Raw genomic sequence first — 144,179 nt, 5'->3', positions numbered from 1 at the left:
CAAAAGCATCTCTCCCAATGCAAGATAAACAAATCTAGTTGGCCAAACCAAGTCGATAGAGTGGAGAGAGATACAAAGTTATACTAATCATGCATAAAAGAGTTCAGAGAAGCCTCAAATATTTCTCATGAATATAATATGATCATAAACTCATAATTCATCAGATCCCAACAAACACAATGTAAAATAAGACGACATAGGATAAAACTCCAAGAATAACGAGAAGAACATGGTATTGAAGATCAAAGTGAGACACGGAAAAGGACCGTCAAAAACACATCGCAGCTGGGATTCGATCTCGCGACATCGTGTTTCCACACAAAGACGCAAACCAATATGATAGCTCACTGCTAGTCAATATTATCAGCGCAAAATATTTGAAGAATCGAAACATAGACAAGCTATTTATTGCGCATTAAACAGTAGCATTTATATTTTCTAATTATTTGAAAACATGCTCACATATTACAGATGAACTCATAAAGTTCATGAGCATGCAAAAAAAGTTCGCATATTCAAAACAAAGTTCATCAAATCAAAGAAGTTCATATATTCAAAAAAAGTTCACCAATTCAAAAGTTGATTGATTTTCAAACAAAGTTCATCGAATTTCAAAAAAAGTTCATCGATTTAAAAAACACACCTGTAATTTCCCTTAGTGCAGATTTTGTTCGTTTTGAACACAAAATCTAAAATAAATTTTAAAAAAATTCATTAATTTTAAACACAAAATTTGAAAAAGATTATCAAATTTGAAAAATTCATCCGATTTGGAAAAAAAGTTACCGGATTTTAAAAAAGATCATCGGATTTGAAAAAAGTTTATCAAATTTGGGAAAAAAGTTCATGGATTTGAAAAAAGTTAATTGAATTTAAAAAAAGTTCACCGAATTTGAAAAAAGTGCACCGAATTTGGAAAAAGTTCACTGGGTTTGAAAAAAAGGTCATCCGGTTTGAAAAAAGTTCATCGATTTGCAGAAAAAAATCATGAATAAAGAAGTTTCTCGAAGTTGAAAAAGAAATAAAAAACGACAGAAATATATGTATATATAATAAACAGAATAAAGATCAAAAGAATAAAAACCTGTTCATAACAAAAGTCACGTAAGTAGTCCGGTTGTTGTCGCGTACTGTTTCAATTCCCTCGACGTGGGCTCGAAACCTGGCTCTTGCAACCTTTTTTTTCCTTTTAGAAACGGAGAAGGAGCAAAAATGTATCGTACGTGCCCAAGATAGAGACCCTCCTAAACGTGCGACAAATAGCAAAAAGAAAAAAGAAAAACGAACCAACTCGCAATGCGTTGTCTCGTATCCGGCTCGGTTTGGTTGAGGACGCATAGCTAGTGCTCGGTTTGGATGCGGCTATGAATCAACCAATTCCATATATACGTATGCTAAGTACTAGGACTTGCAGATTGCGCACGCACGGTCACGATTCGAGACGCATCCTTGTAAGCCTTGCGCGTAGCGATCTCTTGGCCTCACCCCGATTCCATGCCATATTCCATCTCCGGCATGACGCCGCAGTCCAGCGCGTGGGCCGACCTATTGCCCGACCTGCTCCTCGACATCTCTGGTCGCCTGCACGCTGTTACAGACTACGTTTGCTTTCATGCCGTATGCAAGCCATGGCGCGCAATCGCGGGGCGGCGCTCCCCTACGACGCGCCCCACGTTTCCACCATGGCTTCTCGGGTTGTGCAATGAAAACCACATCATCCACTGCCGTGCCAACTTTCCATGTGTCTCTGCTTTCAAAGCTTCGATAGACCGTGACTTCATCGTAGAGGAGCCGCGGGGCACTTCATCAGCCGGCGCTAAGGGCGCTAATTGGGTCGCTAGGGCGGACGGCATGGCTGCATCCGTCTTCGCCGCGAGTCCCGACCCAAGACTCATCAACCTTCTTACAGGAGCGGTCACTCCACTGCCTCGCTTCCCAGATGATGATGCTGAGATGAAGCGGTCAATGGAGAATGTCCATGGCGTCATCTACGACGATGGTACCATCTTTCTGTACAACCCTTTGTACACATGCACGCGCGTTTTCACGATAGCCGTTCTGCGTCCCGGGGATGCGACATGGACAGTCATGAAGACAAATCTGGAGGCCCCGAATCATCACTCCTTATGCGTGGCATATCACAACGGCAAGGTCTTGTGGCGCATCAGCATGCGCCCTTGGTTTCTACTAACACAGGATGGCATTGGTGGCTCCGTGAGGTGTGACCCGGTCGACAAAATAGGTTATATTCCCGTTGACAGCTACATATTGGAGTCACACGGCAAGCTACTATGTGCGACCATCCTTGTTCATGTTCATTGGTTTCATGATATCGCTAGCTCGATGCCAGAAATGTTAGTGATAGTGCAGACGTTGGAAGAAGAAGCTGGTGACGAGATGCGTTGGGTAACGGATGAGAGTCAGAGCTTTGATGACCGTGTCTTGTTCCTCGGATACCCTACCAGCTGTGCCATGGATGCCACCCAAATGGACATGCTTGGTGGGTGTGCCTACTTTGTTTTCCAACACAACTTATTGAGGTATAGCTTCGTCAATAATGAGATCAAGACTGTGGAGTACAATATTGTTAGACCGACCGACTACGGGGCACGTGTGTGGCTCCAACCCCAACCCCCCATTGCCCCAATCCATGATATTCAAGAGAGACTCTGGAGGCTCGGTCTAAATAAGGAGAAGTAAGAACATTAATTATGTTGGTCTCGCGATTTGCGTGTAGATTTTACAAAAAATTCAGTTGGATGCCGTTTTGTAGTGATATTATTTTGAAGAACTACATTTTTTCTTGTGACTCAAGGAAAATTTGATAAGCATAATATAGCATCTAACATCTTACGTTCTTTTTTGCACTAGTTTATATTTATCTATCACACAATAGCTTCTACTACCATGGTGCAGAAAAAGCTAGGTAACAATACACATACATATACTATAAAAAAATATACAAAAGAGAGAGAAATGCTAGTGGAAAAGTGGCAGCAGAGAGGGTATATAGTAGGAGCTAGGGTCCTACCGGGTCTTGGCCGGAGGTTGTACGGGAAGGAGGGAGGCAGGCGAGGGCACGAGCATGGCGGCCGGCGCGAGGGCGCCGTCACGCACGGAGAGGAGGCGGCGGCGATGAGAGGGATGCGGCTGAGGTTTAGGGTTCTGGCTCCTCGGGGAGCCGGGCAATAGAATATGTTTTATTGCTTAATTCCAAAAGGGTGTCTTACAATTGTTTATATAATCTCGATGCTAATAAAAATAAGATAACTTGGGCTAAGCCCCTAACTAAACGCGCCCATTGGGCCTCCTCCGGCTATAAGTTATGCCGGTCATAACATCTCTCCCCGCCTGCGCAAACAACTCGTCCTCGAGATGGAAGTATGGAAAGTGTTGGCGGAACTCGTCAAGCTGCTCCCAAGTAGCGTCCTTCTCCGGAAGGCCTAGCCACTGGATCAACAAGGGCCACACCTCGTGACGCTGCTGGACCTGCAACACCTTTGTCGGTCCTGGAAGAAGGCGTCCGTCGGAGGTCGGAGGAAGCACAGTTGTGGTCACTGACGGATCCCCGCGGAAGGGCTTTAGCAACCCCGCATGGAAGATATCATGGATGTGGGCACCGGCCGGAAGCTGAAGGCGGTAGGCCACATTTCCGATGCGGTCCAGCATGGAAAATGGCCCGACATAGCAAGGACCCAGCTTGTGTTTCGCGCGCGGGTCAAGGGACTGCATGGAGCGATGAAGGAGGTGTAGCCACACCCAGTCGCCCACCGCGAACTCCACCTCACGGTGGTGGGCGTCGTAGTAGTGCTTGGACAGTTGTTGGGCCTATAGAAGTCGCTGGCGCACCTCCACAAGCATCTCATCCTGGCTGCGAAGCAGGTCGCTAGCCGCCTCCGTCGTCGCTGTCTCGGGGTAAACCGGAAGGATGGGCGGGGGCTGGCGGCCATAGACCACCTCAAAGGGTGTGGCGCGCAGGGCGGAGTGGTATGAAGTGTGTTAGCAATACTCCGCCCATGGGAGCCACACCACCCAAGCTCGTGGACGATCACTTGTAAAACAACGCAAAATAGATGGCAATCACCTTGTTGACCACCTCAGATTGGACGTCCGTCTGAGGGTGGAAGAACGTACTCAGGCGAAGCTTCACGCCTGCCATCCGGAAGAGATCGCGCCATACATGCCCCGTGAACAACGGGTCCCGGTCGCTGACGATCGGCGAGGGAACCCCATGGAGATGGACGATGCCATCGAAGAAGGTACGAGCAATGGAGGCGGCCGTGTAGGGATGGCCGAGCGCGATGAAGTTAGCGTACTTGGAGAAGCAGTCGACCACCGTGAGGATGACGGACTTGCCGCCCACCTTGGAGAGGCCCTCGATGAAGTCCATGGAGATATCAGCCCAGACTTGAGAGGGCACCTCCAAGGGCTGTAGCAGCCCAGCCGGGCACAATGTCTCTGTCTTGTTACACTGGCTCATAACACAAGACCGCATCTTGTCCCGAACAAGGGCCCGATCGCCAGGGATGTAGAAATCATCGCGGAGACAGTGGAGGGTCTTCTGCAAATCCTTGTGGCCGGCCGAGTGTGCCAGCAGCAGAACCTGGTGACGGAGGTCGCCGTGATCCGGCACGAAGAGGTGGCGACCATGAAGGAGTAAGCCATCCAGCAAACAGCACGGCTCCTCTATGTCGCCGGCATCGAGGCGCTGCCAAAGGAGCTGAGCGTCCGGCGCTTCCGCGGTTTCCCTGTGGATGTCGTCAAGGAGGGCGAAGGATAGCCCCAAGTTGATGCAGAGAGCCGCCCCATCAGAGTCACCGGCGTCCGCATTGTGGTCGGCATCGCAGCAGGACAGGGCGTCGGCCACGGTGTTAAGGCGGCCCGGACGATACTCGACGGTGAAGTCGAATCAAAGAGCTTGCTGATCCACTGGTGCTGCGGCACGGTAGACAACCTCTGGTCCAATTAGAACTTGAGGCTGTAGTGATCTGTGCGAATAGAGAATGACCGCCCCCAAAGATATGGCCGCCAATGGCATACGACATGCACAAAGCCAATGAGCTCCTGCTCGTAGGCCGCGAGCTTATGACGGCGTGCGGCTAAAGGCGGCTGAAGAATGCAAGCGGCCCGTCGCCCTGATGAAGGACAACACCAAACCCCACACCGGAGGCGTCGCAGTCCACCATGAACGGCCGGTCGAAGTTGGGCATGTGGAGGACGGGACCCGTCGTGAGGGCCCGCTTGAGGGCCTCGAACGCCTGAGTGACATCCGCATCCTAGGCGAAAGCGTCACGGTGCAAAAGGTAAGAGAGCGGGGACGCGATGAGGCCGAACTCTTGGATAAATTTCCGGTAGTACCCCGCGAGGCCCAGGAAGCCGCGGAGAGCCCGCGGTAAGTACAGCGTCGGCCAGGACACAATTGCCGCCACCTTGTCGGCGTCCAGAGCAACACCCTCGGCCGAGATGACGTGGCCGAGGTAGGCGATGCAAGGCGTGCCGAACGAGCTCGAGCGCTTAAGATGAAGATGGTGCGCTCGAAGCTCGTTGAAGACTATGGCGACATGCTGAAGGTGCTTCGCTCACGAGGCGCTGTAGATAAGAATGTCATAAAAAACAAGCACAAACCAACGCAAGTAGGGGCGGAGGACGTCGTTCATCAAGGCCTGAAAGGTCGCCGGGGCGTTGGAGAGGCCAAAATGCATCACCAAGAACTCGAAGTGGTCGTGATTAGTCCGAAATGCCGTCTTCGCGACATCGTCCGGGGTGCATCCGAACCTGGTGGTAGCCCGAACGGAGGTCCTGCTTGGTGAAGAAGCGCGCCCCATGTAGCTCATCCAGGAGCTCGTCGGCGACCAGAATAGGAAATTTGTCCTTGAGCGTCTAGGCGTTAAGGGCACAGTGTTCGATGCAGAAGCGCCATGTACCGTCCGACTTGCGGACGAGGAGGAATGGCGCGAAAAACAGCGACGTGGAGATCCAGATGATTCCCAAGGCGAGTATGAGCACGCACTGCTGCTCCAGCTCGTCCTTCTGCAGCTGAGGGTAGCGGTAGGGACGCACTGCAGCTGGCGCCGTGCCCGGTAGGAGATGAATCCGGTGGTCGTACACCCGAGCTGGCGGAAGACCCTGAGGCTCGTCGAAGAGGTCGTGGTGCTGCTGTGAAAGATGATCCAACAAAGGGTGCTCGGGCCCTACAGCAGTCGCTGCCAGCTGTAGTTGCGCTGTCGCTAGTGAGGCTCCACCCACGCCCTCTCATGGCGTCGAAGTCCCAAAGAATGGGATCAAGGGTCCTCAAGAAGTCGACGCCGAGGATGAAGTCGAAGCAGCCCAAGTCGATGCCGGCTGATACGTCTCCAACGTATCTATAATTTTTTATTGTTCCATGCTGTTAAATTATCATTCTTGGATGTTTGACATACTGCCAAGTGCCAGTTCCTGTTTTATGCATTGTAAGTGCATCTTGTGCCACCCCTAGTTGGTTTTGGAGTATTTATGACAAAGTTGGTCGAGGGACTAATGTGTTTGTGAGAATTGCAGGATAACACAGGTAGTAGTCCCATATTGATTTGGTTTTTTACATCGCAGGAAATCAATATCAGACGGAGTTCAAATGCCATGCAACTTTACGATGATCTTTTATGGACCAAAAGGAAGAAGTTGGGCCCTGGTAGCACCTGGGGGAGTCCCGAGGAGGGGACAACCCACCAGGGCGCGCCCTGGTGGGTTGTGCCCACCTCGGGTGCCCCCGGACCGCCTCTTTGTTCTATAAATACCCCAATATTCCAGAAACCCTAGGGGAGGCGACGAAATATTCATCCAGCCGCCGCAGAGTCCAGAACCACCAGATCCAATCTAGACACCATCACGGAGGGGTTCACCACTTCCATTGGTGCCTCTCCTATAATGCGTGAGTAGTTCTTTGTAGACCTACAGGTCCATAGTTAGTAGCTAGATGGCTTCCTCTCTCTCTCTCTCTCTCTCTTGATTATCAATACAATGGTCTCTTGGAGATCCATATGATGTAAATCTTTTGGCGGTGTGTTTGTTGGGATCTGAGGAACTTTGAGTTTATGATCAGATCTATGTTTTTATCCATGGAAGTTATTTGAGTCTTCTTTGATCTCTTATATGCATGATTGCTTATAGCCTCGTATTTCTTCTTCGATATTTGAGTCAGCTTTGTAGTGGGTTCGATCTTACGGTGCTTGATCCCAATGACAGAAAGGGAACCGACACGTATGTATCATTGCTACTAAGGATAACACGATGAGATCTATATCCGCCGCAATATATAAACGAATCTCTTCTACTTTATGTCATCATTCTTATTGCTTTACTCTATTTTCTCATGAACTTAATACACTAGATGCGTGCTGGATAGCGGTCGATGTGTGCAGTAATAGTAGTAGATGCAGGCAGGAGTGGGTCTACTAATTTTGGACGTGATGCCTATATAATGATCATTGCCTAGATATCGTCATGATTATTTGAAGTTGTATCAATTGCCCAACAGTAATTTTTTTCCCACCAGTTGCTATTTTTCTCGAGAGAAGCCACTAGTGAAACCTACGGCCCCCGAGTCTCTTTTCATCATATTTGCCTTTGTGATCTATTTTCTCTTGCATTTATTTTCAGATCTATTAAACCAAAAATACAAAAATACGTTGCTGCAATTTATTTCTTCAGCGATCTATTTATCCTATCTACAAATTTACCCCACGTCCTTTGCCTATCTTGAGGCGCCGTACCCCGAAAGGGTTCGACAACCCCTTTAACACGTCGGGTTGCAAGGTGTTGTTCTTTGTGTGCAGGGGTTGTTTACGTTGTGTTGCTTAGTTCTCCTACTGGTTCGATAACCTTGGTTTTATATCTGAGGGAAATAACTACCGCCGATGTGCTGCATCATCCCTTCCTCTTTGGGGAAATACCGACGTAGCTTGAAGCGACATCACCGATGCACGTGATGGTGAAGTGCTGGTCGCCGATGGTGATGGGCACGTTCCGCGCAAGCCCGTGGCACCGGAGGCGGTCACCGTTAGCCACGGTCACCTGGAGTTGCTCCCCGCCCGTTGGCTGGAGTGCTAAGCGGTGCATGGTCGACTCAGGTAGGAAGTTACGCGTGGAGCTTGTATCTAGGAGGGCCACCAGGCACTCGCCATGGATCAGCACCGGCAAGAGCATAGTCCGCTCGTCGCGGATGCCCGTGAGCGCGTGCAGTGAGAGCACGAGAGCCGTCGCCGGAGCGGCCGTCAGTGCGACCTCCGCAGCAAGTGGTGTCAGCAGTGGTATCCTCCTTGATGTACTCGGCCACCTCCAATTAGAAGAGTCGCTGGAAGATATGGCCCGACATGTAGGGCTCGTCATAGTTATACTAGAGCCCCTGACGGCAGCGCTCGAGCTGCGCGGCTGTGGTGAGCCAGTGAAAGGGTCGTATGGCAGCCAGAGTGGTGGTCGCCGCAGCTGCCGAGGGCGGACGGACCGGCATAGGTGCTGTCGCGGGCGGCCTGGCTGGCTGGCAGGCGCCCCGAGATGGTGACGCCTGCTACAAGGCTTGCGCGCGATGCTCGAAGGCGCGGGCATAGTATATGGCCGTCTGGAGGTCCTGGGGTCCCCGAAGCTCCACATCCAGGCAGATATGACCCAACAGACCGCCGACGAAGAGCTCGGCCCGGTGGCGAGCCATCACGCCGGGCGCGTGGCACGCTAGGGCCTGGAAGCGGTCGGCAAAGTCCTGCACTATGGAGGTGAAGGGAAGGCGGCCTAGCTCTGCCAGCCGGCTCCCGCGTATCGGTGGCTCGAAGCGAAGGAGACAGAGCTCACGAAAACGCTCCCATGGGGGCATGCCGCCCTCGTCCTGCAAGAGGGCGTAGTACCACGTCTGTGCGGCTCCTCGGAGGTGATATGAGGTGAGCCAGTTGCGGTTAGACGCGAGGGTGAGATGCCCCCGAAAGAACTGCTCACATTGATTGAGCCAGTTGAGGGGGTTCTCGGTGTTGTCATAGGTGGCGAAGTCCAGCTTCGCGAAGCACGACGGCCTATGGGTATGGCCTCCGTGGTGGTATGGCTCGTCGGCGCGGAGCGGTGAAGGGGTCGGCGCCAGGTCGGTGAGCATGGGGGGGCCCCCGTGGAACGGCGGCCCGACAAGGCCAGCGTAGGGACGCGCGGAGCTGGAGGACCCGTCGTACTACAGGGTGGGCGCGGCTACGAGTGGACGTGCGGTGGTTCCGAGGCCATCATGCAGACCGGATGCGGCGAAGACCCGGCCAGCCTAGCTGGTAGTGATGACAGCGAGGGTGGGAACCGGACCTGGTGGATTGGGACTCCCGCCGGCGTGGTCTGAGGCGGCCCTAGCTGATCGGCGGTGGCACCGGCGGTTGCAGCGGGGCAACAGGTGCGGCGGCGGCCACCAGGGGCTGCAACAGCCACGGCAGACAGGGCGGGGTGGTGGTAGGTGGCTGCGGCAGCTACAGCTGCGACTGCAGCGGCCTGGCGTGCGTGGCAGATGCCACCGTGTGCGGCAGCTGTCACGGCACCAGCAGCGGCCCGGTGGCGACGGCTGGTGGCGAGGCTGGCGGCGGCCCGTAGGGGCCGACCAAGTAGAGGCGGATCCCTTGGACCATGGTGGCGAGATCGCGGAGTGTCCCGGTGACCTCCTCTAGGGTGAAGATGTTGGGAACCGGCGCGACGGAGGTGACTGGCACCGGCAGGGTAGGGGCGCCAGCCGTGGTGGTCATCGGGGCGGGGGGGGGGGGTGGCGGTCGACAGCGGAAGTGTTGCGGTGGGCGGCGGTGAAGACATGACCAGACCTATGCTACCTGATGCCAAGTTGGTAGGAGCTAGGGTCCTATCGGGTCTTGGCCGGAGATTATACGGGAAGGAGGGAGGCGGGCGAGGGCGCGAGTGCGGCGACCGGCGCGAGAGCGCCATCACGCACGGAGAGGAGGCAGTGGCGATGAGAGGGAGGCGGCTTTGGTTTAGGGTTCCGGCGCATCGGGGAGCCGAGCAATAGAATATGTCTTATTGCTTAATTCCAAAAGGGTGTCTTACAACTGTTTATATAATCTCGATGCTAATAAAAAGAAGATAACTTGGGCTAAGCCCCTAACTAAACGCGCTTATTAGGCTTCCTCCGGCTATAAGTTATGCCGGTCATAACAGCATCACATACATATATTGACATCTTGCCCCCATTAATTAGTAGTCCTTCCACTCATCGACTCATGGCCTACTCCACTTCATAGGAATTCCCTTCATCCTATTCATATTTCTCCTATGATTGATTCTACCAAACGAAACTGAATAGCAGGAAGAAATATAGAAGAGTGCATATTCAGTTTGAGAACCAGAAACCCAGCAGGCAGGCTGACTGGCTTGCTATTTTACAATAATAGTCTGAGAAATTAAGAGGAGCCACTGCTCTAGAGTTAAATGAACTGCCGCCGATTCAGCATGCTCTGCTCTAGATTATTGACTCTATTAAACCCTTTGGGTGTTGGTCAGATGACGATGTGAACTATTGGTGTTAATCACATATATATGTGAAAATTGGTGTTAAATCACATGATGATGTGAACTAGATTATTGACTCTAGTGCAAGTGGGAGACTGAAGGAAATATGCCCTAGAGGCAATAATAAAGTTATTATTTTATTTCCTTAGTTCATGATAAATGTTTATTATTCATGCTAGAATTTTATTAACCGGAAACATAATACATGTGTGAATACGTAGACAAACATAGTGTCACTAGTATGCCTCTACTTGACTAGCTCGTGAATCAAAGATGGTTAAGTTTCCTAGCCATAGACACGAGTTGTCATTTGATTAATGGGATCACATCATTAGGAGAATGATGTGATTGACTTGACCCATTCCATTAGCTTAGCACTTGATCATTTAGTATGTTGTTGTTGCTTTCTTCATGACTTATACATGTTCCTATGACTATGAGATTATGCAACTCCCGTTTACCGGAGGAACACTTTGTGTGCTACGAAATGTCACAACATAACTGGGTGATTATAAAGGTGTTCTACAGGTGTCTCTAAAGGTACTTGTTGAGTTGGCGTATTTCGAGATTAGGATTTGTCACTCCGATTGTCGGAGAGGTATCTCTGGGCCCTCTCGGTAATGCACATCACTATAAGCCTTGCATGCAATGTAGCTAAAGAGTTAGTTATGGGATGATGCATTACGTAATGAGTAAAGAGCCTTGCCAGTCACGAGATTGAACTAGGTATTGAGATACCGATGATCGAATCTCGGGCAAGTAACATACTGATGACAAAGGGAACAACGTATGTTGTTATGCGGTTTGACCGATAAAGATCTTCGTAGAATATGTGGGAGCCAATATGAGCATCCAGGTTCTGCTATTGGTTATTGCCCGGAGACGTGTCTCGGTCATGTCTACATAGTTCTCGAACCTGTACGGTCCGTGTCGGTGTCAAAACTGGCGGATCTCGGGTAGGGGGTCCCGAACTGTGCATCTAGGCGGATGGTAACAGGAGACAAAGGACACGATGTTTTACCCAGGTTCGGGCCCTCTTGATGGAGGTAAAACCCTACGTCCTGCTTGATTGATATTGATGATGTGGGTATTACAAGAGTAGATCTACCACGACATCAAGGAGGTTAAACCGTAGAAGCTAGCCTATGGTATGATTGTTGTTCGTCCTACGGAGTAAAGCCATCCGGTTTATATAGACACCGGAGAGGGCTAGGGTTACACAGAGTCGGTTACAATGGTAGGAGATCTACATATCCGTATCGCCAAGCTTGCCTTCCACGCCAAGGAAAGTCCCATCCGGACACGGGACGAAGTCTTCAATCTTGTATCTTCATAGTCTTGGAGTCCGGCCGATGATGATAGTTCGGCTATCCGGACACCCCCTAGTCCAGGACTCCCTTAGTAGCCCGTGAACCAGGCTTCAATGACGATGAGTCCGGCGCGCATGTTTTCTTTGGCATTGCAAGGCGGGTTCCTTCTCCGAATAATTTATAGAAGATTGTGAACACTAGGATAGTGTCCGGCTCTGCAAAATAAATTCCACATACTACCGTAGAGAGAATAGTATTTACACAAGTTCAATCTGCTGACGTATTTGGTGGCGTGACGTCACAGCACTACCAAGCCTTTACTCGAATCGTTTTTATTGTACCACCTCAGCGTGTTTAGCGAAGCGGTTTCCTTGGCACGTCTTGTCGAAGCAGAGATCGTGTTCCCCTTATTCCGGGATTCCCATCAATATGGACGTGGGTAACCCAACCGCGCCATTGATTGCGGCGCTTGGGAGATTAGCGAGTTTTATCAGGCCGGTGGGGACGCATGTTTCCGTCCGCCCATATAAGGGGATAAAGATCCAACCCTTTTACCTGCACCTTCTTCCTCCTTGGCTTATCCATCTTCGCGAACTCGAACTCCAGCGCCCAAGTCCGCACATCTCACCTCAACCTTATCCAACTATGTCCAGAGTGGGAGGCAAGTGGATGGCCTCCTCCATTACGGAGGGGCACATCCAGAAGCTGCGCAGCGTCGGATATCTGTCCAGCGACATCGTGCACCGGCTCCCCGACGAGGGAGAGCTCATCCACCCCCAGACCCCACGAGAGGGTAGTATTTCTTCCCCATTTCCTCCTCGGACTGGGCTTCCCACTCCATCCCTTTGTCCGGGGGCTCATGTTCTACTACGGCCTGGATTTCCATGATCTGGCCCCGAATTTTATCCTCAGTATCTCGGCGTTTATCGTCATGTGTGAGGCTTTCCTCTGCATCCAGCCCCACTTCGGCTTGTGGCTCAAGACCTTCAGTATCAAGACGAAGGTGGTAAAGGGAAGCCAAGTGGGGTGCGGAGGCGCCATGGTGGGCAAGATGCCCAACGTTACTTGGCTTGAGGGCACTTTCGTGGAAACCATTAAGGGGTGGCAATCGGGGTGGTTCTATATCACCGAGCCGCGTGACCCTGAATGGGTAGCGGCCCCCGAATTCAGATCTGGCATCCCCATACGGCTCACCTCCTGGAAAGAGAGCGGCCGGACATGGGGTGATTCGGAGGAGCTGACCGGCCTCCAAGCCTGCATCAAAAAGCTAGTGAACAAGAAGCTCAAGCTTGTCAACGTAGTCCAGGTCATGCTTATCCGCCGGATTCTCCCGTGCCAACGACGGGGCTTCAGTATGTGGGAGTTCGATTCGGCGCAACACCAGACTTTGAGCGGGCTCTTCGACACTACGTACGAAGATGTCTGGAGGGTGCTGTTTAAAGGTGCCAAGGCCCCCGCATCCGCTACCGAAGATCGCGGATTCAGCTCGCAGCGTCCGGCTAGCGAGGTAAGCGATTTTGCCCTTTATGGGACACTTGTTTTCCATAGTTTGACTTTATGCGGGATCTAAACTCCCTCTCCTTTGAAAGGACTGGCTGAAGAAGGCTGAACAGACTATCTGTCCGGCCCCATTGCCAGAGGACCCAGCGGACACCCGCTTAACGGGGCTGCTGGCTCCGGCACCCCACGTGGTGCCGGAGAAGAAGGCCAAGAAGAAGGCCACGGGCACTCGGAAGAGTTCCCGTTTTCAGGTGTCATCGGACGATGACTCCGAGGCAGACTCCTCCCACAAAGGCGAGGAGGAGAAGAAGAAGGCCTCTCCCCAGCGGGGGGAGGGAAGAAAAGGAAGGCTTCCCCAACGAGGGGGGCTGAAGGGTCCAAGAACGGAAAGACTCTTCCCCCGGACTGTTCCGCCAACGCCAGTGATGACGATGAGGATTGGCCTCCAAGGGCCAAGCCCCTGGCGAGATCGTAAGTATCCGGACTCCCGAATAACTTCATGGTTTTTCTTTTCGCCACATAGTGTCTTTCTAATGCCGCATACAACCCTGCAGTCCGCCCAAGGATGATTTTCTCGCTTCATCGAGCGGGTCCTTGGGTGCGTCGGATATGGATTCCCTTCCGACCGCCTCCACCCCCCGTGATGCGGATGATGCCGAGGTGGGATCCCAGGAAGGGACCTGCCAGGAGGGGAAGGCCCCGGAGGTGCCGCAGGGCAACCTCCCGGACTTTGCGCCGGACTCCGCACCGGAACCTGAAGTGGCTCCGGAGTCCGACGGGCGGCCCCTTTGTAAGAAGGGCAAGACCGCGACGCCAGCGGCCTCTGTCCAACCGGAGGCGCCGGATAGCTTGCCGGAGGCGCTCAACGGCGCCTCCATCGAAGAGGAACACCGCACCTTCATGAGTGCGGTGATTCAGAAGGTTCAGCTCGCCAAGAGCGGGCTGACCGAAGCCTGCAGCAGCCTTCTAACATGCTTTGAGGTAAGAATTTTGATATATGTAGAATAGTACCGCATAGACAGTAGCCCCTGATGCTCGGTTCGGTATTCGGAGAGAAAAGCCGGACTGAGGATCTAAAAAGATATACACAGGAGTTATGAAATATGTCAATATGGGGTTGCAGGCTGTGTTGCTGACCTCTACCGCACTGACTGCGGAGGTTAATACTTTGAAGCAAAGCCTCGAGCGGTCCGAGAACGAGCTCGGCCGTGCCAAGAAGCAGCTCGAGGACAAGGAAGGTGAATAACTCCGTATTTAAGATTGTACCTTACAGAAAAGGATTTGGTTGCAAGAAAATTGACAAGGATAACATGGGTATTGCAGGTGCCACGACCGAGGTGGCGACCCTGACGGAGGCGGTGTCCACGGCCGAACGTAATGCGGCCGCGGAGCGCACCGAGCGAGAGAAGCAGGAGGCGCGGGTGGCGGAGGTACAGCAAGAGCTCCAGGATCTCGTGGAAAAACATGAGAACCTGGAGCATGACTCGAAGACTTGAGAGTCTGAGCTTGCATCGGCTCTTGAGAGTGCCAAAGCCGCTAAGGCCGAAGCCTACAAGGCCCTCCAAGAAATCGAGGCGTTGAACAAAATAGCAGCGGGTAAGGCATTTTTCATGCAAAGTAAGCATGTGAGTGTGAATTACCTATCACTTACCCGAATTCGGAGCTCTCCAGGAGCGTTCGCAGATCTTCCTCGCAGCGTATCTGATGCTGCCGCTTTCTACCGGGCCAAGGAGGAGAGCTCGACGGAGAAGGTCTTTTGGTCTCAGTATGCTGAGGCCAGACATCTGGTGCCCCTTAGCGACCAGCTGAAGCAGCTGGTCGAGCTCCACAAGGTGGCCGAACAGGCCATGAGGGGCCTCATAGTTCGGCTGTGGCCTAAGGAGGCCGTGCCTGGGAGCTCATTCGGCCTGGTGCGGCAGCTGGTGGATGCGTGTCCATGAGTCATCAAGCACTCCGCCTGTATTGAAGGTGCCCGTCGGGCCCTTGCCCGCCCAAAGGTGCACTGGGGCGAGATGGATGCTAAGAAGCTTGTGACGGACGCGCCACCGCTGGGCAATGAGTATCGTACTCCCGGGATGTATTATAAGACTGTTCTGAAGGGTGCCCGCACTATTGCGGGTGAGTGCTCCAAAGATGTAATATTTAAGTAGACTTGCATTTTGTTATCCTGTGCGCTGAAAACTTTGTTCATATGCGCTAAGCAACACTTGTTAATTTAAAATATTACCTTCTGTGCGGCCGTTTATGAAATCTGAGAGATGGCAAGTCGTCGGCTTCGGCCCCCATGCCACGAGTGCTGGGGTGTTCGGGATAAATTTGAGCACTCTTGTTCCCATTTTTGGGTCCATCTAGGGAGGCACTCAACACAACGAACAAGGCAACCGGACTTATAATGCTTGAACACTCTCACTTAGCCATAGAATTCTATAATTTTAAATTTCGGCGAAGCCCCTAGTGTTCGGAAGGCCGAATTTGGGGCGCTATCCACGCCTGGGCCGGACAAAGCCAGTTCCTCGCTCTAAGCGGCATAAGTCTTTAGGGACTCGGAAAAAACCTCTCGAAGAGCGACCGGCTCTCGCCTCATCATAACGGTCAGTTTTAGCTTTCTCCACTGAAGCGCTCGCCCAGCTCAACTGGGGCGCAATCGCAGTGGTTCTCCTAGTGCTACCTTAGCCGATACAACGGAACATAAGGTACCAAAACATGGGAGCCGGGCAAAGCCAACTATTGACCCAAGACATGATTCGGAGCCGATGCATATAATGCTATAAGTTCGGGGTGCCGCACTTGTGAAAGTGTTCGGACTTATCGCACTATGATGCGGGAAACATAAGCCCCTGGTGTATTTAGCCGTACCAAAGTGTACGGATGCAACATGTCATAAATGAACATATGTATAAGAAAGGAATGCAATTGTAAGTAAAAAGGTGCATTGTTTATTCAAGAAATACTGCTGACGATACAAATGGTGCGATAAGCAAGGGATGGGACTATTAAACATGTCCCCCTCCAGGGGTAGGCTACGGAATGGTGTATAAAACAGATTTAATGCTCATGGCAGAGGCCTAGGTACGGGCGGTGTGGCCCCTGGCAGAGGCCATGAAGGCCAACTGCCTCGGGGGTGGCGCCTGGAGCGGAAGCGTTGGGCGGCCTCTCTCATGAATGTCAAACAAGGGATTTAACAAGATGGCGTCATTCTGGATGTGCAGACAAAAAATGGTCCCTATTTTTCCTAATCTCATCTACCCTTCTATATGTCACGTTGTCTAGTGTCAAAGGATTCAATACATTGACACAAGAGAACATGCACATATAGGGGCATTCTTAATGTTTTTTCTATAATAGGGATCAACTTAATTATGCACATCCATAATGGGGGCATTCTTGATAAATCTCGAGAGAGTTTGTCGGGTAGGGGCGGGAGGGGGTACGAGATGAACAATGTTTTTTCTATTGTTTGAGTGTCCTCAAGAGTGTCGAGCGAGAGGGGGTTGATCGACGTCCCCCTGTCGACCCCTCGGCGATCCTCGACCCTCGAACCCTTGATGACCCTCGACCCTCATCCCCTCGGAGACCCTTGACCACCTACCATAGCACAATTCTCAACCGCTCGGATTCACTTAACCTTTAAGGGATTTAACAAGATGGCGCCATTCTGGATGTGCAGAAAATGGTCCATATTTTTCCTGATCTCAATAAAACCATTGCTTCATCATTTGCCGAAAGTAACAGGCGCATAACGGTACTAAGCTCTCCAAAATTGTTTCGGAACGGAGTCCCGGATAGGATAATTCACTTTTTGGCACGAAGTTCAGCAAGAGCCTTCCGAATATCGCTATTTGGAAGGCCTTTGTTGAAATCCGTACCAAAAAGCAAATCATTCTATGAGGAACTTCGTTCCGAAACAACTTTGAAGAGCTTTGTAGCGTCATACGCATGTTACTTCCAGAAAATGATGTAGCCATGCATGAGATCAGAAAAAAAATTGATTAACTTGTGCACATCCATAATTGGGGTATTCTTGTTAAACGGAGACCATTGACCCTTGGCGATCCTCGATCTTTGACCCTCGACCCCTCGACGACCCTCAACCCTCGACCCTCGACCCCTCGACGACCCTCGACCTTCGACCCTCGACTCTCGACGACCCTCGACCCTCGAGGACCCTCGACTCCTCGATGACCCTCGACCCCTCGACGACCCTCGACAATCGACGACACTCGACCCTCGACGACCCCCGACACTCGACCCCTCGACGACCCTCCACCCCTCGGCGACCCTCGACCCTCTAGCCTAGTTTCCGACACCCTAGTTCCCGACACCCTCGTTCCCGAAAAAAGATAAGAAGAGTAAGAAGAAGAAAAAATACAGGAGAAGAAGAAGAAATAGAAGAAAAAAAGAAGAAAACAAGAGGAGAAAAAGAAGGAATAGAGGAGAAGACGAAAAAATAGAAAATCCTCGATTTCTTCTTCTTCTCCTCTTTTTTTCTTCTTCTTCCTCTTCTTATTTTTTTCTCCTCTTGTTCCACTCCTCTTCTTCCCTTCTTCTGCTCCTTCTGACTCTTCTTATTTTCCTTTTTCCTCTCCTTCCTTTTCTTCTTCTTCCTTCTTCCTTCTTCCACTACTAGGGAAAACCATAGTAGTAGCGCGGGCCTAATGCCCACTAGTAGCATGGGACACCGCGCTACTATTAAGGCGCTACAGCTATTATTTAGCAGTAGCGCGTGCGACACGCACTACTGCTAAGACATATAGTCGCAGTGTGTGTTCACTCACACGCTACTGCCAATCTAGCCAGTAGCAACATGTTTTCTATCCATCACTACTAGTATTCTTTTCTTCATTTTTAGTGTATTTATACGTCCTTATACAAATTTTGGTACAATACAAATTATGAGCTTTATATAATTATGTCCATAACAGTGTGTCAAATGAAGGTGGATTAGGTTCAAGTGGAGGCAACATGTGGTGCATGTCAAAAGTATACAACTAATCCGTACTTGATCTAGTTTGGACTAGTAGTACTTTCGATGTGACCACATGTTGCCTCCACTTGAATCTAATCCACCAGCAGAAGCTATTTAATCATCATCATAGTCAATACCACAGACAATAGCTACTTAATCATCATAGTCATAGTGTAGCACATCATCATCTCCAAACTCATTCTAGCTAGCTAATCATCACCAACACTAGCTGCGGTAGCTATGTAATCACCACCAACACTAGCTAATAATAATCATCATAGTCATTACCACCAACACTAGCTATTTAATCATCATAGTCATAGTGTAGCACATCATCATCTTCAAACTCGTTTCTAGCTAGCTAATCACTCCTGCTGCTCTCTCTCAGGTAAAATAGCATAAAACATGTATAGCACTCCTGCTTCATCATGTTGGAGCATGCAGATGAGCCTGTCTCTAATCATGGGCTGTGTTCTGATTGCTGCCCCCTAGTACTTCTATGCGATCATTCACAATTTTGCTCCAATCTTTCACTATTAAGCATTCCTCGCTATTAGAAATCCTGAATGCACTAAAGTGCATTGTAGGATGTCTTGGTCGTAAGCTAGCCATTCTAATGCGACCTTTAGTCTCGATCCAATGAGGCACAACATTCATCGGGAGTCCCTGTTGAAGAACATCATACAGTAACATACTTAGCAATGAAGTTTAGCTTAAAAAGTAATGTATGCAAAAGATGCACTGAGGACAAATAGTGAAAATCTTACCATCTTTCCTAAATAGATGTGACCGTAGTTCAGTACGAACACTATTGACCGCATGTTTTGAGTACTAAGATTTTTAAGTCCAGAAAAATAATTTGTCTTCACAGTATGAAGATCCTTAAGCCATGAAACATAATGACTTATCTCCTCGCAATTAAGTTCAGCCCCGGGACAATAGTAGGTCCTATCTACCAAGCGTTGGACATGTTTTCTTGAATGGAAATAAGCTGTCAATATAAATTAGTTGTTAACTATTTTTGAATAAACAATATCAAAGACATAAATACAGTTGAGAAACTCACATAATGGTATAAATGGAGGCGTCTGCACATCGACCCAGATGTCGACATTACCATCAATATCATCTTCCGGACGAATATCAAAGGTGATAACCATATCATTCTCAAATGCATAAGTCTTGCATAGTGCTTTCCAAGTTTTGCATTCAAAATAGGTGTAGGTGTCTGCGTTGTATAATTTTGCGTGGAAAGTATAACCATGCTCAGTCTTCAAGTAAACTCTCTTTACCTCCATAGTAGTTTTCATAGGACTGAAACCTATCTTATCCAAGACAAAACCGTTGCATGGCAGGGGATACGCTTGTAGAATAGTAAAAAAATTAAATTATAAGTTGAAGAAAATGAAGCAGATGTCATGCTTAATTACGAAAAAAGACTTGTCGATGTGACTTACTGTATCCACTTCGAAGTTCTCATCCAGTTTGATGTTGAAGCGCCTATCATCATCAAGGAAAATTCTGTCACAGAGGTCGCGCCCGTCTTTGCAGTATTTGCAAATACCGAAATCCTTTTTGTCGTCAGACATTTCCTAAGTTCATAGTTGAAACATTAATAGAAAATCGATCGAAGACAACTACCAGGATACTCAACACATAAAGCCGGGGCACTTGATATTTCCGAAATATTCTGGCACAAGTCATGCCAAAATTCACAGAAAAATCTGGCATGACCTTTGCTAAAATAGGACATATCGAGCGCCTGAAATTTGCCGGAATGGAATTGAATCAACACTCCGGCAAAACATAGGCCACTCGGAGGTGTAACCTGCAAACATGACCGGCCACTTGGGCAAGCACATATCCTATTTGAGCAACACAGGATATACATTTCAGAATATCTTATAGGACTCATATTGACATGAGCATTCAATAAGCAAAACCAAATCGTAAAATAAATAAGTATTCAATTAGCATGCATTCAATAAGCAAAAGTAAATTATCTCTTGCGTCCGTACATCGTCGAATATTATCACTAATACATCCCGAATAGTATCATACATATAACATTACTAATACAACTAAAACCCTAGCAAACGACGGGTATCGATGCGGGCGGTGGACACCCAAAGAGAAGGAACAATCACATGATCATAGCTCCAGGGAGATCCCTGGAGAACCTGCCAGGTATTGGAGAGCTTATGGTCCAGCGCAACCAAGTAGTGACGGACGTGTGCGTCCTCCTTACTGACACGGTGACGTACCACCTCCACAGGGTCCTCAAGCCTCTCGACCGTCACTGGGCCACGCGACCGCCACCAAAGGAGGTTCGGTTCAACGATGGGCTGACTCCTCACCAAGCTACGCCCCCCGGTAGGTAGCACCTCCCAGTACCAGCCCAACGGAGTCCAGTCCCGGACATGGCCCATCCGGTCAAGCAGGTGTCCTCCACCGAGTCGACGGTGAGGATGCGGGATAGGCATCATCGACGTCAATGCGGGAAAATTGCTTTAATTAAAAAATAATAACAAATGTGACATGTTCAACTAGTTCTATTAATTCAACTAGTTCTTACTAAAAATAAACTTACTATAAATAAAAATAAACTAGTACCTAATTAGCACCTAGTTCTTACTAACTAATTACCTAGGAACTAACTGCCTTAATTACCATCTAATTTGATGAACCTAGGGGTGGAAAGTGGTAGCGGATAATCCAAAATTTGATGCAATAGACGAACCCTAACTAATTTGATACAATTAAAATTTGAAGAACCCTAGGCAGAGGTAGGGGAGGGGAAGGATCAGGCGTGCTCACCTCGGGTGCCTGCGGCGAGGGTGGGGTAGGCGGCGTCGAGGTCGGGGTCAGGGCTCGGGCGCGTGGAGGAGGGCGGCGTCAAGGTCGGGGTCGGGGACGACATCGAGGTTGCGGGCGGAGTCGAGGTCGGGCTCGGGTGTAGCGTCGAATCCAAGGTCGGGGGCGGTGTCGAGGGTGTGCGGAGAGTGAGGGAGAGCGCGTGGTGGCCGACGGGCGATGGCGGCGGCGACAGCGGAGGAGTTGGGATTTGGGGGAAGTGGCCGTGGGGAAGAACGAACGTGCGGTTAAGTCAAAAGTAGCAGTAGCGCTTTCCGGGAAGTGCGCTACTGCTAAGTTAGCTATAGCGCATTCCTGGATACGTGCTACTGCTACTCCTTTCTCTTTTTTCCCCTTTTTATTTATTTTTCTTTACATTTTATTTTTTTCCTTTCTCCTTTTTTTATTTTTTTCATTTTCATTTACTTTTCTATTTGCTTTCCATTTAATTTTAATTCCTGTTTCAGTATCGCCTTTCTGCGTAAACGCGCTGCTACAATGCATGTAGCAGTAGCCCTGTTCGCCGTAGATCGCTACTACTATGTGTAGCCTATCGACTATGCAGTGGGAATTTTAGTAGTAGCGCATTTATCTACACGCGCGCTACTGCTACAATTGTATCTGTAGCGCGGTTTACGCCAACGCGTTACTGCTACTTAGTACTAGCGTGTTTTTTTGACACGCGCTATTGCTAAAGTTCTGTGTATAAGGTTTTTCCTAGTAGTGTTCCTCTTTTCTTCTTTTTCCTTATTTTTCATTTTTCTCTCCACTAACCTAAAATCTATACTAACCTAAAATGCACTAACAGTAGAACTAACCTAAAAAAAATTCTATGAACAAAAAAAACATCATCTATATATATTAAAAAAACGTACATCATATGAACAGAAAAAAAATCATACATCAATACATACAACAACAAAAGTCATAAAAAAAGGCCGGCGGCGCTCACAGCGAGTACGACGATGACGAGGTAGGGCGTCGGCGTTGGGCTAGGGGCGGCGCGGGGACAACAGCGGGGGCAGACGGCGGCGACGGCGGGTGCGGGGATGACGACGGTGAGGCAGGGCGACGACGTCAGGGCAGGGGCGTCGTGGGGACGGCGGCGACGGCGGGCGTGGGCGACGGCGATGGCGACGACAGGCGCGGGCTACAGCGAGGGCGAGGGCGACGGCGGGGGCGGCGCGCGATGGCAGGGCAGCCTGGCGGCGTCGTTGTCGTTCCGGCCGTCGGGGGAAATGCGATATGAAACTGAAATTTTTGATAAGTGTTTCTTATATACTCTAAGCATTGGTCCCGGTTCGTGCCACCAACCGAGACCAATGCCCCCCTTTAGTCCCGGTTGGTGCCACCAACCGGTACCAAAGGTCAATTTCCAACAGCCCAAAGGGCGGGAAGCAGGGACCTTTGGTCCCGGTTGGTGGCACCAACTGGTACTAAACGGGGACATTGGTTCCGGTTGGTGCCACGAACCGGTATTAATGCACCCTTTAGTCCCGGTTTGTGCCACCAACCAGGACCAAAGGCCTTGTGCTGCCCGGTGGCTAGTTGAGAGGGTCTCGGAGTGGTTTATAAGCGCGGCTGCGCTGATCACTTCGAGCTCCTCTCCACTGCAGGCTTACAGGCCTAATCTGTCACTGCTATGCATGTGGGCCTACTCGGCTTACTGCGGGCCTGAATCCGTCCCATGGTTGGGTTTCTAGTCGTATTCAGGGCGTGATGTCCCAGTAGGTGGCATTTTTTTATTCTTTTCCAGTTTTTTGTTTGGAGTTTTTCATTATTTATTTTCTTTTGTTTTTGGCTTTATTTTTTAAAATTCATTTTGCTTTTAGGTAATAAAAATTATTAACTTTCTGTTAGTGCCCTTTGTTTTCCAATTTGAATAGTTTAAATTTGAGTTTTTAAAATTTGCGTGAATAGTTTAAATTTTCATAGTTTACTATAAAGATAGATTTTTAAGTGACTCTTTTTCTGTTATTTAGTATTATTGTGTTTTATCATTATATTCAAAAACAGAGTTTGTTCTTTTAGTTTCTAACAAAAAATTCTTTATGAAAATTCTTTTTGCAATTAAAGTTTCTAACAAAAAAATTATTTATGAAAATTCATTTTGCTTTAATGTTTTGAATAGAAAATACGTTGATAATTTTGGTTGCATTAACGTTATATAATTTTAGTTTCAATAATAATAGAGGTTTATAAAAGTTTTTAGAGTTGATTCCTTTTGCTACTGGAGTTTTATAAAAGCTTTTTAGTTGATTTCTTTTGCTGTTGAAAGATATTATAGTATTGTTTTAGTTGATCATAATAGAATATTTAGTTGATTGTTTTACCTATTAGTTCATTCTTTTTGCTATTAGTTCATTCTTTCAGCTAAATGACCCTTAAATTGAAAAGCACTACAAATGAATTCTGAAAAGGTTAAAAGTTGGCATGGTATCATCATTTCACCCACATAGCATGTGCTAAAAAGTTGAGATGGTTACAACAAAAAATGGATGCATTTCATGTACAAAACAGACAATCTCTTTGGAAGTATCAGGTTTCGGACGAAAACTCATTTGTTACAAAGGGATTTCATCTGTTCAAATGTAACTGCAGTGATATTCTACATCAAAGGCATCATCATAATATTTGTTGATAGAAACTCTTCACGTTTTCTTCGCTTGTGTTCTTTGCTTATTGCGTCGTAACCATGGATAATCTTCATCGTTTAACAGGATGCTTGGGTCAGCCTTGACTTTGAAGGGAGAAATTTCATGGAACTTTTCATAATCTTCAGACACGTCTGTCTTGTCCTCCAATCCCACGATGTCTCTTTTTCCTGAAAGAACTAGGCGGCGTCTTGGCTCATCGTATGATGTATCCGCTTCCTTATCTTTTCTTTTTCTCGGTTTGGTAGACATGTCCTTCACATAGAAAACCTGCTCCACATCATTGGCTAGGACGAATCGTTCGTCTGTGTACCACAGATTATTCAAATCCACTGTTGTCATTCCGTACTCTGGGTCTACCTGTAGCCCGCCTCCTGACAGATTGACCCATTTGCACTTAAACAAAGGGACCTTAAAATCATGTCCATACTCAAGTTCCCATATGTCCACTATGTAACCATAATATGTGTCATTTCCCCTCTTGGTTGCTGCATCAAAGCGGACATCACTGTTTTGGTTGGTGCTCTTTTGATCTTGGGCGATCGTGTAAAATGTATTCCCATTTATCTCATACCCTTTGTAAGTCATTATAGTTGAAGATGGTTCCCTCGCCAACGGATACATGTCATCAGAAACAGTGTTGTCACCCCTGAGACGTGTTTGCAACTAACTGCCGAAACTCCTGATGTGTTCACATGTAATCCAATCGTCACACTGGTCCGGGTGTTTGGAGCACAGAATGTTCTTGTGTTCATCGACATATGGGGTCACCAAGGTAGAATTCTGTAGAACTGTGCAGTGTGCTCGAGACCAAGAATGCTCGTCCCTACATATTATTGAGTCCCCTCCTAGTGTGCCTTTTCCACCCAGTCTCCCCTCATACTGCGATTGAGGGAGACCTATCTTCTTAAGGTCAGGAATGAAGTCAACACAAAACCCCCTCTATTTGATAGCCCATGGTGATGCTTCCTTCTGGCCTAGTGCGGTTACGGACATATTTCTTTAGGACTCCCATGAACCTCTCAAAGGGGAACATATTGTGTAGAAATACAGGACCTGGAATAACAATCTCGTAGACTAGATGAACTAGGACGTGCGTCATGATATTGAAGAAGGATGGTGGGAACACCAGCTCGAAACTGACAAGACATTGCGCCACATCACTCCTTAACCTTGGTAGGACTTCTGGATTGATCACCTTCTGCGAGATTGCATTGAGGAATGAACATGGCTTCACAATGGATAATCGAACATTTTCCAATAGAAGCCCCCTCAATGCAACCGGAAGCAGTTGTGTCATAATCACATGGCAATCATGAGACTTTAGGTTCTGGAACTTTTTCTCTGCCATATTTATTAGTCCCTTTATATTTGACGAGTAGCCAGATGGGACCTTCATACTGAGAAGGCATTCAAAGAAGACTTCCTACTCTTCTTTGGTAAGAGCGTAGCTGGCAGGACCCTCATACAGGGCTCCAGTAATCAAGTCTATCTCAGGTGGCACCGTCCTTCAGGCTCCAATAATCAAGTGTGTCTGCTACATTTCCCAGACTCCAGAAGTTAGATTTTGAAGGAATGGAGGGATGGGAGGAGTGGGTTTGGGAGGCAGAAGTGAAAGCTATGCCCTTATTATAGGAACTTCGTATCACTTCTTGCAAACTAGGTCGTATGCCTCCCGGACTTATGTCCCATGCAATGGCATTGATGAAGCTAGATATATGGAACGTCCGAGGTCTCCACTCTAGAGAATTTTGCTTCCGTAGTTGACCTCGACCTGTTACTGAAGCTTAAAATCAGTTACTGCCCAGAGCTCAAGACACCTCAAGAGATGGCTACAGTACGGAGACTCGAGCTGAGCATTTTCAACAGCGAAAGTCAACTTCTGTTCTACATGCAGATTGTAAAGCCCGGTCATTTGCAGGGGGGCACCGGCAAAGGCAGGGGGTGGGGGCGCCGGTGGCTGCGAGGTGATGGCCGAGGCGGGGGGGTGTGGTGGGTGGGTGGGTGGGCCGCCGACAGGGTGTGGTGGGGGTGGGAAGAGAGAGAGATAGAAGTGAGAGAAGAAGAGACTACGAGGGAGGTTAAGTGTTCGTCGACCTTTAGCAGGCGTCCATCAGTACGGCTCTCAGAAATGGTACAAACCCTAGATCTAGGGTTTATACCTTTTCCGAGAATTACACTCGGTAAAGGATAATACCTTAGATCTAGGTTACCTTTTCCTAATAGTAGCTCTCACGAAAATAAGAAATACCAAGACCAGCACTCATAAATGACAGTCCTCCTTGTCTATGCAAGACCTAGGAATGCTACAACGACATCACAAAGGATTACGCATGCAGCTGACGGGCATGATTTCATGTGCCGCCTTGCTGATCTGCAATTTTCAATGATGAAACCCTAGCACAACAATAAATTTCTCGAATATTGCATGCATGCCCAAAAAATGCAGGGGCGTGGCACGTGTCATGCCGTTGCCTCTTTTTGGAGCACGAGAAATTTCGACGCCAACCAAGAAACAAGACCCCACGGCCTAAACAAACCAAACATGTTCCCTCTAGATACCCAGAGACTAGCTCTGAGACGGTGCAATTTACAAGCGGCCTCATGGCCAGGAGGCGTACTTGAAATGCGCCCAAGCTTTTTACCACACCCTGATAGGGCCGTGTCATGACACCGTGTTGTATCTCGAGGAATTTCGGCATTGTACGATTTTTCGAGGATTTTAACGGTTGCATCAGGCATGACACCGAGGTACTTTCAGTAACCCAGTGTTAGGGCATGTCCCTCCCTCGTCAACATGTGGCCTAGGCATGTCGCGAAGACATCATCAAGGATTTCCCATGCAGCTTCTAGGCATGCTTTCAAGTGTCGCCTTGCTGATCTGTAATTTTCGGCGATGGAACCCTAGCACAACAATAAATTTCTGGAATATTGCACGTGTGCCAGAAAAATGCAGGTGTGTGGCACGTGTCATGCAGTTGCCTCCATTTAGAGCACGAGAAGTGTCGAGGACAACGGAGCAACAAGACCGTCACTTCCTGCACAAACCAGACGCGTTCCCTATCGGTACCCAGAGATTAGCTTGGAGACGGTTCGGTTTACAAGGGCGTCAGGGGAGTCTTACTCGAAACGCGCCCAAACTTTTAGCACACCCTGATAGGGCCGTGTCATGACACCGTGCCAGATCCCGAGGAATTCAGACATCGTACGTTTTTCCGAGGATGTTAACGGTTACATCAAGAATAACACCGAGGTACTTTTGGTAACCTAGTGGAAGGACATGCCCCTTCCTCGTCTGTGCAAGGCCTAGGCATATTGCGAAGACACCACAAAGGATTTCACATGTAGAATTGGGCATGATTTCATGTGCCACATTGCCGATTTGCAATTTCCAGCGATGAAACCCTGGCACAGCAATAAATTTCTCAAATATTGTACGCGTGCCTGAAAAATGCGGGGGCGTGGCATGTGTCAATTCGGTTGCCTCCTTTTAGGGCAAGGGACGTTTCATGGCCAATGAAGCAACATGACCCGCACTTCCTACAAAAACCGAACACGTTCCCTCTTGGTACCAAGAGACTAGCTCCGAGACGATGTGATTTACAAGCGGCATGAAGGGCAGCTTACTCTAAACGCACCCAAACTTTTACCACACCCTGATAGGGCCGTGTCATGACACGGTGCCAAATACTGAGGAATTCTGGCATCGTACGATTTTCCGAGAATTTTAACGGTTGCATTAGGCATGACACCGAGGTACTTTTGGTAACCCTGTGGAAGGACCTGCCCGTCCCTCGTCTATGCAAGGCCTAGGCATGGTACACGGACATTACAAATAAAAAATGCCGGCACCGACCATTAAGAACATGGACGGTAACCCGGTGGAAGGACATGCCCCTCCCTCGTCAGTGCAAGGCCTAGGCATCGCACAAGAAGATTACAAATAAAAACACGCCAACATCGACCATTAAGAAGATGGCCTATCTCTTTGAATGTTCTCTGCTCGAAACGGGTGAACATTCAAAAGTGATAGTCTATCTCCTTAACAAGAGTGTAATGAATACCGAAAAATACTACATCTGGACTATCCCACTATTTAAACAGGTTATGTTGCTTGTCTCTACGCGAGGTGGGATTAAAGTTTGATGGTTGCCTTATCTTTACCGAGAGCTACTCTCAGCAACTATTGACTTACCTGGTTGCTCTCGGTACAGGTATGGTTGGATCATAAAATTAATACATATTCTTAATTGTGAACACCGAAGTTTAATTAAATTGTTGGACTATTGGACAATGGAGGTAGGCAAGGTGGAACCAAATAGACAACCGTTAATTTTCTGAGAGCTGCTTTCGGTAGAGAAGTCAAAATGTGGCTGTGCTGTTAACCATCGCCGGATGTGCCATGTGGCAGAATGTTGTCGTGTGGCACTGCTTGGCTCTCGGCAAATACTGCCTTTGCCGACTGTTGCCTTTTTGTCGAGCACCACTCTCGGCATTGACATGTGTTGGCCGAGATGCTTCTTTTTGACGAGAGTGACTCTCGACGTTTATTACTTTGCGGAGCACCCGTGTTTTGCCTCTCGGCGAAGACCCTAACACCCGGCGTATATGAAATTTCCAGTAGTGTGGATGGCCAGCCTCGGCATTGTAGATTATCAGCCGTGAGGCAACGTTGATACACTGCCAGCCACATAGACAACTTACAACGAGGAGGCGCCTTGGATTTCCAAATAGGTTTGTTACAGGCAAAACGGACGTTGGCCATGAAGAACATTTTGTACGCACTACTGACAGAGAATTGGTGGTCCTCAATAAGTTTCCACAGCAAGCGATCACTATTTTTAGGCGATAAATGTGTCTCCTACGCCATGTCCCAGACTTGCAAGTATTGCGCCATTAGCTGGACTGACATGCTTCGCCGGATATCTCTGATCCATCTATGAATATGCAGTGCCTCTCTGACCGACAGGCCTGATTCTTTGACATAGAAGAAGAGGGTGCCGGAGCAATGTTGGCGATCGAGTGACCATCCACTGGCCAGTTGTAAGTCAAGAATCATGAAGTTGCGCCGACCCCAAGAGCTACCACGCAAGCGTTGGAAAACATCAGTTCAACCACTTTCTCCAAGCTGTCTGGTAGTCCCCGCCATGGCCTCTCGTCTGCATCCCAGCTCATCCAGGGCCAACGACATGAAGTGAATTGAAGGGCCATAAGAACTGAGCTCGTAAACGTGAGGCGCCTATCCAGAACTAGCAATTTAATCTTCCACCCCTTCGTTTTGATTGTGTACTTGTCGGTACGAGGCAAAGTATCTTGTTTCCTAAGCCTGAAGATCGACAGATGGAGCCCGAAGTGTTTGAAAGGGAAATTCTGACGTTGGCATTAGAAGTGCTGAGCCACCTCGAAAGCTCACCTATTCACATCAAGTGCACGTGATGGTGCTCTTCTGAAAGTTTATGCGCAAGCCGGATGCCTCCCAGAAAGCTCCAAGATGGCAGAAATAACCTGCATATCCATAGTCTCTGGCCTAGTTTCAGTACAATGTAAACCCTATTCGCCCTAGGTTGCTAGCCATCAATCTACCTTTATAAAGGATTGGTATCCTTCGGAGATGGGGTCATGGTTAGTCCATTGATGATAATAATGGATTGTCTACCTTTATGTTTGCAACAGTGCCCATCTTTAGTTCAATAATTTGCTATTTTAAACTAAAGTAAATTTCATTTTTGTAACACATTACACATGCACTATTTCGATTTATGTAGGATGGTGGAACTTTGTTGTGCCCGCCGGCTAAAGTTTTGGTAGCTTCTCAATTAGGCCCACTCCTAATTCTTGATTTTGTATAACAGTTAAGCTTATCAACAAAAGTTAATTGGATCAACGGTTGGCAGGTCAACGGTTGGCCTGTCAACCATAGTCTAGTGAACAAAGGGGTAGTGCGAACGAGCGATCTCCTCGTTCCTTCAGACCTAAGGAGAGTGCGACCCGAATGCCTTTAGCAAACGAAGGGAGAGTGTTTGCTGGGCCAGGCCCAGGTGAGTCGCATATGAGCGGTAGGAAAGGTAAGTGGCACTAAAGGTGCTAGAGAGGAGCTCCCTATAGCTGAATTGTGATCAACCCCCTCAAAAAAAGCTAATCTGTGATCAACACATAAGATACTCGCCTTACAGCTATGCTCGGCTTACATGTTTACCATGAAAACCAACAAGACTATCGGCTTACTGTGTGGACACACGGCGCCCCTGTGTAACTCTTGGGCTCCGAGGAAAGCCGAGCCATGACACTCGGTTAGCACATCGTCATTAATATGGGCAGGCTGTCAGGTTCCTTTTTTGCCATGGGCTACTATTTTTAGCTCGGCATACCGTTTTCCGAGTCGATGATAAAAGACCCTCGGCTTATGTGCATACACCTATTCGATATACGGGAAGTGTGTAGTGTCGAGTATCACACTTGGCGAAGTCATTGCCGAGGTGAAATTAGCCTTCGTCGACTGTTTTGCATAATCGGCTTAGAAGCTTTTTTCCTTTAGTGTGCAGTGTAGACCCTTTCTATGACAGTTGATCTTTTTTCATGTTTGTATATATTCTTCCGGTCTGCTATTGTTGCATCAGATAGAAGCTCGTTGTAGCTGTTTAATCGTTGTTCATGTCTGCACCTTGCAAGTTGAGTGTATATTTTCTTTTGCCGTTTAATTTTTGTTCATGGTTTGGAGTGAATCTTCTATTAGGACCATGCATATGTTTTGTTACTCTAAATCTCAAAAGTCCGGAAAAGGTTATCAAACAAAAAATAATTCTATTGTTTAAATCTTTTATTAAGCGTATTATAGTTTTGTAAAGCATATCATATATTTTATTTACAACAGTTCTGAAAATATTTCTTTGGCCGTAGGCTTGGTTGACGCTAGCAAGCTGGGTACGGTCGTCCTGGAATGTTAACTCATTGAGGAAGGACAAGGGATGGTATGTACTTGTGTTCTGATTGATTGAACCGTGCTCTTCACTGTCATCGTCCAAGCAATGGGCAGATGAAAGCAAGCCGCTCATGGTCTGATTGATTGAACCTGTCTTACTATTCACCGTCATCGTCCAAGCAACTGGCAGATGAAAGCAAGCTGCTCATGCCATCTGATTGATTAAGTTGATCTACATTGATGCCAACCAGAAGCTAACTAACTATTCATCGTCATCGTCCAAATGGATTGGCAGATGAAAGCAAGCTGCCCATGGCGTCTCATTGGTTGAACCAAGTTGATGCCAATGGGAAACTCACTAACTATTCAACGTCATCGTCTAAAAAATTAGCAGATGAAAGCGAGTCGCTCTTGGCGTCTGATAGATTGAAGTTGAACCATGTTCATGCCAACCAGAACCTGACTAACTATTCATCTTCATTGTCCAAACCATTAACAAATGAAAGCAACCATGGTGGTTGCCTCATGTACAGTTAATGAATTTTGCGGCTTCCCTACAACCATGGTGATCTACTGGACGATGGCGGATGACTAGTATGCTCTTGATAATTTGCAGGTATAGCAGTACAAGATTTCGTGCAGTTTCTGTTATTGCAACTTGCAAATGTGCAAATTTTACCCCAAAATTTGAGTTCCAGTCATTGTCTTCTTTTGGAGAGAGGGGGCGGGGTGGGTGGCGTACAACCAAATAAATGTGAATTAATGGCAACGTCCAACTAGCCATGCTCGGAAAGATACACGACATGTACAAGGTTTAGTCTCATAAAGATTTATGCGACAGGGTTACTAAGATTCGCATGGTCCCTCTCGCGTCGCCACCCTCGAGGGCGACATGAGAGGTGACAACCCTAGGCACCAGCGCCCCGACGCTCTCCCTCCACCCCCTCCACCGGGGCCAGGGGTTGGCGCCAGAGTAAGCCCGTGCGTTGGCCGGCGGTGGCGGAGGGTCCTACCTCCTTCTCCCGGATCATACAGCGGTGAGGGCGCTGGAGTCATGAGCGTGCGGCCTCTTGCTCGATCCATGGCAGTGCGGCAGCTCCCGGTGGCGGTGCTTGGTGGCGTGGGTCGAGTTTGGCTGGGCATGGCATGGAGATCGGCTGGGTGTCGTCAGAGGATGGAGGTGGGGCTGGGCGTGGCCGGTGGAGGGTGGTGGCAGCGGTGTCAGGCCCAGAACCGGTCATGGAGGTGGCGACTGCGACATCGGGCCCGGGTCCGGCCATGGGGGTGACGGCATCCCCTTCGCTGGGGTTGAAGGGCCAGGTGGTGCATCCTTCGGCACCGGTGGCGACGGATCTTAGGATCTCTTTCTCGGGGATGTCACAAGATGTGTGTGGCGGCCAGACCTTCCTTCAGCATCGATGGCGCTTGATGCGGGATCACAACAGTTATTGCCATTCTATGGGCGATGACAGCGGCTGGCGCGACAGTGGGGGCTTCATGTAGTGCCTGGAATCGGGTCGGCGACCCCTCTTCAACAATGGCGGCGGACTCCAGGGTCGTGTGGGCGACCAAGAGTTTGGATCTCGAGGAGGTGACGACCTTTCTAAGGCTGGTGGCGGTATGGGACGTCCCCTCCAGTAACAGGTCGTGTTCGATGCGGCTCAGCAAGTGAAACATGTTCTTCTTTTGAAGTTATCGGGCAGTGCCTGTCATTGGCAGGTGAAGCCACCAGTGGATGCGCTACCGGCGGATGCTACACACGATGTCTTATGCGAAGATGTCTGGTTTCTATCGGCAGTTGATGTACGGTTCCTCTATTGGAGGTGTCATGTTTTGCCTAATGTTGTTAGATCAAAGGTGGTGCGAGAGTAACGGGAGGCAGGAGGTATGGGATGTCTTTGTCTTCCATTGTCTTCTCCAGATGTATTCAGCTATCAAGGCGTCGGTAGATGAATAAGGTTAGATGGTACAAGCTGTTTCAACAACGAGTTTATGCACTCCGATGAAAACACAAGATATCTAATCGGGCTATGTCGATGGGCGTCTACGTTGTGTCCTTACTGAAGGTGGTTGATTGAAGCTTTGCTTTGGGGATGAGGATCCGGGTTTCAACCTGGTGGTGGAGTCCCTATCATTGGCGCACATGTGGTAATTCCTATTTGAAGGTGTAGCCTGAGAGTTGTGCATTTTTCATTTTTGAAGTTTCTTGTAACATAGGGTTAGTGGCTATTTGGTAGAGTTACTATCGCGAGGTATGCAGTCCCAGGGTTTATTTGCTGGGCAAGATTGTCCGGCTGCTGGATTTTGCATTATTAATAATATATGGATGCATACATCATTCTGATGCAGAGGCCAGGGGTTATCCACCTTTTCCAAAGAAAATAAGGTTTAGCCTAACTTTCTTTGTCGCTTGCAATATGAGTTTTAGATATATGTCGGGCAAATCAATCACGACAAATAATGAAAACAAGCAGAAGACACGAGATTTAACATGGAAAACCCCTCCAACAGGAAGGGGAAAAAAAGCACAGGCGCCAACCAGCAAAATCTTCACTTTATCGAGGGAAGTTACAAAAGCCGGAGATTTATAACTGATCAATGTATCCCTTGCGGCTGCTTACAAGAGGTATATATAACACAGGTGACGTAGGTCAATACTGATCTGTATCGCTACGCTCCACTTTGGTCCTAGTCTACCGGCGACAAGCTCAACGCAGCTCTATTGCTTATATGCAACTTTTAGACCTCTGAACTTGCTTACCAAAGAAGAAACAATTCACGTTTAAAGGTTTTGGCCAAGGCAGCACCTCAGACGTGCCATCGAAGTTTAGATTTGACACTCCATTGGACGACGATGTCATAGAAGGAAACCATATCAGTCAGCTGCCAGCCATGAACCCAACACATGATCTGCCATCTTCTAATTGTCGCCGACGTAGACTATTATCTGCATCCACTCCTGCACTACCTCCCAAGATCCGCACCGACGCTGGAGCGAACAAAATCGCAATGGTGAAGTCGAAAGACATCAAGACACCATAGGGACGCAGCCAGCACCATACCATCCCCACTTCAACAAACTAGCAACCAGACCCATCACCCACATGAGAAGAACGCCATGTCGAGGAAGGCTCGGCGCCGCTGTCACCCTTCCCGGTGACATGACGTTGAACTGCCAAAAAAACTACTAAGGCCCTAAATACTATAGTTACACCATCACAGCCACACCCGTGGGCACCAAATCTTCACTCATATATGTACATTCGCTTGAGATGGCCACACATGTACACTGGAGTACGAGAGTAGCCAAGAGCACCTATAGCCGGGTGTCTCAAACAACCCTCAAATGTTCACGCCAACGCCCTGTTCATTGATGGGTCAAAAAAAGTGACTAGGGCAAGGTCTTCAAGTCGGCCTCAAATGCCCAGACTGACTGACACCCCTCATATCCAACCTAAATCTGGGCGGATATAAGGATGCCCGAGAATGACCGGGCGCATCCGCCACGTCAGACCAGACAGCCCGACCCCATCAGCAAACCTCCCTCCACCCGACCTACCAAATTTCACTTGCTCGTGTCCTCTCTTCTCCCACCTCCGCAACAACCTCCACTAGCTCCAACGTCACCCTTGCTTCGTCGCCGTTCTGAGCCGTCAACGCCGCCAGCACTTGCGCAACTGTCCCTCCATCCGTGGTCGCCTTCGCGGACATCGTCGCCGGCTCGTAACCCACCGCGATATGTCTGGCAACTCTCATGCTGCACCTCGCCATCTATGTGTTTGACACATTGTGGGGCCAAATTTTATGATTTATTCATAGGCAAAACGATGGATTCCGATGGTTCATCAGACAAGGATTATGGACGCACAAAGATTGATGGAATGATTCAAAGTTAGTTATTTGATTAGTCGGATTCAGACGAAGAAGTCGTTATGATCATGCTCATGAGCATCCATGAGGAAATTCACCAGAAGGCGGATCACATTCTCAACAGCAAGGGCTCGAGCAACGGGAGAAAAGTTATTAACAGTGTAAAACGGACGTGAATGGATTTGCATGAATATAAGGGTTTGGATTTGAGGTGTGTGGCTGCCGGACACGACTTGCGAGGGGAGATACACCAAATATTAATGTATGAGCTCATGCTAATTACAAAATTAATAACACTAAATATTAATGTATGTGCTCATGATGGCCGAGCTTGACAACCGCAACGCCCGAGTGTGTGTCCCCTCCCTGAAGGTGTTGTTTTGGCCCGGATCTGACTTCCTTCCTTCTGCTTGGGGGAAACCCTTGCTCCGGCATCCGGACCGGATGATGGCGGCATCATGGCGTCGTTCCATTCTTGAGGTGTCGTCTTGCTTGCTCGGGGAGTCTCGATGGTGCGGCTTGAGTACGTGTTGGCTACTACTCTGGTTGTTGGCATCTAGGGTGCAATGTACACCATCGTCGGCGCTCTCTCGACGACGCCTTCTCTAGGTCCTCCAAGGCCCTGCCATCTACTTGCCGACTTCCTCTTGGCATAATGGGTGGGGTACATTGGTCGGGGTTGTCCTCGATTCTTGATCATGTTGTGTAGGTCTCTGTCGTTGGTTGTGACGCGGCATGGTTGCTCTATTACTTGCCCCATTGCCATTGGCATGATTGGTCTAGCTGTTTTGTAGTGCTTGTGGTTGTTGTCCGTGGTGGGTGTGGCTGCTAATCATCATGATTAGCGTTGTAAAGGCCAAAGGGCGTGGTTCCAGCTTTTGTGCCGTTTCTTCTTAATACAATGATATGCATGCTTATGCGTATTATGGAAAAAACTGGTGTCCGCGCCAGTTCAATGCCGGCGACGCATTACTATATGGAACAGGACAAATATGTACCATCCCGTTCAATGCCCCGTCCGTCCTTATGCTGCCAAGCAGGCTCGTCAGCTAAGAAACCGACTTCTGCGCCGCACATTGACGCACCCGGACGCGTTGCCTCACCCGAATATGCTATTTAAAGGTGGCCACACCCTTATGCCTTGCCTCACCTGAATTTGATATTTCTAGGCGTCACTTCTGAGGAATTTGAACTTCGGTGTATTGTCTTGGTGGTGGTTCGTTCTACGGTTACTAAGAATTGATCACCACAACGGGATCTTTTGTTTTTTCTTCCTTTTCTTTTTGTTTATGGGTTGTGTGCATCGGTAATGTATTTAGGACATTTTGTTGTTGTAGAGGCTAGGTGTAGTTCCGTGATATTATATACTCCCTTTGTCGGAAAAATTCTATTAGAGAAAATATTCTCAGTTAAATAAGAGCACCTGATAAGTTGATCCCACCTTGCGGACTCCCACCTTTGCCTCCTCCCCAAGAAAATCATAGGGTTCCTTTGCCTACCGCCGCCGCCGCCGCCGATCCGCCTCATCTCAGGTGGCATTAGGTCCATGGAGGTGCGGTGGGTTCCAGCCCTTGCCGGTGGGAGGGCTCTATTTTTAGATGTTTTTAGTGTTTATGTCCTGCTCAGGAAGACGAGACGGCGGCGGCTACCTGAATATGGAATAAGGTCTTCCCCGCCTAGCCCCCGTTTCGGTGGTATGTCTAGCATAGTCCGTTGGCGCGTGGAGGTGTTTCTCCCGTGGATCTATCCTTTGTGGATTTTCTCGGATTTGGTCGTAGTTCGTCTACGTTTGTGTTTCTTCAGATTGGATCATTTCGATCTACCCCACTCTTCATCGGCGGCGGTTGTCATTCTGTTACGCTGGTACTATGGGGCCTTAACACGACGACTTCCCGACTGTCTACTACAATAAGTTTTGGTCAACTCCGGCGAGGGAGGGGCGATGACGGCGGCACGCCTTCGGCTTGCTTCAGTACTTGTAGTCGACGCAATTTCTATTATTTCTGGTGTCCGTTGTATTGCCATGATTGAAGATGATAGATTGAAAGTTTTCTCGCAAAACCATAAAAAATAAAAGAGCCCCTGACTGAACCACATAATGGACGCTGTTTATAATAGCGTTCATCCGTGGAGGACATCATTTGTAATGGCGTTCAGAATGGACGCCGCTGTCCATAGCGTCCTTCCTATTTATAAAATTTCGGCCTATCTATTATCAGTTCTGGAATTGCTGCATTACTAGTTACTACTAACAAAAAACCCGGCAAAACCATGGCCCAAAAACAACAAAGGAAGGTGTGTTTTTAGACAAGTATCTCCCTTCTTTCTGTACATCACGTAGTAAAAAATATATTTCAAAATTCATACACATACTACACATTTATATGTGTACGTACACTTTTTCTAGAAATTTTTGAAGGTGTATAAAATCAAGTTTCTGATTAAGAAAATAAAGGGCTCCAAAGGAGATCTGGACATCAAACTCATTGTAGAATAGTGCCCATTAATGCCCCCGTACAATGTGGAAACCTGTGCACACCGCTGCTAGTATATAAATAGGGCAGTGCCATGCCTATTGCAGCATACATCTAAGTAGTTGCATATCTCACACTACTGATAACAATGTCGATTTCGTTCTCGCAAGAGCTGCTCATCCCCACCGTACTCGTGCTTCTTGTTTCCCTGTGCTTGTACTTCAGGTCTAGTAGTAGATCAAAGAATCCATCGGTGCTCCCGATCGACTGGCCAATAGTGCACATGTTGCCAGCATTCATTGCCAACCTCCATAACATGTATGACTATTGTGCTGCGTGCCTCGCCGAATCAGGCCACAACTTCAGGATACATCTTCCCCAAGGTCACATGTTCCTCACTTGCGACCCTGTGAACATCCGACACATCTTCACGACGAACCAGACAAACTTCCCAAAGGGTGTAGAGTTCGCGGCCATCTTCGACATCATGGCTGGAAGCTTCTTCACCATCGACGGTGAGCCGTATCATCGGCAGCGCGTGAAATTTCATAGCGTGCTCGGCAACCCACGGTTAGTTGCCAGTATGGTAGCTTGCTGCCGCGACAAGATGCAGAATGGCCTCCTCCCATTGTTCACGCACATGGCGAGCACCGGCACTCCATTCAACATGCAAGAAGTGGTTTCAAGGTTTATGTTTGACCTGGCTGCCACACCACTCTTTGGTGTGGACACTAGCCTCCTATCCTTGGACATGCCTCCCATGGATGCTGCGATTGCCATGGACACGGTAATGGAGGTAGCCCTTTTCCGGCACGTCCTGCCGGCCTCTTGCTGGAAGGCTATGAGGTGGCTAAACATCGGCCCAGAGAGAAAGCTCGATGCGGCGCACACGGTGCTACGAGGGTTCATCACAGATATGGTCAACAAGAGGATTAACAGAGGCTGTATTGGTAACGAAGAGGAGCAAGAGAGTGCAGATATTCTATCTTCCTACATCAACGATCCAGACTATGCCGATGTTGAATTGCTCCATGCGATGCTCGTCACCTTTATGCTCGCTGGGAAGGATACAATTAGCGTGACCTTGTTATGGACCTTCTACCAGGTCGCCCAGGATCCCAAGATTGTGTCAATCATTCGCAGTGAACTCTCACCCATTGCATTGCACAAAATAGACACAGGTACGGGCGCCATGGTAATCTTTGACCCAGAGGAGACAAAATCCATGGTCTATCTGAGAGCTGTCTTGTACGAGACTCTCAGGTTGTACCCACCGGCCCCTTTCGAGCGCAAGACAATGGCTGCCGATAATATCATGCCCAGTGGTCATGAGGTGCACGCCGGCGAAACCATTCTTATTTCTCTCCACTCCATGGGGAGGATGGAGGACATATGGGGCAAGGACTGTCGCGACTACAACCCGCATAGGTGGCTCTTGGAGGGTAGCAACAAGCTGAGGTATGAACCATCTCACAAGTTCTTGTCCTTCAACTCGGGTCCGAGGATTTGCCCCGGGAAGGAAATTGCTGTTATCCAAATGAGAACCATCGTTGCCACGGTGGTATGGAACTTTGACCTGGAGGTGGTGAAAGGACAGAGTATCGAGCCGAAGTTGTCTTGTACACTACAGATGAAAAATGGGCTCATAGTGAAGCTGAAGAAGCGTGAAATATAACACAAGACTCTCTTTATCTGTAAACGCATTGATTTTATACTCCAAAATATGTGTGTGTGTGTGTGTGTGTGTGTGTGTGTGTGTGTGTGTGTGTGTGTGTGTGTGTGTATGTGTGTGTGTGTGTGTGTGTGACAGAAAAAAAGAGAGTAATTCTATACTCCACGATTTATGAACTATTCAGCTCCCGCTCATATATATACAGATGAATATATTGTACCTCGTTATCAATTTTAATATACCTCATTATTAGTTACAAGATAACCCAAAGTGTGTTATGTCAAAAAATTCATTTGGGTCCATTTATATCTACGATAGCGCTTCTGATCTATCTGAGAGAACATACTTATTTATATTACTGCTCAGATGTGAAGTGCAATATGGAAGGCTGAATTTTTGGGTAGGCATGTTCGGTCGGTTCTTTTGGTCATCAGAAATACCGTGCTGGTACAGTTAGAGGCTGTATTACCCTTATGTATAACCTGTATAGATGCTGGTTATTGAAGAATTGTCAAAACTTTGTAAATCAGTTGCCAGAATTAAGGTAGTCAGTTTATAATGCACGAGTTGTCAGTGGTTACACTAAACCTTTGCAGTTTTCTAGATTTCAGAATAATTAGTAACATGAGAGTAGTTGTGGCAATGGAATATTTGTTTTTGAAAAGGAGGACATCCCACGGACTGTGCATCAAAATGATGCATACGGCCATTTTATTTAAACGAAGCAAAGTGACACAAGGTCTGAAATCCCGTATAGCTCACAGCAGGAGCAAGACTCAAAAATGAAAATCTGAAAGTAACTTAATGCCACAACTGGCAAAACATAGGACTAGATGGCTAAATACCTATCCTATTAGTGGACCGCCATCCAAACCGGTTGTATATGTCCCGTCCTATCATCTCCCACGGGTTGCACCCAGTAACCAACAGCTCCCTGCAGTCCGTGTGAGTGAGTAACGACCACGCACGGATCCAAGCAGTAGCTCTGTAGATAAACTGCTAAAAGTTAATAAAGTTTTTTCTATTAAAAATCAAACCATTTTATGCAGTTCCATATATCCCATAGTAATTCGCATATTCCTATCCAGATACGTCCCGCGTTAATATCCTCTACTCCAGTTAGCCATGTCCGAAACAACATGTCAATGCTAATTGAGGGGTTAATGTTAAAGGCTATATGAATCGTGCTCCAGAGGAGCTTAGCCAGGGGGCAGTCAATGAAGAGATGTCGAATTGTTTTATCCTGGTCACAAAAACAACATCGAGGACCTGGTCACAAAAACAACATCAAGGACTACCAACCTATCTTCACCTCAGAAAATTATCCGTCGTAAGAATCACCTCCTTGTGAACAAACCACATGAAAATCTTGATTCTCAGCCGTACTTTTATTTTCCATATATGCATTGATCTCGGGATTGGGTCATAATTAATTAAATCCAGGTACATAGATTTCGATATAAATGTACCATTCTTAGTTAGCTTTCGTTGAAACGCATCTGGCTGGTCCAAAAGTTGAACATCCATCAACCTTCATACCAGATGTAACCACGAAGTCCAGCGTTCCCCCATAAGGGATCTCCTGAATTGAATATTCAATGGAGATGAGTGTAAGACTATAGGAAATAGGAATGTAAGCCTCCTTACATCGTACAATATTATGTAATGTAGGATACTGAAGTGTTAGGGGCAGATCTCGTAGCCAGATATCCTCCTGAAATCTGGTAGTTCTACCATCTCCAACGATAATTTTTACTTTACGAAAGAAGCTGTCTTTCTTTCTCATCATCCCCTTCCAAAACAGCGAGTCAATAGGTCTTACGGTTACCTGGGCTAGGGATTGAGTCTAGAGGTATTTGTTACGAAGGATCTGTGCCCACCTACCCTCGAACCGGTAAACAACCTATAAAGCCATTTGCTAAGTAGGCATTTGTTTTTAATTTCCAAATTCTCAATCCCTAGACCTCCTTGGTCTTTGGGTCTGCAAACGATATCTCACATGGTTAATCTATGCTCTGTCTTAACCTCGTCACTTTGCCAGAAGAAACGAAATCGATAAAAATCTAACCTTTTAAGTACCCCTACAAGCACTTCAAAGAAATAGAAGGAACATAGGCATACTTTTTAACACCGAATTTATTAACACGAGCCTACCTCCATAAGACATAAGGTTGCCCTTCCAGCAGCTTAGTTTTTTTTAAAATGATCCTCAAGACATTTTCATTCTTTATTGGAAAGTATTCTATGGTGATTGGAATCCCTAGGTAATGAAATGGCAAAGACCCACTTCACAAACGAACAAGTGTCTATGGGCATCTTTGTTCCTCTTTAGCTCAGCCAAAGCAGAATAGTTCACTCTTTTGAAAATTTATTTTTAGACCTGACAATTGTTCGAAGAGGCAAAGGATCAGTTTCATATTTCTAGCCTTTGCAAGGTCATGATCCATGAACAGGATAGTGTTGTCCGTGTATTGTAAAATTGATATGCCCCCGTCAACAAGATGAGCGACGAGACCACATACCTGGCCATTATCCTTAGCCCTACCTATCAGGACTGCCAACATGCCTACCACAATGTTGAACAAGACCGGGGACATTAAATCCCCTTCTCTTAAGCCTTTATAGGTCTGGAAATAATTACCAGTGTCATCATTCACTTTGATCCCCATGCTACCTTTTTGGATAAAAGAGTCCACATGTCTCCGCCAGGATTCGGCAAACCCCTTCATACGGATAGCCTTGGAGAAAGGGCCATTTGACCTTATCATAACCTTTATAGTTGTGGCAATATATGAAATATATATTGTTGATGGACCTTATGACATGGAGCACCGTGCTTACGGCAGCGAGTTGGTCCTTGCAGCCCGCTACAAGGCTTTAAGCGGACAACTTGTTCACCTTAAGGGTACCCTTCTGAAGCGCAACGTGCTCACTCTTGGTTACGATGCCAAGAAGGTCATTGCTGAGTATGCGATACGAACTCTCCAGAGGATATGCCTTCCTCTCCGGTGGACAGAGACACAGAGTGAGGAGGAGGCGACCTTGAACGTGAATCCCATGAACAAGCTGATCCTGACACTGAGAAGGCTTAGGTTGGCGATGCAAGAAGGAGAGAGAGAAGAAGGCTAGGGAGACGTTCTCTCTGAGGTGCAAGGTTAACTGCAAGGCCACCCTCGGCAGATACAAGAGCAATGTCACCCTTGGCCAGGGCACTCGAACAGCGATCTCGTCAACGACCACAAGTACTCATCTCCATTTTTCTCATGGTCTGTTTAATTTGATCCTCCTACTCACAAGCAATTGTTTGCAGAGCACAGAGCAACGCCCTCTTCCCGCGATGCTCCTGCGAGTGTCCGGTAGGCTAAACCTGGCGCCGCCGCCCATCCTCCCCTCCTCCTCTCCTCCACCCTCGCCGCCGCCGCCGGCGAGGCCCTCTTGTCTCCTCACTCGGGGGAACAGTGCGGGCCAGTTCTCTCGGGTCGGGACGCGGTGTCCGTTGCTGGGCGCGGCGGTGCAGCAGCGATCCGGCGTGGGCCAGCGACGGCAGCGTGGCACCGGCGTGACAAGAGGCAAGGAGGTGGTGCAGGCCGGTGGGTGGTGTCGGCGGCGGCCGCTCCCCTGAAGCGCTTCGGCGTCGCCTCTGGCACTGCGAGTCGAGTTCGACCGGGTCGCGGGCGCCAGGCCCTTTGCGGCGGTGCGGTGGAAATTGACACAGGAAGACCCACCTGCTGCCTTCCCTTGGGCGCGACAGTGGTCGATCTGGTTCCCCTTCCCCTTCTTCGGCGTGCAGTGGATGCCGGTGCACTCCGACTAGTCTGGCCCTATGTCTTCGGGGGCAACCGTGGTTTCGGGGGGGGGGGGGGGGGAAGCGGGGAGGGGGGGCTGGCTGGTGGACGGGGGCGCTTCCATGTGCCCCGTCGCCGATCTTGGCCTTGGGATGCTCCGTGACCTCCCCCTTTCCCCGGACCGGCATATGGTCGTGGTTCCTCTCGTGGCGATGTGTCTGCCGGTGGCTTCTGAATCGGCTAGGGGCGTAGATCTGGTCAAAGTTGTGCTCTTTGGTGGCTGTCGCGGTGGTCTGGAACCAGGGTGGCGGTCCTGGCGGTGGGAGGCACGTATGTCATGGGCGGACTGCGCGTCTCGGTTGCGGGGGCGTAGTCATGGCTGCTTTGGCGGCATGGATGCGAGTGGTTGGCGGATCGGGGATGCGATGAAGGGATTGAAGCACCGGGGTTCATCACCAGTCCAGTTCGTACACTGGCCGATTGTGGAGGCATTCGTGGATGTCATGTTCCTCCTTGTAGGCTCCGTCGTGGTGTTCCCTCGCCTTCATCTTGCTCCGGGTGAAAACTTGATCTTCGGATCGGACGGTGGCGACATTCCGTGGTCGTACCCTTCTTGGAGGCATCGTCTTGGAGCCCTCGGTCCGGTGTGGTTCGTCACACACCCTCCTGGACGATTGCTCTTGGTGGTCTCCATCGGCGCTAAGCGGTCCCTTTTTTGCACATCTTGTAGGTGCTTGGTTGTCGTTGAGGGTGTGTTTCGTTGCCCGGCTTTCTTCTATCTCGCCTTGGGTATGTGTGGTGTGCGTTTGTATCGATGCTTTGGATGTAAGTGGTTGTTGCTTTATAATATAAAGTGGGGGAAACCCTTTTTTCTCAAGCAATTGTTTGGTTTTTACTTTTTAGAATCTTATACCTTTTTTTAGTAATAACTAGCACAGCGGCCCGCACCACTGCGGGGGCAATATCTTTAATTATTTTAAAGTTTAGGTTATGCCTTATGAAATGATGACCCTGAAAAAAATGCTATTACAGTTTTTTCCTTTTCCATCATAATATAGCATTCTAATTTCAGAAGAAATAGAACGTGTCATCCATCATCAATGAGTAATTTTGAAGTAGACTACATATGGACTTGAACACGTAACTTTGATTTGTTTGCATCTTATGTTGATTTCTCTCTTATATATGTGTGATGATTATTAAATTAATTCTAGGCTACCTCTGAATTGGCGGTAGCTTGGTCGTGTGCTGTGACAAAATTCATGTAAATAGCATTGGATAACAAATACACTGCGGCCGGCCAATTTCGTTTCCACTGCACACTTCCTATGTGTTTAGTGGTGCATCTTGTTGTTTTCTTTTCTCTTTTCTTCAATTTGTTAACGTAAAGTACGTATGGTCTCAATTCATGATTTGGCTAGGTGATAAATATTCATGTGGGGAGTCTCCCCCCTTCCCCCATACGTGCTTAGGACGCGATAGGGGCGTGACATTGCCACCTCCCCGCAATGTCGATGCGGCCGCCGTTCCGCTACGCGCATGAGGGGTCCAAGACCGTGAGGGAGGCGTGAGCGGACTCTAGGGATGACTGAGGCACCTGTTGTTTGTCCCTCTCCAACTATCCATTTAGTTAGGTATCTCTCTTTTTCCATCCATCCATTTAGTTAGGTATCTCTCTCTCTCACAAACACACACTTCACTGTTGTACAACTACATATATTGTACCTCTATCAGAGTCAATATACAGAGAAGCAGTTGTGCCAGCTAGCATACCAAGCAGATGTACTACTACACATGAGAACTGTTTATATACAGGTTCAAACTATTTCAGTTTTATTGCCGATCAGCATGAAAGCCGGAACCAACGCACAAGAAAACAAAGGATGATGGAGCCATGTAGTGGAATGTTGGAGTATAATGTACGTCCCTCTCCCACGTTTGTACTTTTGAGTGAGTTGGCTGGTGCATGAATTCAATATGGTATCCGAGCCCAAAGGTCTTGAGTTCAAGACACTGCAATGCAAGATTAAAATATGATTATGCATCCTTCATCGATCCCACGTAGAAAGACTAAAAAAGCCTAGACGTGAGGAGGAGGTCCTAAATCTATCAGTTCAACTTTGCGGCCCACATCATATAATTCAGAGCAGCATAGACGTGAGGGGGAGTTTTGGAGTATAGTGTCCAACCCTCTCCCGTAGTTTGGTCTTTTGTATGAGTTGGATGAACATGAATTCAATATGAAGTGCAACATGAATCATTCAATATAAACCTGCTATCAACACACTGGTAAGAGCATCAGCTGCTGGCCAGAACAAGTAAAGTAGGTGGCTGTCAGATAATAAATGTACTGAACATGAATCATTACCTAATATCCATCCTAGATTATCTTTATTCATATCTGTCAGACTAATATATCACAGGATTGTGATATACTCCTAATCCCCTAAACCGAGGAGAATTGAATATATTGTGATCTCCCATATATGGTTAAGATTAGACAGAATTGCACATACTTGTCTATACAATTAAGACAAAATGGAAAGGCCCAGGCGTGGTCTATTCCTTCCCATACTTAGCACTATACATCACCCATCCATCCTATTCATTTCTTTGCGTTTTCGGTAGCCTTCGCTATCCTAACACCGCATCCACCATGCGACACAAACTGTCCCCTCGTTCCAGTGCTTGTATTTTTCTCGGTTACTATTCTCACCACAATGGATACTGTTGCATGATTCTCACAACACACTGCATAATAATTCTCGCCATGTCGTTTTGGAAAAAAAACTCGTTTCCCTTTGCCTCCTCACGACCAACTCCTACTGGCTCATATGATTTTGTTGACGACCTTCCTCCCATATTAGTCTAACAATATCTACCCCCTCCAGTCCTAAATATAAGCCCTATTAGAGATTTCAACATGGACAACATACGGAGCAAAATGAGTGAATCTATATACATCTGTATGTACTTCATATTGAAATCTCTAAAAAGGCTTATATTTAGAAACAAGAGGGAGTAGCTCTCAACACCTTGTACTGCAATTATGGATGGATATGTAAACAGAATTGTCCCCTTGTGGCCCTGGTCTATAAAACATTGTGCGACAAAAAATTGCAGGGGAGGTATAATATATAGTGTTCCCTTTGGCAAGCAGGTAGAAATCCGCGGGGGGGGGGGGGGGGGGGGGGGGGGGGGGATACCACCCTAATGAACTGTTTTTTCGTTAAATAGCGATTATGAGATGACTAATTACGCACTTCTCTCGCTAATCTCAGCCCCCATGTCACGGTGTCAACCGTCTATAATGCAACATAAAGCCACATATAACCCCAGCCTATCATATCTGCTCCCTCCGTCCGTGAATAAGGGTACTTCTATGTTTTGTTATAAGTCAAAGTTTTCAAATTTTGACCTAGAAAATAGCAGTAGCATATATGACATCAAATTGGTTTATTATGAAAGTACATTTCAAAACAAATCTTGTGATACTACTTTCATGCCATAAATGCTGCTAGATATATACTTATAAAGTTCGTCAAGGTTTTAAAACTTCCACTTGGGAAAAAAGCTAGATGCATACTTATTCACGGACGGAGGGAGTATAGTACATCAGCCTTATTCGGGGACGGAGGGACTATAGTACATCAGCAGGCCAAACCTAGCAACAGAAACCCAATACAGTGCAGAGGCTAGTAGCTAATTTTACGATTTTCTAGCTATCTACCAAAGAATTTGAGTAGGGGTATCTACCAAAGAATTTGTGTTTATCTGAGGGTAGTTAGCGATCAACACAACTGGGCTATTTGAGGCGTATATAGCCCGATCCAAATTCCCACAATGGGCTGTGGACTACCCTGTCCACCTTGCAGGTCCTCCACTGCCTTTCCTCTACTGTGCTCGATCCTACTTAAATTCCAATTCTGAATGCATCCCAGTCCTAGAACACTAGAAAAGAATTTCAGCATGGACATACTACAATTTTCTCTTACAATTTTGCGGGTTAGCCAGCTATGACGCCACACACACGTAGATGATAGCCAAGCTAGTCATGGGGTCAACAGATGTACGCGTATTTCTATTTTGGAAGAAACAGATGGAAGCCAAAGTGGTCATGGGTGAGGTTAATTGGTGTGCGTACGTGTGGGCATGCAAGAAGGGGCTTGGAGGTGAGTCTTGTCAATCACATGTGGCGGCAGTACTCCTATTTATAGCTTGCATATGCTTAGGCCAGGATACCGATATAGCATGAAATAAATATGTCCAGTTTAACTTATTGAAAATACAGGCAGTTGACTAATAAAAAAAGAACATAATAAATATGATAAAAGTTTATTTTACAGGAAGAGATATATAAGGACCGCTATTTCATAGGCAAAGACTGGGAAAATATTCTCTTCCATTAACCAACCAAATTCACCACCTAATATGAGCAAAGTTTTTTTAAACACAATACAACCGCCCACATACATGCCCATACACTCACCCCTATGAACGGGCACATACACATCCTAACCTATGAGCACCTAAGAGATACTATGCCGGCACATTGTTAGTGAGATAAATTAACCAAGCCTTTTCATGCGTTGCATTGATGTGCACTGTAAAACTGAACATTGCATGCATGTGATTGTGTGTTTTTTGTAGGCGAAAATGTTTGATCGTTCATAACAAATCATCTGAGTACCAAGAACACGAGAAGTAACAAAAATTACATCCATGTTAGTAGACCATCTAGCACCGACTCCAAGCATTGGAGTGAGCAGAAGGCGTGTCGTTGTCGTCACTTCCCTCCACCCCCACCCCCGTTCCTGATAGTTGGACAAACCATGTTGTAATAGACATTCGGGAAGTTACCGTTCTATGGCCGGAAAGGATCAACACATCAAAATACTAACCGCCGCCGATGAAGATAAGCGTAGATCGGAAAGATCCAAAATGAGGACAGAAAAATGAAAGACAATCACCGACTGATGGACGGCACTTCGGCGGGCATCATACTGGCGGTGGTGGCTACCCTCTTGGTCATGTAAACGATGAGAGGGGTATCGTATGGTGGCGTCGCCCAGATCTAGATATGGGGGATCTGAGCATGTCGTGTTGCCCTGAGGGCCTCGTGGTGTCATGGCTAAGGTGCCGAGCGTAAGCTCTGTGCTTTTGCACCGACGATGACGACACTCGCTGGCACCACTCTCTTATTGAAGAAATCCTTATGGATCTCCTATGTGCTACTGCTAGACGAAAAACCCTCGCTACTGCTAGGGTTTTTCCTAGTAGTGGTGAGATGCTGAGCGAAAGCTCTGTGCTTTTGCGCCGGTGATGACGACACTCGCGGGTGCAGCTCTCTTCTGAAGACATCATTGTGGATCTCCTCTTTGCTCCAGAGTTCCGGGCGAGGACCCTATTCCGGTGTGGCTAGGCAGCTACGGCGCTTTGCGCCGTTTTCCTTCCAGAGGGCGCTGTCGAGGTACTTAGGTGCCGTAGGGTGTGTAGTGCAGCATTGTTCTCAAACTTTACTGTATTCTCCTTCGGTAGCGTAGTCGCTTGTGTTTGACGTGATCCGAGCATCTTAAAATGTGCTTGTATGAGGGCTAGCTCATCATCTTGTATGGTTTGACCGTGTACTTTGTATTGGGTTTGTTGCTTTATCGTAAAGCAGGGTAAATGCCTGTTTCAAAAGGTTGCGTCGCAGCTCCGCGCGCTGTGAGGTGTGAATGCTGCCGACCGGCTATGCAAGGACCAGAAGGCGACGGGCAGGACCTCAAGCAGTCAACCTCTCTCCTCCAGACTCAGTCTATCTCCAGTGGTGTGTGCATGGACTTTACATCTATTGCATTGTACTGTATGGTCCATAATTAAATACTACTCCCTCTATTAGTAAATACTACCTCCGTTTCAGTTTACTAGTCCTACGCGTATACCTAAGTTGCCAATTTGATCACCTTAATATAAACTATATAACACAAAAATTATATCTTTTGAAAATAGAACATCTGAAGTTTATATTGGTATACTTTTTGTAATATATGACTTGTATTAGGTTGGTCAAATTGACCACCTAGGGGTACGCGCAAGCCCTGTAAACTGAGAGAGAGGTAGTATAAGTCTTTCTAGAGATTTTAATATGAACTATGCACAGATATATATAGACATAGTTTAGAGTATAAATTCACTCATTTTGCTTCATATGTAGTCCATATTGGATTCTCTAAAGAGACTTATATTTAGGAACAGAAGAAGTCGTAGTACGTGACGGAGTCATGCAAATGATTTATACGTATTGTTATGAAAGATGTGGTGTGGCCAAATGCTGTTAGGCTTCTACAATGAGGTGGTGAAGACTGAAGATGGACTGCCTCGTTTAGCTGACCAGTTACAACAATCACGGGCTCAAAAAGTGGAGGTTGCAGACACAATAGAGGAGTAACGCATGGGCCAAGTGAGGAAGGAGGAGTAGCAGATTAGTTTGTTGTATTGCTTGAGCCTTGTGGGCATATATATATATATATATATATATATATATATATATATATATATATATATATATATATAAGTACATTGATGTATTTGTTGTACAAGACAAACCAGAACAAATGTAGCTCAAGCAAGGCAGTAGCCCTTTGTGCCGTTTGTCGATGTAGCTGCGAGCGTGTCTGATGGAGCCGTGGTCGAGGTAGCCGTGCGAAGAACGCCATCGTCGATGTCGAGTCGGGGTGGCCAGAGTCGAGGGAGTTGCCATGGAGCCACGGTGGGCAAGGAGGCATTGAGTTAGTCATGAGCGCAGGGTGTCGAAGTAGTGGTGTGCTAGGAAAAAGACGATGTTGATGAGGCGTCGCGCCGGGTGTGCCAAACCCGGGGACACATCCTAGATGAAGGCACGCGTCGGTGTTGCCAGCACCGAGCATGCGTAGAAAGACGAAGACGAAATTGACGAAGCGCCGAACCATGCTTGCCAGTCCCGGGGACACGTCGTGGACGAAAGCACGCTTCGGCGTTGCCAGCACGAGCCATGCGTACATAGAATGGGACCTGCATGAGCTGTAGGCCATGTCGGAGAAGTCGGAGTGGCCAGCAGAGAAAGACTCGACCACGGTTGCGGCGCCAATCGGCGCGGGGCCGATGTCACCTGCGGTTGTCGGAGTAGAAGAAGTTAGATGACGGCGACGCTGGCGATGGGCTGGTGCTAGACGTAGACGAAGGAGAAGGACGGGCGGCGGCGGTTACAAGGGTAGCGGCGGCGGCGGCCAAAGAAGAGCGGTGTCGCTGGCCTAACGGCGGCTGTCGGTGTCAAAACCGGCGGATCTCCGTTAGGGGGTCCCGAACTGTGCGTCTAGGCGGATGGTAATAGGAGACGAGGGACACGATGTTTTTACCCAGGTTCGGGCCCTCTTGATGGAGGTAAAACCCTACGTCCTGCTTGATTAATATTAATGATGTGGGTTACAAGAGTAGATCTACCACGAGATCAAGGAGGCTAAACCCTAGAAGCTAGCCTATGGTATGATTGTTGTTCGTCCTATGGACTAAAGCCATCCGGTTTATATAGACACCGGAGAGGGCTAGGGTTACACAGAGTCGGTTACAATGGTAGGAGATCTACATATCCGTATCGCCAAGCTTGCCTTCCACGCCAAGGAAAGTCCCATCCGGACACGGGACGAAGTCTTCAATCTTGTATCTTCATAGTCTTGGAGTCCGACCGATGATGGTAGTTCGGCTATCCGGACACCCCCTAGTCCGGGACTCCCTCAGTAGCCCCTGAACTAGGCTTCAATGACGACGAGTCCGGCGCGCATATTGTCTTCGGCATTGTAAGGCGGGTTCCTCCTCCGAATAATTTATAGAAGATTGTGAACACCAGGATAGTGTCCGGCTCTGCAAAAATAAATTCCACATACCACCGTAGAGAGAATAATATTACACAAGATCAATCTGCTGACGTATTCTGCGGCGTAATGTCACACCACTTCCAAGCCTTTACTCGAATTGTTTTTATTGTTCCACCTCAGCGCGTTTAGCGAGGCGGTTTCCTTGACACGTCTTGTCGAAGCAGAGATCGTGTTCCCCTTATTCCGGGATTCACATCAATACGGGCGTGGGTAACCCAACCGCGCCCGTTGCCACGCCCCCTCCATCGAAGGCGGGTTCCAAACGGTCACGGGGACGGCTCTTGGTATTCTTCCTCTTTATAATGAGACCAAGGCCCGTTCTTTTTATTCAATCCTCTATCGAATCTGCCCCTCTCCCTGAGTTCCAACACCCAGGGCTCCGAATTCAGGTACCTTTGATCCTCGACAATGTCCGGTCCTGATCTATGAGGCCGGTGGATGCCCTCCTCCGTCACGGAGGAGGACGTGCTAAAGCTGAGAGATGCCAGGTATTTAACCTACGAGATTTCGCATAGGCTGCCTGCCCGAGGGCAAGTTATCCCAACTTCCGAGCCTGGCGAGATCGTCGTGTTCACGTCTCACTTCCGTCGGGGTTTAGGCTTCCCGACGGATCCCTTCATGAGGGGGCTCATGTTTTACTATGGGCTGGAATTCCACGACCTGGCTCCGGAGTCCATTCTCCATATCTCTTCATTCATTGTCGTCTGTGAAGCCTTCCTCCGCACTACCCCTCACTTCGGCTTATGGCTCAAAACCTTCAACGTGGAGCCGAAGATGATCGAGGGGCGTCAGGCAGAGTGCGACGGGGCGGTTATAAGCAAGAGGGCCGAAGCTCCATGGCCCAAGGGCTCTTTCCAAGAGGAGCTCGGCTTGTGGCAACAGGAGTGGTTTTATATCACCGCTCCCCGGGGCAGTAGGCAAAAGCCGCCGCCCGTCTTTCGTTCTGGCCCTTCACAGCAGCTGACGTCATGGGTCAACAAGGGGCGTGACTGGGGGCCGCCCAAAGACGTCCCCCTGTTGCAGGACCGGATTCGAGGCCTCCAAGAAAGGGAGATCAATCTGGTCGCAGTGGTGCAGGTCATGTTGATCCGGCGCCTACTGCCCTGCAAACGTCGCCCCCTCCGCCTGTGGGAATTTAATCCGGAGGGGCCACGAGCTCTTCAACACTTCATGGGTTTGACTCCCATGGAGATGTATAAATTGTTCTTCGGATCGCAAGAGACGCATCCGGAATTGACCGAGGACGCTGGCCTAAGCTGCAATCGCCCGGATACCCAAATAAGTAACCCTGTGTCCGGACACCTCGTCCATTCATTTATTGTGGGTTTGCCTTTTAACCAGCTATCCCTTTTAACCAGCTATCCCCACGATCTATGTTATAGGGCGTGTGGGCGGGTTTGACTCTCACCACACATCTGATCGTTAACGTTGTCCAATAAATATGCTGGCAGGGGGATCAAACTCACGCCCTCACTCAAGGGTTTGCAAGTCGTAACCACTACGCAGATATAAGTCGTAACCAGCTAGGAAGAGTTTCTTCATAGATCGTGCTGGGCCAAAGCCGACCCAATGGTTGACTTGGGCCATATTTATCCTAGCAGCGGGGACCTCCTATTCACCGACCCGCGCGCACCCTTCCTATTTTTTCCTTTCGTTTTTCCCTATTTTTTCAAAAATTCAGGATATCAGAAAGTTATAAACATAAGAAAATCGAATTTTGAAAATTAATATGCATGAATTCAAAAAATGTTCATGATTTCAAAAAATCATTCGGAAATTTAAAAAATGTTCATGGGTTCATAGAAGGATAAAGAATTTATGAAAACATTCATGAATTTCAAAATTGTTTATGAATTAAACAAATGTTCATGATTCCAAAAAATGTTCATGAATTAAAAAAATATTCACAATTCAAGAGAATCTGCACAAAATTTGTAAAAAAAACTCACAATTTCTAAAAATTGTTAATAAATTTATAAAATATTCATGAGTCAAACAACGCTCATAATTTAGAAAAATTGAAAAATTCAGAAAAAAAGTGTTCATGATTCAAACAATGTTCATGAATTTGTAAAAAATGATCATGATTTTGAAAATCTGTTCACAATGTTCACAAGTTTGTAAAAAAAGGTTCACAATTTCGAAAATATGCTCATCATTTCAGAAAATGTGCATGATTTTCATAATATTCACAAATTTAAAAGTGTTTGGCAAACTGGAAAAACAAGAAAAAAATGAAAAATAAAACAAAGCAGAATAGAAAAAACAAAAAATAAAACAGATGAAGGAACATAAAAGAAGAAGAAAAAACAATAAAAAAAGAAAGAAAGAAAAGAAAAACTAGCGACCCGTGCGCCAAATATAGAGGTGTTTTTATTGCCAAAAGAAAACTTTGGCTCCTTCGTGAAGCTTCCTTTGCTCAGAAAAAAATTGCATATGACAGTCTAAAAACTATACAAGGTGTGTCAGTTGCGTCCTGTAAGCTTGAAATTGCACTTGAGAACAGAAAACACACTGGTAGAAAAAGAGGCTTCCGTCCAGCCCCATTAGTCGCGAAACTGTAGGAACCGCGACTAATGAAGTCTTTAGTCGCGGTTCGGCAGACGAACCGCGACCAAAGGCCTGGGCCCAGGGCGCTCGGTGGCCAGCTGGTGCACGTGAGGGGCTTTAGTCGCGGTTGGCCAGGCCAACCGCGACTAAAGGTGCGCAAAGGCCTTTAGTCGCGGTTGGCCAGGCCAACCGCGACTAAAGCTCCTCCCCTATATATACCAGTTCAGCACGCTCACTTAGCCATTTGGTGCCACTTCTCTTCACAAGCTTCACAAGGGGGTGTAGGTTTGCTTTTGGTTCCTCTTATGCACACAAGGTGTTTGATGAAATGCCCTAAGAGGGTGAAACAAACATGATATGAAGTGTTGGAGCCACACTTGAGGTTCCTCATTTATTTTTTCCTCCTCGATCGCGGTTAGCAACTTGAACCTTTCATGCATGTGTGTCATTGATAAAATATGCATGTGTGCAGTTCATTGTTTAATTTATATTGTTTGTAGCTAGTTAGTTTAACAAATGCATGATGGTTAATTATATATTTTATATTATAATAATGCAGATGAATCGGCAATGGATGTACGGTAACCGACTCTCCGGCGAGTTCACTACGGGTTTGAAAGATTTCCTCGTAGTGGCTAATGCGAACAAGCAGGGGGGTTTTGTTATCTGTCCATGTGTTATCTGTAAGAATCAGAAGGGTTACTCTTCCTCAAGAGATGTTCACATGCATCTGCTTCGGCACGGTTTCATGCCAAGCTATAATTGTTGGACCAAGCATGGAGAAAGAGGGGTTATAATGGAAGAAGATGAAGAAGGGGATGATTTCATCGATGAAAGCTATCTTGCTCATTTCGGTGATACTTTCATGGAGGATGCTGAAGGTGAAGGGGAAGGTGAAGAAGAGGCACGTGATGATCCCGTTGATGATCTTGGTCGGACCATTGCTGATGCACGGAGACGCTGCGAAACTGAAAAGGAGAGGGAGAATTTGGATCGCATGTTAGAGGATCACAGAAAGGCGATGTACCCCGGATGCGATGATGGTCTGAAAAAGCTGGGCTGCACACTGGATTTGCTGAAATAGAAGGCAAAGGCAGGTGTAGCTGACTCGGCATTTGAAAACTTGCTGAAAATGTTGAAGAATATGTTTCCAAAGGATAACGAGTTGCCCGCCAGTACGTACGAAGCAAAGAAGGTTGTCTGCCCTCTAGGTTTAGAGGTTCTGAAGATACATGCATGCATCAACGACTGCATCCTCTACCGCGGTGAATACGAGAATTTGAATGAATGCCCGGTATGCACTGCATTGCGTTATAAGATCAGAGGCGATGACCCTGGTGACGATGTTGAGGGCCAGAAACCCAGGAAGAGGGTTCCCGCCAAGGTGATGTGGTATGCTCCTATAATACCACGGTTGAAACGTCTGTTCAGGAACAAAGAGCATGCCAAGTTGTTGCGATGGCACAAAGAGGACCGTAAGTCGGACGGGGAGTTGAGACACACCGCAGATGGAACGCAATGGGGAAAGATCGACAGATGGTTCAAAGATTTTGCAGCTGACGCAAGGAACATAAGATTTGCTCTAAGTACGGATGGCATGAATCCTTTTGGCGAGCAGAGCTCCAGCCATAGCACCTGGCCCGTGACTCTATGCATCTACAACCTTCCTCCTTGGTTGTGCATGAAGCGGAAGTTCATTATGATGCCAGTGCTCATCGAAGGTCCGAAGCAACCCGGCAACGACATCGATGTGTACCTAAGGCCATTAGTTGATGAACTTTTACAGCTGTGGGGTGGTGTCCGTGTGTGGGATGAGCACAAACAAGAGGAATTTGACCTACGAGCGTTGCTTTTCGTAACCATCAACGATTGGCCTGCTCTTAGTAACCTTTCGGGACTGTCAAATAAGGGATACAATGCATGCACACACTGCTTACATGAGACTGAAAGTGTACATTTGCCAAATTGTAAGAAGAACGTGTACCTTGGGCATCGTCGATTTCTTCCGAAAATTCATCCAGTAAGAAAGAAAGGCAAGCATTACAACGGCAAGGCAGATCACCGGCCGAAGCCTGCGGAACGCACTGGTGCTGAGGTATTTGATATGGTCAAGGATTTGAAAGTCATCTTTGGAAAGGGTCCTGGCGGACAATCAGTTCCGAAGGGAGCTGACGGGCACGCAGCCATGTGGAAGAAGAAATCTATATTCTGGGAGCTAGAATATTGGAAAGTCCTAGATGTCCGCTCTGCAATCGACGTGATGCACGTTACGAAGAATATTTGCGTGAACCTCCTAAGCTTCTTGGGCGTGTATGGGAAGACAAATGATACAAAGGAAGCACGGCAGGACCAGCAACGTTTGAAAGACCCTGATGACCGGCATCCGGAATGGTTTCAAGGTCGTGCCAGCTACGCTCTGACCAAAGAAGAGAAGGTCATCTTTTTTGAATGCCTGAGCAGTATGAAGGTCCCGTCTGGATTCTCGTCCAATATAAAGGGAATAATAAACATGGCGGAGAAAAAGTTCCAAAACCTGAAGTCTCACGACTGCCACGTGATTATGACGCAATTGCTTCCGATTGCTTTGAGGGGGCTCCTGCCGGAAAATGTTCGAGTAGCCATTGTGAAGCTATGTGCATTCCTCAATGCAATCTCTCAGAAGGTAATCAATCCAGAAGTTCTACCACGGTTACAGAACGATGTGATCCAATGTCTTGTCAGTTTCGAGTTGGTGTTCCCGCCATCCTTCTTCAATATTATGACGCACCTCCTGGTTCACCTAGTCGAAGAGATTTTCGTTCTCGGTCCTGTATTTCTACACAATATGTTCCCCTTCGAGAGGTTCATGGGAGTATTAAAGAAATATGTTCGTAACCGTGCTAGGCCAGAAGGAAGCATCGCCAAGGGCTATGGAAATGAGGAGGTAATTGAGTTTTGTGTTGACTTTGTTCCTGACCTTAAGCCGATTGGTCTTCCTCGATCGCGGCACGAGGGGAGACTAAGTGGAAAAGGCACGATCGGAAGGAAATCAACGATATGTATGGACGGCCATTCTCTGACTGAAGCACACCACACTGTACTGACCAATTCCAGCTTGGTGGCTCCGTACTTTGAGAAACACAAGAATATTTTACGCTCGGACAACCCGGGGAAGCCTGAATCCTGGATTAGGAAGGCCCACATGGAGACTTTCGGCAGTTGGTTGAGAAAACATTTAATTAATGACAATGATGTTGTAGATCAGCTGTACATGTTGGCCAAGACACCATCTTCGACTATAACGACTTTCCAAGGGTACGAGATAAATGGGAATACATTTTACACGATCGCCCAAGATAAAAAGAGCACCAACCAAAACAGTGGTGTCCGCTTTGATGCAGCAACCGAGAATGGGCAAAAGGTCACATATTATGGTTACATAGAGGAGATATGGGAACTTGACTATGGACCCTCCTTTAAGGTCCCTTTGTTCCGGTGCAAATGGTTCAAGCTAACAGGAGGTGGGGTAAAGGTGGACCAGCAATACGGAATGACAATGGTGGATTTCAACAATCTTGGTTACCTTGACGAACCATTCGTCCTAGCGAAAGATGTCGCTCAGGTTTTCTATGTGAAGGACATGAGTAGCAAACCGAGGAAACGGAAAGATAAGAAAACGATCAGTGCATCATGCGATGATCCAAAGCGCCACATTGTTCTTTCAGGGAAAAGAAACATCGTGGGAGTGGAGGACAAGACAGACATGTCAGAAGATTATAATATGTTTGCTGAAATTCCGCCCTTCAAAGTGAACACCGACCCAAGCATTAAGTTAAATGATGAGGATGCTCCATGGATACGGCACAATCGTAAGCAAGCAGGGACACAAGGGAAGAAATGATGTGTAATAATTTATTGTATCAAACCTTTTGTCAAACCTTCAAGGGGTTTTAAAATGAATTAGTTTTTTTTCCTGATTTTTTTGATATATAATTGTATTTTTAAGATTTTAAAATGAATTAGTTTTATTTTTCTGATTTTAAAAGGAAAAAGGAAGAAGAAGAAAGAAGGAAAAAGGAAGAAAAAAACAGAAGAAAAAAACAGAAGAAAAAAGGAAAAACAGAAGAAAAAAACAAACAGAAGAAAAACATAAAAAAACAGAAGAAAAAAACAGAAGAAAAAAGGAAAAAGGAAAAAAGGATATCAAACCTTTTGTCAAACCTTCAAGGGGTTTTAAAATGAATTAGTTTTATTTTTCTGATTTTTTTGATATATAATTATATTTTTAAGATTTTAAAATGAATTAGTTTTATTTTTCTGATTTTAAAAGGAAAAAGGAAGAAGAAGAAAGAAGGAAAAAGGAAGAAAAAAACAGAAGAAAAAAACAGAAGAAAAAAGGAAAAACAGAAGAAAAAAACAAACAGAAGAAAAACATAAAAAAACAGAAGAAAAAAACAGAAGAAAAAAGGAAAAAGGAAAAAAGGATATCAAACCTTTTGTCAAACCTTCAAGGGGTTTTAAAATGAATTAGTTTTATTTTTCTGATTTTTTTGATATATAATTGTATTTTTAAGATTTTAAAATGAATTAGTTTTATTTTTCTGATTTTAAAAGGAAAAAGGAAGAAGAAGAAAGAAGAAAAAAACAGAAGAAAAAAACAGAAGAAAAAAGGAAAAACAGAAGAAAAAACAAACAGAAGAAAACATAAAAAAACAGAAGAAAAAAACAGAAGAAAAAACAGAAGAAAAAAGGAAAAAGGAAAAAAGGAAGAAAAAAAGAAAATATGCCACCTACTGGGCCACCACGGCCTGAATACGACTAGAAACCCATTAAAGGGCCAGGATTCAGGCCCGCAGAAGGCCGAGTAGGCCCACAGGCACATAGTGACAGAATAGGCCCGTAAGCCTGCATTTGAGAGGAGCTCGAAGTGGTGAGCGCAGCCGCGCTTATAAACCACTGTCGAAGCCTCTCGGCTAGCGAGGTGGGACTAAACATCCCACCGCACCGCGCCAGTTCTAGCACAGACCTTTAGTCGCGGTTGGGGAGGCGGACCGCGACTAAAGGGGACCTTTAGTCGCGGTCCGCCTCTCCAACCGCGACTAAAGGGTCTTTCTGCGCGGGAACGGAGGCGGCGCCAAAACCCTTTAGTCGCGGTTGGGGAGGCGGACCGCGACTAAAGGGTACCCTTTAGTCGCGGTTGGGGTGGCGGGCCGCGACTAAAGGGTACCTTTAGTCGCGGTCCGCCTCTCCAACCGCGACTAAAGGTGCGTCTATAAATACTGCACTTAGCAGTTTTGCCACTTCCCATTCTCCTCTCTCTCGACGCCGAAGCGCTGCCCCGGCCGACGCCGACGCCGAAGCCCTGCCTCGACGCCGACGCCGACGCCGAAGCCCTGCCCCGACGCCGACGCCGACGCCGAAGCCCTGCGTGCCGCCACCCCCGTCCCCAGTGAGCGCCGCCTCCGCCCGTGCCCTGCCCTTGCCCGCCGCCCGCCGCCCGCCGCCCGCCGCCCGCCGCCCTGCCGCCCGCCGCCCGCCGCCCTGCCGCCCGCCGCCCGCTGGCCCTGCCTGCCGTCCTCCGGCCCTTGCCCGCCGCCCGCTGGCCCTGCCCTTGCCCGCCGCCCATCGTGGGAGAAGAAGAAGGAAGAAGAAAAAGGAAGAAGAAGAAGAAAGAAAAAGGAAAAAGGAAGAAGAAGAAGAAAGAAAAAGGAAAAAGGAAGAAGAAGAAAGAAGGAAGAAGAAAACAAAAGAAAAACAGAAGAAAAACAAGAAAAAGGAAGAAAAAAGGAAAAAGGAAGAAAAAAGAAAAAGGAAGAAAACAACAGAAGAAAAAAGAAAGAAGAAAAAAAGGAAGAAGAAAAAAAGAAAGAATTTTTAAAATTAAATACGTGAAAATACGTGAAAGAATTTTTTGTGTCTAATAAAATCAATTTTTTGAAATACACGAATAATTTTTAAACACGTGAACTAACGCGCGCGACTCTTTCTTATTTTAGCCCTCGGCCGGATCGTCGAAACAATCGAGTACGTCGTCAAAGCGTGGCGCAACCAAGACGATGAAACAAGGAGAAACATGCACCATCGAGGTTGTCGACAGTGCAACCGGCAGGCCGCTGGAGCCCCGCAAGAACGCCACCAAGTTTGTCAGCCAATGCGGAGCCATTGTTAGAGACAACGTCTCGATCACCGTCCAGGAGTGGAATGAGCCAAAGAAGGCACGAATTGATGGTTTCACTTTTGTCGATAAGAGAACAAAAAAAGATTGCTTCAAGAAGCTTATGGAACATTTCGTTCTACCTCCGGAATACAACAAATTTGATGAGGAGGGTAACAAGATTGAGGAAAACAAGGAGAGGAGGAGGCTAGTCAAACAGTTCGCTCTTCATAAGATGGCCGACGCATTCCGGAAATTCAAGCAAAATCTAGCCCATGACTTTGTCAAGCAGAACAAGACTCCGGATTTCAAAGGACAATATGAGAAACTGAAACATGATTGGCCAGAATTTGTGAAGCAAAAGAAAACGGAGCAGTTCATTCAAATATCGAAAAAAAATAAGGAAAATGCGGCTAAGAAGGAGTACAATCATGTTATGGGGCCAGGAGGGTATCGCCTTTGGGAGCCTAGGTGGGAGAAGATGGAGAACGAGCTGAGGGCGCGAGGAATCCGTCCAGGTACGGAGGGATGGGACCCAAGGGCCAAAAGCTGGTGGTACGGGCATGGGGGAACGCTGAACCCGGAGACAGGGGAGTGTGTTTACCGGGGCAAATTAATTAAACCCACCCAAGCCCTTATTAACGCAATGAGGGATGCTCAACAGGGGAAGATCAAGTTCAACAGAGAGAACGACGCGCTGACAAAAGCCCTCGGGAATCCTGAACACGGAGGACGTGTACGAGGCATGGGGCACATTCCGTGGAAAATAGGGTTCCCCCAGAACGATGACCCGTACGGTTACAGAAGCCGTAAGAGAAAGATGGATCGGGAAGCAGATGTTGTGGCGCGGTTGGCATCGGAAATTGATGTGATGAAGAAAACCATGAGTGTACTAGTAGCCGAAAGAGATGCAGCTCGGGTGCAGCATGAAGATCATCCAGCGGATCTCGGAAGCCAGCAGCGGAGAAGCAGCGTGGCTTCCACGGAGGCCCCACCGGCTGGTGCAGATGCACCGACGATCGAAATTACTGCACCGGAGCCTCTGGTGGTCCAAATTACTGCACCGGAGCCTCTGGTGGTCGAAATTACTTCACCGGAGCCTCCTCGCTACCCCGTGGACGATATAAAGGAGATGAAAGAATGTCATCTGTATTATCCTATCGGGAACATGTCCATGAAGGTAGCCATCGGCAGTGCTTTACCATGTTTACCTGGAGCACTCCACCACAACAACCCCATTCAAGATGGCTATGCTCGTGTCACGGTGGAGGACATAGTCCAAGGGTTTGAGGACCTGGAGATTGACATTGCTACACCTGAAGGGGAGAAAAGACTTGGAGATGTCAAGCGCCATTTCATTCTATGGCAAAAGAAGTTTATCAAGTTTCCAGGCGAGGCGCCAAGGACAACAAGTCCACCCCCCTACGGTGGTGGTGGTGGCGGTGGCGGTGGTGGTGGTGGTGGTGGTGGTGGTGGTGGTGGCGGTTCACCTACACCTCCGTCACGTCAGCCGACGCCGCCCCCCAGTCCACAACGTCCGGCGGGTGATCAGCCGCCGCCCCCCAGTCCTCGTCCGGCGGGTGATCAGACGCCGCCCCCCAATCCACCTCCGGCAAAGAAGCAGAAGCAGTCCTGGATTATTAACCCGGACCCTTATGTACCTAAGACCACAAAGGTACCGGAGCCATCACTGAAGCCTCTCCCCACAAGGCCTTGGGAACGTAGTGCCGAGGAAGTCGACGCGGCCGCGGCTGCTGATTTGGAGAAATGGAAGGCGGACTGCAAGAAGAAAAGAGAGCCCGAGCCCAAGCCAGTATTTTCTGATGAGCAAAAGAAGTGGGCTAAGTCATTTTTGAGCACACCGTCCCAAGCCGCGAAGAATCTGCCTAACGACTATGCACGTGAACTTCGCAGGCAGGCACTCATGTTCAAGGAGAACAAAGAGCGGGAGAAGGCCGAAAGTAAAAAAAGCGGGAAACAAGTTGCCCAGCTCGGGGAACAAAGTAAACAATCGATTGCCCCGCTTATAGTGGAAGCCTTCTGTCCGGATGCCCCCGAGATCATACAAGCTGCGGCAGCACAGGGATTGACTGTAACGAGTGCCAGAGAACAAGCGGCCAACTTAGGTATTACTCTTCGTGAACTGTTAGGCCTTGATGAGGCGCCAGTGAAGGAGGTAGTAATTACATATGTCAAGAATGGGCCTCTCGTCGAGCCTGCGCAGGAAAAGGATCTACCTCCACAAATGAAAGGTCTGCTGAAATGGTACAAGGGTTACATAAAAAATAAAAACGCCAAAGAATATATTTATGCGGAAGTTAGACATGAGCATCACTTCAAACATTACTATGTACAAATTGAACTGAGTGAATTGTTCCAGCTTTTCAATCTGCACGAGCTCGATAAATCTATCATCAGTTGCTACGTTCTGTAAGTGATTTATTAATTTCTACCCCATCTCGTTCATATTGCCTGCACTATATATATGTCCTAACTATATTGTTGTGTCCGCTATTATACATGCAGAATGAAGATTAAGGAATGCAGAGTAAGGAACATCCATGATGTTGGGTTCATTGACCCACACATCGTTAATGGACATGTGTTGGAGCGTTACCCCGCCGACGTGGAGGCAGACCTGTGGCAGTTTCTTACAAAGCAGGAACTCAAAAGTGATATTCTATTTCCTTACCATTTTGAGTGAGTGTTTCTGTCTTGAGCACATTCTCTTTTGTTTACTCCATGCATGGTATGTGGCCGGCTAATCGATGAGTTATGCATGACGTACTGTGCATGTATCGTGTCCGCAGGTTCCACTGGATTCTGCTAGTAATTAAAGTTAACACCTCAGAATGTCTCGTCCACGACTCTGTGAATATGGATCCAAAGCTTTGGGGCGGCATGGGAAGAATGCTGCAGAAGTAATTATTTTCATTCATTTGCGCTCTATATCGATCGGCCTATTTCGTTCATTTCCTAATATCAAGTAACTAATTAATAACTCTCTTGTTCATTTAATTCTCTTTGCCTCGTAGGGTTTGGAGACGGTTCGTAGATACAAAGGTCGGTGAATTCAAAAAAGAGCTAGAATTCAAAATGTTAAAGGCTAAGAATGCTGGGGATATTCAGCCACCGGAGACCAATCTATGTGGATACTATGTCTGTGAGATGATCCGGAGATACACCTCTGAGCGGGTTCCGAGTGATACCAATGCTAAGAGGAATAACCTCCGGTGGATGCTTAGTCCAGAAGCTCGCTTCCGACCACTTCAAGAGGAACTAGCTGGATGGTTCAGCAGGGAAGTCCTCCATCCTAAAGGAGAACACTATTACGAGGACGTAGAACTTTATATGCATTAAATCATGTATGGAAACTTGTTCAAAATTGTATATGGTCATCCGATGATATTGAATATATATTGTATATTCCTCTTGAATTCTTTTTGGTTCTAATTTCAAATTTATTTGAAATTGTACATTCATATGCATGTATGTAGTACCGTAGAATATATGAAACTCCTTCAAAATTAAAATAAAGCACAAAAGAAATAAAACAATACAAATTAAACAGAAAACAGGTTTAAGGGGGGAGGTTTAGGGGGGGGGGGGCTAAAACCCTAAACCTGCGGCGGCCTTTAGTCGCGGTTGGCCAGAAGAACCGCGACTAAAGGTCCTCCGCCCCGACGGCCACCTGGCGCCCACGTGGACGGGCCTTTAGTCGCGGTTCTTAAGCAACCGCGACTAAAGGGGGGGGGGGCTTTAGTCGCGCCCGGTCGGTCGCGGTTGCGCAACCGCGACTAATGGCAGTTGCGAACCGCGACCAAAGGCCTTTTTTCCACCAGTGACAAACGCTTGAACCTCCTCACTGGTGGCGACAAGCTCGTCCTGCTACACGTCCACCAGCCTACTGACAAAATTATGACCGGTAAGCCCATTTTACGTTATTTTAGTCTTGCTTTTGCTTCAGTACATCATCCTGAACACATCAATACGTATAATGGAGTAGATTTCCTTATACCCTTCATAATGAAGGGTAAGATGGTCTGTCCTGAAAAGAGGTAAGATGGTCTTTTATTAAAATAAAGTACATCACTCGCCGCCCATCGAAACCTATATGTCGTAAAAATTCACAAAAGAAGTATGCATGCACCAACTAGGAATCAAACCGCGGACCTCTTGCAGGTGAGAATGTGTGGCTCTGACTAGTGTTTGTGAAAAATTAGGAGAATGCAAATTTATTAACCACTCCCTCCATTCGAATTTATTGAGCCCGTCGATCAAAACACATGTACTCCCTACGTCTAGGTGCATAGGTTGACTAAGGCTGCTCATAGTGAGGAGTAATTAGACTAGTAACATGCATATGTTACTAGTCTATGTTACTACCTCTATAATGCATTGTATCATATATTAGTATTATAGATGGTCTCATTTATTTCCATGCATGACACATAGTAGCATAACATTTATTATGTTACGCTATCTACCTATGTTACTATAATCATCTCTCTCTTCTTTAATTGTCTGCCACATAAGCATGTTTGCGAGTTCCAAGCGCATGATACTACTTATGTTACCCCCACTATGGCTAGCCTAAAGGAGGGCAGCGTAATCTAGGCATGTGTAGATGGGCGAATAATCGAATAGGGGAGAGAAGCCTACCACGGCGCCCTTTAATTTTCTCCCCCCAAAACAGATCAAAGTCAGCAATAAATCCCTATTAACTATGAGTGGCTGTTTTTGCTAACTAAGAGCATCTACAACCGGACCTGTCAAATCCGCCTCATATGCCCAGGCGGGCTGCCCGGTCACGTTTTTTCGACCCAGACGGACGCCTAAAACTGGCCTCAAACGCTTGGACTGACCGGCACCCTCCATATCCAGCCCAAATATGGGGCGGATATGGGATAGGCCGGGCACGCTCGGGCGCATCCGCTTGACAAGCCCGGCCCACCACCGACCCCACGGATTCCCACAAAAAAACATAAGCCTCGTCGGTCTGAAACCCTAGACAATTCACTCTCCTCTCTCGCTCCGTCCTCTCCTTTCCCCTCATCGATTCCGATCGAATCCGGCGCAATGTCGAGCTCCGGCAGCCGCTCTGACGACGAGGTGGATCTGGAGTATGAGCTTGCCCTCTGCATCGCCTTCGAGCGGTCCAAGGTGGACACCAGAGGCAGCTCCGGATCTGTAGCCTCGCCGCAGCCGCAGCTTCCCCGCCGGCGCATCTCGGACGCCGGCGTCGGCCCCTGCCGGCCCATGGGCAGCTCCGACAGGCAGCCGGCGCAATGTGCATCTCCACTACCCACCGGCTGCTGCTCCCCATCGTGGGCAGCGGTGGGTACTTGTGCCCGCCATGCCGGCCCGGAGGCGCACACGGGAGTCGGAGGCGCGTGCCGCCTGCCACGAGAGGCAGCAGGCAAGGGAGTGGGGCGCTGTGGAGAGCTCTGTCCGCCGCCGACATGGGTTACCGGTGGAGCCCAACGAGAACGAGCGGCTCCTCGAGTGGGTGTACCGCCGGACGCCTACGACGGTGGAGACGGACGCTCAGCGGCTCCACCAGAAGAATGCAATGGCTCTCCGACTTGCTATCGAGTAGTCCGAGCGAGAGGCGAGGGAGATGGCAACGGAGGCGGCTTGGCTGGCCAAGCTCAGGCGCCAGCAGGACCGGGACGTCCATCGTCTCAAGGGCCTCGTTAGCGTCGACTCCTCCTCCTCCGAATACGACAACCACGCCTCCTCATCCGACGAATCGTACGATCCCGCACCAGTCCGGACGCATACAGTAGCGCCGGAGACCGGGAGGGCAAAGGGCCGACGACGAGGAAGTGGTGAAGAAGGTCTTTATTTATGTTTGATTATCGTTTTTTAGTGTTTGAACTTGTCCGGCGATGAACTGTGCCGATCTTTTGGATGATGTAAAGTGGGTTTATGTGCATCACATATCTCCGTTTCATGTCGATTTCTTTGTATGTTGTTTGATCATGTAGAGTAATTCATCACGTGCATACGTAGTATGGATATAGGGTACCGAATATGAGATACGCGGATGTGGATAGGGAGAGGCATGCCAAGTCAATGCCCGCGGACGCGTTCGGAAGCCCACGGACGCGCCCGGACGCATCCGCGGGCGTTTGAGCTAGGGCTCGGATTTGCTGCCCATGGCTGTGGTCTAATGCATCGAAGGAGTTGCCACGTCCATGATCTGCATGCATATCTCACGCCCAATTAGCGCCAACGTCCGTTGAATGCTGCAAGACAACCAGGCAGACGGCCCGCGTACGAGGGGTTCCGAACGAGGTGCACGGGCATTCTGAAGATCCAACGATGTTTTGAACAACTTGAACACATCTTAAAATTTTCATTTTAAAAAGACATGAACAATAAAAAAATGAACAACATTTTTTAAAAGCATGAAAATGAAAAAAAAATGGTTATATTAGTTCAAAATGTATTTCAAACAACATTTTGAACAATTTTAAAGATATATGAGGAGCGTGCAAACATAGGAACTAACATTTTGAACACAACTTGAACACTTGCTTTCTTTTTGGCTTCTTATCTGGCAAATGTAATTTTGTGAATTTTTAGGCTGTTTTTTCATCTTTTTAAAAACCAGGTTTTGCTCCATTATATTCTGTTTTCTTTTTATTATTTATTTTTTTCCTTTTTTCTTTTTTCCTATTTTCGCAAATGTGTGCACTTTGCACAAACTAAAAATAATGTGTTTCAAAAAAGTTCATGTTGATTGATAATGACGGAAATTGCAAATAACAAAAGCATCCAAAATTGTTGATAAATTTCAAGAAATAGTTAGGACATAGTTTTTTTCATGTTAATTATATTGACAGAAACTACAAGTTATAGAAACGTTCAAATTAGAACAAATGGCATGCTCACGGGTGCACTCGTCTGGCTTAGTATGGCACACTTCTCTCAACTGGTGGTTTTTTCAAAAAATAACCCCAACTTTTTACAGCAGCCTGGCACGGACATATGAAACATCTATGCCAGGTTTCAACGATTTCCGACACCGTTTGCACGTTGTGACACATCCAGCCATTTATCATCCCTTTTCACCGAGAAAACTCCAGAAAATGCATGATTTTTCAAAAACTGAAACAACTTGTCATGGGGCCTTGAATTGAGCATGCGAAAAATTAGGGGTCATATGATAAAGTTCAAAAAAATATGCTCTATACAACCCCTTCTCACCTATGCAAACACCCTCCATTGAACATGGTATATTTTTTTGCGGGTGTACATGATATATTTTTAGACATAAATGAAATGACTCCAACTTTTTCCGGTAGGTGGGTATGCCCATGGTAGTATCCATGCCTAATTTGAACATATTCTAACACAGGATGCAAGTTGCATCACGTCTAGCCATTTTATCAGTCATTATTCACCGAAAAATTTCTAGAAAATGCAACAACTGTCCAAAGCTAAAACAACTTTGCATGGTGCCTTTAAATAGGTCATACGCGCTCATGTAAAACTTTTAGGGATATTTGACGATGCCAAACAAACATGCTCTCATACGGACCTTTCTAGCCTCATGGACACGCTACTTTGAACATGATCTATTTTTGGACATAAATTTAATGATCCTACCTTTTGCCAGCAGGTGAGCATACCCATGATAGGCATCCATGCCAGGTAAACAATTTTCAACACTGTATACAAGTTGCGTCATGCCCGGCCTTTTATCAGCAACTTTTCACCGAGAAAACTCCAGAAAATAAAAAAAATTATCCAAAACTCAAACAATTTGGCATGGTGCCTTTAATTGGTCATATAATCTCATGGAAAATTTTTGGGGTCACTGGGCAATTCCGAAAAAAACGTACTCTCATATGGACCCTTCTCTCGTCTACTCGAACACCCTTCAATTGAACATGTTCTACTTTTGGACATGCATGAAAATCACTCCAACTTTTGCCAACAAGTGAGCATGCCCATGGTAGGCACCAATGTTTGAACGATTTCCAACACTGTATGCTAGTTACAACCCGTTCGGCCATTATCGCCCTTCTTTGACTAGGAAAATTCCTGAAAATGCTAAATTTGTAGCAAACCAAACAATGTGCTCTCAAACAGAGCTTTATGACCTAGTCGAACACCCTACATTGAACATGTTGTTTTTTTGGACATTCATGAAATGATATCAACTTTTGCCAGCAGGTGGGCATGCACATGATAGGCATCCATGCCTCAAGTTTAAAGGCAAGAAGTATTTAAAATCATAATTTAAACAGGTGCTTAAGATTGATATTTAAATTTCCCTTTTTCGCGTGTAAAAAGTATTTCATTCAGGAACTTTTTTTGTAAAATTTGTTAACTTTTTTTCCAAACGATGAACTTTTCTTAGATTCACGAACATTTTTGTTGAATTCAAGAACTTTGTTTTTGAAATCGGTGAACATTTTCCATTGCACGAACTTTATTCATATTCTGGATTTTTTTCCAAATTCATAAACTTCCTAAAAATTCATGAACTCTTTTCCTCCTTGGAGCCTTATGCGCCAGGAAAATAAGTTGGTGCTCACACCTGCCTTAGTGGGCTGCAGCCCAAGCACCTCAGTTTTCACTTCCGGTTTACCGCTTGTGATCATCAGTTTTTGTTTCCTCGCTATATTTCCTCGGTTTTCTCTTCTGCTGCTATTTTGTTAACTGAAAAACCAGTTGGCTGTTTTAAAACTAAAAACTAATCATGGATTTAAGAAAAGCTCACAACTTTATCAAAATTTCATTGATTTGAAAAACAATACTGGAATTTCATAAATTAGTTCGCAAAAAATGAAATTTTTCATAGATTTTCTTAAGAAATCTTGAATTAAAAAAAACTCATTACTTTGAAAAAGGATCGAAAAAATTAAAAAGGTCAGCGATTTGAAAAAAGTTCACAAATTTGATAAAAAAGTTCTGAAATCTGAAAAAAATTGATTGATTGAAAAGTAAGTTCATGAATTTGAAGAAAGTTCCTGAAATTGAAAATGTTTGTGGATTTGAAAAAAAAATGTTCACGAATTTGACAGACAATTTCACAAAATTTAAACAAGTTCATTGATTTGACAAAGAAGTTCGTAAATTTGAAAACAATTCATGATTTTTGCAAAAATTGCATCAATTTGGAAAATAAGTTCACTAATTTGAAGAAACACAAAATTGAAAAAAAAAATCATTGATTTGAAAAAGTTCACAAATCTGACAAATGTTCATGAATTTGAAAAAATATCAATTTGAAAAATTCTCATGAATTCAACAAACAAGTTTGAGAAAATGAAAAATGTTCATTGAATTTAAATTTTATGCGAACTTGAAAATATTCATTTATTTAAAAAAAGTTCAAGGACTTAAATAATAAGTTCATGGATTTGAAAAAATTCACGAATTTAAAAAACTGTTCATGAATTTAAGCAAGTGAAAAAGAAAAGAGTTAAATAAGAAAAAAAAATAAAAAAATAAAAAAGTCCAAACAAAACCAAAAAGAAAAAAGAAAACCATTCTGGGAAGATGTACGACAAGAAGAAAAAGTGATGTAACCAGACATAACAAGGGAGCTCTCCTAATTAGTTAGAATAGATGGAAGTAAACCATGAGGTTGGGAGTTTGAACCCTACTTCATGCCCCTTTTTTCTTAGGGTAAAAAAAGAAAGAATATTAAATGTGCCAGGCCCAGTACAAAGGTAGTGTGCTCCGGTTGTGTGATGCTACTCCCCGTACGACGTATATGGCGGGCGACCTATCGTACGTTTATAGGTTTGGAGGGGGGGGGGGGGGGGGGTTATTTGTTAGAAGGGATAAGGAGGGATTGTTGTAATCGTTGCATGTTTATTGCTTGAGCTTCGTGGGCATGTAGTCAGACTGGAGAATAATCCAAAGGTAAGCCAGTCGGTGCAGCCATAGAAACAGCCTGGAGCGGACGGCCTCGGGAAGGCAGTGGACTGCGGACTATGGCACTATAGCCAGAAGAGACGACGCAGTAGTAGCATGCGGGTCAGTGCAGCCGTGGGAAGAACCATAGGACGGCGACGCTGCGTCCTGATAGGGTGACATAGCGGCAGCTCGTTGCTCAATCGGTGAAGCAGCACGCATACTCACGGAGGACCTTCATGGGACGGTCTGCGGCGTGCGTCGCGGGGCCGGACGTGAAAGACGCGTTCGACCAGCTGCGAATAGGCAACACGGGATGTAGCCTGCAGCCATCCAGACAAATAAGTCCAGTTGAAGTGCAGAACATGGAGGCCAATCGCACACTGGAGACGCCGTTGTACAAGTGCAGAACAACATGAGGATGGATGCGCGTGGACGGAAGGCGCGAGCGGCGCGTGCTGCACCAGAGGACGGATGCACGCGGACGGCAGGCGCGAGCGCCATGTGCCGCACCAGACTGCATTGTTGAAGATGGCCGGTGTTGCCGCCGATGAGGTTGGAGCAGAGGCGCGTAGTAGATCGTCGGGGCGGCGGACCACGCAGACTGATCTACGGATCAAAAAACCAAAAAGAAATGCCGATCAAGACTACGGGTGCAAGAGAAAACCCGGACCAAGTGATCAGCAAAAAGACTCTCTAGGGCAGCCGATCAACTTGACCGGCTGACGAACCATAGGTACGGGCGGCACGCCCCTCGGCTGCTATCATAAAGATCGACCGCCTCGGGGGCGACACGATGAGGAAGCGGCGTCGGCTAGGGTTTGAATCTAGATTAGGCTGATACCATGTTAGGAGGGATAGAGAAGGATTGTTGGAACCGTTGAATGTTTATTGCTTGAGCCTCCTAGGCATATATATTGGAGTACAATGACTAAGTTGAAGTACAAGACAAGATTGGATAAGATTCTACGCCATCCTGTTTTTTCTAATAATCATAATATAATCAACGGTACCGAAGCCGGACTCTTTTAGTGCTTATTTGACCCGCTTTTACCTCTTTTGTGTATAATTTTTCATAGCAACCGTAAAAATAAAAAGGGGTAGTTTCTTATCCGCATCAAATCTGAGTTTCTTCTTATTCCAATCAGCATTTCACAAATAACTTCTGTGGTTGTTCCCCATCTCATGACCCATGCATGTTATTTTTCTTCCCCGGAGAATCATTTCTACAAAAAGGGTACAGCTGAGCGAAGCACGAGAAGTCTTGTGTAGTTGTTTTCATTTACGTTTGGGATGGATGATAATCCTAGAGGATTGCCCGCCTGGGCTGCCGCTCGTTGGAGCCTTGGACAGGCGTCTGATTCCTTCCCTAAGCAAGCCGCTGACCCTTTGCAACAAGCCTTGTGTTGCGTCTCGCGCTTTGCAACAGAAGCCTCGTTCCAATTCTTAAACTTTTTTTTTCTTTGTCCGGTCTACTCGTTGAGCTTTTGCAACAAGCCTCGTGCTGCGCTCAGCGCTTTGCAACACAAGACTTGTTACAATGCCCTTCGAAAAGTTTTTTTGTTTTTTATGCACTGTCCGCCATGTAGTTTGTGTTATGCTTGTGCCTCTTGCAACAAGCGTCATGTTGCCGACAGCTCAGTTAGGGGCACGTGGCGCGCGGACGACGTGGCGGTTGTTTCACACGTCCAATCTGTCATTTGGCGGGAAGGTTTTCTTTTTGTTCAGAATTCTCAAAAACCGTCCAGTTATCAGAAATCTTGTCCAGATTTATAATTATCACAAACATGTACGTAGGGATGGCAATCTATCGCACGACGTAGGTCATGGTGTCAAAGCGGTGACTTGAACCCGCACACTTCTCAAGGGGTCGAGGGCTTGCTGACCACTGTTACAACGGAGAACTATTGATGTGTAGTATGCTTTCAATAGGATTTATTTTCACCTCAAAAATTTCTGAATTTGAATTTGATTTGAAAATTTCGGCTGGAAAAATTCGGAGATTCCAAGATTTTTCAGAGATCATTTTTTCCGGTCCCTCCTGGAAAAAATCAGAATTGAGAAAAAAATAAACTTGTCTGTCACACCGTTTCAGAATTTCCAGTTACTTGATGAGTATAATCTAACTATATATGCTGATTCAACTCACTGCCAGCACCTCGATTACGCAAGGTTGATGCAAGCCAGCTGCAGGAGAAGGAGCTCAAGGTATATAGGAAGTCTGAGAAGGAGGAGATGAACACACTTTTAGACCAGTACCTCGGTTTCTGTATATCTTCTCTCAAGGTCAGCTAGACCAATTCCATCCTGAAAATCCTGAATATATATACGATTGCTATTCTAGTTCATCTCATCTTATGCATAATTGTTTTCTTGACAAATTTATAGACGCAAGCTGGAATAATGGTGATCGAGAGTAACAGCCCTGCAGACGGCATCGTCAAGCTCATTGATCAGAATCACATCACAGACTTTGTCATGGGAACATCTTCCTTCTCACTGTATGTCTAGACCAAATACGTAAAGCTTTCGTAACCAGGTTTCATCTAAACACGCACATCAAAATTGTTCACTGACTGCACCGTTTATGTACATGCACTAGAGCAAAGCACCGCGCACAAATCAAAATTGTTCACTTTTTTGTTTTTGAGGAACTGGCAGGAGCACTGCCTTTAGAATACCAAATGCACATCATTGGATACATTGTGAGTTATATTTTTAGAATGTACATGTTTGGTATTGTAGATGTAGACAGTTTTCTCTATACCCTTGGTCAAAGTTGGCAAAGTTTGACTTTCACAAAAATCTATAGCACTACATTGTGGAATGGAAGGAGTACTACAATATATCCATCTGTATCTATCTATCTGTCTGTCTGTCTCTCTATATATTTATCAATCTATCTATCTATTTTTCTGTCTATATCTATCTATCTATCTATGCTGATCAAATTCTTGTGTCGCAGGATTTCGCACGGTCGATGCAAGCCAGCTCCAGGAGAAGGAGCTCAAGGCATACCGGAAGGATGAGGAGGAGGAGATGAACACACTTTTGAACCACTACCTCGACTTCTGCAGAGATTCTCTCAAGGTCTGCTCAGCTAAAAACTGGCCAATTCCATTCTGAAAATCATGATGCATGTATTTTATTCACTACTTGTCGATTCAGAAGAAGAAAAAAAACTTTATTCTTTACAGATGCAAGCCGAAACGCTGGTGACCAAGAACAGTACTGCAAATGGCATCGTCAAGCTCATCGAACAGAATCACATCACAAACCTTGTCATGGGAACATCCTCCTTCTCGCCTGACGTCCTGACCAAATACACCTTCGTAATGAGGTTTCATCGATAAACACACACACCGCGGACTGTGCTTGTTTCTGTGCACAAATATATATAGGGCAAAGCACTTGTGTAATTATATGTAAATTTCTTATTTCATGTACGTGAATTAATGTCTCCGCTATTGTAAACAAGCGGCGATAAAACAGCTAGGATGCACAACCCATTAATCGGTATTAAAACGCGGCCCTTTTGTAAGTTGACACATAATCCAGAATTTGTCTTCCTTGTCTAGTATTACTTAGTTAGCAAATGACAATTAATCACAATACACTCCCAATAACAAAACACGACTAGTACATAATATGGATTTACTAATTAGTATGGCTTTACTTAGTATAACACACAATACACTCACAATCAGTATTACTTAGTTAGCAAATACTCCATTTAATATGTCTTCCTTGTCTGGTATTATTTAGTTAGCAAATGACACACAATACACTCACAATTAGTATGGCCTGAGTTATGTATGTTGATTGTATGGATGGTTGCTTTATTTATAAACCGGGGCGAAAGCCTATTTCAAAAGAGAGTTGTATATGTTGATCGTGAAATCTTTCATGTGGACAGGAAGAACAAAGCACTAAACTCAAAAGTTGCAGCTATTGTGCATCAACAAGCCAAACCATATTGCCAGATCTTCTACATATGCAACGAGACGCTTGCTTGCTCTAGGTATGGCCGGCCATGCATGCATTGCAGCCCTCGGCTCGACATAAAAAAATTGCTACATAGAATCTGTGAATTTAGTTTCTCAAAGAAAAAATCTGCAAATTTGAGCTCGATTGACTACCCAAAGTTATTTCCAGCTGACAAAACAACGGTTCATCATTTTCAGAGAGGCCACTCAGCGTTTGATAAAAGTAGAGTCACCGCAAAGCGGCTACACAAGCACTGATTCAGACCGATCCGAGTTCCCTACAAGATCCCAATCACTATCACTAGGGCGTACAGGTTTCTTCGGTTCCACAGATCAAAAAGCCCTTCAACAAGAGTCCAAGCAGCCAGTTAGCTATACATATCCCTTGTCAGCATCGATAACAGACAGCACGGAAACCATACTAGGTGCAAGGGGCCGGTCAATTCATACAACGACATCAACAGGTTTCTCCCCGAATTCCCGCCAGTAAATCTTTCGAGGATCTTCACCAGTTCTAAAGGATTTGGATAATATGAATGGTTCAATTGTACCTGTTTCAGTTGCAAGCTCTAAAGAACATCAACACTCTATGGTAAGTCATTTTGGACTGAGCAGAGTTATCATCTAAGCATAGCCACAGCTTGTTCATTTCAATTGTCGTAAATTTATAGCGAGAAATGCTCGTCCATTATCCAAAAAAACTATTAATGTGAAATCAAGTACTCCATCCGATCCATATTAATTGTTGCTGATTTAGTTGACAATTAATATGGTTTGGATGGAGTACTATGTGGTTAAAAATGAGTATGCAATATAGGCCACGTGCTTGTGTGAACATCGGAGATGTGACACTTTCTTCAAATTATAGTAAGGTAGTTTAATACTTCATGTACTCCACTGAACAACAGAAGTCAACAATAGAATGTGTTCTACTTAACTACGGAAGTCAACAATAGAATGCGTTCATGGCTGTAGTCACATTCAACCAGTAGTGTATCTAACACTTTCCACTAGCTAGCACTATGTAAACACTAGAGATGATACCTCGCATGGCAACGCGTGTGAATTGGTTGTATGCAATTATTTCAAGAGATTTGGTTGTATGAAAGATTGGTATGCGGATTAACAATTTGAAAATTGAAACTAAAATACATATAATATTGTACTCCCTCTGTAAAGAAATACTCCCTCCATTTACTTATACAAGGCCACTATGGAATATATGTTTTGCATCTATACAAGGCCACCAACAGTAATCGAGAAAAGAATTAATGGTATTTTCTCATACTAGCAACCTGTTTAATACTTGCATGCATGCCATCATAATGACATTAGCCGCTTCCTCCACTCAGTTTTCTTGCATGCATGTTGCGTATTAATGATCACAGTAAACGAAAAGAAAAGTTGCCTTGCAAATTATGCATTAAATTTTACCTTTGGTACCTGTAATATGAGTTTGTGGTCTTGTATATAAAAATGGAGGGAGTATAAGACATTTTAGATCACGTCTTATATTTGTTTACAAAGGGAGTATTTGATTGTTGTATAGTTGTAGAATATTTATTGAATATAAGTAGTATGCATGGTGCATGGTAATGTGGGTCTTCTGCATGCATGGTGGCATGGTGAGATGGCATAGTTGCGTGTTGAGAGAATTAGAGTTAGTGGGGATCGAGTAGGTGTACAGGATTCCACCTTTTAATAACTTAAAATCCTGCTGCTATTGCTCTATCATCTAGATTTTATTTTACCAACTAAGGTCTTTCGTTTTTTGTCGTAGTTGTAATACTTATTGGATGATGCTGGCATACCTATTGAATTCAAAGCAAACATGTGTATTACAGATAGAAACCGCCGTGCAACGAGAAGTGTTCGGGCAACTACAGCTACTCCTTGATGATCATGAGTGCTCAAAAAGAGAAGCAATTGAGGATCAGCACAAAACAGCAAGGGGTCTGTTTGAAAATCCTATGATGGTATGCTATTTGTAATTGCCACATGCCTTCAACCATCCATTATTGATGCCTAATATGTTATTGTATTTTCCCAACTTTTCTTGTGTAAACACATGGAAATTGTGTATGTTAGATGGTGCACCTGTCTCTCAACTAAGCCAATTGTTTTCTTGCAGTCCAAAGCACAGGAGAATTCACTCCGCAGAGAGAAAAATGAGCTAGAGGAAAGACTAACCAGAGAAAAGGCTGGACTCGAAAAGGAACGCCTCCATTTATACAATGAGCTACAGAAAGCAAATGAGCAACGAGCAGAACTTGAGAACGAGCTTCTGCAGGCAAACTCCCTAATGGAAGAGCTACAGCGCGAGAAAGAACATGTTGTTAAGCAGGCTGAAGAGATGCGCCAAACAAACGGTAGCGGTGCATCTGTATTTGGCTCTACCAGTACTAGTGCCATTGTCTTAACAGATTTCAGCTACGCGGAAATAAAAGAAGCGACAAACAACTTTGACGCCTCCAAAAAGATAGGGGAAGGTGGGTGTGGAAGCGTCTACAAGGGATTTCTCCGTCATACTACTGTAGCCATAAAGAAACTGAACAGTGAAGGTGCAAGAGGAGATCAAGAGTTCAATGATGAGGTAATTAACTAGTAACTCTTAGTATTCCTTTCTTTTAATGCATGCCGCAAAAACATCATATATATTACTAAGAGTAGACATGCTGCCAGCTAAGGAAACACTAGTAAAATGGTGCATCTAAATATGTGATTTTTCCTCTCATGTGTATCAATTACAGGTAGAAACACTCTGTGGGATGAGGCATCCGAACCTTGTCACTCTGATAGGAGCGTGCAGGGAGGCCAGAGTGTTGGTCTTCGAGTTCTTGTCAAATGGAAGCCTAGAGGACTGTCTGCAGCGCGAGAACCGAAGAGAGGCACTCTCATGGCGAATGCGCGTCAGAATTGCTGCAGACATTTGCACGGGACTTATCTTTCTCCACTCCAACAAACCAAAAGGCATCGCACATGGTGATCTCAAGCCTGACAATGTCCTTCTCGACGCCAACTTTGTTTGCAAACTGGCAGACTTTGGGATCTCTCTCCCCTTGAATGTCACAAACACCACTATCACCCCTTACCACCGAACAAACCAACTCAAGGGCACAATGGGATACATGGATCCAGCATATATTGCGTCAGGGGAGCTCACGGCACTAATATGACGTCTACTCCTTTGGAGTAGTGCTGATGAGATTGCTAACTAGCAAGAGCCCCCTAGGCCTTCCACATGTCGTGGAGGCAGCATTAAGAAAAGATAAGTTGAAGACATAATCGATACTTCTGCTGGGGAATGGCCACCTAAGTACACTAAAGAGTTGGCAAAACTAGCACTGAGATGTTGTCGTTATGAACGAAAGGAGCGGCCTGATCTCGGAAAGGAGGTCTGGGATGTCTTCGAAGCTATGATGAACTGCCCAGACGATAAATGCAAGCCACCAAAGTTTCTCATATGTCCAATAACACAGGTCAGTTAACTAATCAAAGAAATGAATATCTTATGTTTCTCTCTCTTTAAAAAAATGGTTATCTTAAGTTTTCCTGAGTAATCACCTACAACCTTTACAATTTAGTCACTAGCTAGATTAGTTAATGTCTACTCCAAGTTTGATGTAATAAACTTGCATCTCCATTATATTTTTCAGGAGATCATGAAGGATCCACACATTGCTGCCGATGGATACACGTACGAAGGTGCGGCCATCAAGCGCTGGTTTAAAATGGGGAACAAAATGTCCCCCGTGGCCCGCGTCAGCTTCGCGAACCATGAGTTGATACCAAACAACGCCCTCCGCTTTGCAATTCAAGAATGGAAAAAGCGACAGCAACCATGATTTCTTAACCTCGGATTTTATTTGTGTTATGATGCCATCATGTTTATGACTCGAAGCAAATAAAAAATGACTCCAAGTGTGTATGGACGGCCTGGACTGTAAGGAGTATTAGCATTAAGTCTGGGAGTCCTATTAGGCTATATTTTATGTCCTTGTATCCCATGTCTTGTGTAAACATATGAAAACTCATGTGTACTCCTGGGAGTATGTACTCTCGCTCTTCATATACCACACAGATGATGCCACTATGCCTCATTATTATTTTTAATATACCTTATTAATTATTACTAGATACCTTAAAGTGAGTTTTGTAAAAAAAATTGGGTGCATGTATTTTATTTTATACACACATAAATTGTTATTTTGTATGCACAAATGGTATATTACGTAAACTATGGACCTTGGTGATATTTTTCATAAAATTTGTATTGAGGTACCTTAGAATAATTAATAAGGTATATTGAGAATGAAATTATGAGGTATATTGAATGTGGGAGTACATACTCCCAGGAGTACAGAAAATTCCAAAGAACGGAGCACTAGAATTTGGTGCGCTATTTATCATCCTTGGGTTGACCGAGAACATGGGCTGGGCATTCAAACAAACAGGTGGTGCGCAATAAGAGCCGTCCACGAATCTAGATGAAGTTGCAGGTGGCATAGCAGCAGGTGAGTGTGTAGAGCTACTAGCCAATCTACTGCATACATACACATGATAAATTGTCAAGTCAATCTACTTATGCACAATTAGTCCCATGGAATGAGTCACAGAAAGATCAAAATAATTGGTATTGTAGGATTAGTAAAGAATGGTGTGGATGGAGAAGAAAGTCCAAAAAGCAGATGAGCCAATCCAAAACGCAGGGGACAATTCCAAAGCTGACCTGAGCTGCTCTTGGAGGACGCCAAGAGCAGCCAGCTATCTGCGATGGACGCTCACCGGAGCAGTCCTCCTCTTGCGGCGACGGCGAGAAGATGAAGGTGTACTATCTGGTACATCACATGCTCACCGAGTTCTAAAACCATGGAGATTGAGGAAAATAAACACCACTGCAATTTCTCTGACCTTTGGGTAGCAATACATTCATTACATCAACCGGGTAAACAATCGGTTCAAACGACTCTAATCACACCAAATCCACTCTCACAAACCCACTGATGCTTCAGAATTCAACACGGGACAGTAAGTAATCTGGCATCCATCCATACCACAAGCATTGTAATCCGACAACAACACACAAACAGACTGCCAGGCATCAAACTGGACGTACTAGTGCACCAACCTCTGCACATCAACTTGACCTTGTAGATGAAACCTTTACAGCCTGTTGGAGTTGGACTCTTGTTTCCTGGATCTTCTTCTCCTTTACAACCTGTTTGACTCTTGTTTCCTGGATCTTCTTCTCTGCATTCCGGGGGCTGCAACTTAGCGATAATTCTGTCCATAAGTACTTTCTCAATTTCCTTAGGCGATGGCCCTTTTCTCTTGAGGAGCTCGAGGAACGGCTTGTCATCCTTGAGGAACTTCTTGAGTTCAGTATTAGCAGCCTTGAACAGATTCCGGTTCGTGCCGGGCAATAGCATCTCAGGATTGACAAATAGTAGGTACACCATGTAGTTGGAGATTTCTCTGCATCCCTTGGCATTTTCATCACTAGCTGCTGTGTCAAACTTTTTGTACATGCACAAGTCTGTCGCCATGTGCCAGATGAGGACACTCTCGTCGAACAGCCTGCCTAGGCCCCATTGCTGGTCTTGGGCCCGCCCCTTGTGATCATTGGACCTCATGTAACTGGCAGCATCTAATATGTGATCCTTCCAGCAACCTTTCACATGTCGAAGAACCAACTTTGTAATTCTGGAAGATGAGGAGCATGACTTCATGCACCAACGCTGGTCAACAAAGTCCTTGCAGTTGAAGAAGCTAAGGATGCACATCTTCTTGATGTGTCTTTTGTTGCGGACAAAGAAACTTACTAGGCTATATTGGGCAACCATGTCAGAAAATGAAAGCCAACTACCTTCGGTTCGAAAATGAAGGGAAAACAGCTCCAACACAGCAGTACAACAGATCAAGGCATATGTAACCTTGACATCGTTAACATCATAAGCACCTCTGTTACTCTTGTGGAATAGCCCAATGGCTGTGAATGGCAATAGCGTACTTGCTAGCGTTATGTAGTTAGAAAAGGCTAGCACATTTTCCGACGCTCCATGTCCAGTACTTATTTTGGTGTAGAGAAGATCAAATGTGTCAGATAGCCCATATTGCAGAAAAGAATAAGCACCTTCATCATTCAGAACCCATACCTTCTTTAGGATCCTAAGCCGATCAGGATAAGATGATGCACGGTCTGCAAATAGCCTATAGAAACCACTCCGCAGTCTACGTTCCTCTTGTGCCGATCTCATTCGTTTCTCGAAAGAGCTTGTCGTGCTTGATGTCTGAGTATGGTGGTCGGGATCAAGCTCCGGTTCATCGCCGTCTCCTTTTGCTTGATGAAGATGGTTGGCCTCTAGGTCCACTCCATTGCCTTCTCCTTCGCCCTGACCATCGCAGACCTTGAAAAAATCCCTTGCTTTCTGCACATACTCTTCCAAAGAATTGATCTCACCCACCTTGCTAGCCATCCCCGGACCAGGGTCATAAAAGGAGACTATGTTATTGATGCTGGCCCTCTTGAGAGCCAAAGGCTTCAGTAAGCATTTGAGGATTCCAGGGGTGAAGAACAATATGGCTACCTGTAGCAACCTCTTGTCGCCGCCTGGCCATGTTTTCCAAAACACATAGATGGCTACGGTAATCTAGGACACGGCAGTGAGGACATGCCGCGTCCACAGCTCGTTGTCTTCGATGTTGTAGGCGGTTATCGACTCATATCCTCCGAGGTGCATCAGGAGAACCGGCGCCCACACCACTTCCAGGATGCTATTGCCCTGTCCAGAGCTACAATCTTGTCTCCTCTGGCGGCTGAAGAGGTTGGCCAGAGCATATATGGCTATAGCGTCGCCGCCTAAGTACGCGAGCCATATTAAGGATCTGAACCATGGAGGTATTGCACATTTACGTGTAGGGGCGGAGAGGAAGAGGAACCACTGGACCAGCAGGCTGCCAAGGACGAGGATGCGCAGCTGCCACTCCTCCCACCAATCCATAGCACTGGAGATACCCATCTTTGTGTTTCTCTCTCTCTCTCTCTCTCTCTCCGCCGCTTCAAACTCACCCCTTACTCCTCCAATGTATGTTTCTTATACCAAAACACGTACATCGGGAGGCTGGCTACATTTTGCTTGACTTGGCCAAATAGTTTCTTGGTCTTGCCTTTAACTAATGTATGTATATAGTCTGCATCTAGCAAGATGCTTATCTGGTTTATATGTATATATGCCTACTGTATTTCTTCTTATACTAATGCTTACATCAGAGTCGAGTGTCTGGCCTAATCATATAATTGTTTGACCTAACCAAATGCATAGTTCAGTGGACTTGCCTTAAATGTATGATTTGCATCTAGCTAGTTGCCTATTTATGAACACAATAAGTGTCGTTAGGCTGGCCAGAGAGGCTGGAGTTGCTCATATTATACTTGACTTGGCCGAAGACCCAGCTTGATTCGTTCCAATCTCACCTAGTCCGGTCTTTCTGCGCCTACAATGACGGTCTGCAAGATTGCTTGAATATACTCGTCCGTCCAAAATTACTTGTCATCAAAATGAATAAAAATGGATGTATCTAAAACTAAAATACATCTAGATACATCCATTTGAATGACAAGTATTTCCGGACGGAGGGAGTATATGCCTAAAAATGTTCTTGACCTGTCTGAATGTATGATTTGCGGCATCAATAACAGCCATTACTTCTATCTATGCCAACTACTGGCCGGTGCATCAAGCTAGGTGATCTTAGCTCTTCAAACTCTCGCCCGTTCATCCTTTATATGTAAACCACATGGTTGTGCAGTGTCGTCACATGCCAACGTCTATCTTAATAATATACTCCCTCCGTCCGGAAATACTTGTCATCAAAATGAATAAAAAGGGATGCATCTAGATGTATTTTAGTTTTAGATATATCCCTTTTTGTCCATTTTGATGACAAGTATTTTCGGATGGAGGGAGTACTACCTACTTGCCTTGGGCAGCTGAGTACGCTTCCCTTAAATAGTTAAATTCATGATCTCCATCTGACACCTAGACTTGATCCTAGTAGTATTATACTTGACTTAGGCAGAAGACCCAGTCTGATTCATGCTAATTAAGCTCGTCGGTGGTGACAGAGACACATGGGGGCTTCTATTTTTTCGCCTAAGGCGGGACAGGTTCAGTTGCTTAATTTTGTGTGGTTTTTCCAGTATTGGCCGTTACTTAATTTCTGGGGATGCTTCATCCACCCCAGGAAGGTCGGCACGACAGAGTGCCCACATCGCACCTTCAGACTAAAAAATATATTTTTGCGGGATAAAGAAAATCTCCGTCTTAATCTTTTTTTTTTGACATCATCTGTCTTAATCTTCTTCTTTTTGGGGGGGGGGGGAGGTTTGTTTTTTTGGTACCATTTTTGGAAGAATGTCGATGGCTTTTTTGATTTTGAAGGAGTCGACGATTGTATATATGTAGCATCTCCTTAATCTTAGCCCGGCTTCTCCCGTTTGCACCTATCGCTGTTGTCTAAATTTTGCATGCAACATCCCATGCACAATGAGGGAATGGTAGATAGCAGTGACCACCAACCGCTTACAACCTCTTTGTGCATGTTAATTCGCTTGTATGAATTGAGATGGCTTAAGAATGTTAGTAGTTGAAAGTGTGTTTGATCGGCAAGAGGGGGTGAATGGGAGATTATTTATAAAATTCTCGAAAGAACCTATTTTTCGAAGAACAAAGAAATGAATAGTACAGTACCAAGTACAACGAAGATACCCATCATCAATAAGTTTAGCTAGGTTACTAGTTTATCTTCTGTGAATGATTTACAAGTCGTATTAAATGTTATCTTAGAGAGATATAGTTCAGTACCAAGTATAGAGCAGATAGACATCATCAACAGGTTATTGAACCCAATAGAGACATTTGTCCAGAATAAAACAATGTGACAATTAGGAGGTACCAAGCTCATCGTAAACATCTCATGTACTCTAGATTTTTTTTTGTGTATATCTAATCATAAACCTGCGAGATATTTCTCACCGCCCAATTTATATATCTCTGCAAAAATTGGTAGCGATACACACATACATATACACTACATAATGTATGTTCACAAATAAAAATAAATAAAAACATGTGGTTTTTCATTTCTTATTTTCTCACAATTAACTGGAATTCATTTTAATATGTTCTAATGCATAATGTATTAAACAATGTAAGCTTATTACCAAATATGGTTTATATTAGATGTGATTGTACTTTGACCAAAAATCTCTAATAACATTTAGTACGAATATTTATATTTATTTTGATTCCCCGGAGCGATATGTTTCCAATGCCAATAAAAGACAACTCATCCAATAGTTTTTTTAACATCCAAACACCGACACAAGTATGTCTAGTGTGTAGCGCCACTAGGAAGCACTGGTATAGCGAGGTGCTATACAAACGGTTTTTAACCCCTTTCCGCGATGACATTTTAAACCGTCACCTAGTGAGTGTGGGCGATAAGGGTCCTTCCCACATGACCTAGAAACCGTCGGGGATAGGCTCTCCTGGCACACACGCTCGGCAGAATGAGGTCGTGTGCGACGGGCGAGCCATCAAATACGATTATATAGGCACAATCGGTTCCGGTCGTAAGTACATCCTACACAATCAGTCACCAAAAAATATTTCCTTTTGTTATATACATTTCACTCCTCCCACCAATCCACAGCACCGGAGATACCCATCTTTGTGTTTGGCTCTTGCTCTATCTCCACCTCTTCAAACTCACTCACCCTTTACTCCTCAAATGTATGTTTCTTATACCAAAACACATACGTGGTCAGCTGTAACTACGGGCCTAATTATTGAGTTTCTTATATTATGCCAAACCACATAAATCAAGAGGTTGACTATATTTTGCTTGACTTGGCTAAATAGTTTCTTGGTCTTGCCTTTAACTAATGTATGTACGGTCTGCATCTAGCAAGATGCTTATCTGGTTTATATGTGTATATGCCAACTGGCTGCGTCCAGGCCTACTGTATTTCTTCTTATATTAATGCCTACATCAGAGTCTTGTGTCTGGCTTAATCATATAATTGTTTGACCTAACCAAATGCATAGTTCAGTGCACTTGCCTCAAATGTATGATTTGCATCTAGCTAGTTGCCTATTTATGTATACAATAAGTGTCGCTAGGCAGGCTAGAGAGGCTGGAGTTGCTCATATTATACTTGACTTGGCCGAAGACCCAACATAATTCGTTCCAACCTCACCACTAGGTATATTATCAATATACGGAAGTCTTGTCTGCGCCTATAGCGCCGGGCTGCAAATTAAGTCGCTTGAATATATATGCCTAAAACATTTCTTAACCTGTCTAAATGTATGATTTGTGGCAACAATAACGGCCATTACTTCTATCTATGCCAACTACTGGCATGTTCATCCTTTCTATGTAATAAATGTACACCACATGGTTGTGCAGTACCATCACATGCCTACTGAACTTCTCATATTAACCTTTACATCGAGTCGAGCGTCTGTCTTAATAAGATACTACCTACTTGCCTTGGGAAGCTGAGTATACTTCCCTTAAATAGTTAACTTCATGATCTCCATCTAGCTAGTTACTTATATATCTAAGCCAACTGACACCTAGACTTGATCCTAGTAGTATTATACTTCCTCCGTCCCAAAATTCTTGTCTTAAATTTGTCTAGATATGGATGTATCTAACACTAAAATGTAACTAGATACATCTGTATATAGACAAATTTAAGACAAGAATTTTAAGATGGAGGGAGTACTTGACTTGGGCAGAAGACCCAGTGTGATTCGTGCAAATTAAGCTCGTCGGTGGTGACAGAGACACATGGGGGCTTCTATCTTTTCGCCTACAGAGATGGGACAGGTTCAGTTGCTTAATTTTGTGTGGTTTTCCCAGTATTGGCCGTTACTTAATTTTGTTTCCTCGCTATATTTCCTCGGTTTTCTCTTCTGCTGCTATTTTGTTAACTGAAAAACCAGTTGGCTGTTTTAAAACTAAAAACTAATCATGGATTTAAGAAAAGCTCACAACTTTATCAAAATTTCATTGATTTGAAAAACAATACTGGAATTTCATAAATTAGTTCGCAAAAAATGAAATTTTTCATAGATTTTCTTAAGAAATCTTGAATTAAAAAAAACTCATTACTTTGAAAAAGGATCGAAAAAATTAAAAAGGTCAGCGATTTGAAAAAAGTTCACAAATTTGATAAAAAAGTTCTGAAATCTGAAAAAAATTGATTGATTGAAAAGTAAGTTCATGAATTTGAAGAAAGTTCCTGAAATTGAAAATGTTTGTGGATTTGAAAAAAAAATGTTCACGAATTTGACAGACAATTTCACAAAATTTAAACAAGTTCATTGATTTGACAAAGAAGTTCGTAAATTTGAAAACAATTCATGATTTTTGCAAAAATTGCATCAATTTGGAAAATAAGTTCACTAATTTGAAGAAACACAAAATTGAAAAAAAAATCATTGATTTGAAAAAGTTCACAAATCTGACAAATGTTCATGAATTTGAAAAAATATCAATTTGAAAAATTCTCATGAATTCAACAAACAAGTTTGAGAAAATGAAAAATGTTCATTGAATTTAAATTTTATGCGAACTTGAAAATATTCATTTATTTAAAAAAAGTTCAAGGACTTAAATAATAAGTTCATGGATTTGAAAAAATTCACGAATTTAAGAAACTGTTCATGAATTTAAGCAAGTGAAAAAGAAAAGAGTTAAATAAGAAAAAAAATAAAAAAATAAAAAAGGCCAAACAAAACCAAAAAGAAAAAAGAAAACCATTCTGGGAAGATGTACGACAAGAAGAAAAAGTGATGTAACCAGACATAACAAGGGAGCTCTCCTAATTAGTTAGAATAGATGGAAGTAAACCATGAGGTTGGGAGTTTGAACCCTACTTCATGCCCCTTTTTTCTTAGGGTAAAAAAAGAAAGAATATTAAATGTGCCAGGCCCAGTACAAAGGTAGTGTGCTCCGGTTGTGTGATGCTACTCCCCGTACGACGTATATGGCGGGCGACCTATCGTACGTTTATAGGTTTGGAGGGGGGGGGGGGTTATTTGTTAGAAGGGATAAGGAGGGATTGTTGTAATCGTTGCATGTTTATTGCTTGAGCTTCGTGGGCATGTAGTCAGACTGGAGAATAATCCAAAGGTAAGCCAGTCGGTGCAGCCATAGAAACAGCCTGGAGCGGACGGCCTCGGGAAGGCAGTGGACTGCGGACTATGGCACTATAGCCAGAAGAGACGACGCAGTAGTAGCATGCGGGTCAGTGCAGCCGTGGGAAGAACCATAGGACGGCGACGCTGCGTCCTGATAGGGTGACATAGCGGCAGCTCGTTGCTCAATCGGTGAAGCAGCACGCATACTCACGGAGGACCTTCATGGGACGGTCTGCGGCGTGCGTCGCGGGGCCGGACGTGAAAGACGCGTTCGACCAGCTGCGAATAGGCAACACGGGATGTAGCCTGCAGCCATCCAGACAAATAAGTCCAGTTGAAGTGCAGAACATGGAGGCCAATCGCACACTGGAGACGCCGTTGTACAAGTGCAGAACAACATGAGGATGGATGCGCGTGGACGGAAGGCGCGAGCGGCGCGTGCTGCACCAGAGGACGGATGCACGCGGACGGCAGGCGCGAGCGCCATGTGCCGCACCAGACTGCATTGTTGAAGATGGCCGGTGTTGCCGCCGATGAGGTTGGAGCAGAGGCGCGTAGTAGATCGTCGGGGCGGCGGACCACGCAGACTGATCTACGGATCAAAAAACCAAAAAGAAATGCCGATCAAGACTACGGGTGCAAGAGAAAACCCGGACCAAGTGATCAGCAAAAAGACTCTCTAGGGCAGCCGATCAACTTGACCGGCTGACGAACCATAGGTACGGGCGGCACGCCCCTCGGCTGCTATCATAAAGATCGACCGCCTCGGGGGCGACACGATGAGGAAGCGGCGTCGGCTAGGGTTTGAATCTAGATTAGGCTGATACCATGTTAGGAGGGATAGAGAAGGATTGTTGGAACCGTTGAATGTTTATTGCTTGAGCCTCCTAGGCATATATATTGGAGTACAATGACTAAGTTGAAGTACAAGACAAGATTGGATAAGATTCTACGCCATCCTGTTTTTTCTAATAATCATAATATAATCAACGGTACCGAAGCCGGACTCTTTTAGTGCTTATTTGACCCGCTTTTACCTCTTTTGTGTATAATTTTTCATAGCAACCGTAAAAATAAAAAGGGGTAGTTTCTTATCCGCATCAAATCTGAGTTTCTTCTTATTCCAATCAGCATTTCACAAATAACTTCTGTGGTTGTTCCCCATCTCATGACCCATGCATGTTATTTTTCTTCCCCGGAGAATCATTTCTACAAAAAGGGTACAGCTGAGCGAAGCACGAGAAGTCTTGTGTAGTTGTTTTCATTTACGTTTGGGATGGATGATAATCCTAGAGGATTGCCCGCCTGGGCTGCCGCTCGTTGGAGCCTTGGACAGGCGTCTGATTCCTTCCCTAAGCAAGCCGCTGACCCTTTGCAACAAGCCTTGTGTTGCGTCTCGCGCTTTGCAACAGAAGCCTCGTTCCAATTCTTAAACTTTTTTTTTCTTTGTCCGGTCTACTCGTTGAGCTTTTGCAACAAGCCTCGTGCTGCGCTCAGCGCTTTGCAACACAAGACTTGTTACAATGCCCTTCGAAAAGTTTTTTTGTTTTTTATGCACTGTCCGCCATGTAGTTTGTGTTATGCTTGTGCCTCTTGCAACAAGCGTCATGTTGCCGACAGCTCAGTTAGGGGCACGTGGCGCGCGGACGACGTGGCGGTTGTTTCACACGTCCAATCTGTCATTTGGCGGGAAGGTTTTCTTTTTGTTCAGAATTCTCAAAAACCGTCCAGTTATCAGAAATCTTGTCCAGATTTATAATTATCACAAACATGTACGTAGGGATGGCAATCTATCGCACGACGTAGGTCATGGTGTCAAAGCGGTGACTTGAACCCGCACACTTCTCAAGGGGTCGAGGGCTTGCTGACCACTGTTACAACGGAGAACTATTGATGTGTAGTATGCTTTCAATAGGATTTATTTTCACCTCAAAAATTTCTGAATTTGAATTTGATTTGAAAATTTCGGCTGGAAAAATTCGGAGATTCCAAGATTTTTCAGAGATCATTTTTTCCGGTCCCTCCTGGAAAAAATCAGAATTGAGAAAAAAATAAACTTGTCTGTCACACCGTTTCAGAATTTCCAGTTACTTGATGAGTATAATCTAACTATATATGCTGATTCAACTCACTGCCAGCACCTCGATTACGCAAGGTTGATGCAAGCCAGCTGCAGGAGAAGGAGCTCAAGGTATATAGGAAGTCTGAGAAGGAGGAGATGAACACACTTTTAGACCAGTACCTCGGTTTCTGTATATCTTCTCTCAAGGTCAGCTAGACCAATTCCATCCTGAAAATCCTGAATATATATACGATTGCTATTCTAGTTCATCTCATCTTATGCATAATTGTTTTCTTGACAAATTTATAGACGCAAGCTGGAATAATGGTGATCGAGAGTAACAGCCCTGCAGACGGCATCGTCAAGCTCATTGATCAGAATCACATCACAGACTTTGTCATGGGAACATCTTCCTTCTCACTGTATGTCTAGACCAAATACGTAAAGCTTTCGTAACCAGGTTTCATCTAAACACGCACATCAAAATTGTTCACTGACTGCACCGTTTATGTACATGCACTAGAGCAAAGCACCGCGCACAAATCAAAATTGTTCACTTTTTTGTTTTTGAGGAACTGGCAGGAGCACTGCCTTTTACTTATAAAAAGGATGGCGAAAAGATGCAATTTACAGAGGGGCAAGCGTTTTTAGGGAACGTCGCAGAAACCACAAAAGACTGATCTAGAAGCTAGTTTAGCCAATGCCCGCGATTGGAAGGCTTCCAGCAAACGCCAGGTCACGCTGATTAATTGCATCTAGGGAAGTACCGCCACCTTGCGGTACGTCAGCCGATGTCCAGTGAACACACGCCTATTCCGCTCCTTCCAGATGGACCATAGCGTGTAGATGATTCTCCCGCTGCGCCTCTTGCGCACCTGTTTGGATTGTGATTTCAGTGTCTTGTCCGACCAGTCAGACACGTTTCCTGGCTCCGGGAGGAAGCCCGAGACTGGAACGCCTTCGTTTGTCCATGTGTTCACCTGGTTCCAGACCACAGCCGTGAAGGGACAGTCCTTGCAGAGGTGAGTTGCCGTTTCTGGCTGCTGAAGACATAGCAGGCACTTGGGGCCGTGAGGCCATCCCCTCACAGCCAGCATATCCATAGTGAGGATTCTTCTGTGTAGAGCTAGCCAGGCAAAGAACTTGCATTTGTGCTCAGTGTTTGCGGACCAGACCTTGGTTGTGTCGAAATGTGAGTAGGAGCCAAAGAATTGTGCGCCGCAGGTAGATGCAGCAGAGTATGCCCCAGAGGTGGTTAAGTTCCAGCGAATGTTGTCCTCCTGGGCAGGAAGGAGGGTGATCTAATTGATCTGATTCCAGATAGACACGAATTCTCCCAGCTGTTGAATGGTCTGAAGTTTGGCCACCTCCCTGATCCAGTTCTCGTTAATTAGCTCTTTGTGCACCGATCTGTTCTTTCTGGAGATAATCTTGTAAAGCTCTGGAGTTAGCAGCTTGAGTGGGCCGTCTCCGGTCCAGTTGTCATGCCAGAAGAGGGTCTTTGCCCATTGCCGAGCGCAATCGAGGTGCACGCGCGAAAGAGGTTCATGTCTGCTTGGTCACAGGGTAACCCCGATCCCACCCACGGCCTCTATGTATCAGTCCATTGCAACCATGTCCATCGGAGGCGTAGGGCACGGCTAAATCTCTCCAGGTACATGATCCCAAGACCGCCCAAATGCCTCGGACAGCAGACGGTCTTCCAGTTAACAAGGGAGTGTCCGCACGAGGTCTCAGATTGGTCCTCTTTTTGCCAAATGAAGGCCCGAATGATTTTGTCAATTTTTTTCAGAGTCCCCTTTGGCAGGTTGAGAGCGGTGATGTGGAAGGTAGCCATGGCCATGAGGAAAGACTGTGCAAGTGCGATCCTGCCAGGCTTGTTGAGCAGTTTTCCTTTCCATCCTGGAAGTCTGCCTGCGAACCTATTGATGAAGGGTTGCCGATCAATCCCTCTAAGATGACGATAATGAAGGGGGAGCCCCAAGTAGCGTCCCGGGAAGGTGGCGATCTTGGCGGGAAAGACAGACAGCACATCCTGGAGGTCAATGCCGGCACATCTGATCGGGAAGACCTCAGTCTTGCTCAAGTTTGTGATCACGCCGCTTGCCTCCCGAAAGGTCTTCAGAATTGCTGAAATCGCACGAAGCTCATCCTTGTCTAGGTTCGCAAAAATGCCCGCATCGTCGCGTAAAGGGAAATCCTGTATATGGCCGTCCTTGCACAAATGGGCTTGAGGATGCCTTGCCGGGAGGTGAGCTGAAGGATCTGCTGAGGAGGGTCAATGGCCAGGATGAAAAGCATTGGAGATACTGGGTCGCCCTAACGGAGGCCCTTTGCATTCTGAACTTCCTTCTGGGGTTTCCGTTAAGCAGTAGTCTTGATGAGGAAGAGGACAAGGAGAGACAGATCCAGTCCCGCCACCGTTGCCCAAAACCGAGGCGTTGCATGACCTAAAGCAGGAAGGCCCAATTAACAAAGTCGAAAGCTTTCAAAATGTCAAGCTTGAGGAAGAGGCCCGGGATGTTCCAATGATGCAGGCCCTTTATGAGATTCTGGACATACAAGAAGTTGTCGTGGATGGAGCGCTTCTGCATGAAGGAGCTTTGGCATTTGGAGGCCAGTGTGGGCAGGATCGGTGCCAGTCTGTTGGCAAGGAGCTTGGAGAAGATCTTGGATAGGCTATGAATGAGGCTGATTGGTCTGTAATCCCCGACCACACGAGCATCCGCTTTCTTTGGGAGTAAGATGATGTTCGCCGAGTTGATGAGAGAAGCACCATCTCCATGGAGGTTAGCAAGTTGAAGGATTGCTTGAACAACGTCACTCTGAATGATCTCCCAGCATGCTTTGAAGAAGGCTCCAATAAACCCATCCGGGCCAGGCGCTTTGACGGAGGGCAGCAAAAAAACCATGTCTTTTATCTTATCATCATCGAAAGGTGCATCTAGCTCTGAGAGATCATGCGAAGTTATCTCCAGGTTGTCCCAAATTAAACTCGAGTTCCGGGGCGTGGGGGTACCCAGATGGTCCTGGAAGTGGGAAAGGAGCACTTGTTCCTTATCTTCGGCCGAGATGGGAACCCTGTGGTCCGTGTGAAGCGTTTGAATGTAGTTTTTCCGCCGGCGCCCATTCACCTTGGCATGGAAAAAATTTGAGTTGACGTCTCCAAGCCTGATACCTGTGAGGCGTGCACGCTGGCTTGGCTTAACCTTCTCGAAGGATAGAAGTCCAAGGTAAGAGCATCTCCAGCCGCGCCCCCAACAGCCCCCCCAGGCCCCTTTTCGGCCCCGGCGCCCAAGAAACGGCCCATTCGTGCCCCCAGGAGCCCATTTTTGCCTGTTAGGCCCGAAACTGGCACCGGCGGACCCATGCCGAACCCGGCGCACTGGGGGCGCCGGGGCAATCATTTTTGGCACGAAAGAACGGCGGGCCCGCCGAGTTAGTGACCCTCGCGTCTCGTCGTCCTCACATCGCCGCGGTTTCCCGCGGGGAATCAATGCCAAGGTTGCCGCCGGTCAACCTTCCATTGATTCCTCACGAGCGGCACGGTGAGGCGAGGCGCCCCCTCCCGCCACACGTACACGCGATGACGCCCCCCCCCGCTATATGAAGTAGCACCTTCCCCTCTGGTGGACACACCCGCCAGCAGCTCCTCTGTCTCCCCGTGCATAGTCGTCGCCGACGAGCTCTCTTTCCTCTCCCTCCCCACAGCCGCCGTAGACGATGGGTGAAAGGTTCCCCGGTGACATGGCGGCGGCCAATGGCTTCGGTCGCCGCTCTGTGCACGAGTGGGAAACCCATCTCCTGCATGAAGCCAACTACCCCGTGCCTCCCGACATGCGCGCGCCCGGGCGCTGGAGGCTCAACGCCGGCGGCATCCCCCCTCCCCCCCCATGCCCGATGTCACGCGCCCGAACAACTTCCACGCCGAGATCGAGCGTGCACGGGCGTCTCTATCGGAGGAGCAGCGGCCCTCCTGGAGTACGCCGCCGGCAACCATGAGGCGTGGGCGGCGTACTTCGAACGCCAGCAGGAGGAGCGGCTGGCCACCACCAATAACGCGCCGGTGGTGCGGGGAGAAAAAACAGTGACGGCCGCCGCCTGTGGTGGGGCGCCCCCGGCCGCACCCTCCACGCCGTCCTCGAGTACCTCGAGGGCGGCAACGATCCGACGCTGACGTACCCAGCCACCCCGATCCCCTTCTGGAGTGGCGGCCAATGGATGCCGAGGAGGACCGGCTTCTCTTCCTCCTCCTCCCGGTCCTCCTTCCACTCCTCTGGGTCACCGACGTTCTTCAGCGTCAAGGCCGAGCCCGCGGAAACGCTGCTCAGCCGACGCACCCGTAGCGTCGGCATTGTCATCAACGAGGGCGGGCGTGCCTCCTCCTCCGCTCCTACCCACCTTGTTAAGCCGAAGACAGAGCCAGGGCTCACCGCCGTGAAGACGGAGCCAGGGCTCACCGACGTGAAGACGATGGCGAGGCTCGACGACGACGCAACCATGAAGTGGGTGTGGGAAGATTGGGCGCGGCTGGAGATGGAGCGACAGCGCCGCACCCTGGAGGAGATCGCCGCACGCCGCCGTGGACGCGACGAAGGGGGCATCGTCATGCTTGAAGACAACGATGACGATGCGCCGCCACCGTCCAATCCAGTCCGCCTGGGCGACCCCGGCAGGGGTCCAGCGGCGTGAAGAAGGAGAAGGACGACGACGGCGGCGACGACGATGGCAACTACGCCCGTTCAACGAGTTCTTCGGCCTGTAGTCGCGGCTCTTTGTTTTTTTAGTAAATTTCATGTTTTCTATGTAAAAAACGTTGAACGCCGAAGTTTATGCCATGTTCGCCGAATCTTTGTCATGTTTGCCGAATTCTAGCCAATTTTTTTTTAAAGAATGTTTAGAAAAGGGCGTCTGGGGGTGACCCTGGGGGCGGCGGCTGGGAACCCGATCGCCCCCAAGCCGATTTTAAGCACCGGGTCGCCCCCAGACGGCGATTTTAAGAGCCCCCTGGGGGGCCAACGGCTGGAGTTGCTCTAAGAAAGCTTAATTCTGCGCCTGAGCCCTAGCTCTGCTGGGGATTCACTGAGTGCACCGTTGATGTATATACACAAAAGCAAAGCACTGCGTTAGTTATGTAATTATATGCTCGAGGTCAAATCACTATATATGTAAAAGTCTTATTTCTTCTGAATGTCGCTGCTATTCTAACAACCTAGCGGCGATGAAATAGGCGGAACAACAAATAATTAGCATGATAGCTACTAACAATTCGGCTTAAAACAATGCCCTTTGTAAGTTGCAAATGAGAATCACAAGTTGACATTAAATTCCAGAAAACAAACTACTAGTATGTCTTTGCTGTTGTCAACTCTCTCTGTCTAAAGTCAATAACGGTATGGCTTTACTAACTATCATCTCCCCCTCAGTATAAATAGTTAATAGTTAAATTCTAAAGTACTAGTCAAATACTCCAATTAATAATCTGAGTTATTTATGTTGATTGTGAATCTTTCATGAACAGGAAGAGGAAAGTACCAAAATCAAAAGTCGCAGCCATCGTGCATCTACAGGCTAAACCATATTGCCAGATCTTCTATATTTGCAACGGAACTCTTGCTTGTTCTAGGTATGACTGCGTGTAGCCCTCAAGATTACATAAAATAAATACTACATAACATTTGCAAATTTCAGCTTGAGCGACTACCCTAAGTTTATAGCTGACAAAACAATGTTTATGTGCCATGGTTCATCATTTTTTAGGGAGGCCACTCAGCTTTCTACAAAAGTAGTCACCCCCAAGCAACTGCACCGGCACTGCTTGGCGACCCGAGTTCCCTAAAAGATGCCAATTACTATCACCAGGGTATCGTCCAGGGTTCTTAGGCTCCACAGATCAACAAGCCCATCAACGACGGTCCAAGCAGCCAGTTAGCTATACATATCCCTTGTTAGGATCGACAACAGACAGCACAGAAAACATATCAGATGCAATGCAGCGGTCGATTGATATGACACTAACAGGTTTTTCCCTAAATTCCAGCCAGCAAAGCACTGGAGGATCCTCATTGGCTCTGCAGGATTTAAATACTATGAATAGTTTACCAGTGCATGTTTCAATTGCAAGCTCTAAAGAACATCAACACTCAATGGTAAGCCACATTAATTGGACTGAGCAGAGTTCTCTACTGAATCATAATAATCTTATGGATGTGTGTAGAGGGTACAGTAATTTCATGACTGTGTGTACCCTACATATGGTTACAGACACTATAGGAGAACTATTCTTCCATTATCTAAAACAAAAAACTGTTAGGAAATCAAGTACTATGTTTTTAAATATGAATATGCACCATAGGTTTGTAATGTTATTGGCAGTTTTCATTCATGTATTCCACTGACAGTAACCGAAAGAGAAAGGCAAATGACATGTATGTTGCATTTAATGTTAGAACTGCGATTCAAGATGTACAAGTGTAGTGAAAAATGTCTGACAACAAAATGTGTTCATCTTTGTAGTCACCTTCAACCAGTAGCGTATCTAATGTTTGCCACCAGCACTGTGGAAAATTCCATTTTGTGAAAACTTACTGATATTGCTCTAACATCTAAATTTTGGTCGACCAACCAAGGCATGTTGTTTTCCTCTTAGTTTTAATACCTAGAATTCAAAGAGAACATAATGTTTTATAGGTAGAAACTGGTGTGCAGCTTGATGTGTTTGAGCAACTACACCGAGTCCGGAGTGCTCGAAAAAAGAAGCATCCGAGGGCCGGCAGGAAGCCGTGAGGAATCTGTTTGAAGCTTCTATGATGGTATGTTATTTGAAACTTTCACATGGCTTTAGCTATATCCATTGTTGATGCCCAATCTACCGTATTTTCCCAACTCTCTTCTCTAAACACATAGCATTTATGTTGCCCTAGTGCAGAAGCAAACTTTTTGTTGCAGTTCAAAGCACGGGAGAACGCACTCCGCAAAGAAAAAAAAGAGCTAGAGGATAGACTGACTAGAGAAAACACTGGACTCAGAAAAGAACACCTCTATATATGCAAAGAGCTGCAAAAGGCAAATGAGCAAAGAGCAGAACTGGAGAACCGTGTATTTGGCCCTACTAGTGATGTTGCCTTAACAGAGTTCACCTACACAGAGATAAATGAAGCGACGGACAACTTTGATGACTCCAAAAAGATTGGGGTCGGTGGGTGTGCAACCGTCTACAAGGGATTTCTACGACATACTACCGTAGCCATAAAGAAATTCAACCGTGAAGACGCAACAGGAGATAAAGAGTTTAATGACGAGGTATTTTTCATCATTAAGAGTAAGATGTGTTGTCAGATGAAAACAAGTTAAATGGTGCATCTAAATATGTGACTTTCCAATATATTACAGGTAGAAACACTCTGTAGGATGAGGCATCCAAACCTTGTGACCCTCATAGGAGTGTGCACGGAGGCCAAAGCGTTGATCTTTGAATTCTTGTCAAACGGAAGCCTAGAGGATTGTTTGCAGTGCGCGGACCAAAGAGAGACACTCTCATGGAGAACGCGCATCAAAATCGCTGCCGACATCTGCACGGGACTTATCTTTCTCCACTCCAACAAACCAAAAGGCATTGCACATGGTGATCTCAAGCCTGACAATGTCCTTCTCGACGCGAGCTTTGTTTGCAAACTGGCAGATTTTGGGATCTCTCATCACTTGAATGTAACAAACACCACTATCACCCCGTATCACCGAACAAACCAAATCAAGGGCACAATGGGATACATGGACCCGGTATACATTGCCTCAGGGGAGCTCACAGCACAGTATGACGTCTACTCTTATGGAGTAGTGTTAATGCGATTGCTAACTAATAAGAGCCCCCTAGGCCTTCCACATGTTGTTGAGGCAGCCATTAGAGAAGGCACGTTGCAAGATCTAATTGATACTTCAGCTGGGGAATGGCCACTTGAGTGTGCTGAAGAGTTGGCAAGACTAGCACTGCGTTGTTGCCGGTTAGAACGAAAGGAGCGGCCCAATCTTGCAAAGGAGGTCTGGGGTGTCTTGCAAGCTATAATGAACTGTCAAGACCAAAAATGTGGGCCACCAACGTTTTTCATCTGTCCGATGACACAGGTCCGTTATCTAAACAATGAAATGAAACACCAGAATCATGTGATGCCAGTCGCACCAACAGTTACGTACTTTTCCCACCCAGAGTGGATTTTTTACTCCCGGGTGCACCTACACCCCCATGAACATGAAATTCCAAATAAAAAATACAAAACAAAATTTAAAAAATCTGAAATTTCAGGCCATGAAAAATGATCAAACATTTGATGGTCTTGCAAAGTTTCAGCCACAAAAAATATTGGAAGGACCTTCACCCAAAAAAACAAAATCAGTGTAGAAAGTTTTATGCACTTTTGAGCAGTAATTCTGTTTTGATTTTTTGGTGAGGGCTCCTCATTTTATTTGTGGCTGAAACAAAATCAGTGTAGAAATTTTATGCACTTTTGAGCAGCAAAATGTTTGATTTCCTGAAATTTCATATTTTTTTTGTTATTGTTTTCTTAATTTTTTTTTTCAAATTTACTATTCACCTGGGTGCACCTACACCCGGGAGCAGCCACACTTTTCTCTCGCCCAATTAAGCACTTGCAAACTTTCCAATTCAGTCACCAAATTAGTTTGATATAACCTTGCATTCTTACATAATATTTTCAGGAGATCATGAGGGATCCACACATTGCTGCCGATGGATTCACATATGAAGGCGATGCCATAAAGGACTGGTTTCAAATGGGGAACAAAATTTCCCCCATGGCCTATGTCAACTTCGCACACCATGAGTTGATACCAAACAATGCCCTTCGTTTTGCAATTCAAGAATGGCAAAAGCGACAACAACCATGACATTTTAACCTTCCATTTTATTGATATGATGCCATGAGTTATGATGTGAAACAAATCTCTTATATTAAGTGTGTACAGACAACTTTTTACTGTGCCTTCTTAATTAGAAGCTACCATTTTCTGATTGTTTAGGACCACAAATGATGAATTATGCACATACTTTGAGTTATATGTGATTGGGAATTGGAATGAACTGCCATGGTGGGTATTCAAGTTGAATTAAAAAGTAATGTGTACACCCATTAAAACACCCCTATCGTTGGCTTCTGCGAAGCTAGGGGTTACAGCAGATCGGCACGGTCTCTAAAAAAACAAAATGGATCAGCAATCGGATAAACTACAAGTTGGATGGTTGAGCATAGGCGGCTTATAATGATGGGGTTGGTTACATCAGAAATTAGCTATGAATGTTGGATCCTTGTCGTAGATACTGGCTCCGTATGCTGCCATTTTATAAGAGATAATAGGTACTACCAGGTTGGTGGGAACTGCGTGGGCTAAGTCATTAACCTCCCATGTTCGCTCGCTTCAACTTCCAAAGCAGACTAAGGAGCATAGTGACAAGAGAATGCCCACCGGGGAGGCCCACGATGACCAGGGCCGGTCTTGAGATTTCGGTGGCCCGGTTCAAAACTAGAACCCATGGCCCATAAGTAAGCAACCAATAACAATAATTATAGGTTTTATGTGACTGTTACCAATAGACACTTAAAAGTGTATCCAATAGCTATATTTGTATCAAACATATGTATGCCGGCTTAGGGAGAACACCTAGCTCAATATATGGGTTGAAGATGCAGAGCAATTATTGATTCTTCTAGACCAAGACATAAATCCAACTTGTATGCTTGTCAGGTTAACATTAGGTCTGTGTTCAAAATAATTTGAGGTGTGTACGGATGGTCTGTGAATTTCAGGTAGGTTCCATTACCTACATGAAAAACCAATAATATAGACCGGGTTCTACTAGGAGAGAGTTAGGACCCAAAAAAATCAAGGCTGAAATAAGTAAGTTGCTCTTGGGGGAATTATACTGCTATCTTGACGATATTCAGGCTGAAATTTTACCTGATGAAAGCATGACAACTAGCATGTCATCAACAAAACAATTGGTTGCGGTTGATTAACCAAGAAAATCCGAGGTATTTATCATACCTGTCCGAAATTATAGACATTGGTGGATCTGTTTTCAGAGCAAGTGGATCCACATGGCTGCCGAACGTTGCATGCCCAGTCAATTCCAATCCTAGTAGACGAGCTTGACATGGCGATGAGGTGTCTCCAACGCCGCACAGACCAAGCATTGATGCAGCCACATGCGGCGATCTCATCTTGGCTTGTAGTTTTCTTGCTCCTAGCCATGTGACACATGTGGTAAGCAATCTAAACTATTTAGTAAAAAAACCAAAACCAGCTTACTGGCCTCCCGCAAGCTGGCTTGCGTTGTGCCAGACATCGTTTGTAATACAGAGCGCATCCAAGGCCATTCAGAGGCGTCGCCAAACGACAAACGACCAGTCGACGATTTTCACCACGCATTAAACGCGGGTGTTACCCAACGACTATATTGCTTGTTAACTACAACTGCTATTTCTTTGTTACGCCGAAAACAGTCGGACGTTCATGGGCCACTATTACCCGCATTAATACCAGCCCATCATCGAACCCTCCTGACGCACTTTATATAAGATGGGAAGAGGTGCACAGGCTCAGCGTTGAACATCATTGTAAGCCTTACGTGCAAGAGAAAGAACACCACACAAGATTAAAATTTTACCTCCAGAGCCGACGGCTTGAACCTATAATTCCTGATGCGTACTCCCACCTACATCTTTCGATAGTCACTACGCTCCTCCATACACAGTCAATCCAAAATGTATTTTCAGTGAAATAACCACGACACATAGCGTATATAAACTTGTAGGTTAACAATGACCACAACAAAAATGGTTTTCTGATGAGTTCTAAGTAAAGATAGGATCTGTTCATTGGTGGCACGACAAGGCAAGTAGGAGTGTAGGAGGTGGAGCAGCAGTCGGTCATCGGCGATGAGAGCAGCATCTCGCAACATCAGAAAAGAAAACAATAGAATTTAGGATGGATTTTCACTAGGAACGCTGTTTCCCTCCCACTCTGCTTTCTTTTCACCAGGAACAATGTTCCTCTTGGCCGCGAAGTAATTCCGAAAGATACGCAAGACCTTTTGATCAGTTCAGGCATGCACACCAGGCGCCCATGGTAGAGCACGACAGGACCCAAGCGCCTGTGCGAGTGCGTGTGCGTGTGCGCGGCTATGCGTGTGGGTATTGTTGAAATGTGAGATGGGCCTAGAGCCCATATGACAATTTCAGATTTGATCTCTAAGGGTCCATGTAGGTGGCATAACAAGGTGGTGGGAAGTTTAGTCCCACCATGCTAGTGGAAGGAAAGTTGGAATGGTTTATAAGGGTGGCTCTTCTACATGCTATTGGAGCTTGAGAAGAGAAGAGGCCCTCGCGCGCTCCTCCTCCGCCGCCCGCCTCGCCTCGCCTCGCCTCGCCTCGCCTCGCCTCGCCACGCCACGCCACGACGCGGGTTGCAGGAATGAGCCGAGCGTCTCCGAAACCACGCCCTTCTGGTTCCTGTACGGGGTGAGGGGCGAATAGATTTTTGGGCAGCGATTACGCGACTGCTCGTTTCCGATCGTCTACTTTCTCTACGTTCGAGTCGCCTTCATCATCAGTTTATCCCGCTTGACAAGAAGGCCGCCGAGGACGCCGCTGCTGCCACCAAGCCGCGGCCTCTGCATGGCCTAAGGGTATAACTCGTTTATCCCGCTCCTGATTATTTTCATATTAGCAGTACTAGCAGTATGTGTAGATTTGTCTACTGTTTGCTTAGTACGTGCATGTTTAGATCAAAGTCAGTACGTCATCAACTTAGTCAATGCCATGCTAGTGATTTACTCGTGGATTAATTTAATCGAGAAATTGCCTATTTACTCAACAGGTATGAGCGCGTTTGCTGTGAGGCGGGGCGGGGCGGCCCGACAACGCGGTAGCGGAGGCTCGGCGGTGCGGAGGTGGCCTGGCATGGCGACTAGCTTTGCGAGGGTCTTCTTCCGTGAAATTTCAGGCGGATCTCCAGTCCGCCAAAATATACGGACATGGAGAAAGTTTCAAAAAATGTATGGAATTCCGTAAAAAGAATTGAATATACGGAAGCTGATGGAGGGCTGTTTTTGCCTCGACCCTCTAAACGGAAGTTTTTTTAAGGATACGGCGGAGAGGCAGTTTGATCAACTTTGCTTGGAAAGCTGTAGCTGCTAGTTCCGGCTTGCTTAGAAGCTAGAGATCGTACGTACGCGCTGCCAAGGTGATTCGTTTCCGGTGGCGGTGGAGTTGTGTTCCCGGCACTGATTAAAATCGCCGGAGAAGAGATTTAGCGGCAACATAAATTGCAGCAGAAGTTACATCTCAAAAAGAATACACCATTAGAAACTTCATATGTTATATTTTATGTCGGTATAACTTTTGTGATACTGTATTATATTGAGGAAGTAAAAAAAACGCAGATTGGGGCCCTGGGAGTGGATACGCGTTGCAGGTATAACCTGCCTGCCAGGTGGCCATTGGTATGAATTGTGTAGAGAAAACACACGCGACGCACACTGAAATAGCTCAAACGGCCAAGGTACCCAACACTTTATGCATGCATATGCATGGAGGGTTTGTTGGGATTGTTTTCTGCAACCAATCCAACGGCACGCCTGGTTTAGGCAAATTACAAAAAGCCATTCTGCGCAGACTCCATTCTAATCAAGAAGCAGAGTCCTGCCGTTTCCCTAGAAACAAACTTGAGAAGCCAACGGCTACTTTCTTTTTCCTTTCCTTTTTGCGAAGGAGCAGCGGCTTTATTACCCGGGGTAATCGGTGGCCAAATGGTGCGCCAGAGGAGCATCCTGCAACCACAAATCGGTCGGGTGCGACATGTACAGCTACGGTGCTTCCGAGGCCAACCAAAGGAAAGAAAGAATCCCACTTGGCCAAGATCAGATACTCCCGGCGCCCGGCTTCCGGGAGGGCTAGCCTCGATGCCGATGCCAGAGACAAGGAGGCCACCACCATCTTGGAGGGTGACGGCCGAGGAGAGGGGCTGTATGTGGCCCTAGTGAAGGGCGAGGTGGATGGCGGCGGAGGCAGTAACGGAGGAGGAAGAGGAGGAAAGCTGTATGTGGCCGTCGGGAAGGACGAAGAGGATGGCAGGTCCAACCTCCTCTGGGCCGCTCGGAACCTCCTCGCCTGCGATGACAAGCTTGTCTTGCTGCACGTCCACCAGCCCGCCCACAGAATCATGACCGGTAAAATTAAGCTCCAAACTCTCTTCACAAAGTAATGAAGATACACAATAAAATGATTTCCTTCTCCACACTACGTACTTATATTGTTGTTGCTTCTGTCTTCAGACACTTGCTTAATTAGTACTCCCTCCATTCCATAATGTAGTGCCTATAGATTTTTACAAAAGTCAAACAGTACAAACTTAATTTGACCATGTTTACAGAGAAAAGTAGGTACATCTAGAATACCAAATGCACATCATTGGATACATTGTGAGTTATATTTTTAGAATGTACATGTTTGGTATTGTAGATGTAGACAGTTTTCTCTATACCCTTGGTCAAAGTTGGCAAAGTTTGACTTTCACAAAAATCTATAGCACTACATTGTGGAATGGAAGGAGTACTACAATATATCCATCTGTATCTATCTATCTGTCTGTCTGTCTCTCTATATATTTATCAATCTATCTATCTATTTTTCTGTCTATATCTATCTATCTATCTATGCTGATCAAATTCTTGTGTCGCAGGATTTCGCATGGTCGATGCAAGCCAGCTCCAGGAGAAGGAGCTCAAGGCATACCGGAAGGATGAGGAGGAGGAGATGAACACACTTTTGAACCACTACCTCGACTTCTGCAGAGATTCTCTCAAGGTCTGCTCAGCTAAAAACTGGCCAATTCCATTCTGAAAATCATGATGCATGTATTTTATTCACTACTTGTCGATTCAGAAGAAGAAAAAAACTTTATTCTTTACAGATGCAAGCCGAAACGCTGGTGACCAAGAACAGTACTGCAAATGGCATCGTCAAGCTCATCGAACAGAATCACATCACAAACCTTGTCATGGGAACATCCTCCTTCTCGCCTGACGTCCAGACCAAATACACCTTCGTAATGAGGTTTCATCGATAAACACACACACCGCGGACTGTGCTTGTTTCTGTGCACAAATATATATATAGGGCAAAGCACTTGTGTAATTATATGTAAATTTCTTATTTCATGTACGTGAATTAATGTCTCCGCTATTGTAAACAAGCGGCGATAAAACAGCTAGGATGCACAACCCATTAATCGGTATTAAAACGCGGCCCTTTTGTAAGTTGACACATAATCCAGAATTTGTCTTCCTTGTCTAGTATTACTTAGTTAGCAAATGACAATTAATCACAATACACTCCCAATAACAAAACACGACTAGTACATAATATGGATTTACTAATTAGTATGGCTTTACTTAGTATAACACACAATACACTCACAATCAGTATTACTTAGTTAGCAAATACTCCATTTAATATGTCTTCCTTGTCTGGTATTATTTAGTTAGCAAATGACACACAATACACTCACAATTAGTATGGCCTGAGTTATGTATGTTGATTGTATGGATGGTTGCTTTATTTATAAACCGGGGCGAAAGCCTATTTCAAAAGAGAGTTGTATATGTTGATCGTGAAATCTTTCATGTGGACAGGAAGAACAAAGCACTAAACTCAAAAGTTGCAGCTATTGTGCATCAACAAGCCAAACCATATTGCCAGATCTTCTACATATGCAACGAGACGCTTGCTTGCTCTAGGTATGGCCGGCCATGCATGCATTGCAGCCCTCGGCTCGACATAAAAAAATTGCTACATAGAATCTGTGAATTTAGTTTCTCAAAGAAAAAATCTGCAAATTTGAGCTCGATTGACTACCCAAAGTTATTTCCAGCTGACAAAACAACGGTTCATCATTTTCAGAGAGGCCACTCAGCGTTTGATAAAAGTAGAGTCACCGCAAAGCGGCTACACAAGCACTGATTCAGACCGATCCGAGTTCCCTACAAGATCCCAATCACTATCACTAGGGCGTACAGGTTTCTTCGGTTCCACAGATCAAAAAGCCCTTCAACAAGAGTCCAAGCAGCCAGTTAGCTATACATATCCCTTGTCAGCATCGATAACAGACAGCACGGAGACCATACTAGGTGCAAGGGGCCGGTCAATTCATACAACGACATCAACAGGTTTCTCCCCGAATTCCCGCCAGTAAATCTTTCGAGGATCTTCACCAGTTCTAAAGGATTTGGATAATATGAATGGTTCAATTGTACCTGTTTCAGTTGCAAGCTCTAAAGAACATCAACACTCTATGGTAAGTCATTTTGGACTGAGCAGAGTTATCATCTAAGCATAGCCACAGCTTGTTCATTTCAATTGTCGTAAATTTATAGCGAGAAATGCTCGTCCATTATCCAAAAAAACTATTAATGTGAAATCAAGTACTCCATCCGATCCATATTAATTGTTGCTGATTTAGTTGACAATTAATATGGTTTGGATGGAGTACTATGTGGTTAAAAATGAGTATGCAATATAGGCCACGTGCTTGTGTGAACATCGGAGATGTGACACTTTCTTCAAATTATAGTAAGGTAGTTTAATACTTCATGTACTCCACTGAACAACAGAAGTCAACAATAGAATGTGTTCTACTTAACTACGGAAGTCAACAATAGAATGCGTTCATGGCTGTAGTCACATTCAACCAGTAGTGTATCTAACACTTTCCACTAGCTAGCACTATGTAAACACTAGAGATGATACCTCGCATGGCAACGCGTGTGAATTGGTTGTATGCAATTATTTCAAGAGATTTGGTTGTATGAAAGATTGGTATGCGGATTAACAATTTGAAAATTGAAACTAAAATACATATAATATTGTACTCCCTCTGTAAAGAAATACTCCCTCCATTTACTTATACAAGGCCACTATGGAATATATGTTTTGCATCTATACAAGGCCACCAACAGTAATCGAGAAAAGAATTAATGGTATTTTCTCATACTAGCAACCTGTTTAATACTTGCATGCATGCCATCATAATGACATTAGCCGCTTCCTCCACTCAGTTTTCTTGCATGCATGTTGCGTATTAATGATCACAGTAAACGAAAAGAAAAGTTGCCTTGCAAATTATGCATTAAATTTTACCTTTGGTACCTGTAATATGAGTTTGTAGTCTTGTATATAAAAATGGAGGGAGTATAAGACATTTTAGATCACGTCTTATATTTGTTTACAAAGGGAGTATTTGATTGTTGTATAGTTGTAGAATATTTATTGAATATAAGTAGTATGCATGGTGCATGGTAATGTGGGTCTTCTGCATGCATGGTGGCATGGTGAGATGGCATAGTTGCGTGTTGAGAGAATTAGAGTTAGTGGGGATCGAGTAGGTGTACAGGATTCCACCTTTTAATAACTTAAAATCCTGCTGCTATTGCTCTATCATCTAGATTTTATTTTACCAACTAAGGTCTTTCGTTTTTTGTCGTAGTTGTAATACTTATTGGATGATGCTGGCATACCTATTGAATTCAAAGCAAACATGTGTATTACAGATAGAAACCGCCGTGCAACGAGAAGTGTTCGGGCAACTACAGCTACTCCTTGATGATCATGAGTGCTCAAAAAGAGAAGCAATTGAGGATCAGCACAAAACAGCAAGGGGTCTGTTTGAAAATCCTATGATGGTATGCTATTTGTAATTGCCACATGCCTTCAACCATCCATTATTGATGCCTAATATGTTATTGTATTTTCCCAACTTTTCTTGTGTAAACACATGGAAATTGTGTATGTTAGATGGTGCACCTGTCTCTCAACTAAGCCAATTGTTTTCTTGCAGTCCAAAGCACAGGAGAATTCACTCCACAGAGAGAAAAATGAGCTAGAGGAAAGACTAACCAGAGAAAAGGCTGGACTCGAAAAGGAACGCCTCCATTTATACAATGAGCTACAGAAAGCAAATGAGCAACGAGCAGAACTTGAGAACGAGCTTCTGCAGGCAAACTCCCTAATGGAAGAGCTACAGCGCGAGAAAGAACATGTTGTTAAGCAGGCTGAAGAGATGCGCCAAACAAACGGTAGCGGTGCATCTGTATTTGGCTCTACCAGTACTAGTGCCATTGTCTTAACAGATTTCAGCTACGCGGAAATAAAAGAAGCGACAAACAACTTTGACGCCTCCAAAAAGATAGGGGAAGGTGGGTGTGGAAGCGTCTACAAGGGATTTCTCCGTCATACTACTGTAGCCATAAAGAAACTGAACAGTGAAGGTGCAAGAGGAGATCAAGAGTTCAATGATGAGGTAATTAACTAGTAACTCTTAGTATTCCTTTCTTTTAATGCATGCCGCAAAAACATCATATATATTACTAAGAGTAGACATGCTGCCAGCTAAGGAAACACTAGTAAAATGGTGCATCTAAATATGTGATTTTTCCTCTCATGTGTATCAATTACAGGTAGAAACACTCTGTGGGATGAGGCATCCGAACCTTGTCACTCTGATAGGAGCGTGCAGGGAGGCCAGAGTGTTGGTCTTCGAGTTCTTGTCAAATGGAAGCCTAGAGGACTGTCTGCAGCGCGAGAACCGAAGAGAGGCACTCTCATGGCGAATGCACGTCAGAATTGCTGCAGACATCTGCACGGGACTTATCTTTCTCCACTCCAACAAACCAAAAGGCATCGCACATGGTGATCTCAAGCCTGACAATGTCCTTCTCGACGCCAACTTTGTTTGCAAACTGGCAGACTTTGGGATCTCTCTCCCCTTGAATGTCACAAACACCACTATCACCCCTTACCACCGAACAAACCAACTCAAGGGCACAATGGGATACATGGATCCAGCATATATTGCCTCAGGGGAGCTCACGGCACTAATATGACGTCTACTCCTTTGGAGTAGTGCTGATGAGATTGCTAACTAGCAAGAGCCCCCTAGGCCTTCCACATGTCGTGGAGGCAGCATTAAGAAAAGATAAGTTGAAGACATAATCGATACTTCTGCTGAGGAATGGCCACCTAAGTACACTAAAGAGTTGGCAAAACTAGCACTGAGATGTTGTCGTTATGAACGAAAGGAGCGGCCTGATCTCGGAAAGGAGGTCTGGGATGTCTTCGAAGCTATGATGAACTGCCCAGACGATAAATGCAAGCCACCAAAGTTTCTCATATGTCCAATAACACAGGTCAGTTAACTAATCAAAGAAATGAATATCTTATGTTTCTCTCTCTTTAAAAAAATGGTTATCTTAAGTTTTCCTGAGTAATCACCTACAACCTTTAAAATTTAGTCACTAGCTAGATTAGTTAATGTCTACTCCAAGTTTGATGTAATAAACTTGCATCTCCATTATATTTTTCAGGAGATCATGAAGGATCCACACATTGCTGCCGATGGATACACGTACGAAGGTGCGGCCATCAAGCGCTGGTTTAAAATGGGGAACAAAATGTCCCCCGTGGCCCGCGTCAGCTTCGCGAACCATGAGTTGATACCAAACAACGCCCTCCGCTTTGCAATTCAAGAATGGAAAAAGCGACAGCAACCATGATTTCTTAACCTCGGATTTTATTTGTGTTATGATGCCATCATGTTTATGACTCGAAGCAAATAAAAAATGACTCCAAGTGTGTATGGACGGCCTGGACTGTAAGGAGTATTAGCATTAAGTCTGGGAGTCCTATTAGGCTATATTTTATGTCCTTGTATCCCATGTCTTGTGTAAACATATGAAAACTCATGTGTACTCCTGGGAGTATGTACTCTCGCTCTTCATATACCACACAGATGATGCCACTATGCCTCATTATTATTTTTAATATACCTTATTAATTATTACTAGATACCTTAAAGTGAGTTTTGTAAAAAAAATTGGGTGCATGTATTTTATTTTATACACACATAAATTGTTATTTTGTATGCACAAATGGTATATTACGTAAACTATGGACCTTGGTGATATTTTTCATAAAATTTGTATTGAGGTACCTTAGAATAATTAATAAGGTATATTGAGAATGAAATTATGAGGTATATTGAATGTGGGAGTACAGAAAATTCCAAAGAACGGAGCACTAGAATTTGGTGCGCTATTTATCATCCTTGGGTTGACCGAGAACATGGGCTGGGCATTCAAACAAACAGGTGGTGCGCAATAAGAGCCGTCCACGAATCTAGATGAAGTTGCAGGTGGCATAGCAGCAGGTGAGTGTGTAGAGCTACTAGCCAATCTACTGCATACATACACATGATAAATTGTCAAGTCAATCTACTTATGCACAATTAGTCCCATGGAATGAGTCACAGAAAGATCAAAATAATTGGTATTGTAGGATTAGTAAAGAATGGTGTGGATGGAGAAGAAAGTCCAAAAAGCAGATGAGCCAATCCAAAACGCAGGGGACAATTCCAAAGCTGACCTGAGCTGCTCTTGGAGGACGCCAAGAGCAGCCAGCTATCTGCGATGGACGCTCACCGGAGCAGTCCTCCTCTTGCGGCGACGGCGAGAAGATGAAGGTGTACTATCTGGTACATCACATGCTCACCGAGTTCTAAAACCATGGAGATTGAGGAAAATAAACACCACTGCAATTTCTCTGACCTTTGGGTAGCAATACATTCATTACATCAACCGGGTAAACAATCGGTTCAAACGACTCTAATCACACCAAATCCACTCTCACAAACCCACTGATGCTTCAGAATTCAACACGGGACAGTAAGTAATCTGGCATCCATCCATACCACAAGCATTGTAATCCGACAACAACACACAAACAGACTGCCAGGCATCAAACTGGACGTACTAGTGCACCAACCTCTGCACATCAACTTGACCTTGTAGATGAAACCTTTACAGCCTGTTGGAGTTGGACTCTTGTTTCCTGGATCTTCTTCTCCTTTACAACCTGTTTGACTCTTGTTTCCTGGATCTTCTTCTCTGCATTCCGGGGGCTGCAACTTAGCGATAATTCTGTCCATAAGTACTTTCTCAATTTCCTTAGGCGATGGCCCTTTTCTCTTGAGGAGCTCGAGGAACGGCTTGTCATCCTTGAGGAACTTCTTGAGTTCAGTATTAGCAGCCTTGAACAGATTCCGGTTCGTGCCGGGCAATAGCATCTCAGGATTGACAAATAGTAGGTACACCATGTAGTTGGAGATTTCTCTGCATCCCTTGGCATTTTCATCACTAGCTGCTGTGTCAAACTTTTTGTACATGCACAAGTCTGTCGCCATGTGCCAGATGAGGACACTCTCGTCGAACGGCCTGCCTAGGCCCCATTGCTGGTCTTGGGCCCGCCCCTTGTGATCATTGGACCTCATGTAACTGGCAGCATCTAATATGTGATCCTTCCAGCAACCTTTCACATGTCGAAGAACCAACTTTGTAATTCTGGAAGATGAGGAGCATGACTTCATGCACCAACGCTGGTCAACAAAGTCCTTGCAGTTGAAGAAGCTAAGGATGCACATCTTCTTGATGTGTCTTTTGTTGCGGACAAAGAAACTTACTAGGCTATATTGGGCAACCATGTCAGAAAATGAAAGCCAACTACCTTCGGTTCGAAAATGAAGGGAAAACAGCTCCAACACAGCAGTACAACAGATCAAGGCATATGTAACCTTGACATCGTTAACATCATAAGCACCTCTGTTACTCTTGTGGAATAGCCCAATGGCTGTGAATGGCAATAGCGTACTTGCTAGCGTTATGTAGTTAGAAAAGGCTAGCACATTTTCCGACGCTCCATGTCCAGTACTTATTTTGGTGTAGAGAAGATCAAATGTGTCAGATAGCCCATATTGCAGAAAAGAATAAGCACCTTCATCATTCAGAACCCATACCTTCTTTAGGATCCTAAGCCGATCAGGATAAGATGATGCACGGTCTGCAAATAGCCTATAGAAACCACTCCGCAGTCTACGTTCCTCTTGTGCCGATCTCATTCGTTTCTCGAAAGAGCTTGTCGTGCTTGATGTCTGAGTATGGTGGTCGGGATCAAGCTCCGGTTCATCGCCGTCTCCTTTTGCTTGATGAAGATGGTTGGCCTCTAGGTCCACTCCATTGCCTTCTCCTTCGCCCTGACCATCGCAGACCTTGAAAAAATCCCTTGCTTTCTGCACATACTCTTCCAAAGAATTGATCTCACCCACCTTGCTAGCCATCCCCGGACCAGGGTCATAAAAGGAGACTATGTTATTGATGCTGGCCCTCTTGAGAGCCAAAGGCTTCAGTAAGCATTTGAGGATTCCAGGGGTGAAGAACAATATGGCTACCTGTAGCAACCTCTTGTCGCCGCCTGGCCATGTTTTCCAAAACACATAGATGGCTACGGTAATCTGGGACACGGCAGTGAGGACATGCCGCGTCCACAGCTCGTTGTCTTCGATGTTGTAGGCGGTTATCGACTCATATCCTCCGAGGTGCATCAGGAGAACCGGCGCCCACACCACTTCCAGGATGCTATTGCCCTGTCCAGAGCTACAATCTTGTCTCCTCTGGCGGCTGAAGAGGTTGGCCAGAGCATATATGGCTATAGCGTCGCCGCCTAAGTACGCGAGCCATATTAAGGATCTGAACCATGGAGGTATTGCACGTTTACGTGTAGGGGCGGAGAGGAAGAGGAACCACTGGACCAGCAGGCTGCCAAGGACGAGGATGCGCAGCTGCCACTCCTCCCACCAATCCACAGCACTGGAGATACCCATCTTTGTGTTTGTCTCTCTCTCTCTCTCTCTCTCTCTCTCTCTCTCTCTCCGCCGCTTCAAACTCACCCCTTACTCCTCCAATGTATGTTTCTTATACCAAAACACGTACATCGGGAGGCTGGCTACATTTTGCTTGACTTGGCCAAATAGTTTCTTGGTCTTGCCTTTAACTAATGTATGTATATAGTTTGCATCTAGCAAGATGCTTATCTGGTTTATATGTATATATGCCTACTGTATTTCTTCTTATACTAATGCTTACATCAGAGTCGAGTGTCTGGCCTAATCATATAATTGTTTGACCTAACCAAATGCATAGTTCAGTGGACTTGCCTTAAATGTATGATTTGCATCTAGCTAGTTGCCTATTTATGAACACAATAAGTGTCGTTAGGCTGGCCAGAGAGGCTGGAGTTGCTCATATTATACTTGACTTGGCCGAAGACCCAGCTTGATTCGTTCCAATCTCACCTAGTCCGGTCTTTCTGCGCCTACAATGACGGTCTGCAAGATCGCTTGAATATACTCCTCCGTCCAAAATTACTTGTCATCAAAATGAATAAAAATGGATGTATCTAAAACTAAAATACATCTAGATACATCCATTTGAATGACAAGTATTTCCAGACGGAGGGAGTATATGCCTAAAAATGTTCTTGACCTGTCTGAATGTATGATTTGCGGCATCAATAACAGCCATTACTTCTATCTATGCCAACTACTGGCCGGTGCATCAAGCTAGGTGATCTTAGCTCTTCAAACTCTCGCCCGTTCATCCTTTATATGTAAACCACATGGTTGTGCAGTGTCGTCACATGCCAACGTCTGTCTTAATAATATACTCCCTCCGTCCAGAAATACTTGTCATCAAAATAAATAAAAATGAATGCATCTAGATGTATTTTAGTTTTAGATATCCCTTTTTGTCCATTTTGATGACAAGTATTTTCGGACGGAGGGAATACTACCTACTTGCCTTGGGCAGCTGAGTACGCTTCCCTTAAATAGTTAAATTCATGATCTCCATCTGACACCTAGACTTGATCCTAGTAGTATTATACTTGACTTAGGCAGAAGACCCAGTCTGATTCATGCTAATTAAGCTCGTCGGTGGTGACAGAGACACATGGGGGCTTCTATTTTTTCGCCTACAGAGGCGGGACAGGTTCAGTTGCTTAATTTTGTGTGGTTTTTCTAGTATTGGCCGTTACTTAATTTCTGTGGATGCTTCATCCACCCGAGGAAGGTCGGCACGACAGAGTGCCCACATCGCACCTTCAGACTAAAAAATATATTTTTGCGGGATAAAGAAAATCTCCGTCTTAATCTTTTTTTTGACATCATCCGTCTTAATCTTCTTCTTTGGGGGGGGGGGGGGGGGAGGTTTGTTTTCTTGGTACCATTTTTGGAAGAATGTCGATGGCTTTTTTGATTTTGAAGGAGTCGACGATTGTATATATGTAGCATCTCCTTAATCTTAGCCCGGCTTCTCCCGTTTGCACCTATCGCTGTTGTCTAAATTTTGCATGCAACATCCCATGCACAATGAGGGAATGGTAGATAGCAGTGACCACCAACCGCTTACAACCTCTTTGTGCATGTTAATTCGTGTAAGACAATAAGTTTTGGGGAACCAGCACAACCCTCTAGGGGTGGCTTATCTCATTATATATAATGATTGTGTTACAATATGTACCATATACGTACATAGGTACAGAAGCTATACATAGTCTAACACCCTCCCTCAATCTTAGCCACTTTCTAAAGAACTGAGAAGGGTAAGATTGCGCCTACAAGCCTCAAACTGTGGCAGCGGTAAAGGCTTAGTGAAGATGTCTGCAAGTTGATCCTTAGAAGAGATAAACTTGATCTGGAGTTGCTTCTGTGATACACGTTCCCGTACAAAGTGATAGTCAACTTTAATGTGTTTCATTCGGGCATGAAATACTGGATTTGCAGAAAGGTATGTAGCACCGATGTTATCACACCAAAGAATAGGAGGCTGTGGTTGAGACAAATCCAACTCCTGAAGCAAAGACTGCACCCAAATAATCTCTGCAGTAGCATTAGCCACAGCCTTGTACTCAGCTTCAGTACTGCTACGTGACACAGTAGCCTATTTCCGAGCACTCCAGGCGATCAAATTAGAGCCAAAGAATACTGCATAACCCCCCGTGGATCGCCTGTCATCTGGGCTACCAGCCCAATCTGCATCAGAGAAGGCCGAAAGGACCCGAGAGGAAGTCGGCCGAATATGCATACCAAATGTTAGGGTGAACTGAACATAACGAAGAATGCGTTTAACAGCAGCCCAATGAGTATCTCTGGGAGCCTGAAGATACTGACAAACCCTGTTAACAGCATAAGAGATATCTGGTCTCGTGATCGTCAAGTACTGAAGTCCACCAACAATGCTCCTGTACTCTGTGGCATCCGCAGGAGACAAAAGCTCACCATCAACAGCTGTTATCTTGTCGGTAGACGACATGGGTGTGGTGGTCGGTTTGCACTTCAGCATGCCAGCTCTCTGTAACAACTCCAAGGAGTACTTCTTCTGCGTAAGGACAAGACCAGTAGCACGAGAAGTGACCTCAACTCCAAGAAAGTAGTGAAGCTTCCCAAGATCTTTGACCGCAAAATCAGCACCAAGAGAGCAGACAAGAGCATCAGCAGCATACTGAGAAGAGCTGACAAGGATAATATCATCGACATATACCAAAAGATACATAGTGACTTCTGACTTCTGTAGAAGAAATAACGAAGTGTCAGCAGTAGACGGCACAAACCCATGAGCACGAAGGGCAGAGGCAAGGCGGGCATGCCAGGCACGAGGAGCTTGCTTCAAACCATATAGTGCTTTGGAAAGACGACAGATATAGTCAGGACGATCAGGATCAGAGAAACCAGGCGGCTGTTTCATATAAACCTCTTCCTCCAAAAATCCATGTAGAAAAGCATTCTGCACATCAAGTTGACGAAGTGACCAACCACGAGAAACAACAATGGAGAGAAGAAGCCGAATAGTGGTAGGCTTGACGACAGGACTGAAGGTGTCCTCATAGTCAAGACCATGACGCTGCCGAAAACCGCGAGCAACAAGTCGCGCTTTGTAACGCTCAATAGATCCATCCGAATGCTTCTTCACTTTGAATACCCATTTTGAGTCAATAACATTTACCCGTGGTGGTGGAGGAACGAGAGTCCATGTCTTGTTACGAAGAAGAGCATGAAACTCCTGCTCCATAGCCTCTCGTCAATGTGGAATGCGCAGGGCAGCCTGATATGAGCGAGGCTCAGAAGATGGATCCGCAACAGCAGCAGCCAAACAAGCAGCCAACCAAGCAACCGTACCATCCTTACGTTCCTTAGGTTTGAAAATGCCACTGCGACTACGTGTATGTGGTCGGGACACAGGAACCACCGAGGTCGACGGAGCAGCCTGCAACGGGCTGGAGGACGGCGATGTTGACGAGTCAGCCGGTGACGAGGAGCCAGTCATGGTAGCCTCGGACTCGGTTGGCGAAGAAGGCCGACCCACCGGCGAAACCGGCAGAGCAGACGAAGCAGCTGGCGACTCCGGCATCACAGACCGGGCCGATGGCGAGCTCGGCATAGTGGGCCGTGGCGTGGCCGGTGTCGCGGGCCGATCCGCTGATGAAGGCGACGTGAGGACCTGAGCCGCGGGCGAAGACGGCGTGACGGGCCGAGCCGCAGGCGAAGACGGCGTGACGGGCCGAGCCGCGGGCGACTCGGCGGCCGCTGGCGAAACGGACCGAGCAGTGGAGATGCTCGGCGCGACGGGCTCATCGGGTGACCATGCATGGGCACGCGAATCGATGCCATGCAACATAGGGCGATCGACGTGCCCACCAGAAGATGACGATGATGATGGTGAATCCTCCAACAGCTCCAAACGAGCTCCACGTCCGGTTCCTGCACCATGGTTAGGTAACAGCAAAGGAGAGTATGCAACATCATCAAATTGGTCAGAAGCAACAGAGGATGAATGCAGGGATGGTGGTTCGACAGTGGACACAGGAAGGTTGGCAAAGGGAAAAACATGCTCATCAAACACGACGTCCCGAGATATATAGACACGATTAGTGAGAACATGAAGACATTTGTAACCTTTATGAAGAGAGCTATAGCCAAGAAAAACACACTTCTTAGAACGAAACTCAAGCTTGCGCTTGTTATATGGACGAAGATGCGGCCAGCAAGCACACCCAAATACCTTGAGAAAGGTATAATCAGGTTGTTCATTAAGGAGAACCTCAATGGGAGTCTTCATGTTTAAAACACGAGTAGGAGTACGGTTGATGAGAAAGCATGCAGTGGTGAAAGCATCACTCCAAAACCGAAACGGAACAGATGCATGGGCCAAAAGAGTAAGACCAGCTTCAACAATATGACGATGCTTACGTTCGACTGAACCATTCTGCTGATGTGTATGTGGACATGTTAAACGATGAGCTATCCCAAGCGACTGAAAGAAAGAGTTGAGGTTGCGATACTCGCCCCCCCAGTCTGACTGGACATGAACAATTTTGTGCTTGAGAAGACGTTCAACATGTTTTTGAAACTGAACAAAAATATCAAACACATCAGATTTGCGTTTAATAAGGTAAAGCCAGGTAAAGCGACTATAAGCATCAACGAAACTGATATAGTAATTATGACCACTGACAGAAGTCTGAGCAGGACCCCATACATCTGAAAACACAAGTTCTAAAGGATGTTTCACCTCACGACTGGACTCCAAAAAAGGAAGTTGATGACTCTTCCCCTGCTGACAAGCATCACATACTGCTACATCTTTATGACTAGACAAACTAGGAAGCTCACGACGACGCAAAATATGACGGACAATAGGTGTGGCCGGGTGACCAAGACGAGCATGCCACTGTGACGGAGAGACCCGAACTCCACTGAAAACACGAGCGACACCAGGATGCTCCAGACGGTAGAGGCCCTGGCACAACCGCCCACTAAGAAGAATGTCCCTCGTGCCCCGATCCTTAATAAAAAGATCAAAAGGGTGAAATTCACAAAGCACATTATTATCACGTGTGAGTTTAGGAACTGAAAGAAGATTACGGGTCACAGATGGAACTCGAAGAACATTGCGAAGCTGAAGACTCCTATTGGCATGTCTAGTGAGAAGAGATGCTTGACCAATATGAGAGATGTGCATACCTGCTCCATTGGCGGTGTGGATCTTGTCGGAGCCATGATAGGGTTCACGAGTGTGAAGCTTCCCCATCTCGCTGGTTAGATGCTCTGTCGCCCCAGAGTCCATGTACCAGTGTGGATCGATGGAGTAGGACTGAGTGTGTCCCTGTTGCTTCTGCGGCGCGGGACGATCAGCCATGGCGACCTGACGGGCATTGTTGCGTGTATCTTTGCCGTCATTGCCAAGACCAAGGAAGCTTCGCTGGAAGCGCTTATGACACTTGGAGGCCCAGTGCCCATCGCGGCCACAAAGCTGACACACACGTGGACCGCCAGCCCCGGTAAGGTCGCAGTAGGTGGGGGGGCCGAGGCGGGCGACGGTGGCAGCCCCAAGGGAGACCGGGGTGATGAAGAAGAGCGGCCACCCTTGGTGGCGGCGTTGGCCGAGAGGGAGCCAGTGCCCCTGGTGCGGCGAGTCTCGACCCGTTGCTCAGTGAGAAGGAGCCGAGAGAAAACCTCGTGTGCCAGCATGGGTGTCGAGTTGCCCCGCTCGTTGATGATCTCGACTAAGGCATCATACTCCTCATCAAGACCATTGACAATAAACGAGTTGAACTCGGAGTCGGTGAGGGGCTGTCCAATGGAGGCCAATGTGTCGGCGAGGCCCTTGACCTTGTTGTAGAACTCAGTGGCAGTGGAGTCAAGCTTCTGACACTCTCCAAGCTGACGACGGAGTGCAGAGACACGAGCCTGGGACTGCGCTGCAAAGGTGCGCTCAAGGATGGTCCAGGCCTCATGAGACGTCTTCGCGAAGACAACAAGGCCGGCAACTGCCGGCGAGAGCGACCCCTGGATGGAGGAGAGGTTCGCCTGGTCCTGCCCCGTCCAGACGTGATGGGCCGGATTGTAGACCGGACCGTGCACGCTGTCTACCAGCGCGGGTGGGCAGGGAAGCGATCCGTCGACGTAGCCTAGCAGGTAGTGACTCCCCAAGAGCGGGAGAACCTGCGCACGCCAGAAGATGTAGTTGTCGGCGGAGAGCTTGATGGTGATGAGATGAACGAAGTGAAACGGCGGCGGCGAAGACAATCCCATCGAGGAGGCTGCCTGGGGTGCAAACACCATGGAGGCAGCCGGAGGCACCGAAGCCGATGCGGGAGGAGGCGGGACCGCAGCCAGGGCGGGCGCCGCAAAGCTCGCGGCCGGTGCGGACGCCGCAAGGCCCGCGGCCGGGGCGGACGCCGCCAACCCCGCCAGCGGGGCAGTGTGATCCGCTTGCGGCAGGAGCGGCGGGACGATGCCTGCGGAGTCCGCAGCAGACGGCGGCGCCGCGGTGTGGACCACGAGGTCACGCCCAAGCGAGGGCGCCGGCGGCGTGGAGAAGACGGAGCCGATGCTCCTTGTCCCGATCGGAGCCGGAACAGAGACGGCATCGAGCGAGAGGTTGAGCAGAGCCGCAAGAGAGGCCGGGAGGAAGCCCGCAGCAGTGGAACCGGTGGTGGCGGCGCTCGACATGGCGGCGGCGCGATCGGTGGCGCGGCGGCGGCGGTGAAGGCGGCGGCGGCTGCAGCGGCGGTGCGGGTATTAGGGTTTAGAAGCGGAAGCGATCGTAACCTAGCGTGATACCATGTAAGACAATAAGTTTTGGGGAACCAGCACAACCCTCTAGGGGTGGCTTATCTCATTATATATAATGGTTGTGTTACAATATGTACCATATACGTACATAGGTACAGAAACTATATATAGTCTAACAATTCGCTTGTATGAATTGAGATGGCTTAAGAATGTTAGTAGTTGAAAGTGTGTTTGATCGGCAAGAGGGGGTGAATGGGAGATTATTTATAAAATTCTCGAAAGAACCTATTTTTCGAAGAACAAAGAAATGAATAGTACAGTACCAAGTACAACGAAGATACCCATCATCAATAAGTTTAGCTAGGTTACTAGTTTATCTTCTGTGAATGATTTACAAGTCGTATTAAATGTTATCTTAGAGAGATATAGTTCAGTACCAAGTATAGAGCAGATAGACATCATCAACAGGTTATTGAACCCAATAGAGACATTTGTCCAGAATAAAACAATGTGACAATTAGGAGGTACCAAGCTCATCGTAAACATCTCATGTACTCTAGATTTTTTTTGTGTATATCTAATCATAAACATGCGAGATATTTCTCACCGCCCAATTTATATATCTCTGCAAAGATTGGTAGCGATACACACATACATATACACTACATAATGTATGTTCACAAGTAAAAATAAATAAAAACATGTGGTTTTTCATTTCTTATTTTCTCACAAGTAACTGGAATTCATTTTAATATGTTTTAGTGCATAATGTATTAAACAATGTAAGCTTATTACCAAATATGGTTTATATTAGATGTGATTGTACTTTGACCAAAAATCTCTAATAACATTTAGTACGAATATTTATATTTATTTTGATTCCCCGGAGCGATATGTTTCCAATGCCAATAAAAGACAACTCATCCAATGGTTTTTTTAACATCCAAACACCGACACAAGTATGTCTAGTGTGTAGCGCCACTAGGAAGCACTGGTATAGCGAGGTGCTATACAAACGGTTTTTAACCCCTTTCCGCGATGACATTTTAAACCGTCACCTAGTGAGTGTGGGCGATAGGGGTCCTTCCCACATGACCCAGAAACCGTCGGGGATAGGCTCTCCTGGCACACACGCTCGGCAGAATGAGGTCGTGTGCGACGGGCGAGCCATCAAATACGATTATATAGGCACAATCGGTTCCGGTCGTAAGTACATCCTACGCAGTCAGTCACCAAAAAATATTTCCTTTTGTTATATACATTTCACTCCTCCCACCAATCCACAGCACCGGAGATACCCATCTTTGTGTTTGGCTCTTGCTCTATCTCCACCGCTTCAAACTCACTCACCCTTTACTCCTCCAATGTATGTTTCTTATACCAAAACACATACGTGGTCAGCTGTAACTATGGGCCTAATTATTGAGTTTCTTATATTATGCCAAACCACATAAATCAAGAGGTTGGCTATATTTTGCTTGACTTGGCTAAATAGTTTCTTGGTCTTGCCTTTAACTAATGTATGTACGGTCTGCATCTAGCAAGATGCTTATCTGGTTTATATGTGTATATGCCAACTGGCTGCGTCCAGGCCTACTGTATTTCTTCTTATATTAATGCCTACATCAGAGTCTTGTATCTGGCTTAATCATATAATTGTTTGACCTAACCAAATGCATAGTTCAGTGCACTTGCCTCAAATGTATGATTTGCATCTAGCTAGTTGCCTATTTATGTATACAATAAGTGTCGCTAGGCAGGCTAGAGAGGCTGGAGTTGCTCATATTATACTTGACTTGGCCGAAGACCCAACATAATTCGTTCCAACCTCACCACTAGGTATATTATCAATATACGGAAGTCTTGTCTGCGCCTATAGCGCCGGGCTGCAAATTAAGTCGCTTGAATATATATGCCTAAAACATTTCTTAACCTGTCTAAATGTATGATTTGTGGCATCAATAACGGCCATTACTTCTATCTATGCCAACTACTGGCATGTTCATCCTTTCTATGTAATAAATGTACACCACATGGTTGTGCAGTACCATCACATGCCTACTGAACTTCTCATATTAACCTTTACATCGAGTCGAGCGTCTGTCTTAATAAGATACTACCTACTTGCCTTGGGAAGCTGAGTATACTTCCCTTAAATAGTTAACTTCATGATCTCCATCTAGCTAGTTACTTATATATCTAAGCCAACTGACACCTAGACTTGATCCTAGTAGTATTATACTCCCTCCGTCCCAAAATTCTTGTCTTAAATTTGTCTAGATACGGATGTATCTAACACTAAAATGTAACTAGATACATCTGTATATAGACAAATTTAAGACAAGAATTTTAAGATGGAGGGAGTACTTGACTTGGGCAGAAGACCCAGTGTGATTCGTGCAAATTAAGCTCGACGGTGGTGACAGAGACACATGGGGGCTTCTATCTTTTCGCCTACAGAGATGGGACAGGTTCAGTTGCTTAATTTTGTGTGGTTTTCCCAGTATTGGCCGTTACTTAATTTCTGGGGATGCTTCATCCACCCCAGGGCGGTCGGCACGACAGACTGCCCACATCGCACCTTCAGACTAAAGAATATATTTTTGCGAGATAAGAAAAATCTCCGTCGGGGGGGGGGGGGGGGGGGGGGCAGGTTTATTTTCTTGGTAGCATTTTTGGAAGAATGTCGATGTTTTTTTTGATTTTGAAGGAGTCAATGATTGTATATATGTAGCATCTCCTTAATCTTATCCCGGCTTCTCCCGTTTGCACCAACCGCTTACAACCTCTTTGTGCATGTTAATTCGCTTGTATGAATTCAGATGGCTTAAGAATGTTAGTAGTTGAAAGTGTGTTTGATCGGCAAGAGAGGGTGAATGGGAGTTTTTATGAAATTCTCAAAAGAACCTATTTTTTCAAAGAACAGAGAACTAAATAGTAGAGTACCTAGCAGATACACGTCATCAATAAGTTTAGCTAGGCTACTAGCTTTTCTTCCGTGAACGATTTACAAGTCGTACTAAACGTTATCTTAGAGAGATATTAGTTCGGTACCAGGTACAGAGCAGATAGACATCATCAACATGTTATTGAACCCAATAGAGGCATTTGTCCAGAAAAAATGAATAAAACAATGTGACAATTAGTAAGTACCAAGCTCATCGTAAACATCTCATGTATACTCTAGATTATTTTTTTAGTATATATCTAATCATAAACCTGCGAGATATTTTTTATCGCACAATTCATATATCTCTACAAAGATTGTTAGCGATACACACATACATATACAGTATAGTAATGTAAGATTCACAGATAAATAAATAAAAACATGCGCTTTTTCATTTCTTATTTTCTCATAATTAACTGGAATATCTTTTAATGCATAATGTGTTAAACAATGTAAGTTTAGTACCAAATATAGTTTTCACATAATAATTAGATGTGATTGTACTTTGAACAAAAATCTCTTATAACATTTAGTATGAATATTTATATTTATTTCGACTCCCTGGGGCGATATGTTTCTAATGCCAATAAAGAATAACTCATCTACTGGTATTTAACATCCAGACACCGACGCTCGTATGTCTAGTTGGTAGAAGGAGATTCACGCGGAGGACTAGACCCTCCTGTTGTTGTGTGGAAGGAGAAAGAAGATCCCTCGTGATGGATCAGACACGACCGCCCATGTATCTGGTGGGATGGGTCCCTCCCTTTTCCATAGAGAAAACAAAAGCTAAACTAAGTGTTGTTTAAACAAAAAAGACTCTTCTTTCTGGTCCTCTCGATCGCTCTCCTAGCCTTCGATCTCTTCTCTCCTATGGCCCTCTGCCCCCCTCCCCCCCCCTCCTCCAATGAGAGCACTACCTTGGGCACACAACCCGTCATGAACGACAGACCTCGAGACAATAGCTAGAAAACTCAGTGTATGCACTAGAATCCTTTTCCCAAAGTAAAATCTTCAATTAGAAAAATTCATAAAGATAAACAAAACGGACACCGAGAGGGCCGCTTCATACTAGATGTATAAACCTCCAAATTCATCTCCCATACAATGGTCGTAGCCAGCCCGTTTTATAGGCGACACATGATCAACTTAATATCCAAGCTTTGTCTCACATAATAGACTAGAAAACATATTCTTATTAGACTCTTATTTAAACACAGGCTAATCATATCTTATACTAACTAATGACCCGGCCACGCTGATCATGCATGTAGGATTTTTTTGTGGGGAATTGAGGGCTTTATTCAAACGAAGTGCTCCGGTGCTGTCAGCCAGTAGACTAGTGATCAACAAGCTCGGAGGATTGTTCATCCAACATTCCGTCGCCTCCGACGTGCAAGCATGTTTTGCACACAGATGGGCGGGGATATTGGCATGTCTCTTTACATGACGAATAGTAAAAAAGGAAAATGAAGCAGCTAGTCCCTCAATATCAAGTAACACAAGCGCTATTAGCGAGCGCGAAGAATGGCACGAGTTCCAAAGATTGACAACCTCCAAGCTATCGGTCTCCATCTCCACTCGCACAAAGCCTCGTAGCTGAGCAAACACCACACCCTCACAGAGAGCCAGAGCCTCCGCTACTAGTGGGTCAGTAGTGCCCCGGACCGGTTACACTAGACGCTCAAGAAAGCATCAGAAGATCTAACGACACCTCCAAGACCGCACAACCTTGCCTCCATAGAGATTCCAGCGTCGTTATTGATTTTAATACAGTCATGTTCAGGAGATCCCCAACCATGACCCGGTAGGATCCTTGCATGTTGTTGAGGTATTTCTAGCAAAGACAAGGTCTCTCTGATCATCTTCATAGAGAAAAACGGATCCAAGCTCTCCCTATCATGTCTTATGTTGTTCCTTGAAGTCCAAATCGCCCACATGATAGTGATAATTTTTGCTTGATCCACATCATCAAACCTAGGGTCACACAAGATATCCCTTGACCAAGTTTCTGTATGGAGCTCCGGGAGTTTGACAGATAAGGATCCCCGCGCCTCCTTCCAGAAGAGCTTAGCATGAGTGCATTTGATCAATGCATGACATATGTCCTCGTCTGCATCAAGGCGGACTTTGCACCTTGCCAAATCAGCTATGTGTCTATGTTTTAAAGTGCACTCAATGGGAAGAATTCCCCTTAGCACTCGCCATCAAAACTCTCGCACCTTTGGCACAACTTTGAGCTTCCAAAGCCTTGTCCACAGCTGTTTCTGTTTCTCTGAAGATTCCGTGACCGTCCCTTCCTTTAGAGCAGATGCTCGTTCAAAGTCATGAGAGAGCGGTACACTGATTTCATAGTGTAGATACCCGACTTTTCTGCCGTCCATTCCCATAAATCATCTCCTCCTCCGGCCCTCAGCGGGATATTGAGAATAGCATCAGCTTCGGGAGCGATAAAATGGTGTCTCACCATATCAACATTCCATAGACCATGGTCTCTGTCGATCAACTCAGACACACCAGTAATGATATGGTTGCCGATGTGAGTGGTCGGCCGCAAGGAGATCAGCCCCGGGACCCATTTATCCTGCCAAATGGACACCGAAGTGCCATCTCCAATTCACTTTACTAGGCCGGCTCCCAACGCTTGTCTTCCAGTGCAGATCGCCCGCCATGTATCCGAGGCGCACTTTGGAACAGTAGCCGCCATGAAGTCACTTTGTGGAAAATATTTTCCCTTGAGCACGTGAGCACAGAGGGACTCCGGGTTCGTAAGCAGATTCCAGCCATGCTTCCCGAGCAAGGCTAAGTTAAACAATTCCAGGTTACAAAACCCCATCCCTCCGGCAACCTTGGGTTTAGCAAGTGAAGGCCAATCAATCCAGTGTAGTGATCTGTGATCGATTGAGCTACTCCACCAATATCTAGCCATTGTTGAAGAGAACCCTTTGCAGACCTTCTTGGTGAGCTTGAAACAACTCATGGAGTGTGTTGGTATTGCTTGGGCCACGGCCTTCAACCTGACCTCTCTACCAGCGCATGAAATGAGACGTTCCGTTCCTCCTTGTAGTTTGCTTCGGATCCTCTCTCTAAGATATTCAAAAGTTTCACTAGTAATACGTCCAACGACAGTTGGAAGTCCCAGATAGCGTTCATTGAAAGCTTCAACCCATATGTTCAAAAGTGCCTTCAACATCCAGCGCACTGGTTCGGCCGTGTTAGGACTAAAGTAGACCGAGCTCTTGTCTCTATTAAACACACTGACCGGAGCAGTCACCATAGATTTGTAGCACCTCATTCAGCCTAAGTGCACTGGACACCTTTGCATTCATAAAAATGAGACTGTCGTCCGCAAAGATTAGGTGGTTTACCCAAGGCGATTGATAGCTAACTCGGATTCCTCTGTCAATGTTGATACCTCCATAAAAATTCAACAAGGAAGTGAAACCTTCTGCATAGAGAAGGAACAAGTACGGTGAGACGGGGTCCCCTTGACGAAAACCTCTCAAGGGTGTAAAATATGGCAACAACTCCCCATTCACATGCACCACAAATCTGACAGAAGTGACACATTTCATAATCAATCTAACAAACTGTGAACTGAATCCCATTCTACTCGGTCGTATGCTTTCATCATGTCGAGTTTGACTGCACAAGCACTGTTCTTTCCTCTCTTTCTTCTTCTCATTGCATGAACACTTTCATACGCAATGAGCACATTGTCTGTGATCAGGCGCCCAGGAACAAACGTGCTTTGCTCTTCGCTTATGATCTCACCCATAAATTCCCTCATTCTATTGGTAATGCATTTTGAAGCAATCTTGTACAACACAGAACATAAGGATATGGGCCGATACTGAGAAATTCGCTGCGGGTGTAGTACCTTTGGTATCAAGGTGATAGACGTGTCATTCATCCCCTCAGGTAGGACTCCCCCATTCAAGAAATCCAAGACAGACGGAACTATATCATCTTTCACCAGAGACCAGTGTCGCTGAAAACCCCCGTCGTGAAGCCGTCCACCCCCGGTGCTTTTGACGGAGCCATCTGGAACAGTGTCGTCCTGACTTCGTCGGCCGTGTATGGCATATCGAGCCGGTCATTCATCTGGTCAGTCACCCTGGGAGGAACATAATTGAGGAGATCATCCATCGGCCGAAATCCCTGGGTGGTATATAAAGCTTGGTAAAACTCTTGGACTTATGCATGATTCTCCTCCGGCGTTTTACATATACGCCCATCTGCCCTTTCAAGCAACTCAATCCTGTTCATACGTTGCCTCTGGACAGCTTGGGTGTGGAAATAGCCCGTATTCTGATCCCCTTCTCGGAGATACAAAACTCTAGATCACTGTCGTAGCCATATCTCCTCTTGTCGGAGTGCCTCGCGGAGTTCATGCATGTAGGACGTGAACTACTAGGGCTCAACTAGTAGGCAACTATAGTATACTAGAAAAATACCAATCGGTACCTATAATTCTATTAACGAAACTACTCCACGCCCTATATTTATGCCCGATCTGTGCACACATGCAAATCCAGCGGTTAGTGCCCTTCTCAGTACATGCATGTCTGGCTGGATTCAATCTTCGTCTGTGGATCGTGCAAAATTTGCCATGTGTACAGCAGGATTCTACTAATTTATCATCCTATGGAAATTGGTGGTGTACCGATTATATGGAGGTGTTCTGAAGGTTGGTTTGATTTCCTGCGGTTTAGGATCTGACACCGGAATGTGACTCTGCATTTTTCCTATCAACAAAGATTTCTTTCCATTGGCCTTCTGTGTCGCTCCTGCGTGCAACTCCTTCTGAATTGATGTAGCTTGCACTTTATTCTGATTCAAAGTGCTAGCTTTGGTTCTGAAGGGCACATCCGAGCCTTCCTATTTGTTTGCGTGATGGAGGAAGCAGATTTTTTTTTCGAAAAGGGGGTTCCCGGGCCTCTGGATCAGAACGATGCATACAACCACATTTATAAATAAATAAAAGTGTTCACCAAGGTCTTGCAGTCTGAAAACAAATGAAAGGCTAGCTCACAAAGAGCCACAAAGCCAAAAACAAAAGACCCAAAAGCCACAACCGGCTGGCAAAAGTAAGATAGGTAAACTAATCGCCTATCATATTACATGACCGTCATCCAAACCGGTTGAAGATATCCCGCGCAACCGTCTCTCACCGGACAGATCCAGTAACCAAACGCTCCCTGGCCTCCGTCGGAGTGAGTAAGGACCACATACGGATCAGCGCAGTAGCTCGGAATAAAACCTGCAAAAAATGAATAGTTGTTGTTCTATTAAAAGCCAAATCATTTCTGCAGTTCCAAATTGCCCACAACAACGCACATGCTCCTACGCGAATGTGTCTAGCTGTTTCAGACTCTATCCCAACAGGACACGTTCCAAATAACGTACTGACCGAATTCGAAGGAGTAATGTTAAAGGCAATTTGCACGGTGTGCCACAAAACTCTTGCCAACAGCAATCAAAGAAGAGGTGTTTGATAGTCTCGTCCCGATCACATAAACTACACCTAGTAGATCATGTCCAGTTGCGCTTAACTAAGTTATCCTTTGTTAAAATGACTTGTTTATGCACAAACCACATAAACACTTTAATCTTCAAAGAAACTTTTACTTTCCAAACATGTTTGGAACTAGGAATAACACTAGAGTTAATTTACATCGATATACATCGACTTGACTGTGAATTCTCCAGACCTAGTAAGTTTCCAACACTACTGATCGGGCTGATGAGCTAGCTGAACCTCCATCAGTCTACTCACCAAATGAAGCCATGCTTCCCACCGGTCAACAACAAGCACCCTCTGAAACTGAATATTAAGGAGAATGGACTGCATAATCGTTGCAACAAGAGCATCACGGCGTTGAACAATACGATATAGTGATGGATACTGGAGCGCCAACGGCGTTTCACCAAGCCAAGTGTCCTCCCAGAAACGAGTGGTATTGCCATTACCGATAATAAACTTTGTTCTGTTAAAGAAGGAAGCTTTGACTCTCATAAGCCCATTCCAAAAAGGTGAGTCAGTTGGTCTCACCGTCACCTGGGACGAAGTCTTGGACTGCATATACTTACTACGGAGAATCTGCGGCCACGTTGCATCAGTCTCAACTGATAACTTATACAGCCACTTACTGAGAAGACATCTATTCTTGACTTCAAGATTCTCAATACCAAGGCCCCCTTGGTCCTTTGGTCGACAGATGATATCCCATTTGGCGAGACGGTATTTTCTCTTTAGTTCATCACTCTACCAGAAAAATCAGGATCGATAGAAGTCCAGCCTTTTCCTAACCCCAACTGGGACTTCAAAGAAAGATAAGAGAAACATCGGCATACTCGTGAGCACCGAATTAATAATAATCAATCGGCCTCCATATGACATGAGTTTGCCCTTCCAGCAACTCAGTTTCTTCTCAAACCGATCCTCAATGCACTTCCATTCTCTGTTTGTTAGCTTACGGTGGTGAATGGGTATACCTAGGTACGTAAAAAGTAAAGCCCCTAATTCACATTCAAACAATTGCCTATAAGCCTCTTGTTCCTTCTTGGCTCTACCAAAGCATAACAATTCGCTTTTATGAAAGTTAATCTTCAATCCGGTCAACCGTTCAAATAAGCATAACACCAGCTCCATATTTCTCGCTTTTGCCAAGTCATGCTCCATAAAGATGATTGTATCATCAGCGTACTGCAGTATGGACACACCACCATCTACTAGATGAGGCACCAAGCCACCCACCTGACCGGCCTCCTTTGCCCTTCCTATCAGAATTGCCAACATGTCAACCACAATGTTGAACATGATAGGAGACATTGGATCACCTTGTCTCAGGCCCTTGTGTGTCTGGAAATAATGACCTATATCGTCATTCACTTTTATTCCAACACTCCCTTTTTGCGTGAAAGATTCGACCTGACGTCGCCAAGCATCATCAAAACCCTTCATGCGTAATGCATGTTGAAGGAAAGGCCATTTGACTTTGTCGTACGCTTTTTCAAAATCCACCTTGAAAACAACTCCATCAAGCTTTTTCGTGTGAATCTCATGGAGCGTTTCATGAAGGACCACAACCCCTTCAAGGATGTTCCTGTCCGGCATGAAAGCAGTTTGGGTAGGCTACACCACAACATGCGCGATCTGTGTGAGCCTATTAGTCCCGACCTTGGTAAAATTTTTGAAACTAACATTAAGAAGACAGTTGGGCCTGAATTGCTCAATTCTCACAACCTCTGTTTTCTTAGGGAGCAGGGTTATAGTTCCAAAATTCAGCTGAAAAAGCTGAAGCTGCCCAGAGAAGAGATCATTGAACAAAGGCAACAGATCCCCTTTAATAATATGCTAGCATTATAAAACTCAGCCGAAAATCCATCCGGGCATGGCGCCTTATTATTTTTCATTTGCGAGATAGCCTCAAACACTTCTTTCTCAGTAAAGGGAGCCACTAGAATATCATTCTCCATTGCTGTTAGTTGAGGAACATCCTCAATCCCGGGCTCATCCAAAGACACACAGTTATCCTCTGGAGGTCCAAACAGCTGCTTGTAATACTCGGTAATGTATAATTTTAGGTTTTCCTGTCCTAAAATTGTTCCTTCATCTTGTTCAAGTTGAAAGATCCTCTTCTTTCTATGTTTACCATTAGCGATCATGTGAAAGAATTGAGTGTTCGCATCCCCTGGACTACTCGTCAGACCTTGGCCCGCAATGCCCACTTTAATTCCTCTTCTCTAAGAAGTTCTTTCAGCCTCATCTCCGCGTCAAGCTTGGCATGAAGCTCTGAGGCTGGCAGCAGCATGGTTTCTGCTTTTACATCTAAGGACTGAATAAGCGTAAGAAGTCGTTCCTTTTCGACCTTATAAATCCCGCTAAGATGCTTAGCCCATCCACGCAGGAAACTTCTCAAATGCCTGATCTTATTCTGCCAGCGCTCAAGCGCAGTCTTCCCTCCTGAATCCGTAGCCCACTCTCTGGCTACGAGATCAAAGAAGTCGTCTCGTTCAAACCAAGCAAGCTCGAAGGAGAACGAGTTTTTGTTTCCCAAGTGGGTAGCCTCACCAGAGTCCACAAATAACGGTGTGTGGTCAGAAATTCCACGGGACAGAGCCTAGACTGTTATGAAAGGAAACTTCCGTTCCCATTCGACGCTAGCCAACACTCGATCCAACTTCTCAAACGTCGGATTTGGCAGCACATTAGCCCAAGTGAATTTTCGTCCTGAAAGCTCAATCTCTCTCAGATCCAAACTTTCAATGATAGTATTAAACATGAACGACCATCTGCCGTCAAAGTTATCATTGTTCTTCTCCTCACGCCTTCTAATGATATTGAAATCACCCCCCACCAGGATAGGGAGCTGCTCAGATCCGCAAATCCTAACCAGATCAGCCAAGAACTCAGGCTTATGTTCGGGCTGTGCGGCCCCATATACCGCTATCAAAGCCCAATTAAACCCATCGGCCTTCGACCGCACCCAAAACTTGACTGCAAAATCTCCCATTACCACACTTCGAACCTCGAGCGAATCGCATCGAACACCGAGTAAAATCCCACCCGATCTCCCTCTCGGTGGCAGACAATGTCAGTCAAAATCAATACCTCCCGACAAAGTATTTAGAAATTGTGGCGAAAAATTGGCTCTACCAGTTTCCGATAAAGCGATAAAATCTAAATGATGCTCGACAGACACGTCGGCAAGAAACCTTCTTTTAGCCAAGTCTTTTAGACCTCTGCTATTCTAAAAAATTCCTTTCATAATTCATCATGGAATTTTTTAGCCGTACGGATCCTAGCACTTCTACGCACTGTGGACACCGGGTACACCTTACGTTTCCACTTGCATTTAGCAACGTTCTAACTCTGCAACCGGTCCTCACAACCAGTCTCAGAAGGTCTAACCACAACATTCTCAGAAGTGTCATCCTCCTCTTCTGACTCAGGTAAGGTAGGAATAAGATCCACATAAAAATTATTGACCACCCCGACCCCCAAAGCATCAACCTCAGAATCACTCATGGGTTTAACCGCCGCTAAGTTTCGAATCATCTCTAAAGCCCGCTCAGCCTCTAAACCCAGGAGATCATTAACAGAATTTGAAATTTCACTAACATTGCTACCTAGTGAAACACCTAATTGATTTGCATTATCAACAATCTCATCATTAGTAAAATGCAAAATGGAATTAGAGGTATTAACCGACATACCTGTAGTGACCTCAACGTCATGAAGCTTGGTCGCCCTCATAGCGCACCGCTGCTGAATGTCGTCCACCTCCAGCTGGTTCTGGAGACGGCCGCTCAACCGTCGTCCCTTAGAACTCGGATCCGGAATCCCTCCAAATGCTATAACCTCCTCCCGAGAGATCCTGTTCGAGGTGAGGCCTCCTGCCTCACCCCAAACTCGAGGCCGGCCAGCCTCCACAGACTCCCCAGCGGCAGCGCCAGGAAGCGGTGAGGCACTCACCATCACCGCAGCCGTCGGGCGTGCCCCACAAGGCGGAGACGGCAGCTCACCGGGTAAGTGGAGTGCATGGGCCACCTTCCCAGACTCACCACCCAACACCGGAGAGGCGGCCACCAAAGGCACCCCAGGAGAAGAGGGCTCCAAGGCCAGCTGCCCCGAACCCCCTCCCGACGGCGATGCCGCTACCTGCAGAGCGGAAGACTCGACGGAAGGAGAAGGCTCCGAGGCCACCTGCCCCAGACCCCCTCCCAACGGTGAGACCGCCACCGCCAACGCCTCGTCCAGCAGTGAAGGGGAGAAGGACATGGGTGCCACCTGCCCTGAGTCCCCTACAGAAGGCAGAATCGCCCCCTGCAGCCCCTGCACCTCGGCAGGCGAAGAGAAACCCGAGGCCGCCTGCCCCGAGACCCCTCCCGACGAAACAATCTCCAACACTGGAGTCACATCCTGAGAAATAGGCAACCTATCGAATCACCTCCACCTCTCCCCTGACCGAGACCGCCGAAGGCCCAGGATCCCCAGGAGCAGTGCTCACATCCTCCTCAAAAACCAAAGAAGGCAACGCGAGCTCAAAAGCCTCAGCCGACTACACTCGATCACCCCACAGCCTCGGGGGTGCCGAAGCAGGTTCGAAGGACCCAAACCTGAGAGTCGTCGTAGGCACCGAGGAAGGTGGAACCACCCCATCCACGGTCGTCGTGGACTCGGACCCGGTCCCTTGGACAACTGACGTCCCAAATAGTCTACCCGAGCCTCCTTCGCTCCCGCGATGTCATCGCCCTCGTGCATATCCACGTCAGACCTGTTAGCCACCTCGGCCAACAGACTCTCATCCTCAAACTCAATCACCAGGTTACGATAAGACCACTTGACAACCTCAGGCACATAATCAATGTCCATAATACTAACCAGAACCCGAGCTATCGCGTGAGCTCTGGTAAACGCCATATCCACTCGCTCAGGCTTCCCCACCATAATCGCCAAGCTAGCCACAACCCTAGCATCCTGCAACGGCTTGGAGGGAGCCTCGGAGAAACGCAACCACGCCTGAGTAAGCGGCCTACCCTAAGGCTCCACCTGCTTCCACTCATGAAACTCAAGTATGCCCTCTGTACCCTGCACTTTGCACATCCCAAAACTCAGCAACCTCTGTAAATCCTCCACCGAAGGGAACTCAACCCTGAACATCTTATCCGCAAGACTGACGAGCTCCCACTGGAAATCCCCAGGAGCTAACTCCTGGAGCGTCTGCACAATCTGGGTCTTAGAGACCTATCCTCTGGTCACCTTAACAGTCCCAGTGGTCATGCTCTGATCCTCATCAGGAATCTCCCTCTCATTATGAGACTCAAAAAACGTGAGCTCAGCACAGTAAACTCCATACATCATAAGCGACGGTGCCTGCTCACGCAGAAGCGGACAGTCCCCCGAATCGTGTGCCGGTTTACCACAAGTATCACATAACAGAGCCACACACTCAGCAATGAAATGACCCTTGTTGCCACAACGATAACATAACATCTTCTCTTTCTTGCGCGCCCACTTGGACGCCTTATCTGACTCAGCCCTGTCCGGCACCTCCACAGACACATCACCCATAGTCTCGTTCTCAGGAACCTGACCAGTAGCGAGAGCCGTCACAACCTCCATAGCCTGACCAGTCAACACTGGCTCCTTGGCAGCCCCTCCATCGGTCGTCTGCTCGACAACAATGGTCGTAGACGTTTGTCATGGATGGAACCGGCCACCTCGACCACCACGATGACCGCGGAAACCTCCCCGCTGCTGATGACCCGGGTCAGATGCCCCCTCAACGAAACCACCTGAAGGACCCAAGAACGGCCTCTCAGCCGAGCCGTCACTCTGCCAAGCATATCCACGACCTCCACCCATGGACGAAGAGCCGCGGTGCTGACCAGCTCCATAAGCATTGAAGCCATCGTCCCCCCATTGATCCCGGGGCGCAGCTGAAGCACCACCACCGGCGTTAGCTTGCGGCGGCGGAGCCTGCGACAGAACCGCCCAGTTTTATTCTGAGACGGTCGAGCAACGACATGAGGTGGAGGGGCCGGACGATGCTGCGGACCCGAAGTCACCCCTGAAGCAGGTGTAATCTCTCAGCACATGAGGTTTAAATTGTGATGTAAATAGGTTAAAAGTATATATGAAGAAACGTAATATCAGAAGGACACCCCGGTGTTTGGAGAGTGCCTTGTTGTTGGCGTCGTCTGATGATGTTATGTACCTAGGGTAGGGTCATGGACCTATCAAGGATACCATACCCAAGGACATCCTTAGACGAAGCTACCTTCCAGTCGACCAAGAGAGACTCCACTCGACCGGCTAGAAGACACTCGACGAACCTAAAGACACTCGACCATGAAGACTCACTCGACCATCAGGAGTTCAGGATCTACTATGTATCCAAACGGTCTGTAATTAAGTAGTCTTAATGGTCATGATGACACTTTATGTAGGGCGTTACCAGTAACGCCCGGCCTTAATGTACTTTAACCCTCTGCTACGTGGGTTGGCTGGGGTCCTGGCGTCCTCTATATAAGCCACCCCCATCCACTGGTAGAAGGGTTCGCACCCCTGTAACTCATATACACATAAACCAGTCGACCGCCTCCGGGCTCCGAGACGTAGGGCTTTTACTTCCTCAGAGAAGGGCCTGAACTCGTTAAACACTCGTGTGTACAACTACTCCATAGCTAGGATCTTGCCTCTCCATACCTACCCCCCATTTTACTGTCAGACTTAGAACCACGATAGTTGGCGCCCACCGTGGGGCAGGTGTCTTAGCGACTTTTTTCGAGAAGTTGCAATTTGTCCGATTACCTTCATCATGGTTTCCGGCGGAGCTCTGATCGAGGGCCGCGAGATCCGTCTCGGTGCGCTTGCTTTCATCGCCGACGACTCCGCTTGGCTCCAGGAGGCACCACTCGACATCGACACGCTCCCCGTCTGCGGGGCGATGAACTTTCGGGCGTGTGTCCGTGGCGTCCTGCTGCGGAAGCCGTCGACCCCATACCGGTCGACTCCTGTGCCGTCCTCCCTCCCTGTCTCCCGCCAGTGCAAGCGCTCCGGTCGGTCGAGGCTCCAGCGATGGGTGAGACACGCAGTGGCTCACCAATCGGCCACCACCCATGTAGCGGCAATTGAGCCCGACGAATCTCTCTACAGCCTGTTCGACTGGCTCCGTAGAGACTGCATCCGAGTGCGATAGCAGTGATCCAGCGGCGGAGGTCCTGATGGTCAACGGGCCTCGTAGTCCTCCCGGTTTCCCCCGCAATGACGGGATGGACGTCGGGGGTGACCCTGCTCAGGCCCATGAAGAGTATCAGCCCGAGCCACTCACTTCTCAGCAGAGGGAAGAACTTCGCCGCCGGAACATGGATGCCCTGCATACTCCCATTGCAGGAGAAACTCCTGAGGCTCGTGCCCTGGAAGAGGTGCGTTTGGCCAATTTGGCTGAACGCACTCGGCTGGAGAACCTCCAGCGAGCACTCGACGAGCGTGCGCGTCAACGAGTACCCGACTCCAGCCGATGTCAGCTCTTTCCGCAAATGACTCAGGTATATCGAACCCCAATTCAGAATTTGGCAGCTGCAGGCCGTATAGCGGAGTCAATTCAGCCCTCTCAGTCGGAGGCTGGAAGAGGCTTGATGCAGATCAGAGATTTGCTCCGGGCGGCAGGAGATCAGAATTCAGTTGTGTCACAATCGCGCAACAGGATTCATAGTCGATCCGTCGCTGTGAATACTGTTCAGTCGGCTCACAGTCCAAGGTCGCCTCCGAGGCGCGTGGGACGCGAAGGCCGGCGGGACCACTATGATGATCGATTTGATCGTGATGACAGGCGTCGAGTGCCCACTCCTCCCCCGAGAAGTGGGTCTAACGCCCATCGGCAGCAAGATGACAGACGCCAGCTCAGTGTTGGGCGGAGAGCTCCAGTCGACCCCAGAGAGCCAGGCTTTGACGCGAGATCCATCATCGTGCAAGGTTTGGTCGACCGGAACAGAGCTCATAGAGGTGGCCATGACAGAGATGTGCCCACAAGCAGCCGAGTCCACGTTTCAGGTCCAGAATGCTTTAGCAGAGCCATCAGAGCCGCAGTGATACCCCCCAACTTCAGGTTGGCGACTGGAGTGAGTAAGTTCACCGGAGAGTCTAAGCCTGAAACTTGGCTTGAAGACTACCGAGTGGCTGTTCAGATTGGTGGCGGTAATGATGAGGTGGCCATGAAGCATTTGCCACTTATGCTAGAGGGTTCGGCCAGGGCGTGGTTGAATCAGTTAGCTCCTAGCAGCATTTACACCTGGAAGATCTTTCCCGAGTGTTCGTCAGGACGTTCGAGGGAACTTGCAAGCGACCGGCCGGATTGACAGAGCTGCAAGTTTGCGTACAAAAGTCGAGTGAAACACTGAGAGATTACATCCAGAGATGGATCACTTTGCATCATACTGTAGAGAATGTGTCAGACCATCAAGCGGTCTGCGCCTTCAAGGATGGTGTCAAGAACAGAGAGTTGAGCCTGAAGTTTGGTCGAACTGGAGATATGACCCTGAGTCGGATGATGGAAATAGCCACCAAGTACGCCAATGGCGAAGAAGAGGACCGACTCCGGAGTGGCAAGTACAAGCCGAGTCAGTCGGAGAAAGGAAACTCCAGTCGGAAGCAGAAGCGGAAGGCCGAGCCAGCTGCTCCTGGAGAGGCTCTGGCCGTGACTCAGGGCAAATTCAAAGGGAAGCCCAAAGGATCTTGGAACCCCAAGAAGGTAAAAGATAAGGAAGGTAATGACGTGATGGATCTACCGTGTCATATCCACACGAAGAAAGACGAAGAGGGTAACTTCATCTACCCAAAGCATACCACTCGCCAGTGCCGGCTCTTAATCCAGCAGTTTCAAGGAAAACAGCCGAAGGACAAAGAGAAGGAGTCGGACAAGGCTGAGGACAAGGAGGACAGTGATGGAGAGTACCCTCATGTCAACTCCACTCTGATGATTTTTGCTGATGTAGAGAGCAAAAGTCGACTGAAAGTGATCAACCGTGAGGTCAATATGGTCGCCCCGGCGACACCAAACTATCTGAGATGGTCGCAAACTCCCATTACTTTCGACCAGTCTGATCACCCTACTCACATTGCCACCCCTGGGAGGCAAGCGCTGGTGGTCGACCCAGTCGTCGAAGGCACTCGACTGACGAAGGTATTGATGGATGGCGGCAGTGGATTGAATATACTGTATGCAGAGACGCTCAAGGGAATGGGCATTCCGATGTCCAGGCTCAGTTCCAGCAACATGAGTTTTCACGGAGTCATCCCGGGAAAGAAGGCTGAGTCACTAGGCCAAATAGCTCTGGATGTAGTGTTCGGCGACTCGAAGAATTTCCGCAAAGAGAAGCTGACATTTGAAGTCGTGGATTTCCAAAGCGCCTACCACGCTATTTTGGGAAGACCAGCCTATGCCCGCTTCATGGCTCGACCATGTTATGTGTACCTCAAGTTAAAGATGCCTGGCCCCAAAGGCGTGATCACCATCACTGGCAGCCGGAAGAAGGCAGAAGAGTGTTTCCAGAAAGGCTCAAAGATTGCGGATGACCAGATAACAGTGGTAGAGCTGGAGGAATACAAGAAGAATGTAGATCCGAGTGATTTGCTGTGGGCCAAGAAGCCCGCCACAGAGTCAGCATTTCAGTCGTCTGGGGAGACGAAGCCAGTTCATATCCACCTGACTGACCCCAATGCAGCTCCGACCCATATTTCCACAACACTCGACTCTAAATAGGAAGAAGTGCTCATCCAGTTCCTCCGTGAGAACTGGGACATCTTTGCATGGAAGCCAGCTGACATGCCGGGTGTTCCCAGGGGGCTGGCTGAGCATCGCCTTAGAGTCGACTCAAAAGCGAAACCCGTTAAAGAACATCTTCGACGGTCCGCCGTTCAGAAGAAAAAAGCCATTGGCGAGGACGTGGCTCGACTCCTTGCAGCAGAGTTCATCCGAGAGATATACCACTCTGAGTGGCTCGCCAATGTCATCATGGTTCCCAAGAAGGACAACTCACTTCGTATGTGCATTGATTTCAAACATATCAATCGGGCCTGCCCGAAAGATCATTTTCCTCTCCCTCGCATCGACCAAGTTGTCGACTCGACCGCAGGATGCGAGAGATTGTCTTTTTTAGACGCTTATTCCGGGTATCATCAGATCCGTCTGTATGGACCTGACGAAATCAAAATAGCTTTCATCACTCCATTCGGGTGCTTCTGCTATATCACCATGCCATTCGGCCTCAAGAATGCCGGAGCCACGTTCATGAGAATGATTCAAAAGTGTGTACTCACTCAAATCAGTCGGAATGTGGAAGCGTACATGGATGATATCATGGTCAAGTCGTGAAAGGGTTCCGACCTATTGACTGACCTAGCCGAAACATTTGCCAATCTCAGAAGGTATGATATCAAGCTCAATCCATCGAAGTGCACATTCGGAGTACCTGACGGAAAGTTACTCGGTTTTCTCGTTTCAGAACGAGAATCGATGCTAACCCAGAAAAAGTCGGCACCATACTCCGAATGAAACGCCCTGTGCGTGTGCAGGATGTCTAGAAGCTTACTGGATGCTTGGCCGCTTTAAGTCGATTCATCTCTCGCCTCGGTGAAAAGGCATTGCCCCTTTACCGACTGATGAAGAAGGCATACAAGTTCGAGTGGACTCCAGAAGCTGATGCAGCGTTTGCCGAGTTAAAAACTCTGCTCTCCACCCAGCCGGTGCTTGCTGCTCCAATCAGCAAAGAGCCTCTGTTGCTTTATATTGCAGCCACAGGACAAGTCATCAGTACAGTACTTACGATCGAGCGGGAAGAAGAAGGGAAAGCCTTCAAAGTTCAGTGCCCAGTGTATTATCTCTCTGAAGTTTTGACCCCATCGAAGCAAAGATATCCTCATTATCAGAAGCTTGTGTATGGGATCTACATGACCATGAAGAAGGTGAAGGAAATATGCCCTAGAGGCAATAATAAAGTTATTATTTATTTCCTTATTTCATGATAAATGTTTATTATTCATGCTAGAATTATATTAACCGGAAACATAATACATGTGTGAATATATAGACAAACAGAGTGTCACTAGTATGCCTCTACTTGACTAGCTTGTTAATCAAAGATGGTTATGTTTCCTAACCATAGACAAAAGAGTTGTTATTTGATTAACGGGATCACATCATTAGTTGAATGATCTGATTGACATGACCCATTCCGTTAGCTTAGCACCCGATCATTTAGTATGTTGCTATTGCTTTCTTCATGACTTATACATGTTCCTATGACTATGAGATTATGCAACTCCCGTTTACCGGAGGAACACTTTGTGTGCTACCAAACGTCACAACGTAACTGGGTGATTATAAAGGTGCTCTACAGGTGTCTCCAAAGGTACTTGTTGGGTTGGCGTATTTCAAGATTAGGATTTGTCACTCCGAATGTCGGAGAGGTATCTCTGGGCCCTCTCGGTAATGCACATCACATAAGCCTTGCAAGCAATGCAACTAATGAGTTAGTTGCGAGATGATGTATTACGGAACAAGTAAAGAGACTTGCCGGTAACGAGATTGAACTAGGTATTCGATACCGACGGTTGAATCTCGGGCAAGTAACATACCGATGACAAAGGGAACAACGTATGTTGTTATGCGGTCTGACCGATAAAGATCTTCATAGAATATGTAGGAACCAATATGAGCATCCAGGTTCCGCTATTGGTTATTGACCGGAGACGTGTCTCGGTCATGTCTACATTGTTCTCTAACCGTAGGGTCCGCACGCTTAAGGTTTCGATGATAGTTATATTATGAGTTTATGAGTTTTGATGTACTGAAGGAGTTCGGAGTCCCGGATGAGATCGGGGACATGACGAGGAGTCTCGAAATGGTCGAGATGTAAAGATGGATATATTGGACGACTATATTCGGAGTTCGGAAAGGTTCCGAGTGATTCGGGTACTTTTCGGAGTACCGGAGAATTACAGGAATTCGCCGGGGAGTATATGGGCCTTATTGGGCCATATGGGAATAGAGGAGAGAGGCCGAAAGGAAGGAGGCGCGCAGCCCCCCTCTGGTCCGAATTGGACAAGGGGTGCGGCCCCCCTTTCCTTCCTCCTCTCCCCCTCTTTCCCCCTTCTCCTACTCCAACAAGGAAGGAGGGAGTCGTACTCCCGGTGGGAGTAGGACTCACCTTGGCGCGCCCCTCCTAGGCCGGCCGCCCCCTCCCCCCTTGCTCCTTTATATACGGGGGCAGGGGGGCACCTCTAGGCACGATAACACAAGTTGATCTTCGTGATCGTTCCTTAGCCGTGTGCGGTGCCCCCCTCCACCATATTCCACCTCAGTCATATCATCATGGAGTTTAGGCGAAGCCCTGCGCCGGTAGAACATCATCATCGTCACCACGCCGTCATGCTGACGGAACTCATCCCCGACGCTTTGCTGGATTGGAGCCTGGGGAACGTCATCGAGTTGAACGTGTGCTGAGCACGGAGGTGCCGTACGTTCGGTGCTTGGATCGGTCGAGTCGTGAAGACGTACGACTACATCAACCGCATTGTGATAACGCTTCCGCTTACGGTCTATGAGGGTACGTGGACAATAGTCTCCTCTCTCGTTGCTATGCCATCACCATGATCTTGCATGTGCGTAGGAATTTTTTTGAAATTACTACGTTACCCAACAGTGGCATCCGAGCCTAGGTTTTATGCGTTGATGTTATATGCACGAGTAGAACACAAGTGAGTTGTGGGCGATACAAGTCATACTGCTTACCAGCATGTCATACTTTGGTTCGGCGGTATTGTGAGATGAAGCGGCCCAGACCGACATTACGCGTACGCTTACGCGAGACTGGTTTCACCGTTACGAGCACTTGTGCTTAAAGGTGGCTGGCGGGTGTCTGTCTCTCTCACTTTAGCTGAATTGAGTGTGGCTACGCCCGGTCCTTGCGAAGGTTAAAACATCACTAACTTGACGAACTATCGTTGTGGTTTCTATGTGTAGGTAAGAATGGTTCTTGCTAAGCCCGTAGCAGCCACGTAAAATTTGCAACAACAAAGTAGAGGACGTCTAACTTGTTTTTGCAGGGCATGTTGTGATGTGATATGGTCAAGACGTGATGAGATATAAGTTGTTGTATGAGATGATCATGTTTTGTTGAAGTTATCGGCAACTGGCAGAAGCCCTATGGTTGTCTCTTTGTTGCATAAGATGCAAGTGCCAAATAATTGCTTTACTTTATTGCTATGCGATAGCAATAGTTGCAAGAGCAATAGTTGGCGAGACGACCATGTGACGACACATTGATATAGATCAAGATGATGAAGATCATGGTGTCGTGCCGGTGACGATAGAGATCATGACAGTACTTTGGAGATGGAGATCAAAGGCGCAAGATGATCATGGCCATATCATGTCACATATTTTGATTGCATATGATGTTTATCTGTTAGACATCTTATTCTGTTTTGTTTGACGGTAGCATTATAAGATGATCTCTCACTAATTATCAAGAAGTGTTCTCCCTGAGTATGCACCGTTGCCAAAGTTCGTCGTGCCGAGACACCACGTGATGATCGGGTGTGATAAGCTGTACGTCCATCTACAACGGGTGCAAGCCAGTTTTGCACACGCGGAATACTCAGGTTAAACTTGACGAGCCTAGCATATGCAGATATGGCCTCGGAACACGGAGACCGAAAGGTCGAGCATGAATCATATAGTAGATATGATCAACATAATGATGTTCACCATTGAAAGCTACTCCATTTCACGTGATGATCGGTTATGGTTTAGTTGATTTGGATCACGTGATCACTTAGAGGATTAGAGGGATGTCTTTCTAAGTGGGAGTTCTTAAGTAATATGATTAATTGAACTTAAATTTATCATGAACTTAGTCCTGGTAGTATTTTGCAAATTATGTTGTAGATCAATAGCTTGCGTTGTTGCTCTCATATGTTTATTTTGATATGTTCCTAGAGAAAATTGTGTTGAAAAATGTTAGTAGCAATGATGCGGATTGGATCTGTGATCTGAGGTTTATCCTCATTGCTGCGCAGAAGAATTATGTCCTTGATGCACCGCTAGGTGACAAACCTATTGCAGGAGCAGATGCAGATGTTATGAACGTTTGGCTAGCTCAATATGATGACTACTTGATAGTTTAGTGCACCATGCTTAACGGCTTAGAATCGGGACTTCAAAGACGTTTTGAACGTCATGGACCATATGAGATGTTCCAGGAGTTGAAGTTAATATTTCAAGCAAATACCCGAGTTGAGAGATATGAAGTCTCCAACAAGTTCTATGGCTAAAAGATGGAGGAGAATCGCTCAACTAGTGAGCATGTGCTCAGATTGTCTGGGTACTTCAATCGCTTGAATCAAGTGGGAGTTAATCTTCCAGATAAGATAGTGATTGACAGAATTCTCTAGTCACCATCACTAAGTTACTAGAACTTCGTGATGAACTATAGTATGCAAGGGATGACGAAAACAATTCCCAAGCTCTTCGCGATGCAAAAATCGGTGAAGGTAGAAATCAAAGAAAAACATCAAAGTGTTGATGGTGGACAAGATCACTAGTTTCAAGAAAAAGGGCAAAGGGAAGAAGGGGAACTTCAAGAAGAACAGCAAGCAAGTTGCTGCTCAAGTGAAGAAGCCCAAGTCTGGACCTAAGCCTAAGACTAAGTGATTCTACTGCAAAGGGACTGGTCATTGGAAGTGGAACTACCCCAAGTATTTGGTGGATAAGAAGGATGGCAAAGTGAACATAGGTATATTTGATATGCATGCTATTGATGTGTACTTTACTAGTGTTTATAGAAACCCCTTGGTATTTGATAATAGTTCAGTTGCTAAGAGTAGTAACTCGAACCGGGAGTTGCAGAATAAACATAAACTAGTTGAGGGTGAGGTGACGATGAATGTTGGAAGTAGTTCCAAGATTGATATAATCATCATCGCACACTCCCTATACTTTCGGGATTAGTATGGAACCTAAATAAATGTTATTTGGCGTTTGCGTTGAGCATGAATATGATTTGATCATGTTTATTGCAATACGGTTATTCATGTAAGTTAGAGAATAATTATTGTTCTGTTTACATGAATAAAACCTTCTATGGTCATACACCCCATGAAAATGGTTTGTTGGATCCCGATCGTGTGATACACATATTCATAATATTGAAACCAAAAGATGTAAAGTTAATAATGATAGTGCAACTTATTTGTGGCACTGCCGTTTAGGTCATATTGGTGTAAAGCGCATCAAGAAACTCCATAAAAGATGGATTTTAGGAATCACTTGGTTATGAATCATTTGATGCTTGCGAATCGTGCCTTTTGGGCAAGATGACTAAAACTCCGTTCTCCGGAACAATGGAACAAGCTACTGACTTATTGGAAATAATACATACCAATGTATGCGATCCAATGAGTGTTGATGCTCGTGGCAAGTATCGTTATTTTCTGACCTTCACAAGATGATTTGAGCAGATATGGGTATATCTACTTGATGAAACATAAGTCTGAAATAGTTGAAAGGTTCAAAGAATTTCAGAGTGAAGTGGAAAAATCATCGTAACAAGAAAATAAAGTTTCTGCGATCTGATCGCGGAGACAAATATTTGAGTTACGAGTTTGGTCTTCAATTAAAACAATGTGGAATAGTTTCACAGCTCACGCCACCTGGAACACCACAACATTATGGTGTGTCCGAACATCGTAATCGCACTTTATTGGATATGGTGCGATCTATGATGTCTCTTACCGATTTACCGCTATCGTTTTGGGGTTATGCATTAGAGACAGCTGCATTCACTTTAAATTGGGCACCATCAAAATCCGTTGAGACGGCGCCTTATGAACTGCGGTTTGGCAAGAAACCAAAGTTGTCGTTTCTTAAAGTTTGGAGTTGCGATGCTTATATGAAAAAGTTTCAACCTGATAAGCTCGAACCCAAATCGGGGAAGTGCGTCTTCATAGAATACCCAAAGGAAACTGTTGGGTACTCCTTCTATCACAAATCCAAAGGCAAAACATTCGTTGCTTACAATGGATCCTTTCTAGAGAAGGAGTTTCTCTCGAAAGAAGTGAGTGGGAGGTAAGTAGAGCTTGATAAGGTAATTTGTACCTTCTCCCGAATTGGAAAGTAGTTCATCACAGAAATCAGTTCCAGTGATTCCTACTCCAATTAGTGAAGAAGCTAATGATGATGATCATGAAACTTCAGATCAAGTTACTACAGACCCTCGTAGGTCTTCCAGAGTACAATCCGCACCAGAGTGGTACGGTAATCCTGTTCTGAAAGTCATGTTACTCGACCATGATAAACCTACGAACTATGAGGAAGCGATGATGAGCCCAGATTCTGCGAAATGGCTTGAGGCCATAAAATCTGAGATATGAACCATGTATGAGAACAAAGTGTAGACTTTGATTGACTTGCCCGATGATCGGTGAGTCATTAAGAATAAATGGATCTTCAAGAGGAAGACGGACGCTGATAGTAGTGTTACTATCTTGAAAGCTAGAATTGTCGCAAAAAGGTTTTCGACAAGGTCAAAGTGTTGACTATGATGAGAGTTTCTCACTCGTATCTATGCTTAAGTCTGTCTGAATCATGTTAGCAATTGCCGCATTTTTATGAAATCTGGCAAATGGATAGACAAAACTGCATTCCTTAATGGATTTATTTAAGAAGAGTTGTATATGATGCAACCAGAAGGTTTTGTTAATCCTAAAGTTGTTAACAAAATGTGCAAGCTCCAGCGATCCATCTATGGACTGGTGCAAGCATCTCGGAGTTGGAATATACGCTTTGATGAGTTGATCAAAGCATATAGTTTTATACAGACTTGCGGTGAAGTCTGTATTTGCAAGAAAGTGAGTGGGAGCACTACAGCATTTCTGATAAGTATATGTGAATGCCATATTGTTGATTGGAAATAATGTAGAATTATTCTGCAAATCATAAAGGAGAGTTTGAAAGGAGTTTTTTCTAAGAAAGACCTCGGTGAAGCTGCTTACATATTGAGCATCAAGATCTGTAGAGATAGATCAAAGACGCTTGAAAAGTTTTTTCAATGAGTACATACCTTGACAAGATTTTGAAGTAGTTCAAAATGGAACAGTCAAAGAAAGAGTTTCTTGCATGTGTTACAAGGTGTGAAATTGAGTAAGACTCAAATCCTGACCATAGCAGAAAATAGAAAGAGAATGAAAGTCATTCCCTATGCTTTAGTCATAGGTTCTATAAAAGTATGCCATGCTATGGACCAGACCTATTGTATACTCTGCCCTGGTTTGGCAAGGGAGTACAATAGTGATCTAGGAGTAGATCACTGGACAATGGTCAAAATTATCCTTAGTGGAATAAGGATATGTTTCTCGATTATGGAGGTGACAAAAGGTTCGTCGTAAAGGGTTACGTCGATACAAGTTTTGGCACTGATCCATATGACTCTAAGTCTTAATCTGGATACATATTGAAAGTGGGAGCAATTAGCTAGAGTAGCTCCGTGCAGAGCATTGTAGACATAGAAAATTGCAAAATACATAACGGATCTGAATGTGACAGACCCGTTGACTAAACTTCTCTCATGAGCAAAACATGATCATACCTTAGTACTCTTTGGGTGTTAATCACATAGCCATGTGAACTAGATTATTGACTCTAGTAAACCCTTTGGGCGTTGATCACATGACGATGTGAACTATGTGTACATACAGATGTGAATATTGGTGTTAAATCACATGGTGATGTGAACTAGATTATTGACTCTAGTGCAAGTGGGAGACTAAAGGAAATATGCCCTAGAGGCAATAATAAAGTTATTATTTATTTCCTTATTTCATGATAAATGTTTATTATTCTTGCTAGAATTGCATTAACCGGAAACATAATACATGTGTGAATATATAGACAAACAGAGTGTCACTAGTATGCCTCTACTTGACTAGCTTGTTAATCAAAGATGGTTATGTTTCCTAACCATAGACAAAAGAGTTGTTATTTGATTAACGGGATCACATCATTAGTTGAATGATCTGATTGACATGACCCATTCCGTTAGCTTAGCACCCGATCGTTTAGTATGTTGCTATGGCTTTCTTCATGACTTATACATGTTCCTATGACTATGAGATTATGCAATTCCCGTTTACCGGAGGAACACTTTGTGTGCTACCAAACGTCACAACATAACTGGGTGATTATAAAGGTGCTCTACAGGTGTCTCCAAAGGTACTTGTTGGGTTGGCGTATTTCGAGATTAGGATTTGTCACTCCGAATGTCGGAGAGGTATCTCTGGGCCCTCTCGGTAATGCACATCACATAGGCCTTGCAAGCAATGCAACTAATGAGTTAGTTGCGAGATGATGTATTACGGAACGAGTAAAGAGACTTGCCGGTAACGAGATTGAACTAGGTATTGGATATCGACGATCGAATCTCGGGCAAGTAACATACCGATGACAAAGGGAACAACGTATGTTGTTATGCGGTCTGACCGATAAAGATCTTCGTAGAATATGTACGAACTAATATGAGCATCCAGGTTCCGCTATTGGTTATTGACCGGAGACGTGTCTCGGTCATGTCTACATTGTTCTCGAACCGTAGGGTCCGCACGCTTAAGGTTTCGATGACAGTTATATTATGAGTTTATGAGTTTTGATGTACCGAAGGAGTTCGGAGTCCCGGATGAGATCGGGGACATGACGAGGAGTCTCGAAATGGTCGAGACGTAAAGATCGATATATTGGACGACTATATTTGGAGTTCGGAAAGGTTCCGAGTGATTCGGGTATTTTTCGGAGTACCGGAGAGTTACGGGAATTCGCCGGGGAGTATATGGGCCTTATTGGGCCATACGGGAGTAGAGGAGAGAGGCCGAAAGGAAGGAGGCGCGCAGCCCCCCTCTGGTCCGAATTGGACAAGGGGTGCGGCCCCCCTTTCCTTCCTGCTCTCCCCCTCTTTCCCCCCTTCTCCTACTCCAACAAGCAAGGAGGGAGTCCTACTCCCGGTGGGAGTAGGACTCCCCTTGGCGCGCCCCTCCTAGGCCGGCCGCCCCCTCCCCCCTTGCTCCTTTATATACGGGGGCAGGGGGGCACCTCTAGGCACGATAACACAAGTTGATCTTCGTGATCGTTTCTTAGCCGTGTGCGGTGTCCCCCTCCACCATATTCCACCTCGATCATATCGTCGTGGAGCTTAGGCAAAGCCCTGCGCCGGTAGAACATCATCATCGTCACCACGCTGTCGTGCTGACGGAACTCATCCCTGACGCTTTGCTGGATTGGAGCCCGAGGAACGTCATCGAGCTGAACGTGTGCTGAACACGGAGGTGCCGTACGTTCGGTGCTTGGATCGGTCGAGTCGTGAAGACGTACGACTACATCAACCGCGTTGTGATAACACTTCCGCTTACGGTCTACGAGGGTACGTGGACAATACTCTCCTCTCTCGTTGTTATGCCATCACCATGATCTTGCATGTGCGTAGGAATTTTTTTGAAATTACTACGTTCCCCAACAGAAGGTTGCTCATTATTTCTCTGATCACGACATGGCAGTCGTCAGCGACGCACCATTGTCAGAGATTATGCATAACAGAGATGCAACTGGTCGAGTGGCTAAATGGGCGATTGAACTCCTTCCCCTTGATGTCAAATTCGAGGCAAAGAAAGCCATTAAGTCCCAGGCTATAGCAGATTTCCTTGCCGGGTGGATTGAGCAACAGCAGCCGACTCAAGTTTACTCGGAGCATTGGACCATGTTCTTTGATGGATCTAAGATGTTAAATGGTTCTGGAGCTGGGGTTGTTTTGGTTTCCCCCCGAGGAGATAAACTCAGATATGTGCTCCAAATCCACTTTGATTCCTCCAACAATGAAGCAGAATATGAAGCACTCTTGTATGGGTTGCGCATGGCCATT

The 144,179-nt window shown here is 46.1% G+C and overlaps 2 protein-coding genes and 2 pseudogenes across 2 annotated transcripts; all 4 read left to right on the top strand.

The window, feature by feature from the left end:
* Positions 1-37,179: 37,179 nt before the first annotated feature.
* LOC123094131 (noroxomaritidine synthase 2-like) lies at positions 37,180-38,860 on the top strand. The gene has a single exon (XM_044516195.1). The coding sequence runs from the start codon at positions 37,204-37,206 to the stop codon at positions 38,728-38,730; it is 1,527 nt and encodes a 508-aa protein (XP_044372130.1). The 5' UTR covers positions 37,180-37,203; the 3' UTR covers positions 38,731-38,860.
* A 2,690-nt stretch (positions 38,861-41,550) lies between these two features.
* LOC123094095 (U-box domain-containing protein 33-like) lies at positions 41,551-77,043 on the top strand (annotated as a pseudogene).
* Positions 77,044-85,389: 8,346 nt separating this feature from the next.
* On the top strand, positions 85,390-96,130 carry LOC123094094 (U-box domain-containing protein 33-like; annotated as a pseudogene).
* Positions 96,131-100,068: 3,938 nt separating this feature from the next.
* On the top strand, positions 100,069-106,094 carry LOC123094129 (U-box domain-containing protein 70). Its single transcript, XM_044516194.1, has 9 exons — positions 100,069-100,469; positions 100,982-101,106; positions 101,213-101,355; positions 101,934-102,038; positions 102,202-102,595; positions 103,848-103,979; positions 104,135-104,596; positions 104,754-105,482; positions 105,660-106,094. Exons 5-8 carry the CDS (start codon positions 102,536-102,538, stop codon positions 105,177-105,179), a joined length of 1,080 nt encoding a protein of 359 aa, XP_044372129.1. The 5' UTR covers positions 100,069-100,469; positions 100,982-101,106; positions 101,213-101,355; positions 101,934-102,038; positions 102,202-102,535; the 3' UTR covers positions 105,180-105,482; positions 105,660-106,094.
* Positions 106,095-144,179: the final 38,085 nt, after the last annotated feature.

This window comes from Triticum aestivum, chromosome 4B (assembly GCF_018294505.1).
Source record: "Triticum aestivum cultivar Chinese Spring chromosome 4B, IWGSC CS RefSeq v2.1, whole genome shotgun sequence".
Classification (NCBI taxonomy): domain Eukaryota; kingdom Viridiplantae; phylum Streptophyta; class Magnoliopsida; order Poales; family Poaceae; genus Triticum; species Triticum aestivum.
Note: the sequence above shows the minus strand (reverse complement) of the source record. Positions and strands in the feature narration are given on the sequence as shown.

Bases quoted from the DNA above. Each gene is read 5' to 3' on its own strand.
- LOC123094131 (XM_044516195.1), top strand. From the start codon at position 37,204: ATGTCGATTTCGTTCTCGCAAGAGCTGCTCATCCCCACCGTACTCGTG.
- LOC123094129 (XM_044516194.1), top strand. From the start codon at position 102,536: ATGAATGGTTCAATTGTACCTGTTTCAGTTGCAAGCTCTAAAGAACAT. The intron at 102,596-103,847 runs GTAAGTCATTTT...TGTGTATTACAG, and splicing joins AAGAACATCAACACTCTATG to ATAGAAACCGCCGTGCAACG. The intron at 104,597-104,753 runs GTAATTAACTAG...TATCAATTACAG, and splicing joins ATCAAGAGTTCAATGATGAG to GTAGAAACACTCTGTGGGAT.